We start from the raw sequence: 102,348 nt of genomic DNA on the forward strand, positions 1-102,348 counted from the left end.
GGCTGTGTGTTTGCGTGCGAGCGTGTTTGTGTGTGTTTGCATCCACTGTGCAAAGACAAACAGATGATGGATTTTGTTTTGGAGGTTTTTTTTTTTTTTTTTAGCTTCTAACATGCAGGAGAAGAGGTGTATCCTTCGGTGAAGTTCTGTTTTCTGGAAAGCAGTTACATCATTTCCAAAGGGAGTTATCAAAGCTATTTATAAAGGCAGGATTGGTGCCAACGGATGATGGGAGGGGCGGGGGAGGGTTTAGGGGGCAAAAGTGTAAATGTGAAACAAGTTATGACAGAAAGTGTCAAGGGTACGGAAGAGCCGTCTCCTCCCGCGGTGTTGGCTTTTACACTCACTCCGCCGTTTTAATCTCCCCCCCGTCGTTTTAATACCAGCCTTGCCTGACACAACTTTGATCACTGTCATTCTGCAAACTTACACCATTGTGACAAATGCATTATTCATTCTTCCTCTGTGGCCTGTAGTGCAATTCTCTCATCTGCCTGTCAGTTCCCTCTTTCGTCCCGTTTGCTCCTTCACAGGATGGCACTCCAGAATAAGTGAGCAATGATTCATAATACTCAATTAAAACCACGAAGCCCTTTATAGGGCAAGGGACCATATTTGAGAACAGAAACAGGGTGATATTCCACATTTGTGGCCTCAATTAGCCTTCAAATTGGCCATTAAAAGTCAGATGGAAAACATGTGGAATAAGATTGCTAGGCCGCGCAAGGTTTCACAATAGAAAAGAAATCACCGTGTTTGATGAATTTTATGTTTTTAACGTAATACGTTTCACGTACTGTTACGTGATAGATTATCAGGTTAAATAAAACATGCTAAGTTCGGCATACGCATTCGTCACAAACCGCAGCCTCGTGCTGACCTGTTAGCTTGAGCTTCATCGGCTTTGCGGAAACTGTTGGACTATCCGCCTGTAGAAAATTTAAAAAATGGCCATCCTTGTTTTCGCATAAAACTAGCAAACAGAAGCAGAGCAAGCCAGGGGACCTCAGGCAGCAGAGAGGATTCGGCTAGGTACCGCGAATTAGGAGCATTTCTACTCGGCAGGTGTGTTTATCACTTCTTTTTCCCCAAATAAAACTTCAAACATAACATTCAGTGTTAGAGTGAAACTATTACAAACAAGTCATTTTCCCATAGCAGCCGTAGCTAACTCTGGCTTGTTTACAGTGCTAATGCTAGTTTTGTATTGCTAGCGCTGCTGTTTAGTTGAAGCTGGACTGCGTTTTCTGTGACTACACACTTTCTTTCATTATGACATGTCATTATGAATGACCATGTTTGAGAACGGTGTGGCTTTTGGTTCGAGATATGAGGTGGAGGGGAGGAATTAGTGAAGTGAGGCTACATTCAAATCTTGCTAGCTGTTTAAAAACGGCTAACTCCTCTTTAACTGTAAAATAAATGTTGCTTTTTGTTGTTATTGATGAAATAAAGGGTGTTGATGTGAGTATATGTAAGTAATAGTCCATCTAAGAATGTTTCTGCTTAGCTTAGGGGCAGCCAGTAAGAAATATATCCTTCTTACTGCACTTTCCAATCATGAAAAATGTTGCTTCTAAAAGGTACAATGCATTTGTGAAATATTTTGTATAGTACTCTCTACCTGCATGAAATGAACGACCTGTTATATTTCCATCATATTTGTTTTATGGCGCAGATATTTCCTATGAGCCTCCGCAGAGAATTCCTCATCCTAGTTTATAACCGCACACAGCACACGGGAGCCTTAAAAAGCTGATTCCACCAATTTAAGAGCAATCACAACATAAAAACCAGCCACCTTTTTTCTTTTCTTTTTTCTTTTTTTTTTTGTAATAGCGTGACTGACACTCCAACAAGTGTCCATGGATAAGGTAACAGGCTTCATCCTGACAGAATAATATAGAACTCTGGGAGTTTCTACAATACAACAAAGGGGAATTAATCAGGTCTGACAGGAGAGGTGTTGATGGATCAAGTCAGAAAGTGGTGCTTGAATGTAAAACAAGTCATGATGGAATTGGACATGAATGCTACGCCCTCGCCTGCGGTGTTCACTTTTGTACTTTTACTGCACCCCTTAGAGCCAGAATTGCTTTATCCACTCGTTGATATTCAAGAGGCTAAAGAGGAAGTCATGGGATTGGGGCCTGACTGAATGCTACAGATGCTGCTAGATCATCTTGTTTTAGTTAAAGCGGAAGTCAACCCAAGCATATTTTTTTCAAGAATATGTTCCCAGCAGGCCCACTAGTTGAAACACGGCATTCTGATTAATTTTGCGTTTGTGGAATAAGTGTTAATCCACTCGTTTTTAGCCATCTCTGGGGTGGGCCATTTTGTCTTCTGTCGACTGAAAATGACATCACAACTGCTCACAACGACCCGCTCTAATTCCAAGCCTGAATCCTTTGTCTGAGGTCTGCAAACGCTTGAATGGATAACATGAACATTAAGTTCCACAAAAGAAAGATGAAGCTATCCATTGCGCTTGAAAGTAATGTGGATACCTCATCATTATAGAAGTAGTTATGAATAGATCCACTCATGCTGATGATTGGGTCGATTAGAAGCATTTTTAATTTTTTTTTGCCACTTCAGATCGTGTTCAGAAGCGACACTCTTGTACCCGTGCTAGCTTTAATGGCGGGAAATTTAATTTGGGAGAAAAAAAAAAATAATTGCGCCAATAATATAAACCCCCTTCACAAGTTGAATAGATAATTGAATGACGTAATTATGGCTGAAATGACCAAAAGTTTAATTACAAGACAAAACTTTTGAGTGTGTATTTTTCTCAAATAAATCATAACAAAATCTAATAACGTATTCCATACAGCTGGCACTTTTTGACATTGAAAGCATTCCTGACTGTTGCTACTGTACTAACGTGTACATTATTGTCATTTGTGCTGCATTACCTAGTCTTGTTTAGTATCATTTGTTGTTTCCTGTGCGGTTTCTTAGTCTTGTCACAAACTTGGAGTTGCATCACAATTTCAGTTTGTCTGAAACATACGACGACAACGGCTTTCTATTCTATTCTAAAGTTTTTAGTGAAAAGTTACCCGAAGAAAACTGGCAAGAGCCTTCGGCCGATATAGACACTCTACACACCCCTGTTCAAATGTCTGTTTTTTTGGTGAGATGAAAACACGAGACCAAGTTAAATCATTTGAAAACCTTTTCCTTTTGGGATGCGGCTGTGATCAGAATCAACAATCCCAATCTTTACATCCGCTGTATCTCCGATTGAAAAATCTGTGAGCGTGACCCCGAGGGGTGTTAAGCGAGATGTCTTCACAATCTGGAACAGAAAATGTATGCGAGTCATTGCAAGAATTGCTCTCCATTTGTTTCCTTGTTATCAGCAAGTCTGGGCATGTTTCTGTTCAGATGTTTGTCATGAAAGCTTCCAACCGAGATCTTCAGAACATCTCTCGCTACGATTTCAGGGGCGCTCGCGTCTATTCTAATCGCTATGTGCGTCACTTAGGCTGCGTTCTATTCCTGTCTGCTCTTTTAGGCGCAGTCCTCGACATGTGGCTGCCACAATGACAAAGGAAGCGGGCGGACGTCGGCGCAAAGATGTCCTTCGTGATAAAGACCAAGTGAGTGGATTCGGAGAGCGGAAGTGTCGATTTTGGCGGGGCATAAAAGAAATGATGCACTCTGCCGACACTCGCTTTGCACTTGTGATTGTTCCCGTGGGTTTGACTGAGATTCCAAAAAGAGGTCTACGAACATTAGGTTAAAAACTGAACGTAGGCTTAAAACAAATCGTCATAAATAGCCTTATTATTTACGGCCTGTGTGTGACAGAAAGAAAGTGCATTGTGAATAATGAACAGCAGCGGTGATTTCACAGAGTAGGATCAAAACAATGAAAGTGCCAGAGGAAAATCTCTCTGGCAGTGACATTGGCGCGGAAGCCTTTATCTAGCACATTTTAGAAAGAGGTCAAAAACAGACGCTGCCTTCCGCATGTATTTCTAATCAGCTCAAAAACTGAAGTAGGGCTGCAACTAACGATTATTTCAATCATTATTATTTCAATAATAATACATTTGAATTCTGTCCTTGCTGTCCTGAGCGCTGCGTGGCAGAGAGCTAACTGTTCTTAAAAATCTCACTGTGCTTTAAGGTGGAAGTCAACCCAAACATATTTTTTTCCCCAGAATATGATCTATACAGGCCCACTAGTCCAAACAGAATTCTGATTAATATTGCGTTTGTGGAATTGCAGAAATCCAGCCGTTTTTAGCTAGCTCAGGGGACGGCTAATTTGTCTGTCGACTGAAGATAAGATAAGATAAGATAAGATAAGAATGCCTTTATTGATCCCACAGTGGGGAAATTTTCGTTGTTAACGAAGATGACATTGAAGTTGCTCAGATCACGACCAATCATGGCTCAGCTTCAGAAAACAGGTGAGCCGTGATTGGTCGTTATCTGAGCCCTGAGCAACTTCGATGTCATCTTCAGTCGACAGAAGTGACAAAATGGCCGCCCCCTGAGATGGCCAAAAACGGGTGAATTTTGCTGCTTAACTCATATTTCATATCAATCATATTATTAGATTGTGAAGACTGCAGTATGATTGTATGAATGGTCTTATGAGGAATTTCCCTGAGATTTGTTACATTTGTGGTCTCGTTATCTATCGGAACACATACTCAGGATCAGTTGGCATGGGCGTCTGTACAAATTTCATAAATGAATACAATGAAATGAACACGTTCTTGCTTTTTTAATCATAAATTTCAATAATTAGATTTTTATATACTTTATCTTTTTACCTTGATTGCCTATAGCTTTTTTTTTTTTTTTTACAACCTGGAATTTGCTGAAATAAAACGTGAAAAATGTCATGGATATTTTATATTAATGGCAAAACCAGATTTCGGTTGAAAACTGTGCAGGAAAAGAATAAAACTGTCTCTGCAATCAAATTAGTCCTGAGTGAGGAAAAAAAATCCTTGATCGTGGGGACTTTGAAAAAGGGTAAAACCAAGAGTTCAAAAAGCAACCTTCCTATGACTTGGCAACAAAGGAATATAGCACATAATAGAACGCCTTTATTGTCATTGTACGGCGGCGATACTGTACATTATCACCTGAACAATACGTTTATCGTTCACCGACAAGTCGACGAGAGCCAGACTGATGCGGCGAAAGGTGAAATAATGCCATGCAAACTGAGCAAAGGTAAACGCTTTTAAACGCCACGGGCAGGCGATCAACCGCTGGGAGCAGAGAATAGCTGTGATTGACAGTTGACTGTCAATCACAGCTGTTGTAGAAAACGGGACAGAGAGAGAGAGAGCGAGAGAGAGAGAGAGAGAGAGCGGTGCAGCGTTACCTCGGTAACCGACAACTTGTCAGGTACAAAGCCATCTGAGGGGGACATACAGTATGCAGTCAAAAGAATGCTTAAAAACAATACTGTTAGATCTTTATTCCTGAAGAGACTGGGTATCATACAATGTTTCGAAAGCACTGAGAGAGAACCAAAACATGGTGAGAGGCATTCAGTCAACAATGGAAATGGCGCTGTGGCTTGACAAAGATGAAAAAGAGGTTTTGTATTATTGCTTTCATCAAAGGAGAACGCAGCCCGAGTTTCTCACTCTTAACTCATGTGTGTGCGACCATGAAGATCAACTGGTTTCCACTCGGGCGGAACTGCACAGTACTGATCGACTGACTGTCTTATATATATATATACACAAAATGCCCATGAACATGAAACGCCATTTCAGTATTTATTCCATATCACACTTCCGGGTTACAAGTAACCCAATTGAGTCAAATAGCTAACCCAGTGCTGGGTGCAAAAGGGAGCAAGTCAATGCTGGGTTATTTATACCCAGCGCATTGGGTTGAAGATTTGACCCGGCACGTTGGGTCAAGATTTTCATCCAACAAGGGTGTGGAAAAGTTAAAGCTACAAGAAATGGGTTAGCAGGTCATCAGTGGTAGTCTGTGGTTACAAATAATACAGTGCTAGAACATAATAAAACAATCAAATAATAATCCAATCTTCAAGTCAATCTGATGGGTCAAAACAATTAACCCAACCTTAGGTAAAAGTATCACAATGTACTTAAAATCCACAACTACCCAGCAAATGGTTTAGTAAAACGACCCACAATTTTTTTTAGTGTGTAATTTTTATATTCAGATTAAGGTCCATGGTACTAGTATGCTCTATTTTTGTGACCGGCGCAAATCTGGCACAATTTTTCCACTACTGCCTTCCATCTCTGTATGATAATTCTGCACACTAGTAGGATCATTTTGGCATACTAGTAGGACAGCTACATGTGACTAGTGACACAAAACTACTAGCACCACTAGTGAAGTGCAAAATGTTAACTAGACAAATTTTATAATGTCACTAGTAGTATTAGTAGCACATTTCGCCTCACTAGTAACATATAGTTGTCCTACTGCTACTTGGAGGCCAAAGTTGTCCTCCTAGTACATTGAAGTGGAAGAAAAAAAATATGTTTGGGTTGACTTCCGCTTTAAATAAATGTTCAAATAGATTTAAGGAAAGTCAAATTGTTTTACTAGTAGAGACAAAGAGCGTACTATACATGGACCTAAAACTGGATGTCGAGGATATTGAATAAATGCTCCCAACAAATTTTTAAGTGTTTAGGTCCATGTACTAGTTTGTCCTCACGAGCAAGACAATTCTGTGAACTAGTAGAAAAATTTACAGTAGTAAGAAAAAAAAATAAAAAAAATCCACTACATGGTTAAGGTTTAGTTGCATCCGAGTCAGTCAAAACTGCCACTAAAGTGGAAAAAAACATTGCTAGTAAGTAGGGATGTAACGATTCACTCAAGCCCGATTCGATTCGATTTTCAGTTGCCGATTTGTAATTCGATTCGATTTTTTAAAAATTGATACCATGCTTGTGCACTAGTGTGGTTCTGCAGCCATCCACAAACGCAATACGCAGAGCGGGGCACTCGACCGTTTTTGGCAGTCCGGCCGTGACCCTCCACCCTTGACCTGGGTACCCTTCCGGCGCGCCCCCCCCCTGCCCTTATTCATAAAAATCATCACGCCCCACCCCGTTCCGCGTCCCGGCCCCCCCCCCCTCCAAAAAAAAAAAAGTGTTAGTGATTGACGCCGCCACGGGAGAGATGCTAACGACAGAGGCTTTTTAAGGATCATTAGCTGGCAAATTTACTATTCGAACTAGCTGTGGACACACTTCAACCACACTTCAAAGTGCGCCACTAGTACTTTACTACTTACCCAACTGCGTGTGCTTACTTCCATTGCGAGCCCCGGGGTTGGTTTTGTCGTATTGTATAATTATTTGGGTCCAACAGACGGCCAGAAGTCGCAGTCAACAAGTAACTTATTTATTTTCCACACTTCCCTTTGTTCACGGCCTTCAAAATAAAAGCATACCAGCAAACCATTATACACAGCAGGTTTGCTACGGCGTATTTCCGGAAGTGGGGAAGACGCCAGAAGAAGTGCATGAACTCCACCTTGATGTGCCAGCGTCATACTTGAGTGCTGCGCGCATCTTAATATACTCCCGGACACAAGTTGTTTTGAAAGAGTTGGGTTCCAAGTCGGGGGGCGTCGCTTCGAAAAGACAGCGACAATAATGGATATCGTGCCTGCGATAACCATAAAGGGACCAAGATGACGAGACTACGCATTTAATTTTATTGCCAAACTGTATGTCATCGCAACATGTGACATAATAGACCGATCTGAGCAGCAACAATTCCTGATGTGTGCGTGGCATGTGTTGCTCACGCCGACGCGGGAGTAGAAAGAAGCCTAAAAAGAAGCCGTTCACCGAGTAGGCTGAGATGAAATTTGGCCGCCTCGCGACCACGTCAAACGCATGAGGGCCGATTAGTGGGCCGGACTAAAATCAACTTCCGGCCGTGCTTAGTCCGGCCATTTTTAAAAATGTGTCAAATTTGAATTTAATCAACTCTATTTTTCAATGTATCGAATGGATTAATCGAGACGATCGGTTCTATTTGTGTGCTCTAGCCGCTGTCCAGATTTATGCTCCTAGTGAGGACAAACAGCATACTAGTACGTGGACCTTGATCGAGCTAATGTGGAAAAAAAAATGCTCAAAGGGCTTTCCATATGTAAACGCTAACTGATATCAGATAGTGTGATGGAGTGATTGCATTGTGCTTCTCAAGTACAGGGACAGACCCTTTGAACTGATATTTGACTTTAATAAGCATGTGGAAATTGCGTAGCTGTTTGCGCCCGTTTCAGCCGGGACATGAGAAGCAGTGCAAAAGGCAGTTGTTGAACAAAATGTCCAGTGTTTGCGCAACAAACAAAGTCATTAAAAATGGCACGTGGTAAATTAGCACGCCGATGAAAGAGCAAAGAAGTGCCGCGAACGAACATGAAGATGGAAACAAGGTAATATAGTTAAGGCTAAAACATCTTTGTCTATTACCTTTTGTATAGTCAATAAGAGGAGCATGCAATCAACAGAACATTGCCACAACTTTACATTAAACAACAAAAGCAAGAAACTCAAGGAACAAATGTTATGTGCCGCCTTGTCGCCACAAACGAGAATCATTTCATGTTGGTTTTAAATCGTATGGCTTTGTGCAATTTTCCACTCTCTGTAAATTCACTAATGAACTTTTTTTTAATTTTTTTTTTTTTTTTTTTATAAACATATCATGCCAGGAATTATTGAGATTCGGTTCTACATGCGCTGTTTTCTTACATGCCTGATTGTGCTAATTGTACACCGTCCTAAAAAGAGTCTGAGGTCTTTCAACATTGCATGTACGGACACGTCATACAGCCGGGACAGATTTGCTCAACGCCGTCCATTCGCGGTGTCCTTTGTTCTTTTCATTTTGAATTCGTCCAATCGCGGTATCCTTTGTTCTTTTCATTTTGAATTCGTCCAATCGCGGTATCCTTTGTTCTTTTCATTTTGAATTCGCAATTGAAACTTAAGAAAAATAAAATGAAAAAGGGACGCATTATTTTGTTATTGAGGTTTTTAATCTAACACGAAAAAAAAATACAGATTTTTCACAATTGAAATTTAGGCTCATGTCAAAAATACTAAACTGAAAAACAGGCCACATGACTCAGTTTGATTTTTAAGGTCAGGATTGCGTAACAAGGAAGTTCTGTAGCAAGAATGAGTAACGCCATGTTAGGTGTTTAACCGCCTTAATCAGGCCATTTTCCATCCATCCATATTAGAACATATATGTATATATAAAACGTTGTCAAATGAGCGCGCTAGTTGATTTGCTACAGTGAAAATGTGTGCATATGTCTCGTTTGACAGATTGCGGTGGTTCAATATTAAAATCAAATTCAGTCCTGTGGCAACATTTTACATTTCTGATCAAAGCCTAAAATTTCATTGTGAAATCTGAGGCAATTCCATCCCCCTTATTTGATAAAAGGTCTTCAATCTCTGTTTCATTCATTCTTTGCATTTTCAATTTACAATCTGAAAATCAAAAAACAAAAACCTTTTAATTCTTTTGATACCATTTATATCATTGAAAGCACCACTGTATAAAAATCAAAATTGAATCTTTTGACCGTTTTTTCAAAAATTTTTTTTACCTTTCATTTTTTTTTTGACCTGAGCCTAAAATTGAAAAATGAAAACTCTGGGGCATTTTCCGTTTGAGTCTCAATTTGATTAAAAAAAAACAGTGCTACAAAATAATAAGTCACTTTTTCACTTGCCAATTGAAAATGGAAAGAACGAATAATCCACAGATTGGATTTGTGCACATATTGTACATGAGAAAAATGTTTTCAATTCATCAATTAGGAATAGTACAAGAGAAGTCAAAAGACGGCGGGTGGCTTCTTTATGTAAAACGATCTGAATTCATCTTTCTGAGTTTGGGCGGCAGGTGTCCGTCCATCCTGCCTCCCCCGGCCAGTCGCTGCAGCTTGGGGGGTAAGTCCGCCACCGATTTGCTGATGGCCTCTGTGCTTATTTTGGACGCCTTACCGCCCTGCTTATCGTCGGACACGCCGGGCACAGAGCTGATTCGCTGCAGCTTCATGGGCAGGTCCCCGAAACTGTAAGTCATCTCCGAGGTGGTGGAGCTCATCCTCAGCAGCTTTTTGGGGAGGCCGTCGCGTCCTGTGATCTTCTGGAGCTTGGTGGGCAGCTTGGTGGTGCTGTCATTGTCCTCCAGGGTCTCCAGGCAGTCCAGGGAGCTGTTCTTTTCGCCACTGTTGCACAGAGACGGCGCCATGACCGGCGAGGACAGGAGCAGGGCCTCCTCCTGCTCCTTCACACTGTACGGCGGGGTGGGCACCTCAAAGGTGGCGTGGAACTGGGAGTAGTCCACCTTGAAGAAGCCTTCCTCCAAGGAGATGACCGGGAAGAAGCGGTGTCCCCACAGGACCTCGTCCTCGGTGTAGGACGTCCTCGCTTGGCACGTCATCCCTGTCGAGCGGCACAAACACAAGACGAGAAGATGTCTCTATAAATTCACTCTAGGACAGAGGTGCCAAAGTCGTTTTTGGCAAGGGCCACATTGCAGTTATGGTTTCACTCCGAGGGACCGTGGAACCGTATACAGTATATGCAGAGGTGGGCTTTTTTACAAAAATTTGCTTGTCCGTCATCAGTCAAGCGGCTACGGTACCCGTCCGTCATTCGCCGGTCTGTCATTTTTGCGCCGAACCGAATTGTAGTCGTCATTTTGTCAGTCCGTCCCCCCACCCCTCTCAAAAAAAACGGCAGCAAAACGGGCATCCGTCAGTGAATCACTGACATGTTTAGTGATGATTACACTGACGGATGATAATCCACTTCCATCATTCGTCACTCTGTCATTGTTTAAAAAATATATATTTTATATTATTTAAATATATATACACATATATATTTATATACATATATATATATATATTTTTTTTAATTTAAAATATTAAATTATTTTATATTATATGAGCTTCGTGAAGTACTTTGCTCCCCGATTGTGGCATATTTAGAAAATATAAAATTTATACAAAAAAAAAAGTTATAAACCTTTCACGGGGGTGGTCATTGTGCAGTCATTCCTTACTATATCCTGGTTTTCCTTTTTTTATTCTTTCGTACAGGTTTTAATGAGAATCAAAAAGTAGTATGCTTCAGCTGGCCACATCAAATAAAGTGGCAGGCCAAATCTGGCCCCCTGCCTTTAGTTTGACACCTGGAATCTAGGACTTTAGCACTTATCGCAAATGATTTGTCATTGTGTTGCCCGAGCAAGGACTAATGTTTGGAGATGATTAAACGAGGTGTCGTTTTTATCACAGGCACTTGGCGCGCTTCCATTACAATCCACTATTTAGTTTTGTGGCAGCATTTTCATTTTCCTAGAGCAAAAAAAAAAAAAAAAAAAGCTCAATGACATCACGGACGCAGCTGCCAAAATAAAATCTTATAATTAATTGCCACTTTTTGAACCGGATGTTTATGAGCGACTGCAGAGTGACTCATAAAAAGGACACTTCAAACGGAAAATTAGCGTGCGGTCGATGTTGCATTAAACTCGCAATACACTTATCATATAAGATAAGAGTCAATTTGTCCACCAGAATGCTCCGTTCGTGGAGCAAATTCCAGCATACAGTTGACAGTTGTTAATTTATTTTGTTTATTTCTGTATGACTTGCTTTCGCTCCATGTGCAACACCTTGCATACAGCGGTGGTTGTCCTAACGTGCTTTGTAAATACAGCTGAGTTGAGTTGAGCTTGAAGATGCGTTGCCGCTCAGGCAACCCAATGTCAAAAGTGAAACCGTCACCGGATCGGCCGCGTGTTATATGCTGCTAAGTGGTGACAGCTCATCGCCATTATTGAGTGGCTGCAGTCTATAACCCCTCCCTATTACATCTTACCACTTTTCCCGCGGCAAAGCTTTGAGCCATTTCACCACCTATTTATTTCATTAACGCGAGTGAGCTTTCAAATAATCGATAATTGAGTTTGCGTCCAAAACAAAAAGATGAAATCGGTTTTTATCAGTCCAAAGCGAGCGCCCGCCCGTCTTTGGCATTGAAGGATGGCTGCGGGGCGCCGGTGTCAAGGTTTGTTGAAATCCATTAGGAAATTGGTGATTGCGCCGGCTTATTATCATAGATTTTAATTACCGCATTAAAGCCGCCATAGCAGCCGGCGCCCAAAGTGAGACGGGAGATGTCACGATTGAAAGTGGAGGCATCTGCGCCTGATTCCCAAGGTCATGAAAGAATTCAGCCTCGGTACACAAGCGCGGATGTGCGTGTGACTGAACGTTCGGAGCATTAAGGGTATTCACGGTATTACTTCTGCACAATTAGCTCCGCGTCCCGAGGCCTTTAGGCATATGGAAGTGTGCCGCAATGAATCTAACGGGGAGGAAAAAAAGCGAATAAGAAATAAAGCCGAGGTTGGGAGTAAAGCGGGCTCGCTAACCGGGAGCCACCGTGAGCCTCTAGAGCGGGCGGGATACGACCGTCGCCACAAGTCGGCTTTATCGAATATTACAATCGATGCCGGATTGCGGCGGACTCCCCCGAGCACACCCACGAGATCAAAATAACAAGCTTCGGAGTCCAAACAGATAAAACCAATATGAGCCTGAGGCAAAAGGTTGCTACGGTAATACACAAAGATAACGCCGGATCCAGCATCAATTAATAATGTTCTGTTGCACTTGGAGTTGGAGTAAGGCTTGGCAATGGAGCGCAACAATTTCTCAAGGAGAAATACAGCAGGGACTTCAAAAACATACAGTAATGACTTCATTTAATAACATGTAAAGAAATAAGCTGTTTTAGCCACTTTTTTTTTTTTTTTTTTGCTACTGGCCATCTTGGGGGAATATAATATAGACACGGATATACATGGGAGTCGGTCAAAAGTCCTCGTTAAGTCGGAGTAATATTAGTCATTCTACATAGAGGATAAAGAATATATGTCCGCGTGTATTGTTTTAGCATCTTGCTTACGTATGGTTCACCATTGCGTTCAAATATTTGTTGCTTATAAGACTTATAAGACCAGGACACCGATGCTATTTAATAGCCTATCGATGGCACTTTGCATCGTCATCAAAGGAAAAGATATGTGGTTGTTTAACGTACACAACAAGTCATTTGTTTTACATTTAGTTTGACAATAAACTTGAACCCAGAGTGACAATAAATAGCTCAAAGCCTCTATTTAGAAGAATTGTCCGCTCTTTGCCAAACTTGTTGTGAAGTGTCCTAAATTTTTGTTAGCAAATCAAAGCAAAAAACAAAAGTCAGAACGACATCTTGAAAAGCACTCAACTAACTTTCTCCCAATTTCATACAGTGTTTACAGGAATATATTAATAACAAGGGTAGCAGACGCAAACATTTGGACGCCGCCTGCGTTTTCCCCTCGTCTGCAGCCACTCGCAGGGGGAAAAAAAAAAAAAAAAAAAAACGTGGGCTGTCTAATCATGTTGAAACGGGACAATGGAACAACCCTTAATCATAGTTATTAATATAGTCTCAATTGCTGTAGGTTGCTCAAGGATTGACACCTGGGCCGCGGCAATAATTAAAGAGGCGCTTGTGTCACCCATATTTAATTGTGTTGCTAAAGAGCAGCTGTTCGGCACCTCGCGGGCGCGCGCGCTTAGACAACAGTGGCAATGAGGCATCCAGCGCAATTAGATTTGCGAGAGATTTGCACGTCGTGTACAACAATATGGCAGACGGGGAACTCGACATCGTTGACATAAAAGACCAAAATGTGGCAACAAACGACTTTTTGTGTCTCAAACCCAAAAATAGGAATTGAGACAAAAGAGAAAACCCACAACTGTGTGTATTTCGTATTATGGGCAGCACCTTATGTAACTCCAAGAAGCCACGCTTGCCTGAGACTCTGTGTTTCTATGGAAACCAACTATAGGAATCTGTGTACTCCAAAGTCATGAGCCTCCTCGCTGCTTGTTGAAAAGTAGCATTGACACGCTAGAACAAAAGTCAGGGCTGTCTTTTGAAGATGGGATTTTGCTGCAAAAGCATTTGTAAAAAAAAAAATGTCCGCCCCCAAAAATTGACCGTCGACGCAGTTCTTTCGGTGGCCAAAGTCGATTTAACACTAGTTGGCTTGCACAGTCGAAATAGTCACTGCTACTAGTTTTCAGAATTAGACGCAACAGGACAAGGACACGCATGGTAGATTTGAAAACATTCTCATATGTGCCATGTGACTGACTAGCAACCAGTCCAGGTGTGTGTGTACCTCAGTCCTGGTCCAAAATGTCTGCCGGTCACCAACCAAGTGAGGACATATGCTTCAAAATGGATGAATGGATAATGATGACAACGTGACACCAAGTCGATGACACTTCCGGGAAATCAAGCTACGCAGTAAGGAAGCGATCGCGGTTGTTGGAGCAGAGAACGGGTAGAAAGAAAGGAGAGGCAATTACGAATCACCAATGGACGAGACACCCGCGGAAACTATTTCCGAGTCAACCCTGATAAAGGAATGTTTTTTTTATAGACTTTTCGTGAGTCTTTGACACTTTTTGCTTTGGTTTTGCTCAGAAAGTTGAGCTCCTCCAGAAACGCGGCGACATAAATGCAGTGGTCAAGTTTGTCGTCTCGGTCAGAACCCGAGCACGGGCAATTACCCAGACCTCCTTTATGAAGTTATGTTTTTTTTTTTATTTCCACTGGTTTCTGGACAGTTGTACATCGGTTTTATTCAACTACGATGGCTCCTCCAGGAAGGCAGTTCCATACATGTGTAATGCGATCATCCAACGCTGTCCTGCCTGAGGCCCAAACCCACGCAATCAATGTCACCCGGGTTGGGAGTTCGGTGCGCTAACCGCTGAGCTAAAAACACGGGAGACCAGCCCGGCAGCCAGTACCCTCTTTTTTTTAAGGATCCCACAGAATGAGGTTTTACAAAGCTCCGTTTGGCACATCGAGAGCTGGCATCTATTCACCTCATCCCCTGAGAACCTCATTCCCAATCCGGGTCATGGCACCAATGAAATAGCGGTCATACGGCGTGGACGTCACACACAATTTGTCGACTGTATTTCCTAATGATATTTAGAATAGGATGTTAAAAAAATGCTAAACAATTGGCGGGAATGAATGTCTTTTGGAATCACGGCCATTGTCACAAAGACTACATTCAAAAATCAAATCAAATCAAAGCCATCGTGATTTGAAAGACTAACCTGCTGCATCTAGCTGCCGTCATCTTTTTTTAAATGTGAATATGCCGCTTGTCTTTTCCCTATATGACAACAGATTAAATACATTTGAGTTTGAACAGCTGGTGGGTGGTAAAAGCAATCGGAATACATCAACGGGGGGGCTCCGTAACGACAATGCCGCACTTTTTTTTTTTTTTTTTTTTTTTTTTTAACTCTACTATTTCTGACATTTGGCAGAGCGCATTTGAAGAGTCATAATTACCCTACTCATATTTCAGGCAATAAAAGAGAATCGGCGCACAGCCACCTTCATTGCGAGGCTCATAAACAGCAGGAAATGACAACGGTCGGAGAAAAGGTGTTGGAGGGGAGCTGCGGGGAAGAAAACATCATTGGATTCTGACGGAGCCATTGCTCAAGCAGCCCGTGCAGAGGGAGAGAATTGTGTAAGTGCGGCTCCATTACACTTCTTCTCTCAGTAAATGGTAATGTGTTCGCCTGTGTTACCACGTATAAGACAATACTATTACATTCCAATCCGCAACGGGGTGGCCTGTCTCAAACAAGAGCCCCATAATGAGAGACACTCCGAAACCTTGCTTTTTTTTCACCGCGGACAAATCCGCACTGTTCACCCACCGATACTCCAACTGAGCACATATAAGAGCGCCTCCATTACTCCGAGGAACCTTGAAGGTCCAATGTAATCAGTTCCTGGATTTGAAACATGCTTTTTTTTCTGCGGAAAAACAATAAATAGCGACAGGGCACTGCCACGAACAGCGGAGGGGAAAAAATGCGAGTAACTGACACCTCCCCTTGCTAAATATTTTTATAATCACCTATATAAATAGTTTGAACTGTAAATACAGTAATCCCCCCCCTACATTGCGTTCCAAACCACCCCCGCAGAAATCTGTGATGTAGAAGTATTCTACTCAATTGCACACCCTGGGCATGTTTTTATCGCATTTATGGCAGTTAATCTTTTTAAGGTCTTTAAACGTACTTTAAAAAAAAAAATACAAACTCATTAAAACAACCCTAACCCTTATTGAGAGAAAGCAAGAGGAATAGATCACGCAAACATATTGTATAAACACTACCGAATGGATAAATAGGTGAACTGCAAGCCAAACTTTGAGTTTGAGGGGATTCAATGACTTCTTGAGTGAAACTGTAAAAAACACAGAGGAACATAAAATCATAAACAGAATATGAGAACATAAAACATAAACAGGGATATAAATGGCCACATTATGCCGCCGCCCCTGTGTGACCTATATCTTTGCTACTGTAACAATGAAAATTTCCCCACTGTGGGATCAATAAAGGCATTCTTATCTTATCTTATCTCTAATGAAGCGTAAGATCAACAGACCGTCTTATACAGTACAACAGACCCCTGCTATTCAAAGGAAATTCGCGTATAATTAACGGCCATTGAAATGCATTTTACAGACCCACCGAATTGATTTCAAAACATCCAATATACAATTGACACTATTTTTTTCAGTGAACATTCGAATCAGCGGCTGCCGAACCATGAGGGTGCGGGGGTTGACTTTCAATCCAATTTTTTCCCAACTAACAAATTTATAATCTCACATTATACATCAATAGTCACTCATGCCCAAAGATGTACAAGTAGCGTTCTGTTGGCGTAAAAAGCAGGATTGAAGGGGAATGACATTCAACAATCTTCAACTAAAAACTAGGGTGAGCTGAAGTACTTCCTGTATTCATTCTTCTTCTTTCGCCAAATGTATGTACATTAAAATTTACTTTATTAAAAGTACTGGAAAGTCACATTGACGTAGTCAGTAGAATACGTAATGAAGAGCAATTTGTAAAATTAGCTGTCTGCACCTTTGTGTTCCTTAAAAGCATAACAACATTGCCACGTAATGTACATGCTATTTGTTAGGCTGTTTACGTCTTATCCGCAGTATGTGATAGCATTACGATAGCGAACTTAAAGGCAAAGTTATGTTTGTGTAGTTTATTTCTTTCAAGGTAATGCAAAAAAAAAAAAATCAGTCGAACGCAAGCTTGTAAGTCGCGTCCCTCGTGTCTCAAGGCACAACTGCATATAAATAACAACCTGATCGGATTAATGTTTATTGAATTTCATTGAGACGGGGGCACAAGAAAATCTCTGAAAATGGTCAATTTTCGACGAATATGTATTGCCCTGTCAATCTCATTTCAACTTTTTGGATAAATGAATATTTTTTTTAATAATGTAGTTATCGTATTGTCTGTGATCATGCAAAATGGAAACGCACTATTTTCTACTGTCTCACATTCCTCCCGTAAAGCACCTTAACTTGAGCAACCGATTGCACAGCTTGTACACAGAACTGTGCAGTTTGTCATTGTCTTTGTGTGGCGGGCTTGGCAGCTGTACAGTGATGGAAAAAAAAAAAAAACAAAGAAATAGAGCCACTGCGCAAGAAGATCTCTTCCTAACACCAGTGGTCAGTGTGTAGTGGCTTCACTTGATTATTATGCTTAGTAATATTTTTTGCACCAGCTGGCCAGAAACCACAAACGGATGTTTTACCTCCGGCTAATGCAGATTTCTGGTTTAGTGTTACTATGAACGAGTTATTTTTGCAAGTCAATCCAGCGTTAGCAAGGCCAATCCGACCACTACCGTCAATGTTATTTCCAAAGTTGGTCTCATGCCTCCCCAGTAATGAGGATGTTCGGGCGTTCCGCCTATTTGAAGGATTGCAGATTTTCGTTGCTCTCTTTCTGGCTTTCGACTCACATAGCATTTTAGGCTAATAACGTAGCTCACGAGGGGGAGGGAAAGGAAAAAAAAAAAAGCTTTCAGAGGTCTGTCAAAAGTTGAAGTTCAGCCGGCTGTTCAGCGCTCTCATTTGGATTAAACCATGTGACAGCACTAACAGCATTTAAATAATCCTCTGCTGAGTTTTAAAAAAAAATGTGCATCTTTGGAAAAAAATAAAGACTACTTTCAGCGAATGAGGGAATGTGCATTCACATTTAATGGATAGAGTAGCATATTTGCTGATATGCTAGCTTGAGGCATTTATTTACAACACTGATGTCTGTTTGAATCCAAGTGCGCAGTCGGGGAGAGGTCTTTATTTGTATGCATTTGTAGAGTATGAAATAGCACATTTTAAAAAGGGGACATGTGTAATACAGATTTACAGAAGTGATAGTTTACAAATAATTGTGAAGGTTCAATTAGCCAGCGCTGGCTTTTTAGTAAGCGTTGTTCATCTGCAGTCTGGACATGGAGGCATGAAGCACTAAAATCATATCATTGAGACTAGAATGGTTTTAAATTGTGAAAAACACTCAAGAAAAATCACCTTAGCGTCGACCCCAAAAATCAGAATTTTTTCAACTCAAAGTTAACATATGATAAAGGAAAATATTTGCTGGGAAAAAAGGAAAAATCAACATCATCATTGATTAATCGACTAACTCGACTATCATCATCTTAGTATCGACTAGAAAATAATATCAAATGGTTCAAACCCTAGTTAAGAGATTAATGGAAAATATTCATTGAAAAAATATTGATGACATCATCGATTAATGCATGTTGAATCAACTCATCACCTTAGCTTTGATTAGAAAAAAAAATCGATTTGTTTTCAAGCCTTAGATAAGAGGTAATGGAAAGAAATCTTTGAAAAAAATATTAAAAGGAACAGTGTTAAATAGACGATCCTCACCTTAGCAGTGATTACCAAAAAAAAAAATCTGAATTTGTTCAAACTTTTGTTAAAAGAAATTGATGCAAAATACTAACCGAAAAAAATATCATAATTGATAAATCAATGTTGAATCGGCTATCAATTTAGCGGTGATTACCAAAAAAATCCAGAATTTGTTCAACCAATATTGAAGCGAAACCAACGGAAACAACAAAATATCACTGACATTGATTAATTGATGTCGTCACAATAGCATCGACTACAAAAAAAAAATCGGAATTAATTCAACCCCTAGTTAAGATCTATGAATGGAAAACATTCACTGAAAAAATATCACGACATCAGCAATTAATCAACACTGACTCGACTACAATCACTTTAGTAACGTCTACGGAAAAATTGAATCGTTTCAATCCCTAGTTAAGATAATGAAAATCTTCATCATCTTCATTCCATCCATTTTCTGTACCGTAGCCTCGTCCGGGTCAACCGTTCACGTTCAAATTCACACATCAGGACAATTAAAAGTCATGAATGAAGCTAGCATGCGCGTTTTCCAGCCACATACTGTAGACACCCATCAAATAGCAAACTTGTATATTGCCCCTGAAGCCATCTCCGTTTAAGGCTCCCAATAACTGCCCTTTTTTTTTTTTTTTTTTTGTTTCCTAATAGTGCGCAGCTTCTGTGGCCTAATAGAGTGAGGCAGCCGCAGAGTCAGCACAGTGACAGCAAAGATAAAATGGCTTCTTTGTCGGGGGGGGGGGGGGGGGGGGGGGCTGCTACCGCTGCAATAGAAAAGCACTGAACTCAGCCAGCCTTGATAGTGGTTGAAAAAAATAAAGGAAGAAAATAAAACCTGAGTGGTTTTCACCGACTTACCCTATCGTGAAAACGCTTATCCGCTTTGTAAAATCTGGGGGATGATATTCATTTCGGCAACAAGGCTCAATCATATTCTCGGATGCGGACAATCGGCAGGCAATCTAGTGTCAATCTTGGAGATGTTACTTTCATCCATCAGAAGCCGCGTTGAAATTGGGTTTGTTTGTGGAAAAGGGGCTTCTTAAAAGGATTCCGGCATCTAAGAGTTCTTTATTCTATTTAGAGAAGAGCTCACAAAGTACCTCTTCATCGCACTCCCCTTGTCTCTTCCTATCGAGCTCTCTCTTACACGCAGTCACTCTCTCTCGCACATACACGCGCGCACTCACCAGTGCGGTGCTGTCAGCAGAGTCCCCTGACAAGCTTTTAGTCATGGAGAAGGATTATGTGTTATGTGTTCAAGGCATGGAAAAAAAAAAAACTGGGGGGAAAAAAAAACGAGCTAAACGAGAAATTAACAAGTCAGGAAACTCAAAGCAGATTGGAATCTGGGTTGATTGTGTGCATAAACCACAACACTCGCACTAAGGGTCAGCTTCAAGGCTAAAGCATTCCACTTCTGACACCATTTGTGACAAACCAAAAAAAAAAAACTAAAGGAATCGCCTCATTAGGCTCCTTTACAACTTGGCCCGGGTCAACATATTGTTACATTTTTTAATCAGAAATGCAGGTCAACTTTTCAGAATTATTTTTTTTGCACTGATTCCAGACTGCTCTTGCTTTTTTTTTCTCCAGCGCAACAGGTTTTCATCGTCGTCGTCATCATCATCATAATATATGAAATATAGTTGAGCTTTACACGATCAGGATTTTGGAGTCGATCACCTAGTTAAAAAAAAAAAAAAAAAAAGAACGATCATCCATCCGATCTACGTAAACAACTTTTTTATTTACTGTACAATCGATAACCGCTATTTGCGGGCGTTGGGATCGGCCCGGCGCGCAAATAGCCCAAATTTGCGCACAATTGACGGCCATTGAGATGTACACGGACAAACATTTAATACAAAAAACAGGAATGACCCAGTCATGGAGTGCAATTCAAAATCAAGTCAAGTCTTTTATAGGTTTTTGCCAAGCAGGTCACAAGTCATAAAATTAGCGACTTAAATCGACCTGAGTCCAAGTCATGTGACCCGAGTCCCCCGCTTGAATGTGATTTGTGAGGTCTGGCAATGTTTCAATATGTCAACAGTGAAAATGACATCAACCCATTCATTGTGCAAAACACAAAGTACACCAATTGATCCATAATCGGTCCCGCTGATTAAGTGAAACGGTAAAAGCGCAGAAGAATGCTGAGCCATCCCGAGACAATCTCGTTTTAATGGTGAGATGATTGCATCATATTTAAAAGTCAAATTCAATATAAAGGCATTTTCGAGCTCAGTACAGCAGCTGTTTCTATGGTGACCAAGCTGTAAAAAAAAAAAAGAAAAAAAAAAGCAGCATATCCAGAAACGTTCCATTGCTTATTTCACTGTATGAATTTGCCAGGGTGGAAGTAAGTCCCTTGTGCCGTTTAAATTGCGTCCAAGTGTGCGATCCTTTTGCAAAAGTGGCTTACAGTTGTTGGCAGCTCGAATCTTTTATTGCTCCAGCACATCGGAGGCTGAGCTGAGCGAGAAGAAAGTGTGTGCGTGAGTTTGGGGTGTGTGTGTGTGTGTGTGTGGGTGGTGATGGGAGGAAAAGGCATGGGAAGTGCACTGCTGAGTAGGGGGAGGGGCAAGCCTGGATGCCGAGGAGGCTCGAGTGGGGATGCGGTGGGCGAAAGAGCGGAAGGCGATGAGAGCCGAGACTGCCAGCCGTCCCCGCGCAAGGTGGGGAGCCGGGCAGGGACGAGGAGCATATGGCCGCGGGCCATTAACAGCACACGAGGCACAAGTGCAAGGAGAGGCAGCGGAGCTGAACACTGCAACGGAGGCCGCCCGTTTACGGCACACGTGTCCAACTCAAGGCCCGGATCCGGCCCCCGGCATCATTTTACGTGGCCCACGAAGGCAAACCCTGCGTGTTGAATTGATGTTTCTTTGGAAATTTCTCGTTACTGTTAATTGCTAGCTACACTAGCTATACATCCATCAATTTGTTGTGTATAAGGCGATCATACGTTCGGACGGGTTCACAGTCGTGACGGCCCTCCGGGTGAAATCAGAACTATAATGTGGCCCGCGACGGGCGACTCACCTGCGATAGGTGAAAAATTGCGACAAAAAAAAGCAAACCATTCATTCATTCATTTGCGATGCAAAGCAACGCTCAGACCTCCACGTCACGCTGTTCTTTAAATCGTAAACTTGTTGGGATTGAACCAACAGCATCTCAGCTGGTTTCTTTCTTCAAAACGCTATTAATTAAGAATCAATTCCACAGTTTGAACCAAATTCTTAATAACCGATGAATCAGTTATTGGATGCCCCTCTCCAGTCTGTGATTGATTAAGACCGCTAATTTCCCAGATGCTTCCCAAGCCTGTCGTCTTTCTGGTATATCTCGAAAGTATAATTGTGTTATGACAACAGGAGTTTGATGTGCTAAGCCTTGGGAGAAGTCAAACGAAAAAGCGTAAACAAGTCCAGACACCGAGAGTCAGAGTGACGAGAATAGAAAGGGAAAATCCCAGAGGAGCGTCTTGCTGGAAGACAACATATTCATGTAGCTTTGTCTTTGGGCTCCACCATTGATTCACCTGCACTTCAGGGACGGTGGCTGCTCCACCAATCAATGCTGCCTGTGGCCAGCGCCGCTCCCGGCATCACAAGCTCACCAACCAGCCAAGCTGCCAATATTAGCACGGTAACACAACAACGCAGCACTTCGCCCCGAGTGCCCGTTACCGAGGGACGGACGCGTCTCGTAGCCCGGAGAGACGACGCGGTCGGCCGACGGTTTCATCACGCGGGTTCGTCCGGGGTTTACCCTCGCAGCTCGTCTACCGGGGATTTATAGGCTTGACAAATCCCAAAGGGACACAGTTATCGTCCGCCATCCCCCAACCCCCCCCCCCCCCCCCTCGTGAAGGCAGCGCAGTTCATCTCCGAGGTATAATGAATCCAGGACGTCTGGTGCCCGTCATGTGGAGTTGACGCCGACACGTCCACGCATTTATGCGCTGCAGGTGCAGTGATCACATTCGAAGCTTTTGCGACAACGTCACCTCTCTTGGAAGTCAACAACAACAACAAAATCTTTAAACGCATGCGCTTAACTAATCAATGAGGGCTTTTCGCTTAAACGGAAAAAGTTAAAAGGAGGAACCAACTGTGAAGCTTGACTGAATAGGGCTGCGGCGCCAACGTGGGGAACCCGAGTAGAATTTTAAACATAAACGTGGCTTGTTTGCATCTGGATTCAGCCAATAATTTACGCTGCGAGACTTAATTAACAGAATTCGGATTTGTTTGCTCTCATGTGGCACAATTTGGATATGCATCACGCAAGCGTTAATAGGGGGAAAGAAAAAAAAAAAAGCATGGAATTGGATATCTTCAGATGACAATCAGGCTGCTTCCAAATGTGGGTAAAAATGTCATATATATGCAGCGTACGCAACGTATAGACTGGATTAGACACCCCATCAACGTGAGCGTGATATGCACAGACGACACAAACACTTTATAAATTACTCGCAGTAAATATAAAACGACGGCGAAAATCATAGTGTAGGCCATTAAAGTCACTATAAAGTTAACATAAATGTCTGATAAATTTGACACATCGTAGAGAACAGTCGTCAACAACCCTGCCAAATTTCAATGATTAAAAAAAAAAAAAAATACTCGCCAAGTATATAAAATGAAGCCTCGAAAACCGTGAAAGATCAAGCCTTTGTCTCTGCTCTCAAATGCTGTGGGCGTGTCAACTGTCGATCAAATACTTCTGTTACGATCTGTAAAAATGGATGCTACCTACTTTAGCATCTTTCCTATGCCTACATATAACTACATGTTTTAGCAGCGTGAATGCCGCCATGTTCATCTCATTTTAGAAAAACCTGATCCTAAGTGTACACAAACAACAATGTTTTTTTTTTTCTCCCCCATAAGAACCGTTGACAGTTCGTTTGAAGTTCATGAGTTCACTTAATGTGTGTGCTCTCAAAACATGGATATATCCAAGGCTTAATAGCATAATCTATTTACAAACACATCTCTGAATTCTCATTTTGTATTAGTAGGCTTGACTCTCCCTTTCAGTAAACGGCTACAAGCGCATCAGCAATTGTAGCTTTCCTTGCTCACATGCAAGGGCATTACAATACCTTAATTGCTTTTTTTTTTTCCCTCCTCACTCGAGCATGTGAATCTCACTCGCGCCTCTAAATGATGGTACTCGTCACTCAAGGTACCACTTTGCGATCGTATTTTAACGTAAATACAGGTGAGCACATAAGGCACCGTGACTATTAAGGACGGACGAGTGTGTAAAGCGGGAGTGCATCCGTGAGATCTGACTTGACGGAATTGGCCAGACGGACGTGAGATGGCCATGCCGACATGGTTCAGGAGGTTAAGAGGCCATCTGGTAATCAGAAGGTCACAGACGGTTGCCTCCCTCCAACACGCTCCTCCACCCAAGAGACAGAGCCAGTTTCCTTGAAAAACATCCCAAAAACCTAATGAGCTCCTCCAGATGGATCTTCAAAGTGAGTGCGATGTAATGGCAAGACTCGGGGAAAAAAAAAAAAAAATCTTTTTATCGTGACTTCAGAGTGTTTAGCCGCAGCAGTAGCCATCTGAAGCTCATTGCTAGCTAGCTAGCATAAGTAGCGCCGAGCTGCGGTGGGTGACGTGAGCGACACAGCCCAACAAAGCTTTTTGGGAAGTCTCGTTGGATGATTCTCAGTCCCAATCAATGTGTTTTTATGAGGCAGAAAATCCTTTTTTTTATTATTATTTTGAGCCTTGAATGGTGTGAGAATCTTGGTCAGGATTAAGATTAACTAGAGTTTGTCAATTTTCTTGTCCTCATTTCGATCTTAGGTGAGCTGGAGCCTACCCCAGCCTGACTTTGAGCAAGAGGTCGAGTAAACCCTGGACTAGTCTCCAGACCAAACCTCTCAACAGTGGCGCGGACATGCTAACCGCTAGCTTGTTGTGTTGCACAGGGAATTCCGCCTAAACCGCCTTCGGTCACAGGTCGTAGCCCTTGGACGAGTGAAGGCCGCCAGGCTAGGAACAAAACAGACGCAGACTAATTACGAGCAGACTTGTCGAGCGGTTAGACAGTTCTGCGACATACTCTCACACCGAGTGCTTGTCCCAGGTACTCCAGCTTCCTCTTGTACAGAATTAAGAGTCAAATTAAGCTTCAAGCTTCAAAGTTTCTCTATTAGTTTCTCTTCTGAGAAAATTGTCTCGGAGCAAAGCTGTAAGTTGTATATATGAATGTAGACAATCATACAATACATCAATTTAACAAACACCGCCTCCACATTACATTAGTGCAAGAACACCTCCCCGTGCATCCGCAGTCCACACCTAAAATGATTGGATGTTAATTAACTTAACTGATTAAGGAACAAATTAGTTTTTATTGGGAATCCAAAAATGCGTTTTCGGTTTCGGCCTGAAAGACTCTGGTCGCCGAGACGACAGGATATCGTGATAACGCAAGCATGCGCCGATGGTTTGCTGAATCGAGTGCGCGAGCGAAGTGGTGCCCAAGGTTATTATGGTTCACGGAAACTAACGCGATAACTAAAATTGTTGTGTAGCCGGTGGTATGTTTTGAAAATGAGACACAGTGTCTGTTGCATAATCTGTATTAGTGCTGTGTTCTGTCTCACCATTAAAAATATTTGAAACGGAAGATAACGAATTGGACAAAACATTTAGGTTAAGAGAATAATAATACAAACGATAACTAACTTAAACTACATTTTACCTAAACATTTTCTAAAACTAACTATATTTACAGCAAAAATGTCCTTTGTTTTCGTCTCTGGCAATTAATTTCATTTCATTTTGAGTGTTTATTTTAAATGTATTTACTTCGGTATTACTGTACGGCCGTACGGAAGAAGGACGATCAAACGGTCATTTGACAATTGTAAGTTACTTTATTTATGACGTCATTTTTTTCCTGCACTCCACAAATACACCATATATGAAAAAAATAATACTTAGAAAAACTGAACTAAAACAAAGAATTTTTGAAAAAAAGAAGAATGAAGTAAAAATGGGGGCGCGGGAAAAAAATCTATTAACCTATTATAACCACGGGGAAATGAGCACGGAGCCAAAATTACCCCACCGTCCAATCGCAGGACATGAATCCAGAAGAGATTATTTCAATTTCCATGATTCCCCATGGGTGGAAATAAAAGTCAAAGTTGAACAAAGAAGTCTTCAGCCAGAATGCCGGAACCGATTGTGTCACACTGTAGGGGTTCCACAGTAATATATGGAAAATACTATGCAGTCAATAAGCCAAGAGCATGAAATCTAGTTGAACAGTCACCTACCCGGTTGAAATTCAGCACGGCGAGCCGCGAGTCTCCCGGGTCGTCACCCCGAGCGCATCCGATTTGAACGGTTAACGACTCTTCTGCAGTTATTACTTACCATCTGAAGTCACTTTAACCCTTCGGGACCGGGAGCTCGCCATAAATTACTGGTCACTTCGTCCAAGCAGTCATACTCAAAGTCTTCGGGGGGGGGAAAAAAAAAAAACACGTATGCCGTCGCGGATACGAGCACTTATAGCCTTAATTGAAACTATTAGCCCTTCCCTACAAAGGAAAACAATCCATTTTCATTTCAATTACGTGTGCTGATAATAACACCGTGGATCAGGCCATGACATTGGCTGCTCTGCTAATCAACTGCAATAAATGTTTCCAATTAATTACACCGCCTGATTTCTGGGAAGAAAAAAAAAATCTGCACGCAACGATAACTCTTGGTTCCATGTTTAAAGCTTCATTTTCGCAACAACAAAACAAGCAAAAGGTAAGACAACGCTATTAGACGGACGCATTATCCCCCCCCCCCCCCCCCCCCGACACAAAATGGGTGATTATTTTTTATTTAGCTGAATTGTAGAAACCCTTTTAAATGCTTGCGTTAATTACTGTATGCAGCCGCGATGTCACACATGCATCCGTGTTTGTAGATTCAATGCAATGGCACCTACACAAAGCTCCTTTCACAATGTATAATTAGCAGCATAGATAGTGGGCATTATTTCCACAAACTGCTTTCTCACACATGAATAAACATGACCAGTTGATCCAGTCTCTGTTGCTCGCCACCCACGTTCACTTTACAATCAGCAGATGTGCTATTTTTCCCTCTCTAGGACCAGGAAGAGGGAGCCGACAACAATAATAACATGCAAGAAAACGCTTAAAAAAATTTTTTTAAATCTGTTTAGCCACCAATTGCCTCACAAACTCTATCACGATTAGATGAGGAAGTTGCGACTTTGTGCAAGGTAAAGAGAGCTTCATTACAATTCTAGCTTGTAGTTATAATCTGGGAAGATTTTTATGGCGATCCAAAATACAACCAAATCACAACCTCGCTTATTTTTAAACAGCTTTGTCCTTTATATTTTGTGAGGGCGTCATCAGTGGTTACAAATTCAACTCGTTGACACAAAAAGCTCAAAATCACAAAAAAAAGCACAAAAACCTCACAAATTTTCCATAAAAGATTTTGGCATTTCTAGCACAACAGCTCTTTTTCTTTCTGCTTTAATTACATCCGGAGAGTTCAAGTTAAACGGGGGGGCACTGACTCAATAACGGTGGCTATTGCAGTTGCTCTCATAAAAAAAAAGAAAAAAAAAACAAACAAAACAAAAAAACATGTTGCCTTTATGAGCAGTAATAAGATCATTAATCACATGCCGCTGCCTGCCAGGGATCTTACATTCAGATAAGCCAAACACATTGCGTCAAACAGATTGCTGTCTTTCTACAAGCGGGCAAAAATAATTCATAATCCTGTCAAATCAATGAAATCGGCGCTATTATCTTCTCATGTTTTTTTTCCAACAAATGACACAACACGCATAGTATTGTATTGACCACAACATATCGTCGCTGTCATGTGAAAAAAAAAAAAAAAATGTATCTCCAATTTTGGAAACTTTTTTTTATGGGATTCTCGGCCGCTGGTGGACATTATGTTGATACAATACAATACAACACAATTTTATTCATATAGCGCATTTCGTAACAGCTGGAGCTGTAACAAAGCACTTTCCAAACAATACAATAAATAGAACAAAAACAATAAAAGGCTGTGATACATGTATCAATAAATATAGCCATAAATAATATGGAATATAAATAAAGCCAATAAATTAACATAAAACGCTATATACAATTGACACCGGAAAAGAGCCGAAAATTTCAGGTCTGATCAAAAGCCAGAGAAAAGAAATTGTGGAAAACTTCAACCGGGTTTTAAAAATGGACAGAGAGGGGGCTTGCCTAACAACCAATGGGAGGTCATTCCAGAGGGAAGGATGTAGCACAAGTTTGCATCGTTTGCTAGAAAAATGATTTCCCATAAAGTGGAGCAGATAATTGCATTATTAACACTTTCTAAAAGGGGAGCCATCCGTTTGTTCGGCAAACTCAGCGAATGCCAAAGGAGTCGTCGCAGTCGCACTGCGTGGCCTCTTGGCCTTATCAAGTTTATTGGCTATGTTTGATCAATTATTTTCAAACATACATGTTGCATATCTGTAGTTAGTAAGACGACTTTAGTTGAAACACACAACTTTCATTTCAAAACTATGCAACTTTTGTTCTCAAAAATGAGTTTCTTTCTTACTTTGCAGACTAGCCCTAATACTCCTTTAATGAACAAACAGTTTGTATACTGCATCATTGCTGATTTTTTTTTTTTGTGGCAGCTCCTGTATTGGAATCATTAGGTTGTGGCGGCAGATACTTTATCGATCCTGTGTGTACCTAATGTTGTGTCCAACAGACATTGCCTGATGTGTGTGTGTGTGTCTGTTGTAGAGCAAGATCATTAGCGCAAAAGCGACATGCTGCGGCGTCGCTTGTGTTGGCTAATGTCTCCCGTTAAGCCATCCTCGACTTTTAGTAGAAGAGATTTGAGGTTTTTTTCCCCCCAGTACAGACAGCCGCGGCGCTGCGTTAATTGCGGCGCGGCGTGCAGCCGACAGAACCTGAGCACGACGGCGCGAAAGCATTCGACAAAACAAAGTAAAAATACAACGGAGGCACTCCTGGCCTTATTCCAGGAGCAAACCTACACGTCTCATTTGGAGAGCGCATGAAGTTGTGATCAAACCACCTTGGGCTGCGACTCACAAGGAAGGAAGGAGGAAGAGCTCGTGGCGTTCTTATACAATGCAGAGGTTGGGGGGGGGGGGGGGGGCAAGTAGAACAATCCTACGCACTCGGTATTTTGTTGCAATGGTGCAAAAGTTCACCTTGTAAAGCAGGGATGTGCAACGTAAATGATGAACGGGGTGGGCGGTGGGGGGGGTGCAAATTTTTAGGCAGCACTTTCAAGGAGCCACATGGGACCATTTTAAGATCAATTTGTTGGATACTAAAGACGTTTGTGTTTCAGATCAAAAGGTGAATATGAGACAAAAGTTCCGAATTGCAGTTTTTATTTGACGGTATTTACTTGTCGGTGTCAGCACCTTTAGTTTGAAGCCACCCACTTTTCAAGTGAGCAAAAGTATCGCAACGGACATGAAATGAACTTCAAGTTATGAACATATCATATTTGGTGGCGTAAACCGTATTTGCAATAGCTGCATCAATCCTGCGGCCCATTGACTTCAGCAGATTGTCGCACTCTTCTTTTCAAATGCTTTTCCAGGCCGTTACTGCAGCCGCTTCCGGTTCGTGTTCGTTTCCGGGGATTTCTCCTTTCTTGAGGTGGTGAAATGTATGCTCGACTGGGTTAAGGTCCGATGATTGACTTGGCCAGTCTAAGCTGGTCACAATGCTACCTTGATTTACCTGCCCACTCATTATGATATCGTTCATAAAACAAGAAAATACCTGAATTTAATACTTAAAGCGGAAGTCAACGCAAACAAGAATATGTTCTATGCAAGCCCACTAGTTGAAACAGGGCATTCTGATCAATATTGCATTTGTGGAATAAGTGTTAATCCACTCATTTTTGGCTATAACCGGGGGCGGCCATTTTGTCTTCTGTCGACTGAAAATGACATCACAACTGCTCACAATGACCAATCACGGCTCAGATTCAGAAAACAGCTCAGCCGTGATGTCATTTTCAGTCGACAGAAGTGACAAAATGGCCGCCCCCGGAGATGGCTAAAAACGAGTGCATTTTGCTGCTTTGACTTATAGTCGACAAACACAAAATTAATCAGAATGCCGTGTTTCAACTAGAGGGCTTGCATATTCTTGAAAAAAAATGTTCGGGTTGACTTCTTTAAGCGGAAGAACTCATTTGATACTTTTTTCCACAAAAATCAAAATTCCAATATTATCCTATGTTTATCCTGCATATAAAAAAAACTCGGAAACTTTTTGTTGAAAAAAAGTTTCGATTATTATTATTTTTTTTTTTCATATGAATCAAGGTGCCACCCAGTGAGCCTTTCCACTGTCCAGCTGTAAGTCAGTAGAGCGCGTTTGAGCGGCTTTGAATCCGTTTGTGTAAAAATAACGGGGACAGATCGGGTGAGCTGGACAACGTCCTCGCTAATAAACACCATACTTCACATTTATATTACCTGTTATTACACCCCCATTGTGCTGCAATCACGCCGGTGGGTGATTTTCCCCTTTCAGTCGGCTCCTCCTTAAGCGCATCGCCGCGGCGCTATCTTAACAAAGCAATTTCATTCCGCCGTCTCATATTTGCCTGCTTTATTACACAAATCCTGTTATCATTGTCATATTATAGGAATGAAACAAGCTAAGTTTAGGTGCAGTGCTGCAATCCTGCAATACTCAAGGAGAGGTTGCCATGGAAACAGAGTTGCATTGGCCAGAAATGAAAGCGTCTGAGGATTTAGACTTTCACTGTACATCAATTTTTAACTGTAGATTGTTTCTACGTCGGCCCCCTTTTCCTCCGCCGCTGCCGCTGCCGGCCCGCCGCACGGAAACATCCGGGAGGTAAACAAGCGAGCGTAACAGCCCGAAAATAAGCGATCCAAGTACAAGCCGTGACTGCGATGCGCGCATTGGTCTGTGCCAATTCCTCCGACACTGTAAATCTTTCAAGCTACATCTGTGCCCGTCACAATGTGCATTCAAATGATCGGGTTCATCCGCATAATTAATTCTGACAAATGGAGAACATATGACAAAATTAGCAATGCATTCACAGCGGTGCCTTGAGAGCGACCCGACTTACACGTTTTTCTAAATTTGCGCCTTCATTTGGTCTTTTTTTTTTTTCACTTTGTCTTGCGAGCACTGTATGGTGGTCATCTTAACTCGCTTGAAATGAGTAGCGGTTTGGCAGATGCTGAACAAATCTACAAAAAAAAAGAGGCTTCAAAATGTTGTGATCCAAGCAGTTTTGGATAATGGATAGATGAATCTAATTGTGATTTTTTTTTTTTTTCCTAAATATTGTGATTGCGATCAAATGTGATTATTTTTCAAGGTCTTTGCCCAATGCATTTTTTAAACAAATGCAGTAAACTAATGTGTACTCGAATAAACGATATCAGAGTTATTATACAGAAATATTTTGGTCTAATAAAGTCAAGTGAACCCTGACCTAATGCAAGAGACAGTTTATTCATCTACTTCAATTAGAAATGTTGACTTACTAAACAGACTTGCAGTCATTGAAGCGTTCACTCCAACAACGTCACAATATTTTACGCAAAAAGTAGAGCGTAAACATAAATCAGTAAGCCATAAATCGGATTACAACAATAATACAACCAAATATGTGGCTTTATCACTTCAACTTTTCATGTTTCATGAAACAATATGTAAACACGTGGAACGTATTCCTATATATATATATATATAAAATAAAGACTACCAACCGACTAAAATGGAACTGATCCCCCCCCCCCCCCCCCAATTTACTGCGTTTATGATTTGAAAATTGTATTACGCTACATTGCGGTCAATTTGAATTCAGTTAACTGTTCAGCCCTTTTTAAAACAACCACATAGTTTTTCCTTAAGAAAGTCTGCATAGCTTAGTACGTACAAACAACAAAAATTCCATTGACATGCTAACAGTTAGCATCGATCGCTTCGGTTTTAGAAGCGCCATGCACTCAAAAGACTTGGAACTTGTTTGTAAACAACTGGAACTCCAAACACTCCAGTGACTCCATTCTCAGCTCGGATGTCTGCGAACAGACCAAAAGGTGTAGATTTGGATTTCGAGACTTCTGGATGGCCGGCTCTCCAAAAAGTATGCCATGTACTTGTTTGTTAAGCCGCGTTCACACCGCCTGCACGGCAAATTGTCGCATCAGAAGCATAGCGGGAGAGCCAAGATTTCCTCGCTTATCCCTTTCAGACAGAACTCACCAAAGCGGGATATCGCCGTGTCCGAAATGCAACTTCACACAGCCTCGGGCGTCCATCTTATAAGGGCGCACATCAGATATGACTCAAATATCAGCCAATGTGACTGCAACATAAACGCAAACGTCGGAAATTGTCGTATCATTGCCAAACCACACATGCAAACAAATGATTTATGAATGATTTTCAATTTAAAGGCAAAATAAGCAGTCCAGGCCAAACTAAATTATATATAATGTTTTTTTAAAAAATGGTGTTTCTGTACCAAAGTGAAAATTGCTGTCCTTTGTCCATGTGTGATGGCGAGTCATTTCCAAACTGCATTTGATGAAAGGCCATTTTAAAGTATAGATGTTGTTAGAAGGGCTGCGCGAATCTGGACAAAATAATCATCACGATCAATCAATATTGTAATCACAATTATTCATCATGGTTGGGAAAACAACTCTATTTTTACTGCATTACTTTTCAACAAATACTTTGATGATCTGCTCCCTTTCGAAGCTCCTCATCTCTAATGTCTGCTGTGCTTTCTTCTCTCACCAACAGAGCGGTTGACATTAGGCAGCTTAATAATGAATTGTGCAGCCAAACTAGAAAGTCGTGAAAGTCAGATCTTTGGAACGCTACTGGCAGGGAGAACAATCGTTCCAAAAATATAAACCGGACGAGCCCTATAGAAAACATATGGATGGATATTCTTTGTTAGTTTGCTAGCTTAGCCTAGCTTTCAGTATTAAATACAATGGGTTAAATAGAAAGAGAACCCAACGTTCATTGAGATATTTCCCGATATTGCCCGTATGTCCAGTTGGATTTGCTCGCGGTGAAGGCTCAAGCATGTAATTCTCATCATTATTATTATTATCATCATCATTATCATCAAAGCATTCCATTCTTCTATGTTGTTATGATAAGTGACAAACTTAAGATGGAATCGGCATGATTGTTGTTATATAGACCCTTGGGCGGTCCTCTTGAAGCTCAGCCTTCATATTGATTTTTGCCCGTACAGTTTAATGACAGCTTCTTGTAGTCTAACAACGCCATCACAGTGAGTAAATCTGGCCGCGGACTTGCAGATCGACACGCAGCTGCAATTCAATTGCTGTACTCGCGTTTCTGTTTAAGTCGACTTTCAATGTTCATGCAGTCATCAGGCAGTCTTCTCCTCAATCTTTGTGCAATGGGAAAAAAATCAATCAAGCGAATGTCAAAACAGTCAAAGAAAAAAGTATCCTGAAAAATGTCATAACGCATAACAAAGCAACCTTTTTTTAGTTTCCCGCCATTGGATGGGTGGATAGGTAGGTAGGTAGGTAGTTAGTTAGTAGGGGTGGGAATTATAATCGTTTTTTTTATGCGTGGTTCAGCGTGTTAAAAAGATTTTGAATTGATTCCTAGGTATTAATAATCGATATTTAAAGTTTAGATTGAAAAATTAAAAGCATGCGCAAGTGATTAAGTGCGTTTGTACGTCAGACGTCTGTGCTAGGCTAAGCTAATAGGTAACAGGATGACGGAACAAGCAAATCCTCATACGAGCGCAGTGAAGTCAAAGTGTGAAATATAAATCATTGCTCTTCTTTGAGTTTTTTGTTTTTAAAAAGGTAGCAGTGTTTTACATGGATTATTGAATGTAAGCCAATGTAGTGATGCATTGAAATCGGAATCGAACCAAATCATTGGCCTCTGAATTCGAATTGAATCAAATCGTTGGCCTCTGAATCGGAATCGGATCGAATCGTGAGGTACCCATAGATTCCCACCCCTAGTAGGTAGGTTGGCAGGTAGGTTAGTATCCGATTAGTTCCACTTAAAAATATATATTTAGTGATAAGGTGTCCCTTATTTATTTTTCAGGGAGTTGGCAACCCGAGTCGCACTATGTATTGGTTTACATTGGATTGTGAAAGTGTACCTAATGAAGTGTCCAATGAGTGTACACTGAACCTCCAGTTATCATGGAAAATACATATCAGACCCATATATAAAAAGATTTTGATATTAAACTTATTAAAAAAAAAAAAAAAACATTATTTAAAGTATTCCTTACTGCATGTTGTCACTCTCTCGTCAGGGGAATGACCCTCAACATAACATCATCACTTTGAGCAGGTAACATATAGCGGGCATTCATTGAATATCATGATGTAAGAGCAAAATGTATCAAGCGGGAGGCGGGGTGCAGGTAATCTGTCCCACACACAGGCAGACATATTGGCGGTTAGCCTGACTTCAGCAGACCCCGCGACAGTTCTCATTACAGTCAGTCCGTCTTCAGGCCCAAAATTTCCCACAATGACACGTACACGCGCGCGCACCCGTACGTAGAAGGTGCAAATAAAGGAGGCCTCACACCGCCTCGAGTGCTAATGAAGGCGCATTAACTTACTACGAACACATTCCATTAGGAATTGAAAGGCTCATTTCCATTTTCGAAAGTCTGCCGCCACTGATCTCGTCGTCTTGACTATCGCATTGGAGGAATTCCCTCACACTTTACCGGCTGCGTCAAACACGCCGTGAATTTAAAAGAACCGTACTTGAGGCACTGCTTATCATGGAAAATGGAAATCCCCAATTCCAAAGGGAGACCACAAAGCAAATGATTATCTCGCCGAGAGAATAGCCACCGTGAAGTATCTCGCTGGATGAGCGGAAGAAGCAGCTGAGGACAGCGGAATTGTCAAAAGTGTTTGAAAGCGGAGCTCACAAGTGTACACTCGGGGGTGGGAATCACATTTTACAATCTCGTATTATCAACATTTTGCCAAGGCGAAGAGCGAAACGCCACATTTGACATCCCCTCCTGAAAGGAATTTGCAAATATGCATGGCTGCCAAAAAGAGGCGGCAAAACACTTAAAAGCGGAAGTCAACGCAAACATTTTTTTTTTTTTTTCAAGAATATGTTCTATACAAGCCCACTAGTTGAAACAAAGCATTCTGATAAATATTGCGTTTGTGGAATAAGAGTTAATCCACTCGTTTTTGGCCATCTCCGGGGGGCGGCCATTTTGTCTTCTGTCGACTGAAAATGACATCACAACCGCTCACAACGACCAATCGCGGCTGACCTGTTTTCTGAATCTGAGCCGTGATTGGTCGCTGTGAGCAGCGGTGATGTCATTTTCAGTCGACAGAAGACAAAATGGCCGCCCCCAGAGATGGCCAAAAACGAGTGCATTTCGATGCTTAATTTATATTCCACAAATGCAAATGTTTCAACTAGTGGGCTTTCATAGAGCATATTGGGAAAAAAAAAAGTTTGCGTTGACTTCCGCTTTAAAACTGAGAGGACCATAAAGCATCAACCATGTTCATATACACGCTAAAAAAAAATGCCGGGTTGTCTTCCTAACCCGCTCGCTGGGTAGCTGTGGATTTGGAGCAGATTGGGGTACTTTTACCCAAGGTTGGGTTCATTGATTTGACTCTGCAGATTTGGTTGAAGATTGGATTTGGGCGATTGGTTGCCCCTTTTCTGTACTGAAGTTGAATTAATTTCACATTCTTTGAAAATTTTGGTGGCCCATTAACCCATCAGTAAAACCTTTGTTGGATCCTAACCTTGACCCAACATGCTGGGTCAAATCCTCAACCCAATATGCTAGGTATAAAAAACCCGTCATTTGGAGCCGGTACTGAGTGGGCTCTTTCACCCGTTTTTTGGGTGACTTTTAAGCGTGCAGATAGAATGTACCCTAGAAATAAACGACTGTATTCAACTTTCAAAACATTTTCTATCCATCCTATGCCTCGAGAGACGCGAGATCCTGCGACGTTGATATTTCTTTCCCTGCCGTACATTGACGCTTAGCTCCATTTCTTCACCCAGTGGTGTTAAAATACATAGGTTGTAAATGACATGACCCGAAACCAAAATCAATCATCCGCGATGTATAAACGCTAACTGCTACTATTACCAGCGACGTACGCCACAGACGGCAAAATCAATGAAACGCAATCACGGGTTCGATAAGAAGCTCATTTGGCTGTCAGCTGGTAAACGATGACAAAGATCAATACCGTTCATATTTCACCTCCACGAATAGGTGCCGCGGCATTTCAGGCAAAGCCAAACAAAAATACCGCGGCGGATTTGAGCGGGCGTACTCACCCGTGGTCTCCACGATGCCCTCCAGTATCACCACGATTTCAAACTGCTCCGTTTGCATGGACCTCTGCGAGAGGTCGTAGAAGGGGCTTTTGGTGTCAATCACGTGACAGATGGTGAGCGGCGAGACCAGGAAGAGTTGGTCCGCCCCCGTGCTGAAGCCTACGTCCAGCTCCAACTGGTCCAGGGGAAGGAACTCGCCTTCGGGGGTCTGCCGAGACTGAGGGTGAGGAGACAAGGAAGCGCGTTTGTCATGTCATGAACAGCGAAAATCCATCTATAATTGACGCTAATTATGAATGCATTACAAAACAGAAACAAATAAAAATATCCCAAAAACATTCTTGAAAAGAAATGTACATAAACATCCATAAGCGTTTTTTTTCTACATAAAACGTGAGTTGGCTCTCATAAAAAAAAATTTTTGAAAAACAGCGAAAATATGTACTGTTTTATTCTTACTTTTAATAAAGGAAAATAGAACTGTGTTGTATAAAAAGACAATAAAACGTTGATGCAAAGAAATAAACTGCTTTGGGAAACAAATCCCGGTTTTTCCAAACCGTCAAATTTATCATTCACGATATACATCAATAATCATGCGCCAAGATGTACATTATAAAAAGAATTTACAGCTGCCGCTTTCTGTAAGCATAAAAAGCAGGATTACAGTGGATGACGTTCAATAATTTGGAAAAAATATACTTTCAGTTTTTTTCTTCTTCTTCTTTCATATTTACACCGTCTCAATCTAAATAAGTATGCTGTCATCAAGTGGTCAAAAGTAGAATTACACCCAATACAAACGAGCGTTTGACCAAAATAGTTATTGACTGTATTAAAAAAATCAAATAAAAATCTGCCAAATAGCAGGCAGCGAACGTGAAAGGGTTTTTCTGTATTTGTCCTTTATGACATGTCCATGGCTGCCCGTTTAATTTTCATCAACCTATCGTGTAATTGGTCATCAATAATTTCATGTTTGAGAGATGAACTTGATTAAATCAAGAAGAATTTGTACAACATCTGCTCGACTTCACATTTAATCCGTTCGCGCTGAAACAACTCGAGGCAATCAAGGTTTCTATGCTGAGACATCATCACGTGTTGAGAGCACATGTGGAAAACTTGACAAATGTGCCGTTTGCATGTTTCTTGTGTCACCGTGGCGACTGGTTAGCGCATCCGTCTCACAGCTAAGAGGTTGTAGGTTCAAATCTGTCCTCTGGCCTTCCTGCGTGGAGTTTTTCCCTTGGTTCACCGCATGGTTTCCTCCCAAATTCCAAAAACATAACCGAACACTCAAACTCAATCTGTAAATGTGAATTTGCCCTGGCCACATTTTAACAATAAATGAAGTTGCATTCGATCCTAGTACAATTTCGTTAAATTAACTATAATACATGATGTTGTCCCAAACGAAATACACAATATAGCTGCCTAATACTTAAAGAAAAACCATTTCATTATAAGGGAATTCTTTCCATGATTTAATTTAATTGAAAGAGCCCCCCCCCCCCTCCCCAGTGTTATATGCGAAATGACGCTGCAGATATTGTGTAAATTGCTTTTGATTGGAAGAATGCGGTTATGGATAATGTCAAAATGTTATATTTACTTGGCAAAACCGAATTATGTATCAACAACACATATCCTAGCTGTAAAAAAAAAAAAAAAAAATGTTAAGAAGACTTATCACACCAGCTCCACTGTTTTGTTTACAATAATAAAGTATTTGTACTTGGTTAGTTCCCGCCAGCGGTCTCCGGCGCACGCCAGGGGCATGCGTCCAAAGACTTGCGACGCTTGCGCGACTCACTTTGAGCAGTTTGCAGCGGATCTGCGCCGAGACCATATGGCTGTTGCGCAGGTTGCCCACCCGGAACATGAGCGTGAGCTTCCCGTCACGCATGGAGATGGCGGCGTGCTCGCTGAACATGAGCGTCTCGGCTCTCTTCTTGGGCTGGGACATCTTGATGAACATGCAGCCGATAAGGAAGGCGTCCACGATGGAGCCCAGGATGGACTGGAAGAGGAAGAGGATGATGCCCTCGGGGCACTTGTCCGTGATGTAGCGGTAGCCGTAGCCGATGGTGGCCTCGGTCTCGATGAAGAAGAGGAAGGCCGAGGGAAAGTTGTACACGTTGGCCACGCACGGCGTGTACTTGTCGTTGTGCGCCTTGTTCAGGTCCCCGCGGACGTAGGCGATGAACCACCACATGGACGCCATGAAGAGCCAGGCCACCGTGTAGGTGAGGATGAAGATGAAGAGGTTCCAGCGCCATTTCAGATCCACCAGGGTGGTGAACAGGTCCGAGAGGTACCTGCTGGTCTCGCCCCCCAGGTTGCCGTGCTGGACGTTGCAGCGGCCGTTCTTGTCCACGAAGCGCTGCCGCTTGCGCTTCTTCTCCGCCGGCGCCTGGTTGCCGAAGCCAGAGCCGCTGGATGAGGTGGTCACTACCTGGTAATCGTCCCCGAATTTCTTTCGGAGTGCAGACATACTACGGAAGAAAACAAGATGCAGTGAGAAAATAATAATAGTGGTGAGGAGACAAATAAAAGTCCGCCGGTGTGAGTTGCCGCCGCCGCCGCCGCCGCCGCCGCCTCCTCCTCCACCACCGCCTCCTCCTCCTCCAGTGTCCGTGCGCAAAGACGAAAATAAAATAAAAAGCAGGGGGGCGGGGGTGGGGGGGGGGGGGTGAATAAAAAGTGCGCTGCCTCGCTTGCCTTCTGCTCACACCGTCCTCTTTCTCCACGCGCGACTCCCGCTGCGCCCCGCAGCCATGAAATAATCACCAGGGCGCGTGTACTTGCACAAGCCGGCCGAGGGAAGCCATACGAGACGCGAGAGGGAGGGACGGAAAACAACAAATTACGCACAACAAGCTAAGGTGTCCACTTCTTGCCGCTTCCTCATCACAGGACAGAACTTGCTCAAACGCAAATAGCTCCAAATCCGAATCCACGCGCTTCCGCGCAGTCCTAAAAGCACCGCGTAATGAGCTGGTTTGCCAGGATCGGGGAGGAAAACTCGGCGCGCGCTCGCCGCCGCGGGCTTAATCGCTCTCGCTCTCTTTCTGCAGTCCCGCTTCGGACCGGGCGGGTGGAAACGTGCATCCAAATGGTTTAGTTGGTCCACTTTGTCATTCTCTCCTCTTTCAAGCAAACGTGGAGTGGACTCTCATGACGATGTCCTCCTCCTCTGCTGCTTTCTTTCCATCTGACTTCTCGGCGAGCTGCTCCTGCGCACTCGCACACGCCGCCAGTGATGCGTTCACTGGCTTCTGGCGGTGGCACAATGACAGGCGATCGGGTGGGAGGTAAAGAGGGGGGGGGGGGGGCAGTGTGGAACAACACACAGGCGCAGAAAGTGGAAGGGATTCGTTCTGATTGAAAAGTGGATCATTGACTGTTAATAAAGTGAGCTGAGGCTGCATGGCGAGCTGTTTGGTAAATATTCGCCTCACAGTAATGGGGTGGAGGTTCGAATCCAGGCTCCAGCTTTTGTTCTCCGTATTTATTCCAGCGTCCACCACATTCCAGAAAAATGCCAATCAAGTTTATTGAAGATTAAATCGCATGGTGTAAAGGGCTGCTCGATTTTGAGGGGGTGAAAAAAAATAGTAGTCAGGATTATTTTGGTAATAATTGAAATCACGATTATTCAAACAAGCTTTTATTTATTTGGTACAAAACAAGAAAGTGTTTAAACGTAAACAACATAAAGACAAATAAATGTAGGTAAGTTTTCCTTTTGGACCAAACACAATTCATAGTTATGAAATATAAAAAAAGGTGCAAATGTGTACATTCAACAATGATTTCCTTCCGTAAACAAACAGTGTGTTGGATATAAATGAATGTAAATAATCGTTTTTCACGATTATGCCAATTTTGTAATCATAGAGCGTAATTGTACTTGAATTTCGATTAATTGCACATCCCAAATTGTGTATCTCCAATTGAGTTGTAATGGTTCTAAGTCACATTAATGGTCACATTGGGTTCATTTTAATATATCAGAAACACGTCATTTGAACAGGGTTGTGTAGCAACAAACCCATTCAACACTCGCATTCACATCTATGGACAACATGAATCAGTTTGTTGTGAAATGGATGGGAGAATGTTCTCAACTCCTGTTTCCATAGTCGTGAGATGTTGAGCAGAGTAATGCTCAGGAATTGGAAGTCATGATTTCTCAACTTCCCATAGGTGATGTCATTCATTCATCTAGCTAGGAAAATTAACCTCTATAATTTGCAGGGAAGTAATAATACAATTTGTCAGCATATTTGTGCCAGAAAACCTGTTGGATTGGACCAACTCCCCAATTTGACCACTTTTGGGGCATTCTGACTTTGGGGTTGAGTAAGTTGCGCACTACAACAAAAGCCAAAAAGCTCATGAAGCGCCAAAGGTATTTTACTGGCTGCAGAAGAGAAAATCATAAAAGAAGTCCCGCGGCGTTACATAAACGGTGGAGCCCAGAGAAGGAAAAAGAAAATATGGAATCACAGTGACATTGCTGAGGACCAAATCCGGAGGTCCTTCCAAAATGGATGAAAAGATGAGACAAAATCAGGTCAGGGAGGCTCCGAAGAGGCCTGCGGGATCACTGAGGAATTGTTGGCAAGTAAAGGCTGTGTCCTACATGTGACAACAAACATTCAATTTTATTAATATCTCTGTGTGAGGTCGCAAGACAGAAGCCGTCCCGGACTGAATACATTCAGCTGAAATCCCCCCCAAAAAAATCACAAATCACTTTTACAAATGAACTGGACACATTATACAGCATATTCTCTTTTTTTTTTTTTTTTTTTTGCCGTTAGCTTTACTAACATATATTGTGGTCTATTTTTTTTTTTTTTTATTTTTTTTTTTACCAAATCCACTTGCAACATCTACTGTACGTGTTGCCAAGCAGACGTGTCCTCTCTGGTGACAAATGCACCGTGTTTACAGCTGCTTTTTTGTCACCTGTGCAAAACAACCTCTAATGACCCCCAAGCCCCTCCCCCCGCATCCCGTGGCAGCGTGCACTAGACTAGCATTATCCCATTAAGCCCTCACACAAGGTCCTGGCGGAGCGCTTTGAGGGAAGGGCTGCTGTCACTCTCGCTGAGAAAAACTCGACGAAATCTCTGTAGACAAGGTGCCGGGTGTAGCGGCCACAAAGGAAAACAGGCCACGCTGGAGTTATCGGGCGGGAGCTGGCTACAGTCGAGACTCTCCAGGTTGGCTCAAGTCACACGAGCGAGTCTTCAGTCTGGAACATCAAGGGCTCGGTTATCTCTGCTTTTAGAGAGAAGGGCAGGCCGGCGGATCTGCGAGGGGGAGGGCTGCACTGCTGTGGGAGTGTTCACAACCGACATCAATCATGGCCAATCAAAGTGACTCCTTTTATTCCCTTTAAAAGTGACAGGCTGCTCGCGCAGGGCGGAAGCACAACTGCGCCCCGCGCCCCCCGACCAACTTTTGGAATCCAAATGTTAGGGCTGTGCAATTAATCGAAATTAAATTACAATTACGATTATTACACTCCACGATTACAAAATTGGCATAATCGTAAAAAACAATTAATATGCATTTATACCCAACGCACTGTTTGTTTACACAAGGAAATCATAATTGAATTGATCCATTTGCCCCCTTTTTTTTTAATTTTTATTCTATAATAACTAATTTTATCCATTTTGTTCGGTCCAAAAAGGAACTTAGACTTTCAAAGACAAGTATTTGTCGGTATACTTTTTTACGCTTAAACACCAAAAAAATCAAAATAATCGACTTCAGTTATTACCAAAATAATCGTGATTAATATATTTTTCATCATCGAGCAACCCGACCAAATGCTCAGCACCAAAGACGTGTTTTCATGTCTTTTACGTTTTTAATGGAGGAGTGTCTGGTGCTGCCATACTGTGAATAATGAGGCACAACTGCCAACAGATTTCAGAATTGAGTTCAGCCCTGTTTTTGAGCGCACACAATGAACGAGGTTACGATCACGTACTGTAATGGCAAGGATACGCTCGAAGACATGACGTATACGTTTTTTGCGGTATTTGGATTTTGCGCAGCCAAAGACACATGACAAAGACCAAGATCGCCGCACTATATCGTGGCGTGTTGTACCCTACGAGACGTGTTGTGGCAGTGTTACTCTTTGCGAACGCCATAATCGCCTCATCAATAAATCAATGATGACGGCCACTTAGATATCAAACAAGAAAGTGGTTGCTATGGAGATATACGGGTATAGAAACAGCCATTCCAGTCTCATTAGATGAATAAATCAATAAACAATCCAAGTGACTTACGCGGCCACAAGGCGGGCTGGCCTCTTTGCACAGATGAGAAAATGAACCCACGGATGCGTCTTCAGTTGTTTATTTCCTTAAATGTCAACCTGGATCGGGTTGGTTTTTGTGCTATTTTTAAACAATATTTGGATCCCTTCTCTGGCGATCGATATCCGACAAATCCTCCTACGACCGCGGCCTGTTTTTTTTTTTTTTTTTTTTTCCTTTTCTTCTTTTATCCATTGTCCGGTCTGACAGCGAAACAGTCCAAATTGGAGTTTGGAGACCCAAATAAATGATTGCATAGCAGGTTGGAGAAATGTTGAGGCCCTTCTTCAGACAGCAGGTCATCCTAATTGCCAGGTGAACGTTGCAGTTGAGCACAACTTTTTATAATGAGTTTGCGAGAGGGGAAGTGGGTCATTCGGTAAGCATTGTGGGTGGCGGGGAAGCTATTCACATATTTGCGCAGCAAAAAATAGGGCTATTAGTCAGGACTGGCCAACGGGCAGCCGGCACGCTCAGCGTGCAGCGGCAGCTCTCTGCTGATATACTCATTAGACGTGTCTTCCAATTGTCGGATGCGCACGCATCAGAAGGATGCAATTAGCGCAGGCAGACGGTCAACCGCGCAATCTCGCAAATGGGTTCTCAAAAAGAAGCCGATGATAATAAGTAGCCCGACATATGACAAAATACACTTTTCACACTGTTTTTATTTATTTATTTATTTTTAATAAATGTTGAAAAACAGTGTCGCTGACCTGAAATGCAAAGTCAAGAAGATGGACTCTGTTTGTTAAAAGGGACAGCATCTCACACGCAAACATTTTGGGGCTGAGCCGTCTGATCGGAAAATTGGGCAAAGTCGGCCAAAATTCTTCTTATGAATGAAACTGTTACTTTGGAATAATATGACTTCAGTCAGAGTCAAAAGTAGTCCTCCAAAATAATTACTTGAGTAAGTGTACAGTGAGCAAACTACTGAAAGTTCTGAGTAACATCTGGTTTATGTTTTTTGTTTTTTTCAAACGGCACCAGACTGTCAAATAGTTTGAAATCTAAAATAGGAATGTGTCGATTCAAATATTGCACAACAAAATTGTTTTAAATCAATCATGTATTTTTAAATTAACTTTGTTGACGCACGTGAAACAGCACAAATAGGCTCACCAAGCGGAGATGAATCATTATATATGTGTGGAAGAGTGGGGGCTCGAACGTCTTGATAAAAATGTTTGAACGTTTTGGTAAAACGTAGGCTAAAAACATAGCTTTTTTTTTTTTTTCACCCTAACCCTAATAGTACATTCGATTGACATGGAATGTCGACATTTTAGGCAGATGACGTGGATGTTCTTTTTCCGTCTATCCGTTCATTTTCTTTCCGCTTGTCCTCTGTCGGGGGGGGGTCACGGGTGGTTTCCAGTAAATGTAGATGCCACATTTCACATAAAGTGACTTTATGTTTGTGGGGCTGCGCAAAGGCTGCGTGCGGTCACATGCTTGCCTGCCTCCATTCGATTGGTCGAATGGAGTCAAATCTCACTTGCAGTTATGTTTGTCTGGTGACATTCATTATCATAATTCATAATTAGAATTAACAATGCATTCATTGACGGCCGTATAAGAGATCCCGTCTTTCACAATAAGTGAACTTATCGCCTGCCACTGACAGCTATGCAAAAGTCCAAAATCCATTTGAACTGGGCTGGCAATGACTGATGTCGCCCTTATTAAACTTAACTAAAAAATAAAAAAAATACAGAAATCATAATGAAGCAAAAATGTTGGTGGTTATCATCTTGCTTTGGGGTGCCTCCTCTTTCTTTCATTTGTTCGAAGAGAAGCCTTTTCAGCACACTTTTGACCGAACCCCCACCGGCTGTGTCTGTGACAGCTGAATACAAGGAGGAGGTTCATGCCGGGGCTTGTTCCTGTCACACGCCAGGAGGCAGCTGATGTGAAACACGGTGCCCTAAACTGGACTCTATGCAGATGAGCTGTTCGGGCGGGAAGGAAACGTGTCTATTGTTACGCGAACGGGGATTGTAGGGTGTTATGTTTTGATCCCAGTTTATGATGTATGATTGAAAATGTGGCTGCGAACGGGTAGACTATAGGACAGTTTAACCCTGCCCTAAAGTTGACTTCATCAGGCATACAGTAACCATGATGAGGGTAAATAGATGGATGGGGGGGGGGCACAACCACAACACTGCACATCACCAAGGAACAGCATACAGTGAAGACAAGATGAAAGGAATTATGAACAGTTCCAAATCGCAGTTAGTGTTAGCACTGAACCTTCAGGCTTCTGATAGAAAGCAAAAAGTCAGGAAAAGCCTACTAGAACACACTCAAATGTATTTGGAGTTGGACGCATTTTAAAATGGCGGCACTTTGAATGTGATTGGCTCATTTTCAAAGCATCCACATCACGGCTGTGAGGGTGTGCACACTTGTGCAATTTCCACATTATTTTTCTCGTTTTTTTTTTTTTTTTTAACTCCCCTTGATTTTTATTTTTTAATTTCTATGGAGTTGTCCAGTTTCTGATTTATCATGGTCTCTTTTTTTTTTTTCCCCCTTTTCTTCAGTTTTCTTCATGAGCACAAAAAAAAATGTTCCTACAAATATTTTGTTCAATTCAATTGAGTTGATATTCAGACCGCAATCTTTTATTGTACATTGGTGGAGGTCTGCTGTCTACTGCCTTTTTTTTATTCTTTTGAATTATTTTTCTTTTTTTTTCTGGTCCAACCGTCTTTACTGGCAGTAAGCGTCTTCTTCTTCTTCTTGAATCAATCGCAGTAGCCCGGTCCAACTTTCGTCCGGCAATAATGACAAATACTTTGATGTCCGTCTGTAACCCACTGAACAAAAATAACCCCTGATGGGCGGATGTGGAGGGGATTGATTTGTTAATCCAATCAGGGCAAAGTAGAACATGAGATGCACTTGCGCTCCTCTTAGAATCAGCCGTCGTCGGAGGTCATTCTCCGAATGGATCGGCAATCATATCGGACAATCTTTCTCTCATTTTTCCGGCTTCCGTTGTAATCTTCACCTGCGGGCAACATAAAACGTCTGCTTTCACTAAAAAGTCTGCCTGACTTATTTTATGATTGATTTGTACCTTTCGATATGAACAACGGTGTGCTTTTGACACATTATTGTTATCAAACAATCCAATTTCACAGTACCGGTAAATTATTTCTCTCACTTCAACCGTGTACCCCCCCCCCGTGCGCTACCCAACCAGTTCTTATTAGTTGTCGAAAAAATAGCGACGCGGCTTTTGAGGCAAAGCTCTTGCAGGCCGACGATTGATTACGACACAATTACCGCTGAAAGCGTCAAGGCCCCTCAAGCCAATCACTGCTTTTGTCCCCTAATGGAGATTATCGCATTGGAAATGCTTGCAAGGGCCACATCCATCCTTCAAATGGATTGGAAACCACACAAGAGCACGCGGCAGAAAACGCTGCTTTCGTACACCCCGCGCGGCCTCGGATGTGTCGCGTCGTGGGGACCTGGCACGGAGATCCCAAATAGCGGCCGCTAAATTGACAGATATGGACGCACTTATCTATTTTCCTGTTAGCGCAGGACTGGATCCCCGAGGAATGCCGGGATACCATCGACCTTACCGATGTTCCGATTAGAAACCGAATGCATTGACGCAACCGAAAAGCTTCCCTGGTTCTCCGACGGGACAATTAGTTGCAGGACGTTGTCTGCGGAGCCAATAGGAAAAACGGCGCGGCGTTTGATGATCCTCCCCTCCCTCCTGAGCTGCCTCGGCCCATGATTGGAATCACTTAGTTGATGGACCTTGTTATATCGAAGCCGGGGAGAAACAGGCTGTACGGCATACGCTCAAGCACATCAAAGGCAATTGGCGAGATGGGACACAAAATGTACAGCGCGGCGTTTGGAGTCGAGGCACGGAAAGTATTTAAAGCGGTCTGGTGGAGGCAGCTTAATGAGACAATGGCGGTGTGAAAAGGGGGAGGGGCCATTCCGTTTTCCTCAGTCTACTTGTGACATTTTGAGGATGGGCATAAAAGCCACCGGTCGACTTTTGATTGACGGCGCGGGGTCGAGAGTTGGATTGAGGTTACGTTGCATAGCCAGAGAAATGGACTTCTTGGCAGCAGTTGGCATTGCTGATTCACTCGCAACCAGTTTCAGGAGTGACTGAAAAGCGCTTCCTCCTGGCCGCGCTCGCATTCCGGGCTGGAACGGAAAGTGGGAGTCTGAGGAAGTTTGGTCCGTTGGGGATCAACTTGGCCAATCTCTCAGTAAAAAAGGCAAATACCGCACTTTTATGTGCTTGGTGGTTGGGAATCAGTTCTGCTGACAAAAAAAACAAAAACAAAAAAACACATCTTCCGTGTCCGATGTTTTGCATGAGGAGGATAACAATTTGAACACGTTTATCCTGAGTGTAATTTGACTCATTCACTGCCAGACATTTTCAGACGCTCTTTTACCGTAATGTTTGAAAAAATATATAAATACGTTCCTGAGATTGAGTGGCTGACTGTGAAAAGACAAGTAAATTCGTCAATGGCAGTGAATGAATTAATGGATTGTATCGGTAGTGATTCTGGAGGCTAACAACTCATCTTTGCTATACAAATTAAATCCAGTGACCTATGACCTGTTTTTCTATTTCGTGTTTTGATCCCAGCTTGAAATTAGAATTTGACATTTTGACCTTTTGCATTTTTTTTTAAATCAGGTTTTTTTTTTTTTTTATTGCCAATTGAAAATGTAAAGGGAAAAAAAACCCTTTAAATGTAAATATTATAAATAACTTCCACCTTCATGCAATTCAGTAAGGACTCTTCCGGGATGTATTGCAGCATGCACTAGCTCCGTGGTTTCTCTTTTGAAGGCCGCAACTTCTGCTACAAAAAAAAAAAAAAAAAAAATCACCTTACTGAAGGATAAACCTATTTATCAACGACGCTCTTATTGGCTGATATTGGTTTTGTAGACGGCCGCCGGCGAGTTGCAAAAAAAGGTGTCATTCATCAGTGGAGCAGGCTGATCTGTATCTCTTTAAATGCATCAACTGCTGCTGCTGTCAAACTTATCAAATGAAGCGGTAAACTCTAAACACCATCATCGTTTGATTGGAATTTTCAAGCTGATACCGATGTTATTGAAGTGACTTGGATTAGCTTGGTGGATGCCCGTAAAAGCCTTCATTCAAAAGACAAATCAAATGAGGCGATTGGGGCTCGACTTTCTGAAGAGCAAAAGGTACACAATCCCTTTCAAATATGAGCTGCCGCTTTATATAAACGACAAGCGTTCAGTCGCCGCGGTGAGACGCTGTGATCATGCTCCGCCTTGGCGAGAGCCCCAGTGAGCCAAACAAAGTCCAAGATAAGGCCTCCATTAGGGCTATTATTTCAAAGCAGCGCACCCTTAATGGACTCCCCTGGTCCGGCCGCAGGCCAGCTATATCTTATCCTCGCAGGCCTAGTTAAGCAGCCTGGGTTTTGCTTCGTACAGGTGTGAGGTTGTTTGAAACCGCAGCCAGTCCCAACGGAGCGCCTTTGGGGAGCGAGGTGAGGCACTGATGTGTTGTCAGCTCTGCAGCGACTATTAATAGTTCCACAGTACCGCCGCTTTGGAGAGCTTTACCTTGTAAAGTGGAGAGGTTATTCGCGTGATGGGGGGGGTAATTAAAAAGGGAAAAGTCGTTTGGCGCTACTTTTTAGGAAACAACAGCGAGAAAAGTTGGAATACGACTGACGAGTAGATTTTGTAAACAAAAGCCGTTATTTAAACGATACTTAAAGCGGAAGTCAACCAAAAACATATTTTTTTCAAGAATATGTTCCCAGCAGGCCCACTAGTTGTGGAATATGAGTTAAGCAGCAAAATGCACTCGTTTGTAGCCATCTCTGGGGGCGGCCATTTTGTCTTCTACCGACTGAAAATGACATCACAACTGCTCACAACGACCAATCGCGGCTGACCTGTTTTCTGAATCTGAGCCGTGATTGGTCGTTGTGAGCAGTTGTGATGTCGTTTTCAGTCGATAGAAGACAAAATGGCCGCCCCCAGAGATGGCTAAAAACGAGTGGATTAACACTTATTCCACAAACGCAATATTGATCAGAATGCCCTGTTTCAACTAGTGGGCTTGCATAGAACATATTCTTGCCTTGACTTCCTCTTTAAGTAATTTGGCATCTTTTTTTTTTTTTTTTTTTTTGTTTTTTTTGACATTCCGCCAGCATTCTGCCGGTATAAAAATTGTGACAGGGCGACAGCCAGGGTGACACCTTTGAAAATGGCAAACACCGGAAAACACCGGAATGCCAGAACCGTTGTTTGACTTCTCACGCCTACCGCCACTGTTCTGTTGAAAATAGCGTTGCCGACTGAAAAGTAATTGAAACGAGATGTGTCAGAAAACTTCCAGGACTGGCTTCACCGAAGTCATATTCCTAACTAGAATTAGGAACTATTTACGGGCTGATGATTTCAAAACTTGTCATCCATCAATTTGTTGATATAAGGCAATCATACATTTCTATGGGTTCACAGTTGTAACGGCCCTCCGAGGGACACCAAAACTGTGATGTGGCCCGTGACAAAAATGCTTTCATTTACAAATATTCACTTTTCATTTATTTTTTAATGAAAGCTTTATTTTTCTCCAAAAAGCCAGACCGTACAAACAGACGTCACATCAGGACCAGTACACTGAAACAATACATTCTAATTCCATGCATTTAAGTGAATGGAAAAAAATAAATAATAATAAATAGGAGTGTTATGACGAAATTTTGGTCTAAATGCCAAGCAGGCACTTAGCAGGGGTTCAGTCTTCAAGCAGCGTTCATATTAGCTCACCATTTTGCAAAATGATAGTAAAGGAATATTATGGAAGGCACAGCCATTCAAAGGTACTATTCAGCGCCCGATTTGAAAAATGTTTGAAAGAGATATATGTGTTCAGAGTTCAACTTGTACAAACTTGGTTTCATCCACATGTATAATTGGTCAAATGATATCACCTGCTGTACTGTAATCCCGTTTTTGAGGGCAGTGCTCAAGACGGAACTTCAGACACACGGTTTGAATTAGTCGGAAAGACTTTTCCCGTGCTTTGCTGCCATTTTGTTTTGCCGCAAAGTACACGTGAGCTCAGCAGTTAAGTCTTGACTGTCCACGTGAGAATAATACTGTCTATGAATGCGGTCATTACAGTTACCACTAATTTTTATATCAAAAGGGAGGCATCTATTTTGGAATGCTCACCACCATTCAAAGAGTTGAGGCCGCTCTTTGAGGAAATAAAGCAAATGGTAGCATTTTTTTTTTTTTACGTCTTAAAATAAGGAAGGGCACACAGACTTTTTTGTTTTGTTTTTTCAAAAGTAAATGCTAACCAAAGTGCGATGTCAATAACGAGTTCATTAAAAAAAACAAAATGTTTTAATTCATGTATAATGTGCATTTGTATTCGCATCAGTTTTTGATCCAGGACGCACACATTACTGAAGTTGTTGTTGAAATAATCAAATATACAACCCTCCAAATAATTCAAAGCAGACACGTCGCTGAGCGGCAGGCGGCTACCGCGCTGTTGAAAAATGTTCAAAGTCGAATAAGGACAGCTGATCGACGGCTGACTTTTTAATTGCAGTTGTGCTTCGGGGAGCTCATAAGACATTTCTCAACGATATGTTCCAAAAAGGTTCACAGTGCATCTCCTAGCAACAACTACCTTCAAACATCACTCAACAGTTGCCATGGCAAATAGTTACAGTACCCAGAAACATGATTTTGCCGCAAGTCCACTCTGTGTTTTGCTTCTTCTGTCACTTTGCTCTTACCTTGTTGTCTTGTTCCCCTTCGGGGGCTAAAGTTAGCAAAGCGGCGAGCACCTGGGAGCTCTTGGTAATCAGCTCCCAATCACTTCCCGCTGTGCTCCGCATGCACATCAGGAGGACGCCAGATTGTTCCTTTTGTTCCTTTGTATGAGCCAATGGGACTTTTTTTTTTTTTTTTTTTCATTGTGTTTCTTGTTCTGTGAATTTTGGACACGTTCCTGGCAACTCTTGCGCCCTCTTCCTATCACAGTAAGTAAATATTTTCCTCGTCTCCTCCTTTTGTTGTGGCGCTTCTGTTTTCCACCCACCTTGCACCATAACTTTCAGTTAGTTGTTTCCAGGGTTTTTTTTCTCTCTTTTGCACTTAAAAGTGTTATTTTATTTCCTTAGTTTTTGCATTAAAGCCTTGGGATGCACCAATACCAAGACAAGTATCGGTATCTGTGTCGATACTGTATGTCTGTACGTGTACTCATAGTAATGCTACATTTAAAGCGGCACTCAACCCAAACATATTTTTTTAAGAATATGTTCTATGCAGGCTTACTAGTTGGAAAAAAAGGCATTGTGATTAATATAACAACCAATCACGGCTCACCGGTTTTCTGAAGCTCAGCTATGATTGGTCCTGAGCACCTGTGATGTCATTTTCAGTCGACGAAAGTGACAAAATGGCCGCCCCCTGAGATGGCCAAAAAACGGGTGGACTTTTCTGCTTAAATCATATTTCATATTAATCATAATGCCTTTTTTTTTCAATTAGTAAGCCTGCATAGAACATATTGTTGAAAAAAAAAAATAGGGTTTGGTTGACTTCCACGTTAAGGGAAATGCATGGCAAGACTATTGGGAAAACATACAGTTGGTTGTTAAAATGGCAGCAATGACAAGTTATTACTCCCAAAATTGAGTGAACATAAGCAACGTTCAGGCGAGGGTTTTTTTCCATCACAATTTCAACATGTATTGGCATGATCAAGTATTGATACATGTACTGGATCTGACAAAAACAATGGTAGTGGTGCATGCCGAACAAAGACGGTTGCCTTATGACAACACCGTTGCTGCTTTGGGATCGGACCTTAACATCCAAACTGTTTTAACTCAATACGTGTCTATTCTCACACCCCAAACGATATGGAAATATAGCTGATACGTCATAAGCAGATATTTGGGGGAGGAATTGTCAAATATTGATTTTGATATCTGCCGTCAATATCCCGCGTTCCCTGGACAGTTGACAGTTTCACCGACATGAACGGAGGATGATTTGTTTTCACATCAACGAGGATCGTATCGGTGGATTTATGGTCTCGCACATTTAAATACAGACGCTTCCTTAGTCATTTGCTTGTCCAGCAGCAAAGCAGCGTTTTTTACTAGCAGGGTACGTACACCCAGCAGCAGATTTAATTGCCGTTTCTGGAGCTTGTTATGTAGCCCGAAGGGCAGCGTCTCTTGAACCTGAAGTGAGCTGTAAAAGGAAAGTCCTCCATAGTGCAAGATGACCCGGCGGCTTTCTCTCTAAATGACGGCGGAGGCAATTAGCACGAGGCGTAAGGCTGGAGCCACCTGATGAAGGCGCGGAGAAACCGTACTCGGTGCTACGACGGCAGAGTGGCCGAGGAATCAGACACTCAGGGTCATGTTGCGCAGCAGCCACTGCTGGGAGCGGCTTCCGCTGCAGTCCCTTAGGGTGGGGACCATCTTGTCCTCCTCCAAGGGCATGTCCAAACACTGGTTGCTGTTCACGTGCAGCAGGGTGAGCCTCTGGAGAGAGAAAAAAAAAAAAAAAAAAAAAAGGAAACAGCCCTGTCATCGATGCAGATGTTTTTTTTTTTTTGTTTTTTTTTTTATGGCTTGTCCTGTGCGGAGTTCACTGGAAAGCTGGAGTCTGTCCCAGTTGTCTTTAGGTGAAAGGCAAACTGCAGTACAGCGTTAGCGAACCAGCCCGGGACCCCCAAAACCGCTCCATCCACGCAGTGATAACACAAACTGCCGGTCGGGGTAGGTTTCACTGAGCTGTTGTTGCAGGTTGCACTGTTTTGACGCCATGTTTACTATTGTGAGCCAGTACAGACATGGGCGCCGCCATCTTACCGTATCTGACTGTCAATCACAAATCTAACATGGCCGTGGTGAGATTTGCGATTGTTTGAGCGTGAGCATGTGTAGCAGGGGCGGAGCCACGGGTGGGCCTGGGTGCACCCAGGCCCACCCAGATTGACCGACTGCCCACCCAGTGAGATTCATGATTCTTCTTATTATTTTTAATTATTATTAAATGATCTTTTCATTTGCGTTTTGTTGTGTTTTTTATTTTTATTTTTATTGAAAATTTAGAATGGCATAATTGTGGTTGTCTTAGGACAGATCTGAACTTCATATTCAGTTTGTCATTTTATTTGAATATATGAGACAAATATTTAGGCCCACCCAGATTTTTCCAGACCCACCCATGAGCCACGTTCTGGCTCCGCCTCCGATGTGCAGGCTGAACTTTCAGCTCGCAGTATTTTGCTGTAGTTAGGCAGAAATGAACCGCTCATCATCGTAATTAAAGAGACGAAACCCTGCAATAAATATTTTGCATACTGTAGACTGTATTTGCCTCCAAATATTTTTTTTTTTGCCAGGTCAGTCACAAATATAATGTGGAACTTCTGTCTAGAGTAGACGCACAACAGGCTTTGTACAGTGCCTCGTTGTCCGCCATGAGTGCGTGCATTGGTATGGAAAGATCGTGGAAGAGCAAAGGGAAGAAAAAAAAAAAAAAATCCATCGTGACGGCCACTTTACGGGGACTTTAAAGAAAAAACAAATGAAATCATTTTGCAAGATCTCTGATGAAAGAGCCCTGCCGTTAAGTTGTATTCATTTAATTTATAGTCAAAGTCTTTTCCATCTCAAATGTCATGCCTTCACAAGGTCGCTCTCCCAAATAGACTTAGTGGTCCTTCTCTCCATATTGTGCTTACCCAGCCTCTCTTTTCTGCCGTCATTTCCCTCGCATGCACCAGAGGAGGGAATAAGAGCTTTTAAAATGTCCAGACGAGAAAAACAGAGCTGATGTGATGAGTTAAGCTTAAGCGCAGCATGAGAATGTTGCTCGCGTCGTCTTGAGCTCAGGGGCCCGCCAACAAGCTGAGCGGAGCATTTAAGTGAATTCTCTCAAGAAGTAATTCACAATTTCAGTCCCCCACCGGAGTAGCTTCACTTGACAGAATCGCAAGCGGTGCCTCGGCTCGGGAAAACAATTTTGGCCACATACGATTTGCACATGACTGTCGTTTTAGGCATTTTTTTTGCATTCATGCGCTTTTAGTTTTGAAACCGCTCCCCCCGGCTTTTTACAATCCGTACACTGGTGTGAATATATCCTTCACCTTGAATATTTTTAATCACTTCGACACCTTGTGTTTTAAACAGACTTGGCCAGCAAAATGATTCTTTTTCTTCCCCGCCACGTCGTCGCCGACATGATCAAACTGGCATTTGGGCTCTTCATTATAGCGGCGTTGTGCTTTGACATCTTCATTAAAGTGAGATTGCGCTTGAACTGTTGGGGGATGACTCAAAGCAATGTGCACACAGAGACACTTGAGCTATGTTTGCACTCGGGTCATAAAACACCAGAGCCGAACCTTGTCTGCCGGGATACAAAGAAGTGCGCACACATGATGAAGTTGGCCGTGCGGAGCTTTTTACACAGCGCCTTTGTTCAAACAGAAGAATAAAGAGAGCAGGTGTTGTACAATATCACACAGCTTCAAAATGACCCCCCCCCCCACCCCCACCCCTCAAAAGGTGAAAAGGAGAAAAGCACTCAGTCGAACGCGGATCAAGTTAAAAAATATATACGGGTACGGTATTAGTTTGTTTGTCTAACCACATTGTGACAAGCGGCAGTTTCTGCAAAGCAAAGCAGCAGATGCCAAGGATTTTTTAAAATCTTTTTCTTTTTTAAATGTATGAGCAGCTTTCATCGAAATTTTTTTTTCATTTTTAAAAAAAAAAAATGATTTTTTCGGGTCTTTTGCGAAGCTGGAACAGATTAATTGGATTTCCATTCATACCAATGGGGAAAGATGATTTGACATGCAAGTGATCGATAAGAGTGGAATGGATTAGTTGCATTTCCATTTTGGTTTGAGAAGGGGTTCATAGAAAAAAAAAAAAAAAATCCTAACCCCAGGTTCCACTGGATTTAAAGAGGAAGTCAACCCCAAAATGTTCTCGACAAGAATATGTTCAATGCAGGCCCTCTAGTTGAAACAAGGCATTCTGATTAATATTGCATTTGTGGAATATGAGTTAGTATTAATATTAATCAGAATGCCTTGTCTCAACTAGTGGGCCGGCATTGAACATATTCTTGAAAAAAAAAAAATGGGGTAGACTTCCTCCTTAACTCATATTCCACAAACGCAATATTAATCCGAATACCATGTTTAGACTAGTGAAGACGCATATAGAACATATTATTGCTAAAAAAAAATTTGTGGGGTTGACTTCCTCTTTAAAAAGTAAAAAAAAAAAAAAAAAAAGGATAGAGTTGTTTTTTTTAATCAGCAGCTAATGTTTGACACAAAAGCCTGCATATCTGAGTGGTGACATTGCTGCCAGAATGTCATTTTTTTTTGCTCCCCGGCCTTTATGGAGGCTTTTCCGCAATAATGAGAGCAGCATCCTCGAGATGGAGATGGCAGCGGAATATTGCAGCAGAGGGAGAAAAAAAAAATCTTTCCAGGTTTAAAAAAAAAAAAATAAAATAAAAAATATGGAGGTCCTGTCCTTTGCTCATAATTATTTCATGTCCCCTCTCGGGGGAAGAGAAAACTCTCATCTCAGCCTCCCGGCCAACCAAGGCAGTGTCTTCGGCCGAATGTGTGCGCAGCTGAGGCCGGCTAATTAAATGAGGCCAGGTTCCGACCGTAAGCCCCAGCTGGGGAACATTATCCTCCGTCGCCCGGCAGCTCACAGGACCCGGGCTGAAAAAAGGCTTTTCTGTGTAAACGTGCGCTTGCGCTCGTGTCGACTTAAGGAAGGGCCGCTCGGCGAAAACGACCGCTTCTTTTGTCCCGCCCCCCTCGCTCGGCGGTGCCTACCAACAACCTCATTTGTTCCAACCGGCGCTCGGAGCTCTCCCTCTTGTTGTGCCGGCTGTGCTACGAGGAACTAAGAGTGAAAACCAATTCGGGCCATCAAACAGCAGGTCACTTCACGACTGACTCTGACACACACTAGCAGCCATGGGAGCTCCTTACCCAATTTACCCAGCCCGGACACAAAAACGCAGCCAGTGAAATTGCTCTTTCCGTCTTTTTTCGTTCCCTTCTAACCACACAACAAAACACCATTCAGACTCCCAGTAACACAGCGGGGGAGGGGGGGGGGGGGGGCAAACAGAGCTGGAGAGACACCTGGCTGCAAAGACAAAAACAGACAAATGCTGCATGTAAATGAGCAGGCAGAACGCCGCTGATAATTGCCACGCGTTGGTTTTATAACGCGCGCGCGGCCTACAGCGTGCACAGCTGCCAATAGACGAGAGGCCTGAAGGGCCTCGGTCCACAAAAGGCGCGGTTCAAAATGAAGGATCACTTCAAAAGAACTCGTCAACAATGGTCAGCCCCCTTTCAATCAACCTCGCGCGCAAACGATAATGAGCTAAAAATAAACACGCCCTCCGCCGTCGCGGGCGTCGCTCGCTCGCTTGGCAGCCAGCGGATTTTCGGCATGAGATATTTTGATGGAAAACAAATGTCAAATGAGATCTAATTTAGTTTGAAGACCAACGAAAGGTCTCGTGGATGGCATCGTACACGCTGAGCCACCTGAATGGGACATCTGTCATCACTCCATGCGCCCCCCCCCCCCCGTCCATGTTTACATGCCTTCTCCGTGAAAGGTCATCAGGAAAGGCTTCCTAAAAGCATTCATTCCGACTAATACTTGAAGATCAACCTCACCAAGAACAGGCTGTGTATTGATCCGTTCTCACCGCAAACACCCAACGCGAGCACAAATCACACCATTTGGTGACTGGGATTGAAAAACTCCGGGGGAAATATGGTCCCTGATATAACTCAAATCCGGAACCTGAGCAAAAGCGCTTTCAACTAAAGACATATTTCGATGGAGGGACACATAAACAAAGACGCTAATCCTCCCGTGCATATTTTGTTCTGACGGTTATTTATTGGCGATATAATTCCACTTTTGACCACCGAATGGAAGCGCGCTATTTAGATTAACACTGTCAATTTAACTAAAGAAGAAGAATGAAAACAGGAAGTATGTGCGCAGGAAGACGAGATGCCAAAAAAAAATAATATATATATATATATATATATATATATATATACAAGAAGTGGAAGTCAACCCAAAAAAAGCCACAAAAAATATGTTTAAATGATTAATATTGTGTTTGTGGAATATGAGTTAAGCAGCAAAATCCATCCGTTTTCAGCCACCTCAGGGGGCGGCCATTTTGTCGCTTTCTGTCGACTGAAAATGACATCACAGTTGCTCAGGTAACAACCAATCATGGCTCACCTGTTTTCTGAAGCTCAGCCATGATTGGTTGTTATCCGAGCCCTGAGCAGTTGTGATGTCATTTTCAGTCGACAGAAAGTGACAAAATGGCCGCCCCCTGAGACGGCTGAAAAGGGGTGGATTAACCCTTATTCCACAAACGCAATATTAACCAGATTGCCGTGTTTCGACTAGTGGGGCTGCATAGAACATAATCTTTGAAAGAAAACTTCGGGGTAGACCCCCGCTTCAAGGATTACCTGTTGTATGTTTAATTGTGTTTTCCAGAAAACTAGTGAGAAAGGACAATCATCTGTGCTGTCGAGGTGCCATTGAGCAAGGCACCAAACCCCAATTGTGTTTTGAGGTTCAAGCATCCAACTGTAGGTCGGCAAGCCAAACTCGCAATCTACTTGAACAGCTACGACTACCGCTTCTACTCTAGCTCGCTATGTCTACAATACTGCTCACCTCGAGAGCCGTCCAGACCAAGCCGAAGCTCAAAGAAAATAATCGGTGGGGTTGTAGTAGAGGCGCCTAGCGACCTCCACTCGTGTGAAGTTGTGCAGGATCCAGGCCTGGAGGGGACTGTTGTTACAGTACTCCACAGTGGGGCCGTAGGTGCCGTCCTCGAGGCGGCTGATGGTCAGACATGACTGGGTGATAATGTGGAGGAAGGTGTGCTTCTGCCGCCAGCAAAAGGGAAGGGAAGTCACAGCGTTATTGGCACGACATTTTCACACGAAATATTGAGATTGTCTGATTTGTTTTGGGGTTTTTTTCTCTCTCTTCTTTGCAGTAAATTTAACCCCATCAATTTCAACTACGGCAAACGTTAGAATAGGTGACAAGGTTTTAGTGTCGGGTTTTGGGCGACAACAAATAACAAAAAGCCTCATAAATAAAACGCTTACACAACAATCTTTGACATGCTGAATGCCCAAAAAAATGCAAATCACCGATTTGAATGTATTTTTAGTCTTTTAATAGTGTTCGAGGCAAAGAACACAAATGTCACAGCCGTTGGAAGTTAATGTGTTATTTATGCAAATCGACACTCCACAGGGGTTCATTGGAAGGATTGGTGTGTCATTGAAATGCTATTTGGAAACGATTGTACGCACTCAACTGTTGGATGCAAGCCTGCTGTAAATAAGCTTTGCGAGTCGCAGACCTCGAGGGATGAGGTAACGCCTTCGTATACGCCAGCAGCTCGAGGGAAATCATCATTTGATCCCTCCCTTACTTGATTTTTTTTTTTTTTTTTTTTTTTAGGGGAAAACGCTTGATGATACAGAAAGAGATGGGCGGGGGCACAAAGCACTTTGGTGGCATTTCGATAGTTTGGGTCATCGACTCCTCTTTTCTACTTGCGGAGCAATACGCTTCAGTATGTTTTTCTTCTGAGGGCTTGAAATAAGGTCCGTTAGGGCTGGGTATTGTTGAGAACTTCCCGATTGGATTCAATTTCCATTTTGATGCTTTTGGTTGCAATCCAATTCGAGTTGATAATGCTTTGATTTTGATTCAGTAGTAAGTAGAATTCCATGCTTTGTGTGTTCTGCGTGGCACATGCCTGTGTTCTGGATTCACATAGGAATCCAAAATGACCACAAACTTCAGAATTAAAGCGGCACTGGGCAAGAATACGACCTTCGTTAAATTGTTTTCACAACTTTTTTGATGAAACATTGACCCACAAGTAGTTGAATGGGACTTTTGTCATTCCCTGGGGGAGGGGTCTGTATCGTTTTTACTGGCAGTAAGCAACTTTGAGGAGGATGGGAGCAACCCTGGCACACCAAAAAAATACAACTGTCTTAAATTGCTTTACGGCATACGTCACTTCCTCCTTTCGCTATAAGGACGGAAGTCGATTCGAACGTCTACGCGCCGTTACTGGTAACATGGCAGAAGCCCCAAAACAAACAAAAAATTTTAAGTATTTTTTAAACAAAATTAGATTCATTATCTCATCGCTATTCACCTTTCACACAGCCACTGGAAATAGGAATGTAATTCAGTCCAACTTGCAGGCCAGCGAGAGCTCAGGATTTCACCACACAACGCGTGGGAATTGTGGTTGTCTTTTGTCAAAACACATACACTTTTGTCCACATGGCGCCGCCATAATCAACAAAAACGGACATATGACACAATGTTGCTTTAAAGCAGTACTTGCCGATATTGAACTGAGAGGAAATATTGCAATGCATCGATATTTGTGCCCACCCCCTAATTCCCACTCATTTCCACTTCTTGGGAGAAAAACTCTCTCTAATAGTTCCCCCCCCCAAAAAAATAAATAAATTTTGACCTTGCATAAATATAGATGGGTGAATTCACTGAGAGACCGCATTTGAGAGACTGCTGGAATAACAGAGGTGATGTCAAAAGGCACTTGGCCCAGTCTACACTTAAAAGTGGGTCACCTCCAAGTTTTTTTTCCCAATGCACCCCCCCCCCCGCCCCCCCATACATACATCCGCTCCAAGTTTGTCAATTACCAAGAGCTCAAAATGCTTTGGGTTTGGCCACGGCTGAAAGCATATCTGCTGGAGCCTGGACCCGTTTCGATGACATTACCAGCACTTAGTCTACCATGTTATTCAGAGCATCATGATATTTCCAGATTTGGAAGGTGGTTGAGTGACAGCAGGAGGGTGAGCGCTTGGGGGGGGAGGCCAAATCCTCACAATCAAGGTGCTACTCATTATCCTTTCTGGTGGCCCGGCAAGGCTACCCTTCAACCCACTTTCACAGTCCAGAAGACAGATATAGCCCCAAGGGCAGGAAACTTGGCTTGGCATTCATTTTCTTAGTTTGATAGGAATGTCTGTTAAAACTCTAAAAAAAAAAAAAATAAAAAAATAAATAAAAAAAAAAGACAGCAGCGCCACCACGTCTCTGGGGATCCGAAGGCCAACCTTCTTGAACCAACTGAAATGTAAAGGTTTTCTTCAGACGTGTGATCCTATTGATTACATATTCTTAAGGGAAGCCTAATAACTCAGAAATATCGATCGGCCGATATTAAGTTCACCCCGTGGTGTGAGGGAAGTCGAAACAAGAACAATTTTCTTTTAACTGTCCCCTACCATACTTGCCCATTCTCATGCAAACTGGTATCCCTTCCCCATTGCACAACAAATAGCAGCGTTCTCTCAGGAATCGCGCCCCTAAAAATAGCTGGCAAGCGACTGTTCAATACTCCGAGGAACATTTAAAACCATCCTGTGCCATTTCGACGGTAAAGCTCTTCTGCGCGATGTCTGGTCTGATCAAGTCCTTGAGGCACCCTCGCGTCTCTGCTCCTGCGGTGTGCAAAATATCAACGCTCACGTGGGAGTTCTATATCCCCCATTTGACATTAGATTTGAGATTGGACCATAGACAATGTGACTGATCAAATTCAAAGTCATTTCAAGCGAGTGAATTGTGACCCAAGGCGAAAACGAGGAACGAATAGGATGACAGAAAATTCAGGTGTTCCTGCCAACGGGATGAGTTTGATTTTTCTGAATATGTTCGATGCGGGCCCACTAGTTGAAACAGGGCAATATGATTCATATTAAATATGAGTTAAGCGGCAAAACGATTTTTATCCATCTCAGGGGGGGGCGGCCATTTTGTCACTTTCTGTCAACTGAAAATGACATCACAGTTATCTCAGGTAACGGCCAATCACGGCTCAGCTGTTTTGTGAAGCTGAGTCATGATATTGCCTATTTCCTATTTAAAGCGGAAGTCAACCCAAACATATTTTTTTTCTAGAATATGTTCGATGCAAGCCCAGTAGTTGGAAAAAAAGCGTTCTGATAAATATTGCGTTTGTGGAATAAGAGTTAATCCACTCGTTTTAAGCCATCTCCGGGGGCGGCCATTTTGTCACTTCTGTCCCCTGAAAACGACATCACAACTACTCAGGGCTCAGGTAACGACCAATCGCGGCTGACCTGTTTTCTGCTTAACTCATATTCCACAAACGCAAAATTTGTTTCAACTAGTGGGCCTGCTGGGAACACATTTTTGACAAAAATATGTTTGGGTTGATTTCCCTCCTTTAAGTACATTTGCGAGTCAATTGAAACGAGATCGTCATTACTTCAGTATTCATACTTTTTTGTGCCATTTTTTTGTTTGGTGGTGTGCGGTGAGACTTTTCTGATGTAAAATGGGTGCTTTGCCTCAATAGAGGTTGGGAAACATCGCACAGTCCACAAAACCCACAGAGCGTTTTCAAAACATTCTGACTTTTCTTCCTTAGTTTTAGCTTGTCCGCTTTGTATTCAAAACACACATCGACCTTGGTGGGCGTACTTGTTTATGATCTTTGCTGAGGTCATACGTCCGTCTCCAAGTAAACAACAAATAAATGGATTGCAATGTGATTTAGTGTGGAGGAGGAGCGACACAAACAGTGGCGGAGTTTGTTTCTATATTTTGTCCTTAACACTGATTTCACTACACCGAAACTAAAGTAAAGACTACTGCAAAAAACATTCTGTTAACTTAACACTGTTTTTTTGTTTTTTTTAATTTAAATATATATTATAGTCAATTTTTCAAATGCCTCAGGTGCATTGGAATCAACTCACTTCACAGTTGCTTTGTTTATGCACAAATGCAATTTAAAAAGCATTTAACATGAATTTATAAATAATAATACCTCCCAGTCTATTCGTGATGTATGATTATGGATGCCTGCTCACTATACAATAACAGGAGTTGATTGAATTTATTCCTAAGCATACATTTATTATCTTGGTCTATACTCTCCTGCAGGCTCCGATACAGCAACCCCACATCCTCCAATTTACGAGGCCTTAAAATGGCCTATAAACCATCTCCATAAACCTATACAAACATTATAAAAAGATTAAAATGGCACCGTATTCTGTACTTATTCATGACACGGGAACCCAGGAGGATGATCAGAACATGTATTAAAAATGGACACATAGTGTGACACTGATAAACACTTCAATCTAAAAGGGGCACAGGCTCGCACTGACCACCGATCACAAAGTAAATGATCTAATCTAATCACCACCAACACGCCACACGGTGCGTAATGACAAAAAATATGTCACTACGTGGGACTCACAATCTAGCACAAATGGGGGGGAAAAAAAAAAAAAAAAAAAATCGCCATTCAAGTGATGGATCCCACTGCTTACCTCAAAATCATATGCCCATTTGCCAATATACTGGGTGAAAGAAGAGAACACACAATAGGAGAAAACAGCTGCTCCAGTGAAATGTGTGCTTAAAAAAAAAACAACAACTGACATTGAGCACCACCTGGTGGTCAAATCCCCAGGAAAGCTTATGCTCATGTAAGCTCCAGATGACACAGGGGAAAAACATCTTTCTTACCTCAGCGTCATACTGAAACATTTGATTGCCCTTCATGTGGTGACACTTGAGCATGACGACAGGCCCGTTGAGGCGGGAGACGTCCAAACAGAGGTCGTCCGTCCGGATTTCTTTGTCCGCCGTGTATGAGAACACCTGAAATCAAGGCCACGAAAAGCAGTAGCAAGGTCACTTCCATTTATTTTCCTTCTGAAGAGCCTTCAATTATCAAACCTCAGCGAAGTCTGCGTGGAAATTGCACGTTCTGTCGCTACCGAGAAACGATAATTCTACCGATTATCCTCTTGTCAAGACAAGACAAAAATGCGCACTGCAGGTATTATTATTGTCCGCTTGGGGTCACCGTCCCCACATCGCACATTGTAATATGTGTGACTTTGGTGTGTGTGTGTGAGTAGCTGGCTGTTAACCGGCTTACCGTTAGCCTGTCGAGCCATCGCTCCTGAATTGTTTTTTTTTAATCGTTTTTTTTTTTTTTTTTCGTTACCGCTTGTTGAAAAAAGCCATTGAAAGTGCACCGGCAGCTGTGGCTATCCTTAACCACTACATTACAATATCGGTGGTAGGCAATATTACACGTTCCCTTTTGCTTTTGCGTTAGGTCAATTCTGCATTGTTTTCGATTGTTCTTGCAGTAAGTAAGTATAATGGGTGTTCGTAAATGGGGGTGTGTCTATGTGTGCCCCGCGTTTAGCCGCGATAGGCTCCGGCTCACTCGCAACTCTAGTAAATGGACGTATGGAGTTAAGGAATTTCACGAGTCGACTTTTTCCACGCAGGCAATCGTTTTTTTTTTTTTTGTTTTGTTTTCCCCCCTCACCTGGTTCCCACCCATGCCGTGGCAGTTGAAGAAGCCAACTTTTTCGTTCTCCTTTCGTCCCATGTTGTCCACGCATTGGTTGGTCTCGACATTCCGGATCTGTCACAGTCACAAAAGATTGCTGAATCTGTTGCCGGACAAACATGACAGTTGCACAGCTGGTCGTTTCTTTACGCAGACTTTCCTGGTGACTGAAAACATTGCATTGTCCGATGACATGGCACGCGGCTACTAAATCCTGAAAGTTGCCATTTGGCCCGCGGCTTACCACGGGTGCATATACGTTCCCTGCCAGCCGGCAACATTCTGGTTGAGGCCCTCACGTTTCTCATCTTCTGTCATTTCTACGGATGAAAATTGGGCACCAAGCAGCTTTGGAGCTCATTTGCGGAGGCGGCAGACTCGAATGAAGCTCCCCTGTCAGCATTAGCGGGCGCCGCTCGATAAATAAATGATGTTTGATAATAATACTATTATTTCGGTTCACATCTATTTCACCACTACGTCTTTAATGGCAAAACATGCAAAATAGCTTGTTGTTATAAACTCTGAGAGACCTCTTTGGTCATGCGTCTGCAAAATCTACCCAAATAAAAACCTCGAGGCGCGCTCCGCTACATTTGCCGCCGGTGATACTGAGTAGTGGGGCAGCACAGTATATCGTAAAAAATATCGATATCGCGATATTGGCTCATGCAATGTGCATATCGCAACGACACGCAATCGTTTTCTTTTGGAATCGTGTGCCTTTATCGGAATTCGACCAGTCAAGACGCAAACTTAAATGTGCGACGCCACCCAATAGTTGAACATTATCTTGGGTAATTATCTAAAAATACATTAAGATCGTTTATTTTGCTGCATGGAGAAAAAAAAATGTTTCATTGGATAATAGAATGTCATTTCTTTAGGAACATGTTAAATATCGCAATAATATCGACATTGCTTTATATTTGCTTACTAGCTTTCTCAACCCCACCGTGACTGAGGCGGGTCACTTTTGAACAGCTTCTCTGCGGGCGTCCACGGAAATCACGACCCATCCGTTTGCCTATCCCGCCCTCCCGCGTTGTCCTATGACCATCCCCGTTTATTCCACAGTGGCCTGAGACGAACATAGCGTCGATGCGGCCTAAGGTTGGCACGGCAACATTATGTGGACCAGGAGAGCAGCGGTCAATAGAGCATCGAATTTCAAAGACGCCAGTAGGAACCTTGGTCGGATTAAAGGCCGATTTCTGACGCTGGCATTTCATTTTACCGTTAATTAAATGGTGCGCTCACTCCAGACATACTCACTGCCGTTACATTGACACCAACATTAAACTCGGTTTTTTAGCCACCGCTATCTTTTTTTTTTACATTATTCCAACAAAGCTCCAATAAGTATCTCTCTAGTGTACAAAATGCGTTTAATCTCCACGATATAGCAAGACTGTGCGGCATCGTTGCCTCGGGATTATATCTCCAACTCACCGCGCACGCTATCCTTGTGCGAATGCGATTGTAGCACGCAATAGCCACCTAGTGTTTGTTTATCGCGCGAGCGCTAGCCAAACGCCGGAGAATGTTACAACTCCAGTTTCCTCGAGCCCTCCTTAGATTCCATTTGTCCCAAAGCAATAAGATAAGCAAAGACGTCCTGATTCACAGCAAGGCGGCGAGGCGGCGTATCGGCGACAGATCACAGGACAAAAATAAATAAATAAATAAATAAATAAAGCTCATACTTCACCAAGCGAGTAATATCTTCTCGGGATCTGGGAATCCGGGTAGATGTTCTCCAGATACCAGGAGAAGGGCCTGCACTTCAAGGCCCCGCGGAGAGCTTTGCGCGAAGACACGTCGCCGTAGTTGACGCGCATCACCCCTGCAGGCACGGATTTGGACTTTGTGATTCAGCGCAAGGCGACACAGGCTACCGCCTTTCAATGATACCTGACTTTCAAAGTTGTTCTAATTCTGATATGATTGCACCCGCGGGAAATAATGTAAAGCGGGTTGATTCATCTGCGGCTCAACTTTAGTACCGCGCAGGCTACCTGCGCGACCCTTTGGAAAAAACGAACGGCAGACGTAATTGAGGGAGAACAATGAATTGTTGACAGGGCGATGCTGTCCGCTGGTGGCGTTTGACAGGTATTGCTGGAATTAGCTCGCTCGCTCCCGTGAGCGTTGACGTTCGTCGGCGCACTTTAATCAGGGCCAATTAAATTGCAAATCAATTTAGATGAAAGCGATGAAGGCCATTCCTTTTTTTTTTTTTTTCTTTTTGCCCCCCCCCCCTGGCTTTCACAATCCCTTTTCCTCCCTCTTGCTCGGTCTGCGTCTGTTCCGAGCGTCACATGTTGCGCATGATGAATAGCCTCTTTGATGGTGAAATCACCAGCGCGGCGCTGGGACCGGGAAGGGGATGTACTTTTAATAGCATCGCGAGACGCCGCTCCCAAACTCACACACGGTATTCTCACATCATCCCCCCCCCCCCCCAAAAAAAGCCGCCAAGGGAACCGGTTAGCGATTGAGGGGTCGTGCTGTGCGGAAACATTCATCCATCACGCAAGCCCGCCTGCTGAGGTGACGTAGAAAGGTCACAATTTGCACGGAAAGATTCCGGCAGATTTAGCGATGATCCCTCGAAGGCTGGCCGGTATCGAAAACATTTAAGAGGAGATTTCCAGCGGGGCCTTGCCGGAGGCTAATCACTTTAGCGAGTGGACAGATGGAGGTGGGGCTCCTCGTGCAGCCTGCGCGGTCAGATGAATGGTTTATTTCGGTTGTACGCATAATACAGAAAAGAAAAATACACTCATCATTTCAACACACTTCACGTTGACCCCGTTTCGGGATGCAGCTATCAAGTATTTTAGACGCCGTTATGCCAACGATTAATCGGATAAAAATGATTTTAGATTTTTAAACACATAATCGGATGAAAATAGATGTTATATATTCAAACACAGTTACGTGGATGTGAGTTGCAGGTATTATTTTTTTGCCCGCTTGGGGTCACCATCCATTTTCGTATCTGTGAATTCCGAGTGGATAATATAAGGAGGCCTTTATTGATCCCACAGTGGGGACATTTTCAGGCTTTCAGGCTATATGGCTTTTAAAGGCAGGAGCTTTACTGGTGAGTGACGTGGGTGTCAGCGAATGAGAGTGTCGAATTGGCCGGTTGTTTCTGTGTGAGGAGCGACTCGACGCAGGTTGTCGCTGTCGACGTGTTTGTGAATGTGCTTGTTCCGTGTTCTTTTTTTTTTTTTAACCTTTTGTTCAGCAAAGCGATTGAAAGTGCACCAGCAGCTGTGTCTATCCTTCACCGTTTGCAGGTGAATTACAACATGTTCCAACTCGCGATGGGAGGCTATATTAAATTAGCTTGAAATTCAATTTAAACATTAAAAAAGATGATAGAACCACATTTGTTTTGGGTAGGCATATCGGTAGGACCTGAGTGGTGTTTTTTTTTTTTTTTACGCCTGGTATTAACCGTGCATGTGTACCGTATCTGTGTATAATGTGCAGTATTGTTCATAAATTGACACACCCAAGCAGAATTTGTCATATTTTTGGCAATTTTTTGGAAAATATGACTGAAACCATTCTGAAACGCCTCATCGTTTCATTTGAATGCTAATATAGATAGAATGACTGTATTTTGCCTGATGGCTCATCTTACAAATTCATGGACAGTCGTATTTACTGTAAATTAAATTTGCTCACTTAACTACAACTGAATACTTGGCTTAAAAATGAAATGCCATGTAATGAGGGAGCTTTACAAAGATAACCCTCATTTTTGATTAATTTACTAGGGCGTCAATGACTAATGTGAACCAACACATACCATGACGCTGTCCAGTCAGTCGTACACTACTGCAAACTACAGCCCAAAAAAAAAAAGATGTTTTTTTTGCTTTCTGACAGTCAAATCAAAACAGAGTTTTATGGGAGGACTGTTCTGCTCCGTACCTGGTGATATGATATAGAAGAAATCTTTGAAATCGTCCATCCAGACTTCTGCCAGCCGCCTGTTGTTTTTGTTGATGACTTGGCCCGTTCCTCCAGGGAAACTGTAAGGAGTAGCCTTCCGGAAAACATGGCCAACATGGGAACACGTGACAATCTCCAAGGAACCGCCACACTGCCAGATCTGAGCAGAAATAATGAAATGGCAAAAAAAAAAAAAAAGTCAGAACAAAACAGACACTGTAACGTGACGGATTCTTTTTGTCTTAACGCAATCACTTTAGGCAAATGGCCACCACACAGAGTTTCGGTTCTGTAAAAGGTTGGCCCCTTTTCCACTGCATGCTTTTAGAGAACGCACTTGAAAACTACTATTTTTTACACATTATGTCGTAACATTCGGGGACACACAACAAAATATGACAAGAATAAAACGGGTATGCTAATGTTAGCTCACCCAGTCTCTGTGCCTTGACACTGTTAGGTCTGCTGCGATCAATCGAATAAGTCAATAATACAACTACAGCAAAAAATAGAAAGTAAAATCTCTGCCCTGAAGCCTCGCAAAGATCATTTTTCCACATGGACTAAGTCGCACAAACCACTCTGATTTTTAAAGCCATACACATGCAAAGTCACAGACACTACAATAGTACTTCCTTCCCGTCCTGTGTTGCTGGGTTTTTTTTGGGGGTTTGTTTTTTTAAAGTTTTTCTCGTTTCGATTGAATGATTCAGTGCGGCGTTGTTTTTGTACTTTCACGCTGGGCCGTTTTGAAGTGGACTCGCTTCACCACCTTAAATGGAGATCAAAAAAGCCAAGTCAAGTCAGTATTTTATTTATTTATTTTATTTTTTTACTTGACCACCGTTGCCAAAGAAGCTGTCGTGAGTTTTGTCTGCGTCTCTTAACATATAGAATCGGAATGACTTGAATTTCACTGTGATCATTGGGCTGAATCGGCAGATCACACTAAAAGCAAGCCGATTACCGGACCGATCCGTGTTACCCCAACGAGTGTATAAAATGACTATACGACTGAATATTTGTGTCAATACTTTACAAACAACTCTTCTTTCACACTGAATGGCCGCGACGAGGATCCACCGTCACCATGGAGATGGAGAAGCCTGTCAGAAGCTAATCCCTGCCATTTGGAGAGAAAAGCCCATCTCCTCATGATCGAAACGCTCATTAAATACATCCAAGATGTTGCCGAGTATCATCGGCACAGCGGTAATGGCGGAACTCCCATAAATTCAAACACAGGTTCTGCCAAGTTTTCTTTCCGCTTTTTTTTTTTTTATTTATTTTTCTCCCCTCCCCACTTAAACGGAATCGATTGGAAACACGGCACGGCAAGAAAAAGGCGAGACAAATGGCGTTTTTATGTAGTCTGCTTAAAAGCCCGAAGATGGGCTTTCATTTACGTTCGCTGTCAGCAAGTTAAACAAACGGCCTCGGCTGTGGCAGGAAACGAGTAGCGCCAATCACCGGAAAGGGAGGAATGCCCTTTCCACTTGATCACAAATGAGTAAAAAAGTGTTGTCACTCACTCGGAAAGACATCTCCAGGTTCTCTCCTCCCCAGATGTCCATCCCCGGATCGTAGCTCCCTATTTCTTCAAAGTATGTTTTGTCTATGGAGAAGAGCCCTCCCGCCATGGTGGGGGTCCTGAAGGAAAACCCGCGATACAATTGGGCAACATCCAACATCGTATCTGTTTGTCTATTCTTGTTTGCGAGGGGGATTTCACAAGACAATGCAAAGTGTTTTGACAAATGGGGACCAAAGCCTGGCAAGAATTGATTAGTCCTGCTCAATTAAGAATGCGGCGACAATAACAATCTTTGATCATGAGATGTGCGGATGAAAAGGCCGGATTTCTGTCAACGCTTGTGGTGAAATTAACGGTCCATGTCTTTTGTGCGGCGTGACACTTTTTTTTTTTGTTTTTTTTTTTTGTGTGTGTTATCGGACTTTCTCCCCGGCTTTGATCAAAGGCGTTTGTACTCAAGAGAGAATTGAGCGGAGCCAGAGACCGGCGTTTCGGCATACCTGACAGGAAGCGTTCGGTCGCCCTTGCGTCGATCCATCTCCCGCTGGGGGACCGGGTACCAGCGGAAATTCAGCTTCCAGTTGAATCCGCCGTAGGTCATATCCGAGCCCGCCATGTATTCAAAGGTCTCGTCGCTGATGACGTCGATGATGGGGCACACGACCGCTGTCCTGGTTTACGATCCAAAACAAAACAAAACAAAACAAAACAAGAGAATCATAAGTAAGCGTGAGGCTTAGTGGTTCGCACCAGTGCCTCACAGCAAGCCAAGTTTGGATCATCTTGGGGTGAGGTACTAACCGTCAGCTATGATAAAAGTGTACATGAGATTTTCAAATTCAAACTGCTAACATGGTACGCACGTGCAGCTTTGCTAAGCTAGTCCAGGCTTCGGGCCCTAATGGTCACCATCAAGTGGCAATCAATGATTTTTTTTTAAAAGTCCCATCACGTTGGCGGAGTCTAGAAGAAGTCGAAAGAGACTTCTTGCGGCGCTAACACATACCTGGGCTGTGCTGAATCTTAGAAAAGTTGTCATTTGCACGTACATTTCCGCATATAATCTTACACAGTATCTATTTTTAATCTTACACAGTATTCATCGCTCAGCGGGAGAGGCGAGGGAAACGCAACGCATATTTCCATATATAATGTTACACGGTGTTTATTGCTCAACATGGGGGGACTTTGCTCGTGAAAGTCGGCCGAAGTTTGAAGTCGGAATCGCTAACGGACGCTCCGGATTAGAGCCGAAATGGGCAAGGCGAGATCGGTCTAACAAAAAAACGAGTTTTTAATTGATTTTTTTTTTTTTTTTTACAAAAATTGTTATACAGCGTACACAATTTGAAGTGATCAAAAAACGTATAAAATACGGGGAAGTTGACAGGTATGCTAACAAAAAGTGTTAGCGTCAATCCAGAGGCCGAGGGAGCAAAACATTCTTCTCTTCTTCTCAACTATGAATGAGCTTTTTTTTTTTTTTTTTTTTTTTGTAACAATCCTATTAGGAAGTAAAGAGGTCCACATTGTACTGTTGGGATCAAATTTCGATACGAGAAAGTCAATATGACTCCCACCTGTCCTCTTTGATGCGGGCCAGCAAGGGTTCCAGCCATCCCGCAGTGCACTCACAGTGGGCGTCCAGGAAGGTGATGACCTGACCTTTGGTGGCAGCTGCCCCTCTCAACCTAGCTCGGATGAGGCCTGACCGCTGCTCCATCCTCAGGATCTTCACCGGCACTTCAAAGGTCCGCACATAGTCCTCCAACTTTTTCCCTAAGAAGTCTGAAACGCAACAAGAGGCGCTTGAAGGAAAACTGAAAAATCCCCTAACCATAATCGAATCACCCAATCAAGCACTAGTCCATATTTATTTATTTATTTATTTCTTTAGACTGTATGCTAGCAACATCTCACGTGTTGTTCAGTCAAGAGTAAATACCGCTTCCTCTAAGAGAATAATACCATTAGAGTAAAACCCTTAATTGCTTAATTGCTCTTCCTGGCCCCGGGTACATTTTGCGTCATTCACCAACCTCGCTCACTGAAGTCATCCACGAGCACAATTTCCACGATTAAGTGTCTGGGAGAGCGATTGATGACACTGTGGACGGTCCGCAGCAATGTGCTCCACGCCTCGTTGTGGAATACGATGACGATGCTGGTGTTTGGCAAGTTGTCTGGGTATACTTTGGTCTTGCAGCTGGCGGGGGCGCGTCCGGCAGACAGAAAAGCGCAGGCAAATAAGTCATCGGATAAATAGTGCACGAGTAACAGAGGCTTTGATTCAAAACTAGCTGAATTTCTTGGTTTGGCTTCTGTGGAGAGCCTGTTGAAAGGTTGTTTTAAAGTTGAAAGATCACTTGCAAATTTTGACTGGTAGTAGAGCAGACAAGAAAAGGAATACTGTACATTCATTCATGCAATCAGGTTTGTAAATTCAATATCATATTTTTTTTTTAGTTGGGTTGTATGAAGCGGGATTTGTAACCACGCCTGGTATATCTGAGTTGTGTTTCAACTTGGAAGGTGCATTAAAGCGGAAGTCATCCCAAACATTGATTTAGAAAATGAGTTAATCCACCTGTTTTTATCCATCTCAGGGGGCGGCCATTTTGTTACTTCCGTCGACTGAAGATGACATCACAGATGCTGGGGGCTCAGATAACGACCAATCACGGCTCAGCTTCAGAAAACGGGTGAGCCGTGATTGGTCGTTACCTGAGCCCCCAGCAGTTGTGACAGAAGTGACAAAATGGCCGCCCCCAGAGATGGTATTCCACAAACGCAATATTTATCAGAATGCCTTGTTTCAACTAGTGGGCTTGCCTGGAACATATTCTTGAAAAGAATGTGTTTGGGTTGACCTCCGCTTTAAATAATCGTAAATTTCCATATTTAATTAAATAAATAAAAAAATTAAAATAAATTTTTTTTTTAAAAAACAGAGAGCCAATTCTTTTTCCTCATCAATGGATTAAGATACGTTGCTGCTAGTCAAGACACAGAACTTGAGATTTCTGAAGTGATGTCGCCGAAAGAAAGTGAAAAATGCAAAACCAGCGTTGCCATTGGCATCAACTCGTCCTTGGCTTGCCGGCATGGATGTCCATCAGCGTCGACAGCTGAGGCGAACGCACAATTACACCCAACGGAATGATGCTGAATACATAATGAGTGTGGACAGGCGGGACGGGGACCCGGGAGTGGCGGTGGGAGGCAGCGGAGGGTGAAAGAAGTCAGTGGAGCAGACAGCATTGCTACTTTAGTCCCGTCTATTCAGAGTGACAAGAATGAGTGACACAACTAGGCCAGGAGGTTGCCCTCCAGCACAAAAGCCAGATTGCCATTCAGAGTCAGCGATTTCGAAATCCTGTAGCTTTCAAATGTGCTCAGCAACCGCAGCTGCTAAGAAATGACAAGCCTCTGCAATATTGACACTTAGGGAAGGATGGCCCGTCTTTTACACTTTGTGCGGCTAGTGATTTTTTTTTTTTTTCGCCGTGTGTTTTATAAGATGATGTGTCAGCAATTCATCCGTGCGCGCCCCAACAGCTAGCTGTACAAACGTGGGACAAAGGCGCATGCCCCGGTTCTTCCAGACACACAGTGCGGATTGCCGGAAAGGAAAATGCTGGGGCGATTTTCGAAGGATTCAAACGCACGATGATACGAAGACGTAACCAAACAAGATGTATCTTGGCAACAAAGGGTGATGCGGTTTGCTCCTTGAATTCTCAGGAAATTCTCAAGTGCCTTTGGTGACATCAAGTAAATCCATATCTCACCTAAATAAGGGAGAGGGCCAATTGCTCTCCTGAGATTTACAGATGTATTTGTTTGAAAACTACAATAGTGTCCGGCAAAACAAGCGGTAGGGATGTAACGGTTCACTGAAGCCCCGATTCGATTTTCAATTTTCTGTTCCCGATTTTTGATTCGATTTTTTTTTAAAAATCGCTACCGTGCTCGTCTCTGTGCGCCAGTGTGATGCTGCAGCCATCCACGAACGCAATACACACTAATGTTTGCCGCAAGCGCATAATTTGATCTACACATTCAACGTGTGCTATGCATCTGGAGAAAAATGTAAAGACATTTTTTAGCATTCTAAATTAGTATATTCTAATGACCTAGGTAGGTTGTCTTTTGTTAGGTGTTGCTGTACAGGGCTTGTGAGTGCCGAGATTTCCGAGTTCGATTCGTCTCGATTCAAATCGATTCGTCGATTAATCGGTTTGTATCGATTTTTAGCGGCTTTTCGATTCATCGTTACGTCCCTACTAACCGGACATTGGTCACTCATTCCACAGACAGCCTCCTTCCAGACACTTTCAACCAACTGTCAACCAAGCAATCATTTTGTAAGAGACCGGTTTTCAATAAATGTACAATCAAGGACCTGGTTTACATTGCTGGCAGTAAGTAGACATGGTCTAGGCTGCCTTTTGTCATCTGTCATCAATTGGGAATTTACTGGCCAATGTGCATTCCCACCCACTCCGAAGGTCAAGTTTTGAGTCGGGAACCAAAAGGACACTTTTCTTCCTTAGAGATAGGGTGAGGAACTTGGTCATCCAGGACGGACTCAGAACCCTGAAGAGCCAATGAGGTGACTCGGGCATTCGTTTAAGATGCTCCCCGGTGAGGTATTCCAATCATGTCCCGCCCGGTGGAGAGCTACGACTTCTCACGGCTGCCCTGTGAACGCCTCCGTGACCACCCTGGTGAAACTTAGAGAGGCGGTCAGGCACGAGGAAGTCCGGCGTCCCGTCTTCTACCGACGCCCCGCGGCACAGTTGAGTGGACATAAATCGACGGACGGTCAATCAAAGACAGAGTTGGCGCGCGACATAAATGCGCTTTGGCCGTTTTCCGATTGCTTCACTTGGGACCACACGCTGACAGTTTTGGATATAACTCATTGACTTTGCTCGAAATTGCTGTCCAGACGCAAGTGAAAGTGGGATTTATACTTCAGCTTACTCTGCTCATTAAATCGTAACGTGATCTCAATGCCCGATATTTACTTCGGATGCACTTTAACACCATACTTCATACACAGGTTATTAATAGCTGACAAAGCAATGAATGTGTCACGCACCCGTCCAAGCGGACGTCCGGCAAACTCCTGTTGAGCGCGATCATGTCGCTGGCCATCAGGTTGAACTGGTTTATCTTAAACAGCTCCTTCATCTTCTCGTGGTCCTCCTTGGCGATGTTCACGGACTTGCCCATCTCGCCGGGACCCTCGTGGCTACGAGATATCACGGCTGAAACACAACATTTGCATTGCGTTGTCAGCGGCCACAACATTCAATGTGCCGGCCTGCACCATTTAAAGTGGAAGTCAACCCAAACGTTTTTTTTTTTTGTTGTTTTTTTTCAAGAATATGTTCTACGCAAGCCCACTGGTTGAAACAAGGCAATATGATTAATATGAAATATGAGTTAAGCAGCAAAAAAACACCCGCTTTTAGCCATCTCAGGGGGGGGGGGGGGGGTCATTTTGTCAGTTCTGGCGACTGAAAATGACATCACACACCCTCAGGGCTCAACTGCAGAAAACAGGTCAGCCGTGATTGGTCGTTGTGAGCAGTTGTGATGTCATCTTCAGTCGACAGAAGTGACAATATGGCCGCCCCATGAGAAACACCCGCTTTTAGCCATCTCAGGGGGGGGGGCGGCCATTTTGTCAGTTCTGGCGACTAAAAATGACATCACACACCCTCAGGGCTCAACTGCAGAAAACAGGTCAGCCGTGATTGGTCGTTGTGAGCAGTTGTGATGTCATCTTCAGTCGACAGAAGTGACAAAATGGCTGCCCCCTGAGAAACACCCGCTTTTAGCCATCTCAAGGGGGGGCGGCCATTTTGTCAGTTCTGGCTGTGTTTCAACTAGCGGGCCTGCTGGGAACATATTCTTCAAAAATACACGTTTGGGTTGACTTCTGCTTTAACGAGAGCTTTTACGTTTGCAAAGACAAAAAGGTCTGCCTCGGTAGGTAATCTGTAATCAATAGTAATTGATTTTGTAGTTTGCAGTGCTGTAGAAAAGTGTTTATGTTGTCCCCCATTGTGATCAGATAAGACAACGATGAGCTTTTTATTTTTTATTGTCTTTATCGAGCAAGTGTGTGGTGTCTGGTGTGTATTGGTGCACTTGCGGATGCTACATTATCAATTGTTCTCAAATGGTATATCGTCGCTGTCGGGCGGTCAATTTCACGTTTGTTCACAGATCGATGCTGACATTTTCGCGCATTATTAACAAATTCAACTTGGTGAAATTGCTTGAGAACAAACATATTGACTTTCTTCAAGGCTCCACTGTTTCCGCGTTGCAAAGCTCAGTCCCTTCCCCCGATCGGCGGAAGCCGCGCGGCGTTATGTTGCTTCAAGATTTCAAGTCTGGATGTTTTTGCCAGACGAAAACAAATACGGATGCATTCGAGTGCAGCCAGTTGGTGCAAAAAGGTAGCGCCAGCCACAAAGTTGCGCTCGGATTCATTGCTGCTTATTCGGGTTGACTTTTTTTTTTTTTTTTTTTTTTTTTTTAATGAAAAAGCGGGTTAAGAATGAAGGCCTCACCAATCACAAAATATGAATATAAACGCTGCTTCCCCGTAGCTCAGACTTGGGACGCTAAGATTTTAAATGCAACCCTCTGCGGCTGCCCATTTGATTTCATTTTCTTTTTCAATCACAATTCAGACACTTGCCCGAATTTGTAAACGGACACGCCATCCCGCTGCCGCTTTGTTGCCCGCAGTTACTCGCGCGGCCAAATGTAAAGTATTACACCGGCACCATTAGCCCAATGCAAATAAATCCCACGGATTTATGACGACACTCCAGCTCTCTCGAATAATCTCTTAGGGCAGAGGCGGCGTTTGCGATGAAAGTGTGGGGGGGGGGGGGGTCAGCCACGCAGCTCACATTAGCTTCATGGCCGCAGGTTAAGAGGATTCCCATCAACCCCCTGCAAATGGAACTGCGCGGGGGTCGGCCGATTGTTAACCTCAAGTGATTCCCATCGCCGCATGCGGACGAAGCTCAATTTGGTGGGCTGCAGTCTTTACCGAAAAAAAACAACAAAAAAAATCTCCCTGGATACACTTCCACCTTGTCTCGCCGACAACGAGGCACTCCCAAGCGGCCTTGTGAGACCGAAGCCCCAGTCCGCAAGTAAGATACGTTGACGTATCGTCAAATTGTTCCACTAAAGCGATTCACTTCATTTACGGAATGGCAATCTCACCAGTCTTTGCCATAAAAAGTAAAAAAAAAAAAAAGCTTTTGTTGAATTTTACGAGCATTTCGGTCACGAAGTGATGAATCACGGATCTTGTGCTTTACCAGGCAGCAGTAATCATTTACTTGATTTGCTTTTAACCTGAACTGTGTAAGTGGTAGAAAATGGACGAGTAGTTTTGAAACGTTGAACATGCAGTAAAGTATCGGATTGTGGTGTTAGCCCGCCCTTTGTGTGACACGTTTTAAGTGGAAGTCAACCCCACATTTTTCTTGACATTAACTGATTTACTGCCAGACATTTTCAGCGCCTCTTTTACCCTAACGTTTGAAAAAATTGGGAAAAAAATATAAATAAATTCAAATAAGATTGACTGGCTGAACTGTGAAAAGACGAGTAAATTCGTCAATGGCAGTCAATGAGTTATTTTGTGGTATGCCCCCCTCCCCCCATGAGTTGAAACACAGCATTTTTCTTACAATCATGTTTGTGGAATATGAATTAAGAAGCAAAATCCACCCATTTGTATCCATCTCAGGGGGCGGCCATTTTGTCACTTGCTGTTGCAGTTGCTCGGGCAACGACCAGTCGCGGCTCACCTGTGCTCTGAAGCCAAAAGTTGTATCTAATCAATATCTACATTGGGTCTGTAGCGACATGATCAAGACCCGTGAGTCAAATGTACTTTCATTCATGACAGTGCACTTTTTTAAAATTTTTTTTTTTACTACTTCAACTTCAGCAATACACGTTTTTATGACCGGGCTAGCAGTCAACATTACAACCGCATCCTGCGCAAGGCGATAAACGATACTTCTATACGCGCTGTCTATTTTCCAATCAAAACAACTTAATGTTCCCGGACATTTGGATCATAATTAGTGTCAGTAGCTGGCAGCTCTGCCTCAGTCCAACCTTAAAAGCAGCTTAGAAAGCAGCTTAGTGGAGGGCATGTGAGGAAATGAACTGCTTAAGCGGACCCAAACACAAAGAAAGAGCGCCGTCTTAAAACGGCAATTTTGGAGTCGCTGTTGGGAGCGGCTCGGCGTAGACGGACTCGACTCGGACCTTGCTGCGGACAAAGCGTGGAATTATGCGGCAGCTCGCTTTCCCAGACCTGTCGAGATATCGTATTCTCCTTATATATCGTCGTATATTATATTGTATAATTCTAGAACATTTGGAACGCATAATACCGTTGCCCATCACATAGTCCAGTTGATATCAGATCTTAAAGTTGAACTCAAGATCAAAATGTTCTTTGCAATAAATAAATTCCGGGTGCCCTCTGGCTCGCCTGTCGTCACGGTCCGGACATGTGATGTTCGCAATGCGAGCCCGAAGGCACTTTGACGTCAGTTTCGGTCGGCATTAATCTGCTTACAGGGGAAATCAACCCAAACATGTTTTTGTTTTTTTTCAAGAATATGTTCCCAGCGGGCCCGCTAGTTGAAACACTGCATTCTGATTAATATTGCGTTTGTTGGAATATGAGTTAAGCAACAAAATTCACTCGTTTTTAGCCATCTCTGGGGCGGCCATTTTGTCATTTCTGGCGACTGAAAATGACGTCACAGATGCTCAGGGTTCAGGTAAGCTTTAGAAAACAGGTCAGCCGCGATTGGTCGTTACCTGAGCCCTGAGCAGTTGTGATGTCATTTTCAGTCGACAGAAGTGACAAAATGGCCGCCCCCAGAGATGGCTAAAAACGGGTGGATTAACTCTTATTCCACGTACGCAATATTTATCAGAATGCCTTGTTTCAACTAGTGCTGGGAACATAGTCTTGAAAAAAAAAAGTTTGAGTTGACATCCGCTTGTAATTCTTATTCCGTGAATGCAATATTGATCGGAATAAATAACAGACCGCATTTATTCAACCCCTGAACACTTCAGTCTCCGCCGAGCCTTGTTTGAGACTGCGGACTCACCGCGGAGGGCGGGAAGCAGCGAGCGGTCCTTCCTGTCGTCGCATTTGTTACATTCGCTGAAATAGAGCAACAAGAAGACGTCCACCAGCACCCAGACCAAAGAGGTGGTCAAGACCACCTTGCAGTAGACAAACCGCCGCATCAAATCGTTTGGATGCCAGCCAGCCTGCCGACGCGCTCAGGAGAACTCAGCGTGCTGACGTGGTCTTGGAGATCTGAAGACGGCGCGAGGACTTTGGAAGGAGACTGGACAGCTTTGGACAGCCGGCATCATGCTACAGGAGAGGCACGAGAGGCAAAACCAGTCAGGATGGTTGACCCTTTCTAAATTTGGACTTGTGCCAATGTTTTAACCAAACTTGAGACTTTGCCTTGAAAAACGTTTTCAGACAAGTGTCACGAAGGAGAGCGGCGGAAGGTCGGAGGTAGTAGCAAATATTTTGTTCCTTGAAAGAAGTCCATTAACGCAACTGACACCGGTGTCCTACTTTCGCACCCTTCTCACTCCAAAAGCGATACATTGAATCTTTTTGATCACAGTTTCACTGATGTTGGCAACCGTGTGTTTCAATCTCACGCCATCTGCTCGACATGTTGATGAGTAGCAAACGTTGGCGACAACTTGCAGCGAAAGGAAGAAGGCGGGAAATAATAGGTAGCGCTCTCAGGGTGAAGCGGTGCAGTTCTACGCCGCTGATAATTGCAACGCCAATAATAAGTTGAGTAGTAATAAATAAGGAGCTAAATATCAAACGCCGAGCTGTTTATTGTCTACGTTTTTTGTTGCCGTTGTGTGGATCTCAAGAGAGATCTTATTTGGAGATCAGCAATGATGGCACTTTGTTTTTTTCCTCAGTTATTACATTCACCGACACACAAATTCAACTTTTTCTTGTAGGATTGTGACTTATTTCTTTAAAAAAAAAACAAAAAATGGAAATAAAGTCAGTGAATGCAATTGATGACTATTGATGTCAAATACGCATTAATCATTTGGAGGGTTGGCGCTCAATTTTGCAAGACAAGGTTAAACCAGAAATCCATTGACCAATTTCATAAATGAATCATTTTTCCCCCCATCTCTCATCTGTAATATTGCGAAATTATTCGTGAAATATCATGAGTACATTCATGTTACTTTACAAGTTTCCATATTCTTGTTCATTCCTTGCAGAGTAAATCGAATACTAGAGTAAAAGTGCTACAGAAAATGGAAACTGGCGCGATTCAAATTCTCAAGGAAGAAAAGATTCAAACTCTCCCCTTTGGTTAAAATGTTACCCTGAACTTGATGAGTGAAAGTTCTTTGGCTCTGGCCACTTGTCTATAAAAGGGCAAGCAAGCATTGAGATGTTTCTCATGCATTACCGCGGGTGAGGGAGCACATTCATCTTCCTCAACTTGGAGTATCCAACGACCAGACAATGCATTATCATATTGGCACTAATATTTGAAAAAAAAAAAAAAAAAATAGCAAAGTGTACCCGCCCTGCCAGGAAAGAGGAGGGAGGGGATTACGGAGCAGATCCCATTAAGTCCATTAAGCAAATAGAGGGAAGCTTCTTTTATACCCCATTAAAACATATACATTTGATGAATAACACATTCGCACTGATTTTTCAGGCATACTTACTGCGCATTGCATTTTTCCCCTCTTATTGAAATCGTGGCAGACTACCGTCACATGCTCTGTGCAGACATGGTGCAACGTGAAGGAATTGCCTCTGTAGAAAGAAAGGTGCATGTGCACGCGTCACCACAACATGTTTTAAAAAAAATATATATATATATATATTATCCGGTATACAATTACCTCGTTACGGAGACGTCAGCGCCCGCATGTACTGGCAATGAATGAATCCTCCCGTGGTGTTGTCAAAAGCACACCAAGTTGGTGTCCGTCTCAGCATATAGTAAACAAACCGGTGTGATGTCGTCGCCTGCGAGGTGCTCACCATCATCGCGGTACCTGCTCGGACTCCTTGGCTCAATGTCGCCGCACGAAATGCGTTCTCTCCTTCATAAATGGAGTCGCTTCGTTTAGGATTGTGTATGCAAAACTGGTCTAGACATGCGCCCCGGTTGCGACTGGAACGCCGAGCGCACAGAACAGGAGAGAGAGAGAGAGCGAGAGAGCGAGAGAGAGATTCGTTGCAGTCTTAACAGCTCCACATCGAGCCGCTAATGTCTCCGTGTCTCGTCCGTGATTGGCCGACAGAGACGTCAATCTCGGCGATACTCTTGGGGAGGCGGGGCTTGAGCCTGAGCCTTCTTTATTCTGTCGAAAACGATACACGAAAATGACAAATAGGAATAAAGTCATACCATTAACGGTCGTTATAGTAATGAATTACAACATGTTTTCCGTTATTTAAATATGAATTAGATGTTAAATGTGCACCTCAATAAATCAAAATGTATCTATCTATATGTATGTAATTATACTGTATATATAATTATAATTATAACTTGTCATGGATCAAACACCTGTTGGGAGTTTTTCCATTTAGCTCCTTGCTAGAGAACAGTAGTATGATCAATATAGTATACTGCCTGGTCACATGACACATATCAGCAGCCACTTGCTGCTAGCCAAAACTTGCCAAATGTGTGTGGAGCTATTTCACAATATTTCTTAGTGTGGGAGTACAGGTAGTCGTGTATAGTGATGTACAACTGTACTGTGTCATATTGAGGACTGTTTCTCGTATTTTGGTAGCGAAAGGCGGGCAAACTATTAGAAACACCATTATGATGTTCTGCAGCCACAATAAAACACGTTGTTGAATTAAATTATTACACCGACCATCAAACGTGTGCTTCCTCAGTTATGTCAGGGTAGTATAAATCCGTGTCATATTGAACGTTGCTTCCATCTAGTGGTAAGAATTGCCTTGCCTGTTGCTTCTGTGAGTGAGTGTGCGTGCGCGTAGTGGATTTAGATACTGTTATAGCCACTACCTCATCTTTTGATCAGGCTATTTCATTTGAAATACACTTGAGTTCAAAGCCTACATTAGACTCATAAATCATCCAGAGACTAGTTTCCAAACATCCACTAGATGTCACCAAAATATCTTCTAATTGTACACAGAACTGGATTGGAGCTCCTTTAAAGGTGGTGTTGCAATGTATTATCACATCTTTTTTTATCCTTGATGTTTAACCGTTTGGCAACATACAAGGCCGCACCTCCTTTCAGGTTAATAATCGCTTCCATCTGATGTACACTGAAGGAATGCAAACGTCACCCCTATTTCTGACTGTTAAGATAACCGCAAAATCCATAAGTGAATGTTTCATCTCGGTGCATAATTTAGTTCTCAGTGGAATATTTCCCCAAATGTAATCTCTACCTTTTTGCAAAATTTAAGCAACTGGATTGCCAAAGCTGTCATGGGCTGTCATTGCCTAAGCTATAAGGTTATTACACTCGGTTTTATCCAGCTTTGACCCATAGGGCTGATTCCAAAAAACAGTGGAAATAAAAAAAGTCAACACATTTTTCTTTATTTTGTTATTTTTGTAGATGGGCGCAGCTAGAAAGGGGCGTGTGAACCGTTGTGGGAGAGAACACAGCAGGCTTCTTTTCTGGCTAATGGAAGTGGCTCCCACTTCCATTGGCCAGAATGGACGGACTGGAGTCCATGCAGGAAATCGGCAAGAGTAAAGTAAAAGTACTGCAAGAAAATCTCCATTTGCCGATGATGTAAAGTTGGCCGATGTGATGGCATCCACCACACATGTCCACGGAGCCTCGATCAAATCCACCGAAATCGCGTTATACCACCTGCGCCACAACTTAGACCTGCTTTCACCTGGTCTCAAGTCTAGTTTGCTTTCTGTCACTGACTACACACCAAAAAAAAAGTTTTTGTTGAATTTACACAATTTTATTTCGTCAAGTGGTTGCACAAAATAAAATCATCTATATCGTTTTTTTTTCCAGTGTAGATTGTCAGCTGCGCCAGCTGGCGCGTAGCAGGAAACTCGGTCCGCCGGAAAATTCCCAAACACGGCAAACTAGACTTGCCCCGGCATGAAAATGAAGATGCACCGGTTTTTAAGCTGAGCACATGTATATGAAAATAGAGTCCTTAGTACATCCATATCCGTATGCATATCCATCATGTAATACTTTCAAAGTATAACAAAAGTTTTTTATTTTTTAAGTGTCAAAATGTGTTGTTGTTTTTTTTATTGCGAACTCCTCCTCCTTCGAGTACAGCACTGTACTGTACATAGGAAGGCCACTAGTACGGGACAAAATGAGAGTTCATGCAGCAGTCTGGCCTCAGGGGGGCGCTCTTGCTATGTTTTCCCGCCTGTAGGCGTGCTTAAAAGACAGCCAGCCTGTGTGTGCGCGTATGTAGAACGTCTCTCTTGCGCTCTCCCTCCGGTGGTCCATTGTGCTTCCAAACTGCGAGGGAGACCACACGAGATGCAAAGCCGGAGCAGAGTGTTCAAGCCCAGCACAAGAGCGCCGTGCGAACTTCTCCGAGTCCCTTCCTCCTCATCCTCATCACTTGGGACCAACCCTCGACGCATCACATCCACCTTCAAGTTGGAAAGTTGAATTGTTCTGAAGGACGGGGAGAAGGGCAAAAGTGGCCATGAACGCCACCGGCTTCAACCGCACGCAGGGCAGCTTGCTCAACAGGACAGAGGGCATGCTGTGCTGCAACCTGTCGGCGGTGGTGACCGACGAAGGCTTGGCGGCCGCCTCGCCGGACGAGAGGAGCCTGTTCGTCATGCGGGCGGTTCAGATCGCCGTCATGTGCGTGCTGTCGCTCACCGTGGTCTTTGGCATCTTCTTCCTGGGCTGCAACCTGCTCATCAAGTCCGAGGGCATGATCAACTTCTTGGTGACTGACAGGAGGCCGTCCAAAGAGGCCGAGGCGGTCATCGTCGGAGCCTATTGAATTAAAAAGCGCCGACCGGGAGTAATTGGGGACCTCTTGCCTGTGCGCGATGAGATGAACCCAGGAGGTAAAAAAAAAAAAAGGGGGACACTCCTGCAGGTCCTTTTTTTCTAAGAGGCCTATTTGTTTATACAGTATTCACTGTTGTAATGTGACGGTAGTTAACAGTCCTTGTCATTTGATACGTCGATGGCAAAGGAGCATCATGTAAATACAATACTGTATGTGTTTTTGCATACAGTGAGCACAAGTGCGTGTGTGTGAATGTGCAATGCATCTGCTTATTTGGAATAAATTCACTCTGCAATTAAAGACTCCCCTCCCTGACATACGGTCTGGTTTTTTTTTTATATTACATATCTGCTCATTCATTTTTTTTTTTTTTCCATTTATGTCTCCCGAATATCCGTTTCCGTTTAGTAGATCTCAGGATACGGAGAGGTAGAATGTACACTAGTTCATTTCACTTTTGAGCTATTCATGTTTAGAATATCTGAAGGGTCCAAAATGTGTGAAGTTAATCACGTCAGTGAAATAGCATGCATCTCTTTATTTGTCTTTTTTTTTTTTTTTTTTTTTTAATGTGGAAAACACTGAATGTGAACTTGTTTTGGATGGAAAATAAAACATTTGGAGGGGCATGCTTTTTCACTGGAGTGCAACAAGTGTTTTATTACATGATGGCTTTAAAGCAGAGTAACGAACTAGAGGTACTGTAGATTTACATTTTCTGCCCTCTGCTAATTGTGCAGAAAGTAGTAGTGGTATACTAAAGTCAAAATTCTGGGGTTGCCTTGTCATTAATGGCAATGCCAGTATTCTTATCACACATATACCATCGATGCTATTTTTATACTAGCGTGCTTTCATGACACTTAAAAATTGTCCCAATATCTTTCACGGGAAAATGCAATTGTGCTTGCTTTTAAAGCAGGGTAAGAAATGATCTCTTTTTTCCTCTGGGGCTCCCCCAAAAGATGCATATCAACAAGGCAAGTGGAATTACGCTCAAGGGCAGAGGAGGGAGCCGCCATGGCGATACGATTGATGCTTTATCGGCTCTATCAACATTTTGAACACATTCACATCATACACGTACATTTAATGTATTTCACTTTGAAGCCCCTATCGTAAATACAAACTGACAATGACAACTGAAATTTGTTTGCATTTTAAAAATAGGATCTCTTTTGATCATTTTGGTTCACACTGGCAGTACGGCCTGACAGTGGTGGATCTTTGAAAACAAATCATCAAAGCTGGACATGCTGCCCGTGTGACGTACCGGTCCGCCTATGAGGGACGCCCATTTTGTCGCCGATAAACGATAGATGGGAAATTGTCTTCGCCGTGAAAAAATGTGTTTGGGTTGATTTCCCCCTTTAAATGCAGCAAGGCTTCCGAGGTCCTAATAGCTCCATAAAAGTCCAAAAAGGTCCTAGAAGATGCTAAAAGGAGACGCATTTAGTCCGGCCACGGTGAGGCTGCCGTGCCACGGTGAGTCTTTTCGTTTCAAATTTTCACAGATGCACAGAGTTGAGCACAGTTTAAAACGGGTGTTTGGTGCCGTTTTGGACTCGAACACGCCCAAATTGATTCGCTGTCAATAGAAGGGGCTCATCTCATTCCCTTTTAATGGGCGAAACGCATGCTGACAATCCTTGACATGGTGGAAGCAGACACTGATTTACTTAAATACTGTGCTCTGCGAAAAGGACCGCAAGAACCGCAAGCTACTTGTCGATGGAAAATGACATCACACTTCCTAAGGGCTCAACTTGTGGACGTCACATGACCAAACCCAGAAAACAGGTGAGGCATGACGGTCATTGCGTAAGCCCTTTGGCACTGTGATGTCATTTTCAGTTGGCAGCAAGTGGCTGTACAAGGAAAACTGGCCGCCCCCTAGGATGGAGAAAAACGTGTGGATTTTTCTGCTTAATTCATACTCCAGAAACGCCAAATTAATCAGAAAACCATGTTTGGACCAGTGGGTGAGCACAGAACACATTATTGTGAAGAAAAGATTCTGACTTGACTTCCACTTTAAAGGCTTTGAAAAGCGCAACTATCGATGCTAACTGTTAGCATGTCAATGGCGTTTTCCATCATATTTTGGCATTAAGCTAGGGGGCCATTCTTAAGGCAACGTTGTTTGGCTATTTTCCGCAACACAACCTGCTCTTTTGATGCTAAAATGGATCTACAGTTGACGTTAGCTAGCAGGCTAGCCATTATGTTTTGCTAACGTACTCATCATACAAACCTGTGAGGAAAACGGCTCGCGCAAACGGGTTTGTTTTGGCGAACTCAGTGATGTTTTTGGCCTCATCGTTATGTCTATACGGTGTATTGCGGCTTTAATAACACTTCAGGCCGGACTACCATTTGACTCAAGTGGGACCGATCCTTGCCATTATCTAATGTGGGCAAAATGCAAAGAACTGTGTTTGTGTGTTTGTGTATGTGCGTCCCCTTTGGATGAAAATGTTGATGGTGATGCGCGCTGCCTCTGCTGTGCTTCAGCTCCCCAGGGCGAAAGCAGCAGATTCCGAGATGGTTTTGACGGCTGGGCCTGTCAGCTGCGGGGCAATATGTTGCAGTCTGATGGCTCCCATATTCCGCGTGTCACACTGACACTGAAATAGTCGGAATCAACTTTCTCCACATTGTCGCCTCGGATTCTTCCTCTCTGCCTCTTTTGTCCGGCCACACATGTCCTCCCTGCGTCTCGAGTGACGATACCAGCTATTTGTTATCGGTATCGGGCTGATGCCTGCCTTATTTAAAAGTATCCGGGACTTGTGAAGGATGCCAATACCAGCCACCGATACTTACAGCAAAAAATAAATACATTGAGTAAGTCTTCCTTCGGAGTTGTCGGTGCTACACTGCACTGTGGCCGTTGGACAAATCGGTGAATCATCATCACAGAAAGGGCTTTGTTCAGAATTATCTTTATTGTGTTAGTTGACATTTCATGTATCATAAGTACTAAAGGTATCGGTACTTTGTGTAGCTGGGTACTCAAAAGTGAATGTAACACTGGACTGTTACCGGTCTGAAACAAAGTAACATCGAACATTGCTAGTATAGCTCCCTCTAGCGGAACGTGAAAGAATGACTGAAGTAAATGTTCAAACTGTGCTGAGAGAAGAAATCAACCCAAACTGATTTTTTTCAAGAATATGTTCCCAGCGCTCCCGCTAGTTGAAACACGGCATTCTGATTAATATTGCGTTTGTGGAACATTGAGTTAAGGAGCAAAATTCCACTCTGTTTTTAGCCATCTCTGGTGGCGGCCATTTTGTCACTTCTCTTGACTGAAAATGACATCACAACTGCTCAGCGCTCAGGTAACGACCAATCACGGCTCAGCTTCAGAAAACGGGTCAGCCGTGGTTGGTCATTACCTTGTGATGTCATTTTCAGTTGACAGAAGTGACAAAATGGCCGCCCCCAGAGATGGCTAAAAACGGGTGAATTAACTCTTATTGCACAAACGCAATATTTATCAAAATGTCTTGTTTCAACTAGTGGGCCTGCTGGGAACATATTCTTGACAAAAATATGTTTTGGGTTGACTTAACTTTAATACAGTGGCTTCGACTTTTTTTTCCCATCCAGTTACAATACAACTTCATTCACGTTATCATTGCGAATGTTTCATTATATATTATTATTTTCCTCTGAAAGTCTAGAATCTTATTCTCATAGCATTACTATTTTTTTCCCCTCATAATCTTGCGACTTTTTTTTCTCAAAAACAATAGGCCTACAACCCCGACCCCAAAAAACTAGAACGTTACTGCCAACTTGTAACATTTCCACTTTTCTCGTAATAATATAACAAAAGTATTTCCAATTTGCAGCTTACTGTTGACATTGCGATTCTTTCCCGAGGTGCCATGTAAGCCTTTTTATTCCCGCCGCAGTCTCTGCGGAGGGCAGCATGTTGGAGATTAGAGTGCATTTTGTGGACATTTTCCTCACGTCCCAGCGGTGTGTTGTTACCAGCAAGCTCACTCTAATATCGAGGTTGATGTACGAGATAGTAGCAGCATTCATTCGGCCCGGTGCACAACAAAGCCATCTGTCCACGGGGGCTTTGGGAAAGGATCCCTCCCCGGATATTTCTGGATATGTTCAAACACGCAAAACACGTCTGGATGCGCAAGTTCAAATGTTGCGCGTTTTGCGGCAGTATGATCTCACTCAGTGTATTCTCCGCGGGTCAAAAAGCCACGCAGTCACAGCTGCGCTCCGCAGCCACGGCCACTGCAGGGTGTTGATTGCGGGCTAAAAGAGGCTTCGGGTCCTGACTCGCCAGCGTGTGATTGGCTGGCTCACGGAGGGCCAGTCGATGGAGCGGATAGCGACTAAAAGCTCCGGGTAGCAGGAAGGCGGACGCACTCAAACGCCTCCTTTTTCTTCTCACTTTTTCCTCTGCCTGATTGTTACTTTACACCTGCGTGCGTGTGACAGGGAAGATGCTCTTGTAGAGCAAATGTGCTTGTTTTTGCTGTTTTCTCATCTGTGGATCATCCATCCAGCCAGGCCTTTTTTATAGTCCTTGTTCTCATTAGTCGGGCTGATCAATCGTGAAAAATATATGTTGATTGTGACTTTTTTTTCTCTCCTTGATATTGCGATTGCAATTCACTATGCGGTTATTTTTCAGGGCTAATGAAACGATCACTGCAAACACTGATCAGTTTTTATGAATCTGATATTATAAACTATCTCCAAAATTCCAAATACAGAAATTGTCATTTTGAGCATTTATTTGATATGGTCAAAATACAGAAAAAGGACCAATTTCTTCCTTGTTTTTTTTTTTTGTTTTTTTTTAATCACTCTAAATATTCCCTGAACTGCATAGTCACATGTCTTTTTCATTACAGTATAACATCGATGAATAAATGTTTCACATTTATCGTTTATATAGCACCCTTCATTAGAGCACCCTTAAAGAGGAAATCTACCCAAACATTTTTTTCAAGAATATGTTCCCAGCAGGCCCACTAATTGAAACATTCTGATTAATATTGTGTTCATGGATATGAGTTAAGCAGCAAAATCGATCCGTTTTTAGCCATCTCGGGGGGCGGCCATCTTATCACTTCTGTCGACTGAAAATGACGTCACACACCCTCAGGGCTCAGATAACGCTCAGCTTCAGAAAACAGCTGGGCCGTGATTGGTCGTTCCCTGAGCCCTGAGTAGTTGTGATGTCATTTTCAGTTGACAGAAGTGACAAAATGGCCGCCCCCCTGAAATGGCTAAAAACGGGTCGATTTTGCTGCTTAACTCCTATTTCATATTAATCATATTGCCTTGTTTCAACCAGTGGGCCTGCACAGAACATATTCTTGAAAAAAATGTGTTTGGGTTGACTTCCACTTTAATATTCATAACATAACATGAAAAATGAACAGATAAATACTCAAATACAATTTTTCTTTGAACTTTTTTTTTTTTTTTTGTCGCGGAAGATTTCACAGCAAGCAAGTACATGTGTGGGGCAAATGAAGTGAGGCCATTGTTATGCAATCATTATTCACCCCGCCCTAATCTATAGATAGACAATAAGAACAGCAGAGAGGTGGAATTAAGAAATGAATTATGCTTTCATTATAGATGCGCTGATACGGCGAACGGCATGCTGCATGCTCATATTTGCATAAGTACAGGCAATTAGAGTCAGATCTGTACCATGAGTGCACTTTGAGTGGTGTAATATAATTCATATGGAAAGCATACGGAACAAGCACGTTACGTGCCTCACATATTTGCCTTTTGGTATACATTTGGCATGTACGTCATATGGATGATATTCACAATGCATTTTTATATCAAAGCTTCTCCAAGCAGATTTCGCCTGGGTACCTAATGAACTGACCGGCGAGTCGGTCAAAAGGAGCGGTTGTGATTGTGCTTGTGCAAAATCCATCAACATAAATCATTCTTTTCTTGCCAGCCATGTTTGGGAGTAATGGCACTAATGCAGCCAACCCGGAGTGTAATGCGTCATTAAAATGCGTGTGTAAAACTGTCGGCCTTCAAGTGGTGTGATTGACACGTGGGAGCGGGAATTCCACAGGGGGGGGGGGGGGGGGGGGGGCAATGAAGAACCCACGCGACAGGGCTGCAGCTGCAATTGCAGTCTTGAAGGGAGCGAACGGGGGAAATCGGTTATTTGGATGCAGCATTCAGTAATATGATGGAAGATTTGAAAAAAAGGGGGGGAAAAGTACAGCATTATTTTGTTTGATTATTTTTGGTTTGGTTATTTTATTATTTGGCTTCACTTTAGTTTTAGTAAATTCAGTTATTTATATATTTATTTATATATGGTTTTGGAACTCCTTTGTTAGTTTTTATTCGTTTTTGTTTTTTGACGAAAACACTTTGATTCAGTTCAGTTTCTCTCAGTTTTAGAATTAGCCCTGTTATGATTTGTTTTAATTGATTGAGTATTGGAAGAGTGCAAGATAAACGACCTTACTCATGTATGAAATGAATTGACAAAGCAGAAAATGAAGGACATTTGCGCTGTAATTATAGTCTTGGTTTATTTTTATAAATATAAGATGTAGTTTCACTTAGTTAGGTCCTCTCATTTTTGTTTTATTTCATGAACAATCACGTGGTTTCAATTCAAACTTTCACCGTGTTGATACGATTTTCATCATCATATCAAGTTTATACCCGCGGGTCCCTGATGTTACTGTCCACCCTGTCATTTTTGAGGCATTTCAGTGACATTGCAACCAGCATTTCTGTGGATAGTTGTGGTCATGCGGAGGAATATTTACACTATTGATTCATAATTTTCATCATATTAAATCAGTGCCGTTGAACGTTGTCTAGCGTAACATGTCCACCCTGTCTTCATGGAACATTGGTTGCTCAAAACCTTTCTGAAATTCAAAATGTGTACCGACAGCACACGGTCAGCTTGCTCACTGAAAATCACGTTGCTAGGTGACGGTCCCACCATAAAAATGCTAACATTCGACAAAATGTCCACCCTGTCAGCAAGCTTTAGCTCTTTGCATTGTCTCATTGCCGTGAATTTGTTTTAAGAAATGTGTGACCATTCTAAAAGCGTGAAATTCGTGTCAAGTTCAATGGAAACTTTGCACAATAGACTTTTAGGGGTGAAACGTATCAAAAAGGCACCTACGCGGCTTGTGGGAATAAGTCAACAAATGCTATTTTATGAGTTCAGACGGGTCAAGATAATTCTGGACGGGCAGTCTGGGCATGAACTGCTCGTTAGTCATTTCAGCCATGCAAATTGAAGGTTGTAAAAGTAATAACTGCGATGATGCCTTATTGACCCCGCGAAATCCATTTGCGCTCTCGCGTGAGCGTATGTCTGGCGTTATTGACCCTCTAATCAGGCGGCTCTTTAAGCGCTTGAACGGACAACAACCTCTGGAAAATGAAAGTAAAGCCCCACGCTTTGTGGAAGGCTCCGCCATTCGCGGCCAGGCTTACGGCCTTTTCAAGAAACGGCGATAAACTTTGGTCAAGGGCTGTTTAACTCCCCCGCACAAGACGGGGCGAGAACTCATCACCGGTATAAATCGTCTTAGACAAGGTCTGCACACTCTGTCCCAATAGTCAGCACACTGGCTGGCTATTTACGACATCTGTAAAATCATAAGTGCCCGAAATATTCCTCAGCCTGCGTGTACGTTTACTAGCTTAGGTGGGCCCGCGCTAGCTGCCGCGTCGGGCGCTCTCGGAAAGCCTTCGGCTTAAAGATTCCATTAGTCCTCATTTTATAAATCCCGTGAAGTGTACACCAAACATGCAAGCGGGGTGTTCAATGAAATGTGCTCTATCGCGCGACTTTGCGCCGCGCGATGTTCGGACTTGATTTATTTCCCCTTGAGGTCAGCTCATAGAGATCAACTCATCTAATCCCCCCGATGTGTCGCAAGCGGTTAACGGGTACGATTTTTCCACATTGATGTACTCTACTCACAAAAAGTTGGGGATGTATTGCTTTCAGGCGAAATTTCCGGATAAACTGAAAATACGCTGTAAGTTTTACAGGTAAAGCTTATTTGATATTCTCGGAATGTTTGAATGGTATTGATATGATATTGATATTACATTGCTTTTTTTTGCCTTTGATGACTTGAATTTTAAAAAACGCATGCAAAGGCTTGAACCTCGGTGGTCGGCTGTACTACTTTAATTTAATCCACCCGCGTTTGTTCCATGAGAAAAGCTGTATCATCTCTTGATCGTACGGTTCTCGTACCTAACCTGGAATGCTTCATCTTTTTAGGCAGACGAGCTCACTGATGAAAATGTGAGTGCATTTTCAACATCACACATCTGCCAAAAAAAAGCAATCACAGCGGTCGGAATGATTCCATTTCCGATAGCCAAAAACAAAAACAAAAAAAAAACCTTGTGCAGCACTCTTGGCTGAGCAAAGAGACGTTGATGAGAAGCGTCCTCTTCAGACGTGACGCTCGGAATGGGCGCTGACACTTTGGACCTGCCTGCCAAGTAGCAGTTCTCGGCCTGCCTATGTGGCGCACTCTGCCTTGCCCCAGCTGTCACATACGCTCACTTACCGAGCCGGTAATGAAGCACCTTTGGCCGAGCCGGCCTTTACCGCCGCCTTGTTAAGTATGAATCCAAATACAACGGTAGCGGGTTGAACTGATGAATTTTTTTCTCATGACTCTGTTTTCTTGTTTATCAAATACCGTACATGTTTCGTATTGAAAATATTGGAAATGCTTGTTTGTTCATCCATTCTAGCGCCGCAAAAATCACCACAGGTGTATTGGATCAAAACACGATGGCAGAGAATGGAAATGAATGAACACGCATCCAGCACGCAAATACTACAGTACATTCAAGGGGGCGTCCAACCGCATCTTGCCTTAAACCCTTCAGTGGCTCCTCCACAACTATATAAAAACTAGGGACCGACTGATAAGGATTTTTTTTTTTAGCCCGAAGTCGATTCCGGTATTTGGCAGATTAAAATTCTGATGACTTAATAATCGTCCGATTAATTAAAATCGATATAATAATAAAAAAAACTAATTACCGGTACCTTATTTTTTTGGTCCATTGATGCTGTCAATAATAACAATAAGAATTACAGACAGAACATTAGACTGTTGGTCCTTTAATATTTATTGATATATTCGAGAGAAAAATCTTCCCCCAAAAAATCGTTTTTTGGTGGGAGTAGCTTTTGAATGTCATTATCTTTGTCTTATGTTATAATGTATTAAAATGTACAAAAAAAGATAAAAATCTGCCAAAAAAATCGTATTGTTACCGAATTTAAGAAAGCTGTTGTTGGCCGGCCGATTAATCAGTCGATCGCTCGTAAAAACTTGAGTGCCTTCGTTCCCATCACTCTAAAAACAGTTGGGCTAAAAAGACCACAATTTTGGGTCAAAAATGGACTGATCCACTAAATGGGTTAACTTGACCCACCTTCTTGCCTTGTTTTGTCCAAAACTACCCAGAAGGTTGGGTCAAATTGACCCAAGTAGTGGATCGGTCCATTTTTGACCCAAAATGATGTCATTTTTGAACCAACTGTTTTTAGAGCGTGGTTATCCTGCGCATTTGCGTGATGCAATTAGCTAGCTAGCTGTGCCTACACCCACAAAAACTTTAACTTTAACTTTTGATAGTGCACTGGTGCGGCCACTTTAGAGTGCCCGGTTGCCTGCTGTGAGTGCGCGCACATCCTTCAGAGACCAGCAGAAGAGCGAGAAGGAGCTAAAACATTTTTTTTTAAAATACAACTTGACAAGCAAGTGGACTTGGGCTTCACGTTGGTGCGGCCACTTTAGAGTGCCTCATTATCGCGACGTCGAAAGCCTTGCGACGATCCGGTGGGATATAGTCCAGCCACCGGAAGCTTTCAGCGGATTTATTCCCGCGGCTCAACCATGTAGCTATGTGTAGCTGGATGATGTAACACGCAACTTAGAGGTATTTGATTGATAGCACATTGAGCGGATACGACCACAGCTCCATTTTTCCAGATTCGGAATCCTCATTTGCTATGCTTGGTGTTTATTTTTTATTTTTTTTCCAATGAATCCAATTTGCTCGGGTTGTTAAGAACACTCTTCTCTGCGGTGTTTCACATTTCGGCTGGCGAAACAAAGCCAAATAATCAAACCGAGTCACGGCAAAACGGTTTGACTGTTTTTTGTTGTTTGTTTTTTTTTTTTAATGGCATTTTGCTCGACGTTATCAATGACAGGCTGTTAGGAGACGGCGTGGATCGGGACTCGGCGGGGAGCACGCCATGGCAGATTGCACTCAGCATCTGGCCAATCTGATTTGCTCGCTGAGCAAAGTGTCCCGAATTTCTTTGTCTGATGGCGTACCTTTGAGAATTCAGGCCTAATGGTGCACCTCCTGCCTCCGTCACAGCTCATGAGCGTAAGCCCGGGCCGCCGCGTGGCAAAAACCTCTTCGGGGTCATGACTTATTGAGCTTCCTCCAAACGCTTCTCACGGTGCGGCAAGATCGCTTCTCCCTCGGGCCCGGCGGCTCCATTATCGCACGCTTTTGTCCGCAGGTGCTACACGCTCCAGACGCTGGTCTTGCTCCACGAATTGGATTAAAAGCAAACGTTTTCATTTCCATCCCTAACCCCCTATTCGAAAACGGGACATTATTTCGAATTAACAGCGCCGATCGACGAATCAGTTCATTGGTTGGATCTGTGACATAGGCGAGAAAATGGGCAAAAGTGTTGATGGTTGTTTTCCAAAGTCAAAGCAGATTTTTGACGTCTGAACTCTAGTAGGTGTTGCTGTAGAAAATGGATGGATAGGTGACGAGGTTGAAATGTTATTTTTGGAGCCCTGAAATGTCAGACTTTAGAATCGTAGATAGAATGAATCCAACTATCGATTATTCTACTTCAAAGTTTGCATCTGTATTTGATTGGTGGATGGTTGTTTTTAAAAGGTTTGAAAATATTCAAATAAATACATTTTTGAAAAATATAAACACGATACTTTACCTGCTGTTTTGATCACCTTGCTCGCGTGAAATACACAATTTAAAAAAAATAAAAAATAAATGAATAAACTCAAAACTAATGAAAAGCTATGCTCTTTAAACAATTGCAAATTAACTACATTTGAGAAGAAAAAAACAACCTCAAAACAAAATAAAAAACAACCATGGTAAAAATTCCAACACTTATAACCGTGATGGATGGATCGGCGTACCTAATAAAGTGCACTTTTTGTCAAAAGAAATAGCAAGCAATGACTTTGATGTTCGTCCCTTCCAATAAATCATATTTCAGAACAGACGCCGGGGGAGACTCGGTGGGCAAAGATAAGCAGTTTGCGCTGACAGGCGGGATCGATCATAAACAGATGGCGATAAAAAGAGGGGGGGGGGGAAATAAAGATTCCTGAAACGAGGGCAAAAGCAATCGAGAAAAATGCCGCCGATGATGTTCAAGTCAGTTACGCCGCGGTCCAACCGGTGGCCTCGCAAGCTGCGCGGCCTAACTGCCTCCGAACACGATGACATTAGCAAATGTCACGCGTATCAAGCTGCGGCTGCTAGCTTTCTGACATTCCCGGTCAGCTTCCTAGCACCTCACATTTCATCGAGGGAGGGAATTTTCATTGTTTTTGCTGAGTCGCACCGTCCACACTTAGTTAGCGTCGCGACTGGAGGCGGGCAGGGATTGTTATTATTATAGCGAGGCTACGTTCAAATGTAGCTAGCATTTTCAACGCGACAAACTCCCCCTTGAAGCGCGGTCACGCGCTATTTGTACTTTGTACTGTGCGTGCGGCGACCCACCGAGCAGACCCGCCCACACCTTACGCCGCAGCGGCTGTCACCCGGGATCCGCGTCAGGCCCGACACCGCAGGCGGCAAACGGACCTCCGCCGTTCGGTTCCCCCTGCTGCTTTTTCCTCACAAACGGAGCTGAGTCACTCGGCGCCTTTGCTCTTTTGATTCCTTGTTTCCCGTCAGTCCGCATTAGCGCGCACACGACGTTCATTATTTCCAGCTTGATGTTTGCTGCGAATGTTGAACGACAAGGCGTTCACGCTAATGTGGGTGAAAAGTACGACGCTCAGAGAGAAGCATTCGCACTGCACGTCCAAAACGGTTTTTTTTTCATGAGTATGTTCACATATAATCACCCAAAAATCATCAAAGATTGGGAACATTCTGAGGCTCTTTCATGATGGCTCAGCTGTTACGTTTCTCAGCCCGTCTGCGCACTTTTATCACAAATATTGGCCTCTTTCCTTTTCGTAAAGCGCATCAAAAGTACGATTGTGGCGAGGCGGGCAGTGATGCATTATGGGAAAATCTGAACTGACTCCAAAAACTTGAGAACATCACATGAGATTAAGCGGCTCGAGCAAATTAGTATCACGATAGTCCTTGCGAAAAAAGGAAAATACGCCAAAAAAGGAGGAAAACCCTCACATTGTGGAAGACTTGAAGACACGGGTTCAGGCGTTTCTCGGTGATATTCCGAACGACGTTTGAGGACATTAATTGGTGCTTTATATTGAAACGTAAACATTTACGTTCATATTCCAATGTAATCAATAAAATGACACATTCCAATCAATTTGTAATAAAAATAGTTATTTTCTTACCAATTTTGAATTTTTATTTTACTTCACCTACCCTGTAAATGTACCGTGTCGATACGGCGTACCCCCGGGAACATAATTTTTGCTGCCAAAACTCTTGTGCGTGTCGCGCGACAGAGACTCTCCACGCGTCGCTTTTTAGCCACAGGTACATATGAAATTACAAACACATAAGTGTTATTTCGACTTCTAGAACAGTGAAGAATATAACGTGTAATGTTCGTCCAAAAACAATGTTTCATGTTTCACTCTGCGATGGATGAATTATTTCTGCTTCTAATCGTTTACAATGGGACAATTTCAACACCCACCGTCAATTTCCCACTGATATAGTCACTTCGCCTAAAACGACCCTTTTAGCTTTACACGCAGAAAATTCGTTAATGAAGTGTCGCTAATGACACCCCGTTGAGTGTGACATTTACGTCAAGAATGACAAACTTTTAGATTTTAGTAGCTCTCATTACGGGTAATAAATGGCAAGATAACACAATGGCCGGCCATCTCGGTGCTGGCGCCGTTCACGTTGGGAGTGAGCCGTACCGCCTGCGTATAATCATGTGGATTATCCACGCAGCCGCTTGCCCGTCCACATGAAAGGTTTGCACCCGGACGAGTATTAGCAACGCAGCAACGCTTTGATCCGCTACCTAGCCTGTTTCCGCCTGTTTGGAGCCGCTAACAGCTCTCTGTTTTCCTTGGAGTGGAAATTGATTAGCGATTAGAATGGAAAAGAGGAGGAGTGGACTGGCCTCGACGCTGCGCTCGCGAACCAGGCAGTAAGAGTGCGCAAGCATCCGTCAAATCGATCCATATTTCACAAAAGATGATAAATTGACATGACTAAAAATTGCGTCCAAATGGCACGTTTTCATGTTTGTGTTTTCTTATGCTCAAACTGGACCCCGCATTATTCGCCATCCTTCGTTAATGAGACGTTGGCAAACAAATAAATGCATGTTTGTGTTCACGAGGGATCTTGAGAGAGGTACAAAGCCATTTTCATTTTGTCGAGACTTGCTTTCCGACAAAAAAAAAAAAAAAAAAAAAAGAAAAAAGTCTCGGGCGTTTGATTGACCTCAAATCACTTGAGGCAAACATTTCCATTGCTTTCTCTCCGACCGGCCTTTAATAGACGTGCGTGTAATGCAATTTGAGAGAAACGGCGCAGCAAAGCTTTGTTTTCCCCGGCCGCATTTAAATTCCAAACATGGTTCTGCCTCTGCAACAAAGAGTGACCCCAAGGCTAACACGGAGGCCCAAAAGCCCATTTTGATATTGTGCTAAGATAAGCAGGATACACGCATGGCAATTTTCAAACACATAACACATTTTTCAGTTGAGCGAGACCTCGTTTTGTCAGCTAATGACTGCGGCTAAGTTCCAGAGGGGGAAAAAAATACGGGAACAGCTCACTGGTGTCGGATCCCGGTCAAGCGCGGGTCCGCTTTGCCGGAACGCGACGAGTGGACGGGCGCACGCGCCAAACGATGGGCTGTCGTTCATGAGTCCGTCGGAGCAGCTGGCGCGAGGCTCGGACAGTTGACCTCCTCCGCGTCGGCGCGAGCGGTCGTATCCGGCGACGATGCCTCGGGGCGGTCACCTCAGCCGCGCCGCCTTTTCCATACCCGTCTCACCCGAGAGTTTACCTGCTTCGCCAACCTGACACCGAGCAGCTGTCCTCATGCCTGTGTCCTTTTCAAACCTCCAAACAAGTAGCCTTGTCCCTTCGCTATAAAACGGCAACGCGATAAGCGGGGCCCCGACCGATTCGTCGGCCGAGGTAAGGTAATAATCGGCCGCAGTTTTGCCGATTGAATGCCGATTATTGTCGCGCTTTCTTATGCAACAGTAAACGCTGTTGATTAGTTATGGGCAGTGAGTCAAGGACATTCATGGCCGACAGAATGTTATTCTGTGTGGATTATATCTTTCCCCGTCCTTTCAAATGCCAAAACGATTTACGGAATGGATGAAACGATTTAAGGGCGGTTGCATTTGAAAGTGAATGATTCCATTCGGTCCAATATTGTACGGCTCCGTTTGAGAGGGTATACAGTGACTTTTTGTTGTCATTTTACGTACATTTGAAAGAACTGTGGTCGGTACTGTAAATGTGCCATTTCCTTCTAAGATATATCTCTCCATTAAAGGAAGATTTGGTACTTATGTCGATATATTTCAAATTTGATTCTGTTCGGTTCGATGCAAGCACAGCTTTAAAATGCAACTCTGTCAAAGATGACATGTTTTGACATGTGAGAAAGTTTTTGTTTTTTAAGTCATATGTACTAACCCAAAATCTAAAGCTAAATTCTTCATTTCATGCTTTTTTTTTTTTTTTCTTTTTTGCACGGTTTTCTAATTGAAAAGTTAACCAAATACTAAAGGACAAAGTAAAACAACCTGTAATTCATATCCTAGTTGTCCTAAGTCTTAAGGGACCAACAAAGAAGTTATTTTATTCATTATATATATTTTTTTTTTAAATAATCGGCTGACGAATCGGTTACCGATTTTTTTTTTCTTCTGCCAATTATCGACATCGGCCTCAAAAACTCCGCGTCGGTCGGGGTCTAGTTATTCGTATTTCTCATTCCAAAAACAAGATGCCCCGTTTGCTTGTGCAGCAAAGCCCCCGCTGCCCTCCCTCGCGTTCGTTCATTCTTCCCGTTATGAGACACAATTCCAATCAATGCGTATGAATCCATGGGATTTTCCACTGCTGTGATTTCTGGCCCACACAGCCGCTCACGTGTTCCGTAACACACAACACGCCTTCGCCAGCAGCTCTCCGATGCATCACACACATCACGGCACGCCGGTGGAATACAACTCACTAGAGCACAAATCTCTGCTTTCAAAAAGGAAAAGGAAAAAAAAAAAAAAAAAAAAAGTTGTGCCGAGTGACAGTTTCTGCCATCAACATTGTGCGCTCTGATAAGTAAGAGGCAGTAGATTGCAAGGAATGACCTCTTGCCCACATTAATTCAAATTAAAGTCATTAAAACAAAAACATGAGTACAGAGAATAATGACAAAAATGATAACGTCGGGCATAAATCGTAGGGATAAAAAAAAAAAATAATAATAAATGGAAGTTCCAGAGAGTCTTCTGACCCTCTTCCGACTGGAATGTGGCTGTGTTCGGAATTAACCGATTGCTGTACATTTAAATGGGAGTCAGCGCATAACTGCCACCTTTTAAAGTGCCTCAAATGAACACCGGCTCATGTTCGGATGTTCTAGAAGGCTTTCCTTGACATTTTTTTTTTTTTTTTTCTTTTGGCAACCCTGCCTCGGAACTGCTCATGATTCCCTCCGCATTCGCTCTAGCTGAAGAAACACTTCCAGTACGTTTGCTTCAAAGCGTCTTTGAACCATATTTTTAAAGGGTAATAAGGTCGTAAGGCCCTATGAATCCAAGCGTTAGTGTAGACGAAAGCTGATCGTCGCGGTGAACTGGGCTTGCTTAGCTATTAATAGTTCAGTGACAGTGGCGCCACGTCGGGTTATTTTTACAGAACGGATGGCAGGTGGCGGGAGCACGGTGGCTCCTCCAATTGGGCGAAAGTGAGATGGAATAGGGTGAGAGTACACATCACAACACCTCCTTTCATCTTGGCCAGCCTGACATGAGAACACGGCAAGCACACTCGCGCCGTGTTGCAGAGGTGGCAAAAGTAAACACTCTGCACAGACGCCCGCGGAAAAGATCATGAAAAATACAATTTTATATATATAGTGGGAACGTGTCGACACACATGTACAGGATGTACATCATGCATATGGATGTATCATATATGTATATGTGCGATATATGTTTATCGTGGCTGTTTTTTTTAATTTTCACATTCATGTGATGTGTCTGCGACGCGGAAACGTGATTCGTGTAAAAATAAGAAAAGATAAGTGTTTGACAATGTGTGAATGCACTGTATATGTATAGGTGTATGTTTGCGTGTATATGTAAATCGTCGCCGCCCTGTGAAAAATATGTATGTCCGATTTCGTCTTTTTTTTTTTTTTTTTTTTTTTTCCACATGAATGGGATGCCTGTAACGCGAAAAGGCCATTGACGTCAAAAAATGTTGAAAATGAAAAAAAAAATGGAATGAAGTGCCTTTCACATTTCACATTATGTACGTTCGTATTTGAACTGACTCGTACTTACTTCCCACCGCTGTATATATGCTTTTTTTTTTTTTTTTTTTTTTTTACATTAATGCCACGTGACAGCTAAGTGACAGCAGTCACCCCTGAAGGAAAAGGTTCACGGGGTTATTGAACTCCCAAGAAGTCCCATAGCAAGGAGCACAAACGAGTGCTCGCCCCCCCCCCCCCCCCTTTTTTATCACACACACACACGGCTGTCGAAATAGGTGACGGCGAGGACAAAGACTCGGAGCGAGTGTGACAAGCTGTCTGCGCGCTACCGTGCCGGTCACCTGCGGATGCAGCGATGACATTTGAAGACATGATAAAAAGCTATTAGGCCATGTCTAAAGGGAGCTGGTTTTGACATACAAATGGTTTAAACGTCAAGGAAACCGCAGCCTGAAAGCTGTTTTCCCCCCCAGAAAAAGTACAGTGAGGTAGAAAAAGTACAGTGAGGTCGAGGGATGTTTGATATCACTTTTTTTGTCGGACCGATACCGCCAAACAGAGTACCGATACCACTCGTGCTTTTGATACGGACTGTAAAATGAACCCGATGGCAGGTTATTGAGAACAAAGACCTTACTCGCTTTCTGAAATTCGGACACTTCAGGCGGTTAGGTCGATTATTCAGAGCGTTTAACGCAGAGCTCAGTCAAGGTATAGCATAGTACGCACAAGTAGTAAGTAAGCTAGCTATGTTGCCTGTACTACGTTCAACAAGAAAAGTATACCTAAGGCACTGAATAATCATAAAACTCTCTTATTCTCAAATATGTGAAGTAAATATATGGATGATAATGCAGAAAGCCGTCATGAGTTGAGTTAGCAAAATGTAACATGTTGGTCGCGACACACTACTAATACACTCCCAAGCATGAACAGAAAGCTTATAAACATTACTCACATTGTGTCTTGATGCGAGAGGATGGCGAAGGATGCAATTCACACAGGAAAAAAAAAAAAAATTCTGTCAGCCGCGCATGGCAGTATCGGTTGCTGGGCTCGGCTGCCTTCACGAGTACCCGATACATTGAAATAAGGTCGTACCGATACCTGGTATCGGTTCTCGCTTGTCCTCAGGTGACGTCTGAGGCCGTCTACCTCCGAAAATGCGTTAATGCGCCCGTCGTCCTCATTTTTGGCCGTGATGTTTTTGCCGTCCTCTAAATGTTCTGTAAATGCAAAAAAAAAAAATGTCCAATGTCCAGACTTCCAGACGTAGCCTTTTGTTGCCCCGAAAGGCGCATTATTAACACCAACGGTGCAAAGTCCGTTCATGGTTTCTGTCGTCAGGGCTTTGACGGATAGAAGCTGAAGGCAGGGTAAATTGGACCGTAATAATAAGGACGGATGTGTGCGCGGGCGCGCGCGTGCGTTTAGTGAAGAGTGATGAGGTCTGCAGATTGACCTCTGTTGCGGATCAAAGTGACAAACCACACTTGCCCTGTGCTTCATTCCGCTATCAACAAACAACCTTTTTCTTTTGGCGAGCTCGCTTTTCTGTTTTTGTCCACGAAGCTTTAGAACAGGAGCGTGTCTTTAGTCCAGGACCACGTGTTCCATGTTTTTGTTTTTTTTTTTTAGCACACTATTTCGCTAGATTTTATATATTTTAATGAAACACATGTAAAATAGCTGCTTGGGTGGTGTACTTTGACATAACAATATCTTTATTTTATATTTATCATAATCCATCGTGTGCAAACGCCAAATAGGTAGCGAAACGCCTCATCCGTGTATCGAAAAATGTCAATTAAATAAATAAATGAATAAATAAAGAATCAGCATGACAATGTACACCTCCCGGCTATAACATTTTGACCGCTTGGACAATCATTGTCAGGACTTTTATTTATTTATTCATTCATATCAATTTTTTTTTTCAAAAGAGGTCGCTATAAAAAGCAGTGAGCACCGAATGAGATTTCCTCGAAGGATGTGAGGTGACACGGCACGTGGTTTGACAACTGTCACATCGCATTAGCCTCGCGGCTGGGCTCTAATGGCAGGTGTGGCTGATTGAAGCCGAGATGAACGCCTCTTGAAGACGCGGGCCCGGCTGTACATTGGAGTATCTCCGTTAAAAAAAAAAAAAAAAAGAAAAATCATAGTCAAACCGACGCCTTTATATTTGCTATTATTATTTACTACGTCGTCTTTGTACACCCAACAAATGGGGCTCTATTTTCCTGACCTGCGTAAATCCATCTTTGAACCGATGTTGGGTCATTTCACGGACGAGCGCAGGCCGGCGGATCCCGGAGAGGGAAGGCCGCGCCGCCGTGGGAGTGGTCACAGTCGATGCTTCCTCTATCACAGGTATTCACAACCAACTAGTAACTATAAGTGTTAATGTACTACCAGTATTAAACATGCAGTATATCAGTCAATCAAATCGTATTTACATCATTTTATTTATTCATTCAAAAAAAAAATCAAAGTACTTGACATGAATTGAAAACAACCCCAACCCATGACTTTCAGAACGATTAAAAGAGCGGTGCTGGAGGATCTCAGCACTTGCAAGGGTTCACACGGTAAACGGAATTCTAAAAGATCCCTAGACTACGG

At 42.9% G+C, this 102,348-nt stretch overlaps 3 protein-coding genes across 13 annotated transcripts; 1 reads left to right on the top strand and 2 right to left on the bottom strand.

Annotated features, from left to right (window-relative positions):
* Window positions 1–8,217: 8,217 nt before the first annotated feature.
* kcnj3a (potassium inwardly rectifying channel subfamily J member 3a) lies at window positions 8,218–50,712 on the bottom strand. 3 transcript variants are annotated; one of them, XM_086052568.1, is made up of 4 exons: window positions 50,586–50,712; window positions 38,226–38,907; window positions 36,410–36,626; window positions 8,218–10,466 (listed from the first exon to the last, which is right to left on the bottom strand). In XM_086052568.1, the coding sequence occupies exons 2-4, from the start codon at window positions 38,904–38,906 to the stop codon at window positions 9,877–9,879; spliced, it is 1,488 nt and encodes a 495-aa protein (XP_085908694.1). In that variant the 5' UTR covers window position 38,907; window positions 50,586–50,712; the 3' UTR covers window positions 8,218–9,876. The 3 variants fall into 3 exon arrangements, with proteins under 3 accessions (XP_085908694.1, XP_085908695.1, XP_085908693.1); XM_086052569.1 differs by lacking the exon at window positions 50,586–50,712 and adding an exon at window positions 42,733–42,851; XM_086052567.1 differs by lacking the exon at window positions 50,586–50,712 and adding an exon at window positions 39,134–39,664.
* Window positions 50,168–80,207, bottom strand: galnt13 (polypeptide N-acetylgalactosaminyltransferase 13). 9 transcript variants are annotated; one of them, XM_086052566.1, is made up of 15 exons: window positions 79,850–80,207; window positions 79,670–79,760; window positions 78,037–78,311; window positions 73,956–74,124; window positions 70,888–71,054; window positions 70,429–70,636; window positions 69,349–69,519; window positions 68,847–68,964; window positions 67,294–67,474; window positions 65,049–65,188; window positions 63,319–63,417; window positions 62,499–62,633; window positions 62,300–62,329; window positions 57,671–57,805; window positions 50,168–52,352 (listed from the first exon to the last, which is right to left on the bottom strand). In XM_086052566.1, the coding sequence occupies exons 3-15, from the start codon at window positions 78,176–78,178 to the stop codon at window positions 52,212–52,214; spliced, it is 1,836 nt and encodes a 611-aa protein (XP_085908692.1). In that variant the 5' UTR covers window positions 78,179–78,311; window positions 79,670–79,760; window positions 79,850–80,207; the 3' UTR covers window positions 50,168–52,211. The 9 variants fall into 9 exon arrangements, 8 of the variants coding, with proteins under 8 accessions (XP_085908692.1, XP_085908687.1, XP_085908685.1 ...); XM_086052559.1 differs by having other exon boundaries at window positions 52,204–52,352; window positions 57,591–57,805; window positions 79,850–80,205; XM_086052560.1 differs by lacking the exon at window positions 62,300–62,329 and having other exon boundaries at window positions 52,204–52,352; window positions 57,591–57,805; window positions 79,850–80,205.
* A 2,216-nt stretch (window positions 80,208–82,423) lies between these two features.
* On the top strand, window positions 82,424–83,539 carry rprma (reprimo, TP53 dependent G2 arrest mediator candidate a). The gene has a single exon (XM_086051890.1). The coding sequence runs from the start codon at window positions 82,650–82,652 to the stop codon at window positions 82,956–82,958; it is 309 nt and encodes a 102-aa protein (XP_085908016.1). The 5' UTR covers window positions 82,424–82,649; the 3' UTR covers window positions 82,959–83,539.
* The last annotated feature ends 18,809 nt before the right edge of the window (window positions 83,540–102,348 follow it).

The sequence above is a fragment of the Filicampus tigris genome, chromosome 14 (genome assembly GCF_054856515.1).
Source record: "Filicampus tigris isolate MCC_2025a chromosome 14, RoL_Ftig_1.0, whole genome shotgun sequence".
In the NCBI taxonomy this organism is placed as follows: domain Eukaryota; kingdom Metazoa; phylum Chordata; class Actinopteri; order Syngnathiformes; family Syngnathidae; genus Filicampus; species Filicampus tigris.

What these genes read in the sequence shown, in the direction of transcription:
- kcnj3a (XM_086052568.1), bottom strand. Translation starts at nt 38,906, where the DNA reads ATGTCTGCACTCCGAAAGAAATTCGGGGACGATTACCAGGTAGTGACC. An exon ending in TCCGCTGCAAACTGCTCAAA is followed by an intron (nt 36,627 to 38,225) that starts GTGAGTCGCGCA and finishes CCTCACCCTCAG; the next exon opens with TCTCGGCAGACCCCCGAAGG. An exon ending in GGGCATCGTGGAGACCACGG is followed by an intron (nt 10,467 to 36,409) that starts GTGAGTACGCCC and finishes GCCGCTCGACAG; the next exon opens with GGATGACGTGCCAAGCGAGG.
- galnt13 (XM_086052566.1), bottom strand. Translation starts at nt 78,178, where the DNA reads ATGCGGCGGTTTGTCTACTGCAAGGTGGTCTTGACCACCTCTTTGGTC. An exon ending in CCGGACGTCCGCTTGGACGG is followed by an intron (nt 71,055 to 73,955) that starts GTGCGTGACACA and finishes CGCCCCCGCCAG; the next exon opens with CTGCAAGACCAAAGTATACC. An exon ending in CTTCTATATCATATCACCAG is followed by an intron (nt 65,189 to 67,293) that starts GTACGGAGCAGA and finishes CCGTGCCTGCAG; the next exon opens with GGGTGATGCGCGTCAACTAC.
- rprma (XM_086051890.1), top strand. Translation starts at nt 82,650, where the DNA reads ATGAACGCCACCGGCTTCAACCGCACGCAGGGCAGCTTGCTCAACAGG.